The sequence below is a fragment of the Salmo trutta genome, chromosome 13 (assembly GCF_901001165.1).
Source record: "Salmo trutta chromosome 13, fSalTru1.1, whole genome shotgun sequence".
NCBI lineage: Eukaryota > Metazoa > Chordata > Actinopteri > Salmoniformes > Salmonidae > Salmo > Salmo trutta.
In genome coordinates, this window is record NC_042969.1 from 4007968 (window position 1) to 4152146 (window position 144179).

Here is a 144179-nt window from a genome sequence, read left to right on the forward strand (position 1 = left end):
AGTTAAGTAACGTCGCTAAAGGAACTTAGTTAGACAAAGTACAGAAGTTAGCTAATGTAGCTAGTGTAGCTGACCTTGGGTAAAATTAACATATATATATATATATATATATATATATATATATATATATATATATATACGAAGATTGCACAATACACTCAATGTTAACTTTTGAAAGAAGTCTTTCATGATATGAATAAAATGTGTCAGTCTCCTGCATGCTCCTCCACTTCCCAGGTAGCTAGCTATTCAAAGCTCGCTGTCTGTCAACTCTCTGGCCTTGTAAGGGTTGCAGTGACTGGGTGAAAACTCCCTTCCCCTCCACCACATCTCTCCTCCTCCCCACTCTCATCGGCTCAGTCTCCTTCCCCTTTCCATTTCCTGACGAGGGCTCAGGAGTGACACAGATGTGATGGAAGAGCTCTCGGCGACTGCAGCGGGAGCGGAATTAATTCACTGGCTGATGAAGGCCACTAGCTCCCCTCTCTATCGCCTGGGTGTGTGTGTGTGAAAGGACCCGTGTGTGACAGGGCCCGTTCTGTCAAAGAGCATGACAACGCCACCTCCAACGGACAAACCCAACACCATATTTGAGTGGATCAGGTACAGTGCCTTCAGAAAGTAATCACAGCCGTTTACTTTTTTGTTATGGCAAGCTTAAATAAGTTCAGGAGTAAATAAGTTGCATGGACTCACTTTGCAAAAGAAATGTATGTTTTTTTTAATGACTACCACATCTCTGTAAACCGCACATACAGATAATTGTAAAGTCCCTCAGTCGAGCAGTGAATTTCAAACAAAGATTCAACCAAAAAGACCAGGGAGGTTTTCCAATGTATCGCAAAGAAGCACACTTATTGGTAAATGGGTAAAAATGTAAAAAACAGACATTGAATATCCCTTTGAGCATGGTGAAGTTATTAGTTACACTTTGGATAGTGTATCAACACACCCAGTCACTACAAAGATACAGGCGTCCTTCCTAACTCAGTTGCTGGAGAAAAAGGAAACCACTCGGGGATTCCACCATTAGGCCAATGGTGATTTTAAAACAGTTACAGTTTAATGGCTGTGATTGGAGAAAACTGAGGCTGGATGAACATCATTGTAGTTACTTGACAACACTAACCTAAATGACAAAGAGTGAAAAGAAGGAAACCTGTACAGAATACAAATATTTCAAAACATGCATCTTGTTTGCAACAAGGCACTCAAGTAATAGTGCAAAACATGTGGCAAAGAAATGAACTTTATATCCTGAATACAAAGAGTTATGTTTGGGGCAAATCCAACCCAACATATTAATGAGTACCACTATTTTCAAGTATAGTGGTGGCTGCATCATGTTATGGGTATGCATGTAACCGTTAAGAACTGGGGAATTTTTCTGGATAAAAAAGAAATGGAATAGAGTTAAGCACAGGCATAATCCCAGAGGTAAACCTGATTCAGGTTCAGGCCAAATATACACTGGAGTTGCTTACCAAGACGACATTGAATGTTCCTGAGTGGTCTAGTTACAGGTTTTAACTAAAATCGCCTTGAAAATCACTGTCTAGCAATGATCAAAAAACTTCTTGACAGATCTTGAAGAATTAAAAAAAGAATGTGCAAATATTGTACCATCCAGGTGTGCAAAGCTCTTAGAGACTTACCCAGAAAGACTCACAGCTGTAATCACTGTCAAAGGTGATTCTAACATGCATTGGCTCAGGGGGTTAAATACTTATGTAATCAAGACATATTGTTTTATTTTAATATATATTTTTCTTCCACTTTTACATTAGAGTATTTGGTGTAGATTGTTGTTGACAAAACTATGTCAATAAATCAATTTTAATCCCACCTTGTAACACAAAAAACAAATGTAAAAAGTTAAGGGGTGTGATTACTTTCTGAATGCACTGTATGCTCAAAAGTTCCACACAGCCGACCATTTTTATTTAGTTACTTAACCCTTATTTTACCAGGTAAGTCGAATGAGAAAACATTCTCATTTACAGCAACGACCTGGGGAATAGTTACAGGAGGGCGGATGAATGAGCCAATTGTTAGCTGGAGATGATTGGGTGACCGTGATGGCCAGATTGGGAATTTAGCCAGGACACCAGGGTTAACACCTCTACTCTTACCATAAGTGCCATTGGCTCATTAGTGACCACAGAGAGTCAGGACAGCCATTTAACATCCCATCCGAAAGACAGCATCCTACACGAGGCAATGTCCCCAATTACTGCCCTTGGGTATTGGGATGTATATATATATATATATATATTTAGACCAGATGAAAGGGTGCCTCCTACTGGCCCTCCAACACCACTTCCAGCAGCATCTGGTCTCCCATCCAGAGACCAACCAGGACCAACCCTGCTTAGCTTCAGAAGCAAGCCAGCAGTGGGATGCAGGGGGGTACGCTGCTGACCACGGACTGGCTACAATCGGAGTCTCAGGACATTGGGCTGTTCAACTCGGCCTACAGTAGGACTAGGTTATAGTTTGATTGAGACAAGCCAAAAATGTGTCAACATCTTATTTTTTTCTTACGAAAACAAGTAACGATAACAAGGTGCCATGAAAAAAATAACTGTAACAAATACGTTTTCATTTTAGTTGATGAAAATGTGACAAGACTTCCACGTGAGACTAATGGACATTCAATTTGACATGAAGCTCTTATTCATCTGTTTTGTTTAATCATAAGCAACATTTTTAATGCGATCCTCTCATTGGCAGAAATAATGTATTTCAGCAGCGTGGTCTGATCGACCTGATCTTTTGAACGGATGCCAGGACACTTCAATTGTAACTAACCAAAACTAGAAACAATAATGTTTACTCTCTCTTACTTTCATGTAGGCTATTTTTGCTTTGATCACATCAGATACCTTTTTTTAAAAAGGTAGAGGCGTGGATCAGAAAACCAGTCAGTATCTGGTGTGACCACCATTTGCCTCATGCAGCGTGACACATGGAGTTGATCAGGCTGTTGATTGTGGCCTGTGGAATGTAGTCCCACTCCTCTTCAATAGCTGTAAGAATTTGCTGGATATTGGCGGGAACTAAAACACGCTGTCATACACGTCGACCCAGACCATCCCAACCATGTTCAATGGTTGACATAGCTGGTGAGTATGCAGGCCATGGAAGAACTAGGACATTTTCAGCTTCCAGGATTTGTGTACAGATCCTTGCGACATAGGGCATGGCATTATCATGCTGAAACATGAGGTGATGGCAGCGGATGAATGGCACGACAATGGGCCTCAGGATCACATAACGGTATCTCTGCGCATTCAAATTGCCATAGATAAAATGAAATTGTGTTCATTCTCCATAGCTTATGCCTGCCTATACCATCAAACCCCTTGCCCACATCATGGCATACACGCTGTCTGACAACTGCCCGGTACAGTTGAAACCGGGATTCATCCATGAAGAGCAAACTTCTCCAACGTGCCAGTGGCCATCAAAGGAGAGCATTTACCCACTGAAGTTGGTTACGATGCCAAACAGCAGTCAGGTCAAGACTCTGGTGAGAACTACGAGCATGCAGATGAGCTTCCCTGAAATGGTTTTTGTGCAGAAATTCTTCGGTTGTGCAAACTCACAGTTTCATCAGCTGTCCCGGTGGCTGGTCTCAGACGATCACGTAGGTGAAGAAGCCGGATGTGGAGGTCTTTGGTTGGCATGGTTACACGTGGTCTGTTGTTGTGAGGCCGGTTAGATGCACTGCCAAATTCTCTAAAATGACAGAGGCGGCTTATGGTAGAGAAATGAACATTAAATTCTCAGTCAACAGCTCTGGTGGACATTTCTGCAGTCAGCATGCCAATTGCGCGCTCCTTTAAAACTTGAGACATCTGTGGTATTGTGTTGTGTGACAAAACAGCACATTTTAGAGTGGCCTTTTATTGTCTTCAGCAAAAGGTGCACCTGTATAAGGATCATGCTGTTAAATCAGCTTCTTTATATGCAATACCTGTCAGGTGGATTGATTATCTTGGCAAAGGAGAAATGCTCCATAACAGGGATATAAACAAATTTGTGAAGAACATTTTAGAGAAATAAGCTTTTTGTGCGTATGGAACATTTCTTGGATCTTTTATTTCAGTAGAAAGCCAATATGAGGGTTTGAGCTCAGGCAAGAATGAAAGGCGGCCGATGCGTAGGTGAGAAAATATCTGTAGAGTTCAAAAAGTACTCCCACTCAAAACCATGAAAAGGAATAACCTTTCATTTCAGCTCATAAAACATGGGACCAACACTTTACATGTTTGTTCAGTGTATTTACTTGTTCAGTAATTAAAGTGGGAAATTAAAAACACGATAGATTATAAAATGAATTTCCGATGCAAAAGAATACTAATCAGTAACCAATATCATTTTTCTGAATAAACATACACGTCGCTCTCATGAGCGCTGTTGGGTCTCTGGCAGTCATCAGGTGGGTTTTCTGGGAGAGGAGGATGAGGTGAGCCAGCACTCTCACTAGAGGAACTGTCACTATTCTCAAAAAGAGTTAGAAGGAGGAGGAGCAAGGCCACTGTCATTACCGGGCCCGGGCAGTAAGGTATCTATCGAGACTGGGAGGCTAGCTAGCTTCCACATGCGATGGTGTTTCGTCTGTCGAGGAAGAGGTGGTAGCTTTGCTGATGTGATCTTCGGTAATTTTGCACGATCTTGATCAGATAAAGCTTTTTTGCTGCGTTTGTGTGCAACAGTTGGTCTCGCCTTTTGTTGAACAACTCACTCTCCCGCCGAGTCTGACCTGATTCACATAACCTTTTAAAACTTCATAACCAGTTAGGATGCTGAGGTAGGCTGCCACCGGCGCCCGCTGAGAAATAGGCTAATTAGATACACGACAAGTATATTGTCTGTTTGACTCACCTACTACCCGTGTAGTAGGTCATTTGACATGGTTGCGAGATGACGGGCGCATGGGGCTGCAAGGGTTTATGCCACACCAGTGGCCTATTCGCACTGTTTCAACTGTCTGTCTGCCTGCCCCTCTACTCTCTCCCTCACTGCCTCGCCTGCTCATTCTATTCGCTATAAAATATTTGAGTGTCTGTTCAGTCTTTGGTCTATTGCGTGTAGACTAGCCTACTCATTGATAGCCCCTACTTTAGTGAACTTGAGACATTGCAAGATACAGCTTTTATTACCGATGCACGGTTCTGAATGGCTGCCTGGTATGCCTGGCTGTGCACCTACATGCTCTCTCCATCACTAGATCGCTCTTTCTTTGCTGTGAAAGATGCAAGAGTTTGTGTACTTGGAAGTAGCCAACGGCAACTACTCATTCTTCTTCGTGGCAAAAATACTGAATCTTGTGAGTTGACGGGAAAGGAGTCAAAGAATCTATTATTTTGGAGTCGACTCTCCACCACTAGATATCGACATGGCTACAGTAGGCTAGCCAAGAGGAATGCTAGGTGTCTTTTTGCAGCTTTCTATCAACAGTAACAATTGAAGGTTTACTTTTGTGAATCACTTTCCCTAAAATAAATAAGCTCAGTGAGAAGATTGACGGGTGCTTCTTTTTTGCGTTGGACAGCTCGTGTTTGCTGTGTGAAGACAACAACTCGTGTACTGCTCAAGTGCTCAAGAAGTTGTGACTCGCAGGAGCGTGGTTATGCATGAATAAATGGCCAATCATATTGCTCAAATATAAATAGCATGGCATTTACCTGTGTAGTCTTCAATGGTAGACTGTGACAGAGCAGGTAAATGTTGAACTGGAATGCAAAAATGTGCTGAAAAGTTACTGGCCCGACAGAGGAGATCCACTAGCCCGACCGACAAATTTTCCATTGGCCTCGGGGCCAGCGGGCCATAGTTAATGTCGGACCCTGCACGCGAAAGAAAATAAATGAATGTGCAAGAAAACAATAGGCTAAGTGGATTTCGACTAATTATTACCACATTATATGGGACGTGCAAATTCACTAACATTACATTAGGATGTACAAATTCACACTCTCTCCCTCTGTGTAAAGAAATGTGACTGCAACCACAGCGCACACAACATACAGACCCAGGTACCGAGAGGCGGGACAGACAGCAGACTGTCAAACCAGCAGACTGTCAAACCAGCAGTGTTTCTCTGTCATCGCTCACTTTGTGACTGACAGGCGCCTTTCCTATGAATAGATAGCTAGAAGATGCCTATCGTTCATTCTAGTGGGACCGGGCTTGGCAGACTATTTTCTGACTAGCGAATTGAAAAGTAGCCTAGTTAATTTAAGTGGAAAAAGTACCAGGCTGAAAATGAGTCTGTAATAGGTTGCATAGCCGACAGCCGGTGCTAGTGAATAACACTGTATGAGCCTTTATGGCTCTGTCACGTCCTGACCAGTATAGGGGTTATTGGTTATGGTAGTTTGGTCAGGACGTGGCAGAGGGTATTTGTTTTATATGGCTCGGGGGTTATGTGTATGTAGAGGGGTATTGTATTTATGTGTTCCGGGGTTTTTGGTATATGTTCTTGTTTTGGGTTTCTAGGTTTTCTAGGTTTTGTATTTCTTTGTTGGCCTGGTGTGGCTCTCAATCAGGAACAGCTGTACATCGTTGTTCCTGATTGAGAGTCATACTTAGGGAGCTTGTTTTCACCTGTCTCTTTGTGGGTAGTTGTATTTGCACTGCTGTTCGTTTAGCCTGCAAATCTGTTAGCTGTCGTTCTTTGTTTATTGTTTTTCCGTGTTCGCTATAAAATAAATATAATTATGAGCACGCAACTCGCTGCGCCTTGGTCTCTACATTACGACACCCGTGACAGGCTCGCACAAGCCAAGGCTACAAACTTTCTCTTAAAAAGTCATAGCCAGGTGTAGGCATAGCCAGGTTACAAGTAACATACTCCACAATGAATACTATATAATCTAACCGCCCGTTACCTGGAAGTAGAAGAAGGCCTGTCCGAACCAGTAGTGCATGATGGTGGTCTGGGCAGCATCGTAGTGGAGCTTCTTCCAGATGAACTGGGCCATCAGGGACTGGACCAGCAGGCAGCAGCATAGCACCGGCAGGTTGTGTGCCCGGAACAACAGGGCCACCAACAGAACCACACCACTGTAAGAAGATTTATTTATTGTCCAATAACTATGTAATATGAGTAAATAAGAACAATTATTTATTCTAAACTGACTTGCATGGTTCAATAAAGTTTGAATAAAACAATGTACATGAATATCAGATGAAAATCTGAACAGGATTCAAAATTGCCACCTACCGATTGCTAGCCCACCTCTCTATTCTGTAGGCTACTTGCCGTGTAGGCTACCTACCTGTAGATTTCCCACAATCCCCTGCTCTTCAGCCGGGAGTCGGCTGTGATGACCTGGGACCTCAGCAGGTCCTTGGAGCCCGTGAAGAAGATGCCCAGGATGAAGACGTACACGAAGCGTGCCTTCATCGTCCCCCTGAGGAGAAAAGAGATGAGATGAAGTGGTTAGCCTGTTGAGAACATTGTTCAAGGAACGCGAGTGTCCAAGGGCTGGCCACTCCATCTGAATGCCCAAGAGCCTGTTACTAGCCCCAGGTCCAGTTTTTAGATTTAGTTAGTCTTACTTTCTCTTGAGTCTTTTTTGTTGATGTAAAATGTTTTGTCCGTACATTTTATTTGAGCTGTTCTCCAGTTTCTACTGCTAACACAACACTTTCAAAATACAGAAGCATCTGCAGTTGCAGTTTTGGTGAAGAATGGCAGCAGTGTTTCCCCTATAGTCATAAAAAAATAGTTGCCACTGCTGCAAAAAATGTCATTTAAAAAATATATACAGTGCCTTGAGAAAGTATTCATACCCCTTGACTTATTCCACATTTTGTTGTGTTACAGCCTGCATTCAAAATGGATTACATCTATTTTTTGCTCACCCATCTACACACAATACCCCATAATGACAAAATGAAAACATGTTTTTAGAAATGGGAAAATGAATTACAGAAATATCTAATTTACATAAATATTCACACCCCTTTGCTATGGCACTCTTTCAGCTCAGGTGCATCCAATTTCCTTCGTCACGACAACTTGATTGGAGTCCACCTGTGGCCAATTTAATTGTTTAGACAGGATTTAGAAAGAAACACACCTGTCTATATAAGGTCCCACAGTTGTCAGAGCAGAAACTATACCATGAAGTCCAATGAACTGTCCGTAGATCTCAGAGATAGAATTGTGATGAGGCATATATCATATATAAATATTTATAGAGAGTTGAAAGTTCCCAAGAGCACAGTGGTCTCATCATTGGGAAATTGAAAAAAAATATGGAACTACCCAGACTGCCTAGAGCTGGCGTCTGACCAAACTGAACAACCAGGCAAGAAGGACCTTGGTCATGGAGGTGACCAAGAACCCAATGACCACTCTGATAGAACTACAGAGTTCCTTGGCTGAAATGGGAGGACCTACCAGAAGGACAACATGCTCTGCAGCACTTTCCCAATCTAGACTTCATGGGAGAGTGGCCATACGGAAGCCATTCCTGAGAAAAAGGCACATGACAGCATGCCTGGAGTTAGCAAAAAGTCACACAAAAAACTGAGCATAAAGCAAAAGATGCTGTGGTCTGATGAGACAAAAATGGAACTCTTTGGCCTGAATGCAAAGTGCTATGTCTGGAGAAAACCAGGCACAGCTCATCACCATCTAACACCATCCCTTCCGTGAAGCATGGTGGCGGCAGCATCATGCTATAGAGATGCTTTTCAGCAGCAGGGACTGGGAGACTGGCAAGGATAGAGGGAACAATGAATGGAGCCAAATACTAGCAAATCTTTGACGAGAACCTGCTTTAGTGCATAGAACTGGGGGTGAAGATTTACGTTCCAACATGACAATGACCCCAAGCATACAGCCAAAGCCAAGCTGGGATGTCTTCACAACAAGAATGTGAAAGTCTTTGAGTGGCCCAGCCGAAGCAAAGACTTGAATCCCATTGAAAATCTGTGGAAAGACTTGAAGATTGCTGCCTCTCCCCATCTAACTTAACAGAGCTTAAAAAAATCTGCAAGGAAGAATGGGAGAAAATCCCCAAATCCAGATGTGCAAAGCTGATGCAGACATATCCAAGAGGTTCTCTCTGAGATCTACGGACAGTTCCTTGGACATGGTATAATTTCTGCTCTGACATGCACTGTGAGCCCATATATTGACAGGTGTGTCACTTTCTAAATCATGTCCATCAATGGAATTGACCACAGGTGGACCCCAATCAAGTTGTAGTGAGATCTCAAGGATGACAAAAGGAAATTAGATGCACATGAGCTCAATATGTTAATGAGATATTTCTGTATTTTATTTTCAATATATTTGCGAACATTTCTAAAAACATGTTTTCACTTTGTCATTATGGGGTATTGTGTCTAGATGGGTACAAGAAAAAAATATTTAATCAATTTTGAATTCAGGCTGTAACACAACAACATGTGGAATAAGACAAGGGGTCTGAATACTTTATATTGAAAATAACAATGATTGATCCATTTGACAGTATAAAGGGTAGGTGGATAGAGCTAAGTGTACTCTGATTAAACCTGGGAAAGGTGAATAAAAAGAATGTTGGACTGAGGCCCAATACAAAGTGAGCTTGTCCATGTCAGATAATAAAAATACAGACTTTTCCCAGAATTTTCCCAAAGCTAACGGACACATTGTCAAAACCTCGACCTTTCTCGTTTGCAGCAATTATTGACTGATGACTGATTCATTGTTCCTGACTGATTGACGGAGATGACTGATTCATTGTTCATGCGAGTGCTGATCGAATGCCCCATTTTTTTCTTTAAGAACTGAAATGTTTTAGGCCCATCTTGCTTGGCATAGACTATTTTAATATTCATCTATCTTGTATCTATTTCGTTCAAAAAAGTCCAGGGGCCTCATTTATTAAACTGTGCGGAGGATTCACGTCAAAAGTTGGCGTACGGACGAAACACAGAAAGTGCTTATACACAAAAATATTCTGATTTATAACACAGTGCGCACGCACGTCCCACGCCAGTTTCCCTTTATAAATCACAATCAACTTGAAATTTGCCACACGTGAGCAAGCGTCTTATCCCATCCTTTTAACGCCCATAGTTGCTTATAAATAGTCAGTGAAACGCTCCTAATTAATATTCATCCATACTGACTGCATGACGACAATGACGGCAAATCCCAACAGAAAGGCTAAAAAAAGAAATTTCACCCAGTGTTCTTGTAGGGGAGGTTGAAGCGAGAAAAAATATATTGTTTGGTGGACACAGTGTGGGCATTACAAATGCCAAAAAGTTAGAGTGGCAGCATGTGGCGGACGCTGTGAATGCTGCTGGCTCAGAAGGTCGGAACCTCTCAGAAATGAAAAAGAAATGTTCCGATATAAGTGTAGGCTAAAAGGCGAATAGCCTTACACAGACAAAGTGTTTGTGCCACAGGTGGGGGATAGGGGACACCGGAGCTCAACCTCCCTTGATGAGCGACTTGCCGGTAGTAAAGGTGAATCCCTCCTGAGTGGGGGGGACACGGACATGCAAGACGCACTGGATGATCCAGTTATGTAATTAGTATTCCCTCGTTTGAAAAGAGTAAACCAAATGCATTCAAGTTGTTTAAACATTTATTTACACTAACAATTGTGACATTTTCTATTGTTTTTAGTCTCTGTGTGTTCCAGCGGGGTCGGTGGTGCTGCAGCTGAGACGGAGCTGAGTGTTCCAGCGGGGTCGGTGGTGCTGCAGCTGAGACGGAGCTGAGTGTTCCAGCGGGGTCGGTGGTGCTGCAGCTGAGACGGAGCTGAGTGTTCCAGCGGGGTCGGTGGTGCTGCAGCTGAGACGGAGCTGAGTGTTCCAGCGGGGTCGGTGGTGCTGCAGCTGAGACGGAGCTGAGTGTTCCAGCGGGGTTGGTGGTGCTGCAGCTGAGACGGAGCTGAGTGTTCCAGCGGGGTCGGTGGTGCTGCAGCTGAGACGGAGCTGAGTGTTCCAGCGGGGTCGGTGGTGCTGCAGCTGAGACGGAGCTGAGTGTTCCAGCGGGGTCGGTGGTGCTGCAGCTGAGACGGAGCTGAGTGTTCCAGCGGGGTCGGTGGTGCTGCAGCTGAGACGGAGCTGAGTGTTCCAGCGGGGTCGGTGGTGCTGCAGCTGAGACGGAGCTGAGTGTTCCAGCGGGGTCGGTGGTGCTGCAGCTGAGACGGAGCTGAGTGTTCCAGCGGGGTCGGTGGTGCTGCAGCTGAGACGGAGCTGAGTGTTCCAGCGGGGTCGGTGGTGCTGCAGCTGAGACGGAGCTGAATGTTCCAGCGGGGTCGGTGGTGCTGCAGCTGAGACGGAGCTGAGTGTTCCAGCGGGGTCGGTGGTGCTGCAGCTGAGACGGAGCTGAGTGTTCCAGCGGGGTCGGTGGTGCTGCAGCTGAGACGGAGCTGAGTGTTCCAGCGGGGTCGGTGGTGCTGCAGCTGAGCAGGAGCTGAGTGCACCCAGGCCTGGCGTCTCCACAGCACCTTGTGCGTCACAACCCACCAATGGCCGTGTCCTCACAGACGCAGTCCTGCAAATGCAAAGAGACACCATCGCCGATTTTAATGAGGTTGCCAAGGAGTTGAAGGAAATAAAAAATGTTCTGTGTGACATAAGCTGTACATTGAAAGAATTACTCAATAAATAGTGTTATTTCTTTCCATACATTGTGTTCTTACAAGCGACGCATCACAACCACACGCTGCCGCACGGCAGCTGTGCTTGGTTCAAACGCCTGGGGATAGGGGTCGGGGCCAACACAACCAACAGTGTCAGGGGGTAAAGCCACATTCCTTAGCTGTGCCACATTATGTAGCACTGCACACGCCCTCACAACGTCGCAGACCTTTTCGGGCTTGCACAAAAGGTTTCCGCCTGAGAAACTGAGGCAGCGCCATCTGCCCTTCAGAAGCCCGACGGTGCGCTCCACAACGGCGCGTACCTGCCAATGGCGGACGTTGTAGTTCCTCTCCTCTGCGCTCTGTGGATTGGTGAAAGGGGTGAGCAGCCACCGCTTGAGGGAATATCCACTGTCGCTTGCAAAGTTAGTGAATTGGTTAGGCACTGCAGTAGAGGAAAATTGCAATTGATTTAGAATTTCTACATTACTCATCCGTACCTAGAAGCCAGCCATCACGCACAGCTCTGGCCTCAAGGCTGCACCCAACACTGCTGTTGCTCCATGTGAATGAGTCATGGGTTGACCCAGGCCACCGAACCACTACATTAGTCAGTACCATGTCCGCATCACATATGATTTGGACATTAATGGAATGATAACGCTTTCGATTAATGAAAGCAAATTGATTATCACTCGGTGCCCCTATAGCAACATGAGTGCAGTCAATAGCACCGATTACATTTGGGAAACCAGGACTTTGCTGCAAATTGCACTTTTTTATTTGCCTGTTCACCCACCGTGTAAGGAAACTTTATGTAGAGGTGTGTCAATCCAATTATACCTCCTAACACGTTTGGCATAACGCGGCTAAAAGTTGGCTGAGAGATCCCTGACCTGTCAGCCAATCCCTTTGAAAAGTGCCAGAAATCCGAGGGTTGTTAGGACTTGAAGTGGGACAGGCACGGCTTGGTTTTTGCGGGTGCTTCTCTGTAAAGCTGGGCCCACTATAGCACAGAGATCCAAGAGAACAGCTCTTGGTAATCGGAACCGGCTCTTAAGCCACTCATCATCATTGGCCAGTAAATCTGGCTGGTCTCTGAGAATTCGCTCTCTCCGAATTCTTCCATTCGCCAAATCTTCCAACAGTGCCAAAGCAGCCATTGTGCGTCATTACGCATTGTAATTGCATGCCTTTTTATACCCATCCATTTGATTGTCAAAGCTACCCAATTGCATAACACCTTCAGGTGTGGTAATTACCCTGATTGTAACTGACAATGACAGGGCCATTATCACATTGACAGTTCTGCGCAACGAACACGTGATAACAATATATGAAACTGTGCACTCGTATCTGCCCGACAAAGGCATCGAAAACGGCATCGGTTTAAACATAATTTGTCCTACAGTTCACCTTATTATTTCTGAGAATACATTTCATAACATGCAAGTATTGTTTAATAATTACAGATCCAATGAAATATGATCCCAATTTTAACTGTACAACATATTTGAGGGGTTCTTTTGCAAAAACAGATATCTCCGTTTCTATTTATTATCCTAAATCAGGTTTTTTGTGTGTTTTTTTTTGTGTGCACTCCAGGGAACTCTTCATATATAATAGGTCAGAGGTAATATTTCGATTTATTTTACACAATGGTATCAATTTCAAAGCGTTTCGAGTTTCATCCTTCCGCCATCGGAGTCGCAGTTCTCATTTCTCCAGTTTATGTGCGTACGTATGGGTCAAAGTGTCCGTGGAGGACCACACATTCTGTGACGACCCTCCCACTCTGTCTGCCGTATTTTCTCTCTTTGCTCTTGTTCCTTATTAGGATGCCAGTGGGCGGAGTTGGGAGGGTCGTCAGCTACATGGGAAACACCTGGGCTTGGGTGTGTCCCAGGATAAAGAGACCTCTTCCACAGTCATTGAAAGAGACTCTCTCCATGCAGACACCTTGTTGTTTTTGGTAGTTGTGGTGTTTTGGTTGTTTGCTTTGGCACCTTTCTTCACTCTGCATTATTACATTCAGGTATGCAAAACACTCACTTTCACTACTGATTACTGATTACACACACCATTGTTAATTACTTAGTTACTTTATTTAATAAATATATATGTTGATACTCCTTGTCTCCACGTTGTCTCCCTTTTGTTGCGAACTCAGAGCCGGTTCGTAACAATTCTCCAGTCAAATTTTTTTTAATAAATCCCAAAGTTTGCTTAGAAGGTGGCGCATGCCTTCTTTTGTGCCTACGCAACGTTTAGAAATGAGGCCCTGGACCTTTTCCAGACTGTAGTGTACAATTCCATATTTGTTTTATGTCTTAAAAATTACTATTTAAGACCTGAGCAAGCACCATGTACACAAGATACAAGACCGCTGGATTCTAGACAAGGTGGGGAGTTGAAGGGCAAGCCAATCTAGCAATTGATATGATGAAAGCAAGTACACAGATAAACACAGTCATTTCTCCTTTCAGCTGAGGTGTGCCCTCTAATTCTGACACTGACCAACTAAACTGTTCCGATTACACACTTATGCAATTCTGACAAACACCAACAACCTCGTAAAAAAGATAATACGTCCAAAAAGATAAATACAAGTCCGTTTCCCAGCCTCTTGATTCAAATTCATGTGTGCTATTAGTAATAGCAGAAGTCACAAGGACATCTGCTTTGACTAAAATCCATACGGATGAATGAATCATGATTTCTGTGCCTGTTATTATGGCACGCAGAACATTTTCTGCGTCATCGCTCATCGGGAAAAGGTACGACAACAGTAGATGCCACGTAGCCTCCTGGCAGGTAACCATGGAGACAGGGTTGTGTGAACAAGTCAGAAGTTTTTAATGTGAGGACCCTTAGGAGTGACAGGGTGCAGATAGAGTCAGTCTGCCAAACAGCAAACCCCCTGCAATCCTTAGTTCAGTGTGTGTGTGTGTGTGTGTGTGTGTGTGTGTGTGTGTGTGTGTGTGTGTGTGTGTGTGTGTGTGTGTGTGCGTGCGTGCGTGCGTGCGTGCGTGTGTTATAGAGAGATATACATATGGAAATGTGCACCTAAACAATAAACATGGATTAGGCCATTTTTACTGCTAGCTGCGGTACCTAGGGAAGGAGAGGCAGAGTAGAATGGGATTACAACTAATTATCAATAAAACTACTCTTACCTAGTGGGCAAAACATGCTTGAAATGACTTCATAATGAAAGTACAACTGGTTTTATGATGTAATTTAAACCTGTTTAGCCTGCTGGGAAAGACCTCACCAGGCAGACCTCACTTCCTAAACAAGGTGTCTATAAAAGTATAAACACTCAAGTGCCGCCTTATTGTCAAACACGACTAGACTGACAGCGTGTTCCCAAAAGGGACAAAACATCCTTGAATTTTAAGGAGCCTGTAGTGATAGGAGTGGAATAAGGGTCTGGTTCACTAGGAGAGGGAGTCAAGCAGGTGTTGCCAATGTATTATTCATTCACTGGGTTTGTATTGCAACCTTCATCCCTCAGATGAATGGCCAGCAGTTCCTTCTAACTCTGGAATTGTGCCCTAGCTACATCTCTCGCTTTTATATTATTCAAATGTTTTATCTTAACACAATCAGATGTGGAGAGAATCCCTGCCCTTCATGGTTTTTATGCTAAGCATAGCTGGAAATTCTTGTTGTGTTGTATTTATTCTAAGCATGGCTGGGGGGCTGGGCTGACTTGTTAGCTGGGTTGACTATGTGAGGATGTAGAGGAGTCTGTTTTTGTGTGTGAAGGTAAATGTGGTGGTGTCTTGGCTTTTCTACAGGCGCCTGTGTGCGGGCTTACGTTGGATGCTATTGCTCAGAGCAACACAATCAGCAAATGAAATGAGCTGGAATTATGGCAAACAAATGCCACGTTGAGGCCCGTGTGTGTTGTTTGGGGTGAGCGGCAGAGATGGGTAGAGAACGAGCAAATGCAGACATGATACCATGCTCACGGGGGAAACCACACACAGAAATGTAACCCTGGCATTTAGACGCCGGCAGAACAACCAACACACTCTAATAAACTGACTGTCCATACCACTGTCTGTCTGTCTGGCAGTCTGTCTCTGTCTGATTTCCTACAGTACCTGTATAACTGGTTCAAATCAAATCACATTTTATTGGTCACATACACATATTTAGCAGATGTTATTGCGGTTGTAGCGAAATGCTTGTGTTCCTAGCTCCAACAGTGCAGTAATATCTCACAATTCCCACAATCTAAAAGTAAAAGAAATAGGATTAATAAATGGTTATTGAACAAGGTGTGTATCCTAGTTAACTTGACTGACGACAGCGATGGGAACATCCCACAGCCTTGAATGAAGAAGATGGGTGCGTCCTGACGTCAGTCATCAAAAAGCCAGAACAGCCATCTAGTAGGGCCGGGACGATACCAGCATCGCCATACTTGTTAGTGTAGTTCTGTCCTTGAGCTGTTCTTGTCTATTAATGTTCTGTATTATGTCATGTTTCATGTTTTGTGTGGACCCCAGGAAGAGTAGCTGCTGCTTTCGCAAAAGCTAATGGGGATCCTAATGAAATACCAAACTTCTTCAGGAAAACAACCCTAATGTTGGAAACAAACATCATTATGTTGTCATCCACAGTCACATTTATTTATTTTCCAAGCTATAGCACACACTATTTTTCATAAAATAGTTTTTTTTAAAGGACCAAATAGACGTGTCTGCTTCGTGTTTTCATTTTTGCCATTGAAAAATATATTCCGATACTGGTGTCGTCCCGGCCCTACCATCTGGAGAGTGAAGCGCAATGGATCACTCAAGAGAGGACGTGTCTCCAAACCCATCCGAGACACCTGCCAGGACACCTCACATTAGTATCAGTGGCAGGTGGATTGGAAAGATGATTAGGTAATGATCATTTTCTGTCACTTTTCGGGAGAACAATGTAAATAGTCACCTGCATGTTCATTACTTGCTAATGAGTAGCATGCTGTAAGAGGGACAACATGACTGACAAACTGTAGTATCCTCGGTGCTCAAATGCCTTTCTATTTTGAGAATAGATTTGGTTTTGACAGAGATCATAACCACACAAAAATGAACAAAAATAATTTTGTGAACAATTGAACAAAAATTGAAGAGAATGTTGAAATGCAGTGAATTCAGGAAGTATTCATACCCCTTGACTTATTCCACATTTTGTTGTGTTACAGCCTGAATTCAAAATGGATTAAATTGCTTTTTTTCTTCTCACCCATCTACACACAATACTCCATAATGACAAAGTGAAAACAGGTTTTTAGAAATGTTTGGAAATGTATTGAAATTTAAATACAGAAATATCTCATTTACATAAGTATTCACACCTGAGTCAATACATGTTAGACTCATCTTTGAAAGTGATTACAGCTGTGAGTCTCTAAGAGCTTTGCACACCTGGATTGTACAATATTTGCCCATCATTCTTTTCAACATTTTTCAAGCTCTGTCAAATTGTTTGCTGATCATTGCTAGACATATATTTTCAAGTCTTGCCATAGATTTTCAAGCCGATTTAAGTCAAAACTGCAACTAGGCCACCCAGGAACATTCACTGTCTTCTTGGTAAGCAACTCCAGTGTAGAGTTGGCCTTAATATCCCAGTGTCTGGTGGAAAGCAAACTGAACCAGGTATTTCTCCAGGAATTTGCCTGTGGTTAGCTCCATTTCATTTATTTTTTATCTTGAAAAACTCTCCAGTACATAATGATTACAAGCATACCTATAACATGATGCAGCCACCACTATGCTTGAAAATATGGAGAATGGTACTCAGTATTGTATTGGATTGGATTTGCCCCAAACATAACACCTTGTATTAAGGACAAAAAGTGAACTGCTTTGCCACATTTTTTGGCAGTATTACTTTAGTGCAAACAAGATGTATGTTTTGGAATATTTTTATTCTGTACAGGCGTCCTTCTTTTCACTCTGTAATTTAGGTTAGTATTGTGGAGTAACTACAATGTTGTTGACCCATATTCAGTTCTCCTATCACAGCCATTAAACTCTGTAACGGTTTTAAAGTCCCCATTGGCCTCATGGTGAAATTCCTGATACATTTCCGGAAATTGAGTTAGGAATGACGGAAGTGTTTGAATGCTTATTGACTCAAGACATTTTCATTTTTCATTCATTGAATTTCATTTGAAAATCCACTTTGACATGATGGGGTATTGTGTGTAGATCAGAGACACAACATCTCAATGTGATCAATTCAAAAGGTTGAATACTTTCTGAAGGCACTGTATATAACATGAACATTCTGAACTAAATTCTATGATTGTGACAGAGGCTGAGAACAGGAGATCATGAAAAGGCTAAAGGCTGAATGTGTGTATGAACAATGAGCTTCATTCTTATCCAGGCATGTCTTTAGAGACAGAGAGACTGAGCCTCATCCATGACACTTGCAATCACCTCGTGTGTATTTGTGTGTGTGTAATGTGCAATGTGCATTGCGTGCGTACTCAGAGACTACGATGAGAGTCAGAATTATTTTGCATCTTCATGAGGGATCTGCATGCATAAACGTTCCCAAATGAAGTGTCAGCACAACAAACATTTAACCAGGATAAGAAATAAAGCGACTGTTCCAGGGCAGGTGTAAAGCGCTGCAGGAACCAATTGAGATACTATTTGTAGTTGTTTTCTAGTACAAACTGTGCTTTGACAGAACACACAACAGAACTTTGAAGACGTTTCATCAATTTTTGACACCTCGATTGACGTGGTGTGTCAGTTCTATGTGCTCTGCAGTAGAGTTATTTTGAGTAATTTTTGGAAAATAAATCAGGTTTAGTGGTAACTCTTCGGCTTCGAAGCAAGTGTTCCTATACTAAAAGGTCCAAACGATCAAACAATAACCTTGATATACCATTGAAACGTTTACAGCTACTCAGCCACTCTCTGAACACAAGGTGGTTCTCTAGGATTATGAGAAATATGACATTGCTTAAGTATCTCTCAATCTTTACCTTTCCTCACAGGAAGGGGATTATAAAAGATGGGATATCAAACAAAATCTCCAGAACAATAGAAATGAATTACAGCTGGCAGCTAAGTGATGTTCGGGAGAACATTTGTATTGCTATGACATCTCAGGGACTAGTAACGTAACTATGCAATAATGCTATTTGGAACAATGCAATGCAAGTATCCTCTACATTATTGCCAGCATTGTGTCAACTCTGGTGCCTCACTTCATTTTTAAGGGACTTTTTTCTCCAGTCCCATATGTTATCATGAGTAATATTTGACAGTACATACTTGTCTTGTAGTGGCTGCTGAAGAAAAATAAGATTTCGTTTTGACTACAATACAGATTTTGACTACACTATTTCTCTAAAAAGTAGAATCTGAGGAATTGTTGGTTTCAGATCCCAGGTGCAACATCCACTGCTGCTGTGCCATAGAGCAAGGCACTTAACCCAAAAACACAGAGGTGTTGAAATTCGGATCACCCTGTGCTGCTCTCAAGATTGGACTATGTTTGTGTGTTATCTGGGGGAGATGGGAGTAGAACCACAAAATACACATTTCTGATTTAATATAGAAAGTATTATAGTACTATTCTATTCAGTATGGTGCTGTAACACAAACGCTTCCATGCCCTTCACAGCAACTCAAGTGTGTTCAGATAACACAGAAGCCTCCCAGGGTTGCTGGGAGATGTATTCATCACAGAGACAACGCTGGCCCTTAAGCCACTCCTGTAATTCACATTAACTGCACTGGGCTGAGATATGATTCCACGTTGTCATTTAACAAGGGGATGGGTCATATCAGAGGGGCAGATAAAGGCTGGTCACAAAGAGAGTACTCCACCCTCCAAAGACATTCAGTACCGTATGTCACAAATTACATTCACATTGAGAGCCAATCATATGTGTTTTGTGACATCTGATGTAGCCCAAAAAAACCCAATTTTGATTACATTTAGGATTAGCTGAACTAGTGAGAATGAGTAGCATGGCTTTTTCACCTTAGTCAATGTATGGGAACCTGCACCAGTATTTTCCTACTAGCACTGACTTTGCTGATAGCTACTTTCTTGAAAAATGTATTTACTACAACTGTGATATGTGGTTGTCTCACCTAGCTATCTTAAGATATATGCACTAACTGTAAGGGGCTCTGGGTAAGAACGTCGGATAAATGACTAAAATGTAAATGTTAAAATGTGGTACAACATACACAGACCAGTTTTAATACTGGCCTACCAACGCTATAATGATGTGAGGTCAAATTTTATACAGTATAAAACTACATGGGGAACAAAAAATGAACAACAACCTGTATTAACAACAGCAAAATCACAAGTGATTTAAAAAAAAAGGTGTGACTTACAAAAAAGCTTGATGATTCAAAGTGCCTCTTAAACCACATTACTTCCCAGAATGGCTTTCCTTATGCCGGAGGTACATGACAATTCCGCTTTCTCTAAATGACAAAAATGGTCTGATTGATGACCCCATCTGGTAGGGGGTATGACTCGACAGCGTCTGCAGGGCCATATCAATCATGGCCACTCATCAGGCCGAGGACGGGCGGCACGACAGCAAAACGCGAGACAGCAGGAGACCCATAAATTCCAAGGCCCCTTTTCCCTCCATTTTTTGTTGACTCTACAATGCTCTTTTGGAAGCATTTGGTGGAACATTTCCTCACGTGAAACAGATGAAAGAATAGAAGAAAGGAGGGAGAAATAGAGGGAGGAATAAATGTGGGCACTCAATCCATACGTACCAGCTACTTACAGCAAATACCAGAAAATGTCACAGGTTATTCTGTATGATTTTAAAGCTAAGGACAGGAGAAGGACGATTAAGTTATTATTGGGAGAAAAAAACGACTGCATAGAGAGCTATACCAAGAATTGTTTCCTCATTAAAGAAAATGAAATCTCAATTTGTCCATTTTTTTTGCTGTCAGTCAAGCCCAATTGCCCAAAAAAATGCAGCCTGAACTATCATAGCGAGTCAGTGTGGAAGACCCTCTTTCAGCAATGTGGGTCCAGTATGATGAGGCACAAAGGAATGAAGGGGCCTCATGCTACCAGATTAGCCTGACTGCGAGTGATCGAGCTGGGGCCGTTGCTGTTGTGGACTCAACTTAAATGGGAAGGCCAGGAGGTTACCACGGCGCAAGCATAAACAACTTCCTGTGGTGATTAATGACTGGGCGACTTTGCATGGTGGCGTTGTCAATTATACGGAGCGTTGGAGTGCGCCCGATTCCTGTTTGGACTGTGCAACGCACCCGTGTGAGGGGTAAGGGTGGGTAGGGGTGAGAGGTTAAGGTTTTAATTAGGTGGGAGTAGAGAGAATGTCAAGGAGAGCGTGGATCTGGGGGGAGGGAAAACGTCTAGTGAGAGACAAGGAAATGGGGCAGGATAACTGGGCAGTAGCACCTGCGTACTCATTGTGTTCTTGCAGTGGGGCTGTAGACGGGCTGCAGCTGGCTGGTGGGCTGGTGAGAGGCAGGGAGGGAGTAAGGCAGGCAGGCAAGCAGGGAGGCATTGATCTGAGTGGCAGGGCGAAGGAGCTCCACATTTGGTGATTAGAAATCAAAAGCACAGGGGTAAACAAAGTGATCGTCCTCTTTTCCAAGTTTTTCTTCCTCTGTGTATTTCTGTGTATTTTATCCCAATGTAGGCCTTAAAGATGCAGTCCGGGATCTTAAGCACTTACAAATTTGTAACATATTGTACGAATTGGAATTCGTAAAAAAATTTTTGGAGGGGGGGCAGGACGAAACATATCATACAAAATGGATGACATAGTACACATTTTTCGGCGACCCGTTTTGGCTCATGACAAAAGCCTTCATTAACTAGTATGATGTGATCACCTATCAAAAGGCTCAACAAACACAGACAAATGCAATCCAGCATTTCTTCAGATTTGATGCAAAACCTCTATTGCATTAAAGGGCGATTGGGAAAGAGTAATCACTTGCCACATAATAGTCGGCGAAAACTTACTTGGACATGTTTCCACTGGAATGTTGCCATGGTAACACAACGTTGCCCACAGCCGCCCGGTAGCTGTAGACACCCAGAAGGCCGAGGGCCAGGGCAATCTTGGAGACCCAGGAACATCGCCGCTGGACCAGGAAGTAGATAAGAGCCAATGACATGGCGGCCAACAAGGACAGCACCGTCCGGTGTTCTGAGTTGTAGATACAGAACACATGAACATTTAAACCACTGTAAAACTGCACTAACTACACACTAATTAGAGCCATTCGTTTTTGAACAATATTGCAGTTTAGGGCTGAAATATTGAAAGCATTAAGCTATTTGTTGCAGAGCTCAGAGGCGTTTTGCGTTGGTAAAATGTTGCCCTTATCTTTCCATAGGAGCTTATTTCCTTGGACTCACACCTCAGTCATACATTGAAAAATAGGACGGGGGTACTAACTAAGAATAGCACATTCACTGTACTCAGGTCCCACTGTTCTCTACGTAGGAAGGGCTAGTGGAAATTAGAGAAAGTCCTTGGCTCAAGATTTACACCTTCATTACAGTAATGCGAAAGATTACACATCTGCAAGTCCATTTCTCACAAGTACTCGAATAGAAGTCACTCAAGGGCAAAACATGGCGATTTTCAAATCAAATCACCATAGTATTCTAAGGGGAAAAGTCTGTAATGCTCCCCAGATGTTGGCTACAACAGCTGATGTAAAGCTGTTTTGGCTACATTTTCTTGTCTAAACACACCCATTCAATGTTAGTAGGGACAGGGCAATTAATCCTAAACAAGTTGAGAATGGAAAGAAATGTGAAAATCTCAGGCAAGCAATAGAGTAAGAAGGTGTGCGGTAAAATAGCTTGAAGGGACCTTCCTTCTTCGTCTCCTTTCCTCCACATCATCTACTCTGATGAGAAAGAACTGGACTGGTGACAGCAGCTTCCCAGTAAGCATCTACTTTTTTTTATTTTCATGTACCCTTCTTTGCATTCATGTCAATGCAAGAGAGGAGACAAGGAAGAGGAGACCATGTTCAACTTTTTAGACGCAGCCCAGCTACACCAGAAGAACAGTATAGCCCTGGTATCGGGGCAGGGGGTTGGGTCAGGGAAGAGGAACAGGCGGACACCTTAGGGGAACATGAAGGAGGAACGATGCCCGAGCTCATTACCCAGCGTACCCACTCTGCATAGAACAGGGGGAATATGGAAAAGGGGGCAGCGCCAGACAGGGTAAAGGCCAGCTAATGACGGCGAGAAGGAAATTCTAATTCCACGATACGCTGACCCTGGTGCCCCCAGCGCAGGGCATTCATCTTGTTACTTGTGTCACCGCGAGAATGCTAATGGAACAGAAAAACCTTGGGTTCAACAATGAGAACAGCGGGTTCACTGACGGTTCCTCAAACTTTCTGCCAGACGGAATGTTATTTTTTGTTCATCTCTCCGAGAATCCGAGTGTACGATGCTTCATGGATAACAATCTTGTTCCGGCTCTGATTCGGAGGCTATTAAGGTTTGTTATCTTGGCCCTAAAATCTGTCTTGAGTTTTTTTCACTGAAGAAACAGCTTCCCTCTGAAGCTAGGACAGCAGAGACCCTGCCCATCTTCCGAAAGAAATCTAAAACCCAACCTTTTCAAAGAGTATCTGAAACCCTACCGCTTCAAAGAGCTATCTTAAGATGAATGCACTAACTGTGGATAAAAGCGTCTGCTAAATGACTAAAATGTAAATGTAAAATGTAAGAATTACAGGGAAGTCAGAGAGAGGCTTTTAACATACAATGGAAAGGAACAGACGAATGCTACCTGCAGAGACAGCCAAAGATATGATTCATTTCTTTTAGCTCCTACGGGAGTTACTCCACTTTTATTTATATCCTTGCTGTGAGGAAACTAGCCACCATTATGGTGCTGTAGAGACAATAAGGTAAGTTAACAGACAACAGGCTCGAACGGATAACACTCACTGCACTTTCTCCTGGTCTATAAAATGTATCTTATTTCATTCATTAGCCTAAATCCTTTGTCAAGGTACAGTACCGTAGGTTCACCAAGTTTTCTGTATGTTCAGAATCTCACTCACTTTGAAGTCAGACTACTGAATGTCAACGTTTTATTGAAACATGGTGACAATTTAGTTAGAGGCCATGAGGGCAATGCATTATAATACGGTCAAGACTTGTCATGAGCATGTCATGTCTGAGCACTTCATGCCTTCCTTAGTATAACCTCTGAGTCTTTATATGCCATGTTGAGTCTGCTAAAATGAATTGGAGCCCTGAGGTAGATTGGATTTCACATTTGTCCCTATATTGTAGAGTCTACTTTGCCTAGGCAACGCTACAAAGAAGCTTGGTAAGAAAAATTACATATTGCAAGTTTTCTGGCCTGTCGGAACTTCACTGGTCGTATCTTTTTAAGACTTAACCTCTGAGTGCTCTAATTGTTATGATGCTGCAAAATTGTTAAAGGAGCAAATCATTCAATTATATTATGTGAAAAGTCATTCCAGGGCTGACCATATACTTCAAATGAACTTTCCCTGGTTGTTTACATCCAAGTCACATAATCCTGTGGGAAAAATCTCAGTTTTTTGCACATTTTTCTTTATTTAGGCTTCCTTCCTCTCGCATCCAACCAAGCAATTAACTGAGTCTTGAATCACTGTGCTGGCCAGAGCACAGATCTAATAGGGTGGAATGGGCCCTGGTTTAGACTGGGAGACAAGCCCGGACTAGCCATCTGTCTGTGTGGCAGTTCTGCAGCCTTGAGGGAGCTCTCCAAGGACGAATAATGACTGAGTGTATACAATACATGGGCAGACAATGAAGCACGTTGACCCCATTTGTGAGGGAGTGAGTACGTGGCAGCTAAGCAAACCAGGTGAAAGACTCGATTGGAAAACCAGCATATGAGAGTTTCAAGTTTCAATGTCACATGCACAAGTACAGTGAAATGCCTTTCTTGCTAACTCAAAATCCAACAATACAATAATCAATGACAATATAATACTATAAAAAAAACAGAAATAAGAAGAAATATGAAGAACACAATAAGTAAGTAAGCATACTATATACAGGGTCAGTTCCAATACCATATTTACAATGTGCAGGGATACTGGAGTGATAGAGGTAGATATGTATAGGGGTAAAGTGACTTGGCAACAGGATATAAAATAAACAGAGTAGCAGCAGGTTATATGTGAGTGGCTGTGCGTGTGTGTAGAGTCAGTATAAATGTATGTGCATATTATGTGTGAGTGAGCAGATGGTGGAGTGAGTGCGTGTGTGTGTGTGTGTGTGTGTGTGTGTGTGTGTGTGTGTGTGTGTGTGTGTGTGTGTGTGTGTGTGTGTGTAGGGCCCAGTGAGTGTGCATAGAGAAAGTGAAAAAATAACAATAAAAGGTCAATAAAGATACAAGGCTTACTCAGATCGTCCGTGTTAGCTATTTTGTTAGCTATTTATCAGTCTTATTGCTTGGGGATAGAAGCTGTTCAAGAGCCTGTTGGTGCCAGACTTGGTGCACCGGTACCACTTTCTGTGCGGAAGAAGAGAGGATAGTCTATGGCTTGGGTGGTTGCAGTCATTCATAATTTTTCTGGGCCTTCCTACCACACTGCCTGATATATACTGAACCAAAAAAATTACGCAACATGCAACAATTTCAAAGATTTTAATTAATATAAAGAAATCAGTCAATTGAAATAAATTCATTAGGCCCTAATCTATGGATTTCACATGACTAGGCAGGGGTGCAACCATGGGCCTTAGAGGGCATAGGCCCACCCACTGGGGAGCCAGGCACAGACAATCAGAATTTGCTTTTCCCTCAAAAGGGCTTTATTACAGACAGAAATACTCCTCTCAGTCCCTTCAGACAATCCCGCAGGTGAAGAAGCCGGATGTGGGGGTCCTGAGCTGGTGTGGTTACACGTGGTCTGTGGTTGTAAGGCCAGTTGTATGTAGTGCCAAATTCTCTAAAACAACGTTGGAGGCGATTATGGTAGAGAAATCAACATTAAATTCTCTGGACACAGCTCTAGTGGACATTCCTGCAGTCAGCATGCCAATTGCACACTCCCTTAAAACTTGACAAATCTGTGGCATTGTGTTATGTGACAAAAATGCACATTTTAAAGTGCCGTTTCGTTGTCCCCAGCACAAGGTGCACCTGTGTAATGATCATGCTGTTTAATTAGCTTCTGGATATGCCACAGCTGTCAGGTGGATGAATTATCTTGGCAAAGGAGAAATGCTCAATAACAAGGATGTCAACACATTTGTGCACACAACTGAAGAGAAATACGATTTTTGTGCGTATGGAAAATTTCTGGGATTTTGTATTTCAACTCATGAAACATGGGACCAACACTTTACATGTTGCACTTCAGTAACGATGCATCGTGAAAACCATTGAAAGCTGGAAACCGGGCCCAGATCTGAGTGAATGATCGGAGTATGAATAAAAGATGGAGGAACTGTTATACTCAAGCAGTAGACTTGTTCTACCGCTTCTCAATGAAAGCACTGCCGATGGCCTTACAAAGCAGAATTGTGCAAGATGTTGTTTTAATGAATTGGTCTATGTATCAAATAGTGGATCTGAACTGGCAAAAAGCAAACTAACAAAAACGCTGATATCCTAAAGGACGCTTCAAATGAAGAAAATGTAATATATTCAACTACCACTATATGGTAGTGTATGGCACAACAATACATAGCAAGTGTTCCGGTCTATTCAAACCTCAGCACACCCACCTGTTAAGCCAGTGTCCCAGGTAAGGCAGATGAACCCACTGCACCCCGGTCTGGTTGAGCGAGCGTTTGGCGAAGGGAGGGAGGCAGTCTTTGGAGGGAGGGAGGCAGTCTTCGTCCTCCGAACACCCTACGACGCCAATGTTGGCACTGCGCTCCCGGAAGTACTTGCGACAGACGTCCTGGAAGACGACCAGACAGAGGGTGTTGAGCAGGAAGTACCAGACCTGGTGCTCCTCCTCCACAAAGCTGCTGGCCGACAGGCTAAGGGTGTGGCCAGCTGTGCCCGCCAGGAGCAGAACGTCAAGTTCCGACAGCGACCGCCCACCGCCGCCGGCACGGGATGGAGACTAGGGGAGAAGGAGCGAGGAATGGAGGACAGGAGATAAGGAGACAAAGAGAAGATGTCATATTACGCTCACAGGCCGCTACTGGAATATAAACAACTAATTACACATAAACATATTGGCCAAACCACAGCATAGAGTTGACTTCGCATCAAAGCAATACAATTAATACAGAGTAACCAAAACGATCAAGATAAAGGCTGCAATTAAAATCACGGTCAATACATGTTCTAGTTGTAAACCTATATAGAGTAACACAAGTGCATGGAGATGGAGGGATGGTATAAAAACTAAGTCATTTTAACACAATAACATATCAGGGAGCATAGATGCCCCCGACCTAGAAAGAGAAGGCTTTTTGATGGCGTCCCCAAAATCCTGACCAAAGCTGTTAGAAAGCAAAACAACAACAACAACAAAGAGAGAGTCTATTTCTATTCTAGGACCATGTGTGTGTCTGTGTGTCTGTGTGTTTTCGCCCCCCTCACACTGAGTTGTAAAGTACTCCCCCTGGTCCTGTGAACTGTGGCTTGTTGTTGACTCAGTACTCAGAGGGAGCCTGACAGAGTGAGTAAGTGGACTACTCTGATCCCACTAAGTTAACACACTGTCATTGGGGACAGCAGCTAAAACACACAGGGACAGAATGTGTGTAACGTGCTTCAGGGCCACTCAAATCTATTGACATCTATTGACTGACTATTGAAATCTATTGACTGTCTGTATTTTAGTATTCATTTTCCATCTCTCACACTCCCTCAAAATGGTACAAGTAAAGGAAACGTTATAAAACGAATTATTAAACAAACAAAAGAAGGTGCAGTGATCACTTTCCATAAACACAGCTGTGTGCAGGACAGGGGGAATGACGCCCCCCCCGTAGCGTGTCACGGCAACACGCTGCTCCACAGGGAGTGGCTCGTCCTCGCCAAGTGCCGCTCATGCATCAGCGGGAGGGACGCACCATGCCGCAAGCTCAGCAGAGGGGAAAACGGACGCGTAAGCAGAACTCTGTTTGTGTAAACCGAGTCAGGGGAAAAACACCCTCTCTTTTGTTCATCTCTCCTTTCTTCATCATCCCTCTTTCCCTCTGTTGCTTCAAGGTCCCTGAGCTGAGGGACTGAGGGTACTTGAATCGCAACAGCATTTGCCTGGAATGGTCTCACATCTGCCAATTTATCAGATTTGTTGGGGTTGGCCGGGATTTAATGTACTGTCTGCTTATGGCTATCCAAAATAAGTGGCAAACCTTGGCTATATACAGTCAGGAACAACATTCTAATCAAATCACATTTTATTGGTCACATGCGACAAATACAACAGGTGTAGACTTACTAACGAGCCCATTCCCAACAATGCAGTTACAAAGACAAATACTTCCTAAATACAGAAAAGGTAATAGTAACACAATAAAATAACAATAACGTGGCTATATACAAGGTGTACAAGTACCGAGTCAATGTGCAGGGGTACCAGGTAGTTGAAGTAATTGAGGTAATACAGTATGTACATGTAGGTAGGGGTAAAGTGACTAGGCAATCAGGATAGATAATAAACAGAATAGCAGCAGTGTTGGTAGTTGAGGTAATATGTACTGTGGGTAGGGGTAAAGTGACTAGACAATCAGGATAGATAATAAACAGAGTAACAGCAGTCTTGGTAGTTGAGGTAATATGTACTGTAGGTAGGGGTAAAGTGACTAGACAATCAGGATAGATAATAAACAAAGTAACAGCGTGGGTGAAGAGTGTCAAAGAGTGTGAAAGTGTGTCTATGTGTTAGAGTGTGGCATTAATACACGTGTGTGTGTGAGTCTATGTAGTGTGTGTTATGTGTGTTGGAGTATCAGTGTAGTATGTATGAGTGGGTTGGTAAAGTCTACTGAGTGTGCATAGAGCCAGTGCAAAAAATATAAACAAATTCATTATTATAATAATAGCGGGTCAATGTAAATAGTCCAGGATCCAGTTGCAGAGGGAGGTGTTTAGTCCCAGGGTCCTTATCTTAGTGATGAGCTTGGAGGTCACGATGGTGTTGAACGCTGAGCTTTAGTCAATGAACAGCATTCTCACGTGTGTGTTCCTTTTGTCCAGGTGGGAAAGGGCAGTGTGGAGTGCAATAGAGATTGTGTCATCGGTGGATCTGTTGGGGCAGTATGCGAATTGGAGGTGGTCCAGGGTTTCTGGGATAATGGTGTTGATGTGAGCCATGACCAGCCTTTCAAAGCATTTGATGGCTACAGATAGATGTGAGTGCTATGGGGCAGTAGTCATTTAGACAGGTTACCTTGTCGTTCTTGGCACATGGACTATAGTGGTTTGCTTGAAACATGTAGTTATTACAGACTGCACTTATTAATGAAGCCGGTGACTGATGTGGTAAACTCCTCAATGCCATCGGATGAATCCCGGAATATATTCCAGTCTGTGCTAGCAAAACAGTCCTGTAGCTTAGCATCCGCTTCATCGGACCACTTCCTGTTTGAGTTTTTGCCTGTAAGCAGGAATCAGGAAAATAGAGTTCTGGTCAGATTTGCTAAATGAAGGCCAAGGGAGAGCTTTGTATGGGTCTCTGTGTTTGGAGTAAAGGTGATCTAGAGTTGTATTTATTTTTTGCACAGGTGACATGCTGGTAGAAATTAGGTAAAACAGATTCCAGTTTTTCTACTTTAAAATCACAGGCCACTAGGAGTGTCGCCTATGGATGAGTATTTTCTTATTTGCTTATGGCCCTGTAGAGCTCGTTGAGTGCATCCTTAGTGCTGGCATAGTTTTGTGGTGGTAAATAGACCGCTATGGAAAAATATGGTATAACAATCATGGTAAATAATATAGTCTACAGCTTATCATGAGGTATTCCAATTCAAGCGAGTTAGTTAGAAAATCTCAAGATAAGCTGAGACTTCCTTAATATTAGATATTGCGCACCAGCTGTTGTTAACAAAGAGACACACACCAACCCCCCGATGCATAGAAAACCCAGTGAACTGTATATTATCCATGTCCTTGTTCAGACATGACTCCGGGAAGCATAGCATATTACCGTATTTCATGTTCCGTTGACAGGAAAATATATATAATTATTGGTAGTAGAGGTCGACCGGCATGGCCGATTAATTAGGGCCGATTTCAAGTTTTCATAGAAATCGGTAATCTCCATTTTTGGATGCCGATTATGGCCGATTACCTTGCAATTCACGAGGAGATTGCATGGCAGGCTGACCACCTGTTACTCGAGTGGAGCAAGGAGCCAAGGTAAGTTGCTAGCTAGCATTAAACTTATCTTATAAAAAACAATCAATCTTAACATAATCACTAGTTAACTACACATGGTTGATGATATTACTAGTCTAGCTTGTCCTGCGTTGCATATAATCAATGCGGTGCCTGTTAATTTATCATCGAGTCACTGCCTACTTCGCCAAACGGGTGATGATTTAACAAAAGCGCATTCGCGTCAGGGTATATGCAGCAGTCTGGGCCGCCTGGCTCGTTGCGAACTGTGTGAAGACCATTTCTTCCTAACAAAGACAGTAATTAATTTGCCCGAATTTTATATAATTATGACTTAACATTGAAGGTTGTGCAATGTAACAGCAATATTTAGACTTAGGGCTGCCACCTCTTCGATAAAATATGGAACGGTTCCGTATTTCACTGAAAGTATAAACGTTTTGTTTTTGAAATGATAGTTTCCGGATTTGACCATATTAATGACATAAGGCTCGTATTGCTGTGTGTTTATTATATTATAATTAAGTCTATGATTTGATATTTGATAGAGCAGTCTGACTGAGCGGTGGTAGGCAGCAGCATGCGCGTAAGCATTCATTCAAACAGCACTTTCCTGCATTTGCCAGCAGCTCTTCGCAATGCTTGAAGCATAGCACTGTTTATGACTTCAAGCCTATCAACTCCTGAGATTAGGCTGGCAATACTAAAGTACCTATTAGAACATCCAATAGTCAAAGGTATATGAAATACAAATGATATAGAGAGAAATAATCCTATAATAACTACAACCTAAAACTTCTTAACTGGAAATATTGAAGATTCATGTTAAAAGGAACCACCAGCTTTCATATGTTCTCATGTTCTGAGCAAGGAACTTAAACGATTGCTTTTTTACATGTCACATATTGCAATTTTACTTTCTTCTCCAACACTGTGTTTTGTATTACTTAAACCAAATTGAACATGTTTCATTATTTATTTGAGACTAAATTGATTAGATTTATGTATTATATTAAGCTAAATTAAAAGTGTTCATTCAGTATTGTTGTAATTGTCATTATTACAAATATATATATAAAAATCGGCCGATTAATCGGTATCGTCTTTTTTTGGTCCTCCAATAGGAGGTCCTTTAATAGGAGTAAACATTATTGGCACCTGTGTTTTTTATATCTCTTAATACCTCACCTTAATTGTGGGATTGGAGAACACATTGGGAAGGATCTTAGACCGTTCCTCCATACAGAATCTTTCCAGATCCTTGATATTCTTTGTATGTGCTTATGGACTGCCCTCTTCAATTCAAACCACAGGTTTTCAATGGGGTTCAAGTCTGGAGACAGACGGACAATTTTTTTCCCCGGTCAATTAACCATTTCTTCACTTGCAGCCAAGTTTCGGCCTCCTGGCAGAGGCATCCAGGCTTTTATGTTAAATGTTGTGGTACTGAGTAAAGTTCATTAGGCCGTTGACCTTAACAAGGGCCCCAGGACCAGTGGAAGCAAAATAGCTCCATAACATCAAAGATCCACCATATTTTACAGTAGGTATGGGGGTATCTTCTGCATTTGCATCTTTCTTTCAACACCAAACCCACCACTGGTGTGCACGGCCAATAGCTCTAGTTTCATGTCATCTAACCAGTTCAGATCCAAGTGCCAATGCTGTTTAGCAAACGTCAGGCATTTACCTTTGTTGGATGACACGAAAATATATCTCTTTTGCACACCAGCGGTGGGTTTGGCATCTCAAGAAAGATGCAAATGCAAAAAGAATCCCATACCTATTGTAAATATGGAGGAGTATCTTGGATGTTATTGGCTATTTTGCTCCCACTGGTCCTGGGACCATTGTTAAGGTCAACGGTGAACTTTACCCATACCAGGACATTTTAGCCAAAAAACGAGTTGCCTCTGCCAGGAGGCTCAATCTTGGCTGCAAGTGGATCTTCCAGCAAGATAATAACCCGAAGCACACATCAAAATCCACAAAGAAGCGGTTAGTTGACCACAAAATAAGCATTTGGAAAGGCCATCTTAGTCGCCGCACTTGAAAATTGTGGTTTGAATTGAAATAGTCAGTCCAGAAGCGCAGACGAAAGATCCCAATAATCTGGAAAGATTATGTACGGAGGAATGCCTAAGATCTCTCCCAAAGTGTTCTCCAATCTCATAAAAGGTTTTAGAAAAAGGCTCAGTGCCATTTTCCTCGCAAGGAGAGGTATTGAAAGGTGTTGAAAACAAGGGTGGCAATAATTTGACACATATCTTTTTGAGAAAAATATTTGTGAAACAAAATCTCTTTCCCTGAGCAATTGTATTAGTAAAAACGAATATAATTTCCCAAGATTTTTTAGCATACAATATAGCTCAATATTTGAATTATTTATTTTATACAGTCTTTTTTGCTAATCTTTACCATGGGTGCCAATAATGTTGGACCTGACTGTATATGCTAATCCAATAGCAGACTGGCACACTGCTGGAGATCTCGTCTGGTCGTAACGTGCGTTTATCATCAATAGGGTAGTTTGTCACCCAAGTCTTTGCCTGCTTACCTAATGGCACCCTATCCCCTATATCGTGCACTACTTTTGCCCAGAGCCCATATGGCACTAAATAGGGAACAGGGTGCCATTCAGGACATAGCCATTATAACTCTACTTTTTTGCCAGACCGTCGGGTTTTGTCACAAAAAAGGAACCCCACAAGGCTCCCTCCTCTCCCCCCCTTCGGTTTCTGAAGGCATGCTGACACAGACATAGACACAAAAAGTAAACCTGTCGCGGCGCCTCCAGCGGCGGGACCTCACTTCAGTTCATCACAGACACATCCGGTCAATAATTGGAAGCGATGCAGTGTTCCCCGCCATTGGCACTATGTCTAAAAGTTGTCCGGTAACATCAAACGAGCCAATGTAAATCATTGCCTGCTAATCCTTTTTCAGAAGACATGGGTCCTGTTATGTCTGGGAAAACCAAACACCGCATTCCACAGTAAGAACCTCACACAAACGTTCAAGCATGGTGGTGGTGGTGTGATGGTTTGGGATGCTTTGCTGCCTCAGGACCTGGATGACTTTCCCTTGTTAAAGGAACCATGAATTTTGCTCTGTATTAGAGAATTCTAAAGGAGAATGTCAGGCCATCCATCTGTGAGCTAAAGCGTAGCTGGGTCATACAGCAAGACACTGATCCAACACACACAAGCAATTCTACATCAGAAAGGCTCAAAAGCAACACATTTAGAGTTCTGGAATGGCCTAGTCAAAGTCCAGACCTAAACCCGATTAAGATGTTGTGGCAGGACCTGAAAAGAGCAGTTCATGCTCGAAAACCCACAAATGTCGCTAAGTGAAATTGTACGCCATGCTGTGCACAGTCAAAAGAAAATTACATGCTAGCTAACTTGGTCAGCTACATAATAAAATGTGTCTGTTTTCAACAAATCAACAGTTTTAGACTATTGTATTTTAACCAAGAAAGCTAAATAAATGTTCAATCAGTACTGAGTGAATGACCAACATGATTTTGGAATGAACGCCTCCAATCTGTCCATTTAAATGGTCTGTCAAAATCAATGTTTTAAGAACAGGGTTAGTAGTGTTAACGGTTAGAGTTTCCGCCTGTGGATCTGAAGACTGTGGGTTTGTCTCCCAGAGGAAACATTTTAACCATCATTTAGTTATAGTTTTGACAGCCCCCTCCCACACACACACTTATTTTCATTAATTAGGTGGCTCTTAAACGAACCTTTGGGTTTGTAGAGTGGCAGGCAAGTGGCAGTGAGTGTGGTGGTGTGTACTACTGCGTGTGTCTTGCTAGAATGGAGGAGAGACCAGCTTTCAGACTCTAAAGGAAGAGGTTGTTGCCCTCATCCATGAGATGCACGCCATCTCTATGGTACTTCCCAAGGACACAGTGCTTTATGGCAGCATAGAGGATTGTGGGCATGCGCTTGTCACAGAGAAATAAATGCAAGCTAGCCCATGTGGAGCTGACAAACGACTTATGCCAATTCCAATGCACACTGTACACATGGTCATTTGCACAGTATCAATACTTAAAATGTATGTTCTGTTCCAAATCTGTGCATAGTCCCATCTGTTTTCATATTTATACAGCCATTTATAAATGTGGGAATATATGCTCTTTTACTGGAGTTGGACAGCTGTGTACAAAATGACTAAGAACATTTGTAGTTATAGGATTTAGAGCTGATTTGTAAATATGTATATCATTTTTCTTAAGAGTGTTTGGTACTTGTATTTTACAGGTGTTTCTCAGCATTGTTTGTATCTGGAGTTGCCAAAATTGTTCTTGACGATCCACAGGGTTATACATGTTGTTTTCTTTTCAAGTCCATTGCTACCACACCTGATTCTACTACTACTCAACTGTTCATCAAGACCTCAGCTGTTCATCACGACCATGAATAGTAGAATCAGGTGTGCTAGAACTGGGATTGAACAAAAAAGCCTGCATAAAACTGCAGCTTCTCAAGAGCAATTGTGGCCATCCCTGAATTGTATTTACAAAGTTGACTATATCTGACAAATGTACATTTGGTTGTAAATGCTTTATTTACTGATAATTCACTTTTGTTTACAGGTAATGTAGGACTTTCTTCAGTAAACTTTTAGGTTCCAGGGGCTTGCTCGACTGTCTTAAGAGAAATTAGGCCATGTTTTACCCCAGTTTACTCCAAATTGGCTTAAGTGAGTTTCTGTTTTTTTGCTTCCCTCAGGAAAATCAGCTGTTAATATTAAATAAATACTAACAACTACATCATTTCTGTTGACATTTGTGATTACTGTTTACTTTTAACTAACTTTTATTGCTGTGTTACAATGTTGTATAATAATGTTGTGTAAAAACTATGGAAATTAAAAACCAAAAAATATTTTTTAAGTGAGAAGTAGGCATGGTCTGAAGCCAAAAAAGACAGGAAATTCACATGAGCACCACAATACCTATTCCATCCATGCTCTACCAAGGTTTTCCAGCACACAGCTTTGGCCTAGCACGCTTTGACCTACTACAGTAGCTTTAATGGTATTGTACTTCAAACTATGTGTAGGCAGGTTTCTTAGGGTTCAAACCTTATCAAACAGCCTACTTCATACTCTTCAGAAGGATAATGGACTTTACAGTGTACAGCTATTAAAATGTATACAATATACAGTACCAGTCAAACGTACCAGTCAGATCAGGACTCATAGAAGGCCACTTCGGAATAGCCCAATGTTTTGTTCTTATCCATTCTTGGGTGCTTTTAGCTGTGTGTTTTGGGTCATTATCCTGTTGGAGGACACATGACATGCAACTGAGACAGAGCTTTCTGACACTGGGCAGTATGTTTAGCTCCAGAATGCCTTGATATAATTGAGATTTCATTGTGTTCCTGCACAGATTCAAGGCACACTGTGCTAGGCGCAGCAAAGCAACCCCAAAACATAACCGAGCCTCCTCCATGTTTCACTGTAGGTATGGTGTTCTTTTCTATGAAAGCTTCATTTCTTCATCTGTGAACATAGAGCTGATGTGACTTGCCAAAAAGCTCCAGTTTTGACTCGTCTGGCCAAAGGACATTCTCCCAGAAGGATTGTGGCTAGTCAATATGCATTTTAGCAAATTCCAGTCTGGCTTTTTTTAAATGTTTTTACTTCAAAAGTGGAGTCCTCCTGGATCTTCTTCCCTGTAGCCCACTTTCGCTCAAAAAGCAACGGATGGTGCGATCAGAAACTGATATCAAATCAAATTTTATTAGTCACATGCGCCAAATACAACAGGTGTAGACCTTACAGTGAAATGCTTACTTACAAGCCCCTTAACCAACAATGCAGTTTCAAAAAATACAGATAAGAATAAGCGATAATAAGGCCTTCCCCTGACACGCCTGGTATAGAGGCCCTGGATGTCAGAAAGCTTGGCCCCAGTGATGTACTGGGCTGTGCGCACTACCCTCTGTAGTACCTTGCGGTCGGAGGCCGAGCAGTTGTCATACCAGGCAGTGATGCAACCAGTCAGGATGCCCTTCACCTCAGAGTTCAGCTTCTATCTCTTTGGCAGTTATCCTTTGTTCTTTATCTACCATTCCTTCTGTTCAATCTGGGGTCGATTTTCCTCTTGCGGCCATGTCCAGGGAGGTGGCTACAGTTCCATGGACCTTAAACTTCTTAATAATATTTGCAACTGTTGTCACATGAACATCAAGCTGTTTGGAGATGGTCTTGTAGCCTTTACCTTTACCATGCTTGTCTATTATTTTCCTTCTGATCTCCTCAGACAAATGTCTCCTTCGCTTTCTCTGGTCCATGTTCAGTGTGTTGCACACAATGATACCAAATAGGCTGAATGACTGATTACAAGATTGGAGATGTGTGATACTAATTAAATTAGTTTGAAATATCACTATAATCAAATAATCTATTATCTTTTCTACGGGGTACTAACACATGTGTTCAGGCCATTTTAGAATCTCTTTGTAGAATAAGCAATAATTAATATCTTTTCACAGCTTCTTTGCTTTATTCTGACATATCAAAGGGATGCAAGTATACATGATAAAATAGCTTTTCATTTCATCACTTTTCAGGAGGAATGAAGCATTATTTCAATGAGCTGTAAGTGTACCAACAAATTTGAGCACGTCTGTATAATGTTGATGGCAGGAAATAGGCTACTGTGGTCTGGGAGGGTCAGAAAAGAAAATGCACTAGCCTAATGCTTCAAGTGATAGTTCTCTCCAAGGTCAGTGTCAAAAGTTTTCAGACTTCAAAAGTGGTCTGAAAACGACCATTAATTACTATGCTGAGTGTAAAGTTTGACCAGTCTTTAGTAGACAAAGAGCTACTAATGTCTCATTGGAGATGGCTCTCAGACAATGTACTCACCTTACCAGGGGGCTTTGCTCCCTTCCTGGCTGCCATGGATACCAGAATGCAGAGCAGGGCAGAGGAGAGGGCCACTGCCCCGAACACCAGGCCCCAGGAGAGGCTGCAGAAGTAGCAGGCGCTCTCGGCCGACGTGCACAGCAGCATGTGCACGGAGAAGAGGAGCAGGCACAGCAGGTAGAAGGGCAGCGAAAGCAGAGCCGAGGACACAGGGAGATCTACCTCTGACGCACCGCTCAGTGCCTCGGGCATGGCCAGCAGCAGGAGGAGAAGGAGCTGGAGAGAGAAAGAGGAACGCACACACTCAGTCCAGTCATGGATGTAAGCAAAAACAGACTCACAGAGTTGTGCAAATATGCACATACATAATGCAAAAACACCGGACAGACCAAGCTCACCTTTACAGCTACAAGTCTTTGCAACTGTTGCATGAGCTCAATGAGTCATACAGTAAAGGAAACAGCAGATAGAGAGAGATGGCTGGATAGATGGGCAAACTATGAGGTAACACTGGAGTCAATGTGTGAACAGAGTACAGACATTTGTCAATCTGTGGTTGATGTGGCTTGGATTGAGTCAAAGCAGAAGCATCATTTGTGTGCTTCCCTATCTTTGCATTTGGATTTTGGCTTGACTGATGTCTTTCAACTGGAACCTTTCAATGTGCCATCTTGGAAGCAAACATGGACGCTCTTTCTTTTCAAAGTAAACAAGTACATGAAACACGAAACAAGAGTTCCAGGTCCTTTGCTACATAGTTCCCTTTCTCTTCCCTTCTCTACGGACTAAATCTATCAGGGACCGTGCAGTGGAGAGAAGACTAGTTGCCTTGTCCTTGAGTATCGACTGGGACAAACTGCTGACAAGTCCAACTTTTTCTTTTGGAAACATTATTTTCTCTCTCTCTCTGCTTCTTTCTTCCTGATAGAAGGCAGTCACCTCTCGAGGGACACTTCTTAGTTTCTATTCAGAGTTTGGGATATTTTTGTCAACTTTCCCAACTGCTCCCAATAATACTCGCTGGGGAGTCTATGCAGAGCATTCTATGTCATGCTGCAATTAGCAGTTTTATTTCTGAAAATAAATAAATAACTTGTAAGGAAACGGTCTTAAAGCGCGAGCATGACAACAAACCCAGTGAACTCAATGGAAACTGAACTGAAATTTGAGTACAAACTGGAATAAATGCAAAGCATTTTTATAGGTTAAACCTTTGTCGTTCATATCTTATTTATTGTGCGTACAGTATTTACTGTTGCTAAGCAAATTCTAAAAGTGGATGCAATCTTCTAAACCCAGGACATTACAACATACAGTGAAACTGGAAACACTTATCTCCCTCACTAGCTTTAAGCACCAGCTGTCAGAGCAGCTCACAGATCACTGCACCTGTACATAGCCCATCTATAATTTAGCCCAAACTACTACCTCTTCCCCTACTGTATTTATTTATTTTATTTATTTTGCTCCTTTGCACCATATTATTTATATTTTAACTTTGAACTTTCTTCAAACTACAAATCTACCATTCCAGTGTTTTTCTTGCTATACTTTATTTACTTTGCCACCATGGCATTTTTTGCCTTTACCTCCCTTATCTCACATCATTTGCTCACATTGTATATAGTCTTATTTTTTTTCTACTGCATCATTGATTGTATGTTGTTTTACTCCATGTGTAACTCTGTGTTGTTGTATGTTGTCGAACTGCTTTGCTTTATCTTGGCCAGGTCGCAATTGTAAATGAGAACTTGTTCTCAACTTGCCTACCTGGTTAAATAAAGGTGAAATAAAATAAATAAATAAAAACAGTATTCTATAAAAACAATTCATAAAAAACATCTCACAGCTCCACCAATGATCCAAAACGGTCCAACGTTAAGTCAAACCCTTTACACAAATAACTTAAGTGAGCAAATGCCAACACGTTCTGTGATTTTCATATGATTATTGTTTTCCGCTTTTACCGGCAAATGACCTGTTTGCATATAAAAGCCTCTTCTCCAAGATGAAACATATTCAAATGAACGTTAGTTGGGACTGCAACAGTCAGCATGAGAGCACAGCAGATTATTCTCTGTTAATTTGTTTTGAAGGGAACGCATGGGAATTGCCCCATCAAATGTTGTTCACATGGAAGATTTGTCGTACAAGCCCAGGAAAGTTGTAAAGTTGTATTGTTGCTGAGATCCCCTTCGCCCCCAGAAAAAGTTTACTTGGAGAAATGCTTGCTCAACAAAGAGCGGTATAAAGATGTTTTGACCTTTAAAGCATCGCTACATCATTTAACTTGCTACCGATGCACCAAATATGGAACCAACAGGACCCTGAACAGCTTCAACTCCCAAGACATCAGACTGCTAAATAGTTAGTTAAATAGTGAACCAATTAGCTACTCGGACTATCTGCATTTACCCTTTTTGCACTAATTTATTTTGACTTATCACATACGCTGCTGCTACTGATTATTATCTATCCTGTTGCCTAGTCACTTTATTTATAGTTACGTACCTCGTACCCCTGCACATCAAATAGGTACTGGTATCCCATGTAACATTATATAGCAAAGTTATCGTTACTCACAGTGTATTTATTATGACTTTTATTATTACTTTTCAACTTTTTCTCTATTTTCTTTCTCTATGCATTGTTGGGAAGGGCCCGTAGGTAAGTATTTCACTTTTAGTCTACCCCTGTTGTTTACGAAACACGTGACAAAAACAGTTCATTTGATTAGATTCGAACCTGATAATTAAACAATATGGCACGCATGCGCGCACACACCTCACTTCATTGGATACCTTCTGTTCAAGTGTTTGGTAGCAGCAATGTTGAGAAGTAGCTACGATAAAGATCAAGGCATCATCTAAAGTTATCACAGCCAGAGGAAACAGAATTATCTGTCATCCAATCAGAACTCTGGGGAAGTTCTGTTCCGACTGTATAGTTCTTCTCACGCTAGCTCGAGGTCATTTTAATAATTGAAGGCTATATCAAGCCTCTCTGTAAAGGTAAACCATGGGATTAAGTAAAGTCAAGCCTTATATCAACATTAAAACTGTTCATTAAAATGTATTGTGTTCTATGAATATCCCTAGATATTGGTTCTCTTCGGCAGCAGAATTGGCATCTTAAAATGCAAATATTTGGATGTGGGTTGTGTGTGATATGTACCACATAACACCAGTTTACAATGCAAAGTGCTCATTTAGGCTAATACCATTCAATATTAAAAAACATCAGCAATATCCCACCGTGGCCACACACATACCATGCACTGGCATGCATATGTACTGTACATAACACTTTTGGTATAATGTATACAAGTGTTCATCATCATCATGATCAGCATGTAGTGGCAGCCCCTGACATGTCCATGACGACACTGTATTCAAGTATTCTATTGTGTTTCTCAGTTACGCTGAAATATCTGTGTTGCTCTCGACAACCCCCATTCTGTCACATCTCTGGGGAGCAGAGGTGCTGTTGTGATAACATTCTGTACGTCTGATGATATCTGATTGGAAGTCTGCTATTGGTCAACAACTCCGATTTTGAATTCTAACAGGTCATATGGTTATACATTGGTCTTAGATGAATTGTCTCTCTCTTGTTCATGTCCTGATTTGGTGAGGTAACTACACTGTCTCTCTCTAGCTCCTCCTCATGGACCTCTTGTGGCATGGTCTTTAGGACCTTGACTTCTCTCTCTAGCGCCTCCCCATGGACCTCTTGTGGCATGGTCTTTAGGACCTTGACTTCTCTCTCTAGCGCCTCCCCATGGACCTCTTGTGGCATGGTCTTTCGGACCTTGACTTCTCTCTCTAGCGCCTCCCCATGGACCTCTTGTGGCATGGTCTTTCAGACCTTGACTTCTCTCTCTCTCTCTCTCTCTCCCTCTTCGATCATGCCTGGAATAATGCCAGTAATAACTAGAAACTTATGGTTTAGCCGTGAATTGATTCAGTTTGCAATTTAAATCTACTCGCATTGATCATTCAATTCTCAGACATTTCTATTCCTATAGCCTATTCCTCAACAGTCCTGCTTGCACATTGCTGAATTGTCTTTATGGAGTCAGATAATATTTTAATAGACTTTGCATAGTCTTATTATGGGTTGCATGCAAAGTACATGTGTATATATATACACACACACATACACACACAAGATATTACCGACTACATCATCACCACTATCATCATCATCATGTAACGTCCTGTCCCTCACTCCCAGCTCTGCGGTGAAGTTCCCCTAGGTACAGACATAGGATCAGGTTTCCCTTCCCCCCCAATCCTAACCTTAACCATTCATGGGGAGAATCCCAAACTGACACAAGGGTCTGGGGGGGCAACACCCCACTACCCACCTGGAAGACGAGGACCATGCCCACCACCATGGAATACATGTCGTATTTGCCCATCTGCTTGCTGAGGGCCGCGCTCATGACCCTGAGGGCCTCCAGGTACTGCTTGAGCACCTTCTTCCCAATGTTGTTCAGCATCTCTGATGTGTTGCCCTCCACCACAAGCTTCAACCAGTTACCATGGGATTTCTCCGCCACGCGGAACTGCTCGTAGCCCTCCTCTGTGGGCGAGAGAGAGGAGGGAGGGAGGGAGACAATTATGAGAGGAGGGTCGAGGAAAGGAAGGTGTTATGCCAAAGTGTGAGCGATATAAGATGTCAATCAATTTCACATGAACAACAGACTAACTATTATTAGTAGTGGTAGTAGTGGCAAAGGTAGACACACAATAACTAACAGTAGCACCTTGCAAGACGGTGTTGTATCTGTTGTACAGCGGCAATAACACAATAATACACTAATAGTTACCCCTGTGTTAGTAAGAAACCACGGGTAATGATTTACACAAATTTAATTAACGAAACATGCTCAAATCATTTGCGCTGGAGACTTGGAGAAAAGCATAATCGATAACCAATCAACAGTACGTTCACGCCATATAATTTGTACGCAGATTTATAGCTCCATTAGTCCGCTCGTAATTCACTTAAATTCACGTTGCCAACTCATAGCCAGGATATAAAAAAAAATATTTAAAAAATCCATTGAACATTGTTCACTTTTCTGTATTCATTTCATTCAAGCATTTTAATAGCCTTCCAAAATAGCATTTTGGCTATGGCTGGCATGGTAATTGTATAATCATGTAGCCAACGATTATGGATGAAGACCGCCATGAAAATAAAAGAACCGTCATGACCGTTCCAGAATTCCATGACCGTCACAGCTCTAATTTTGGGAACAACAACATTCAAAAGTAGAGTATAATAAAACAACCCTTCGCTTTGTCCAACTGTTCTAGAACGCATACAACTTGATACCCATCGTTTTGCCGGCGCCTCTATCTGAATAATATGAGCATAACTATGATAAATGGACATTGTGATTATGTCAGACACAGGAATGGAGGTGGAAATATAAGAGCATTCAGCCATAGGCATGAATCAAACAATACAAACGGTCCTTGGTCAGAGGATGGCCTTTTTAGGTATCCACAAGATGCCTGAAGTTATTAGCAAATCAAAGATATTAAAAAGACAGTGTAAATGAGAGTGAGAGACATGGGCTGTATACTCGAACGTGAACTGTCATTACACTTTCATCAGTTCATCTCTGATGGACACGAAAAAGTAACAAAGTAATCCGGTTGATGAAGGCGACCCATTGTTGGTTGACAGACATAGAGCCTATAAATATGACATATTTTGAGGAGACTAGCTCTAAAAAGTAGATCATATACAGTATATGTCTCTATTAATTATTTACTAGCTGTACTGCCAAAACTCTACAATTGTATCCCCATCTTACAACAACTGCCACTTCAACAGACACTAACACTGCAGCTAATGTAACCAATTATACTGCTAAACACCAATTACAAAAACAATAAGAACTATTTCATTTACTCAATCAGTTACTGTACACTACACACAGGATCCACCCTATGTCCCGCTTTGATTTCTCAGGTGACAAATTCCTCAAACATAAGCGAAGATGACACGCCATCCATTCATAATGAAACTGTAATTGAATGAATTGATCAAGGGTTAGGAGAGATGACTGCCCTGGCCTGGCATGGACAAGGTTTTTTATTACCTCCCCATCATCTCCTAATACGATTATTACTGGTCTGCTTTGTGTTTTCATTTTTGCCACGGAAAAAAGTATTGAGATACTGTTCTCGTCACAGCCATAATTGATAACGCTCACTATTAATCATTTAATTATTCTGTTATCCCAATTTTGTGAAATGGAAAGTTTATTACAGCATATTTTAATGAAACAATGGTTTAGCTTTAGCTGAATCCACACAAAAAATGATCTAATCATTTGAAAAACAGATATCAAAAGAAGTGGGAGTTGTCAATGAGGCTGAGGGCGGTACTTCACTTGTAGTACAAATAATTCCAACAAGTCGAGGACTTCTTCAATAATCCACTGTCATATTGCTGAGTCATGAAACCATCAGTGTTATTTTTGCCTTCCCACCGAGGTGGCTGGCCAAGTTTTCGGAGAAGGGGATGCTACGGCAATTAGGACAGAAATGAGCCACGTCAGCAAGAACACAAACCTCCTGTTCCCCTCATTCGTAACCTCTGTACCTCCTCCACTCCGGAGAAACAAATAAATAAGCTCAATCAATCAAATACCAACCGCCAGTGAGACAGACGGTTGGAGAAGAAAGAAATTAGATGGGAAAAGCGCTGTATTGCAATAAGAAGTATAGGCTATATAAACTGGCCTGTAACTATTTTAAAGTAACATTATTTCCCTTCAGGAAGAAAGCATGTTTGAACTAGGTCCAACATGTGGGAGTGTACTTCTTGAATCGCACTGTAAGCACTGGTTTTGTTGAGCATGTGAAGAATTCAAACTTTCATCTCCGCAGAGTAAGAATAAAGTGGTTTGTGGTTGTTTCATCTCCTAATCAAAAGGTTTAGATTCCAGCTCCTCTGTTCCATTCGGGTGCACAGAATACAGAGATTCTCTGTATTAGGTTCGGCAAGAATCCAAATGAATATTTAAAAATATGAACATTTAAAAGTAAGTAAAGAGTGCTTTCTTCAATGGTATTCTTCATTGTGCGACTAAAATATCCTCAGAAAAACGTCAAATTTAATGACAGGGTTCTTGAGTTATCTTAGATTAATTCTGACTATTTTGAGGACAAGATGGACAAACAGTACTATTTCCTATTAAAAAAGTTATAGTCTTGTCTCATCGCTGCAACTCCCATACAGACTGGGGAGAGGTGAAGGTCGAAAGCCATGCGTCCTCCGACACACGACCTAACCAAGCCGCACTGCTTCTTGACACAATGTCTGCTTAACCTGGAAGCCAGCCACACCAATGTGTCAGAGGAAACACCGTACACCTGGCGACCATGTCACCGTGCATGCGTCCGGCCCGCCACAGAAGTCGCTAGAGCGCGATTGGACAAGGACATCCCTGCCGGCCAAACCCTCCCCTAACCTGGACAACACTGGGCCAATTGTGCGCCGCCCCATGGGTCTTCCGGTCGCGGCCGGCTGCGACAGAGCCTGGACTCGAACCAGGATCTCTAGTGGCACAGCTAGCAACTGCGATGCAGTGCCACTAGATCACTGCGCCACTATGGAGGCCCCGGACCTGTGGGTTTACTTAATTCTCCGTACTGGCCAATGATTATAAAGGCAATTCTGATCCAACCATAAATTCACACATCGTGCCCCTGGCCTGAGAGGATGGAAGTTCAACATGTAGCTAGATGTAGTAGGTTAATGTTAATGTTAATGTCTACAAAAATCTCTGAAACTGGAAACACTTATCTCCCTCACTAGCTTTAAGCACCAGCTGTCAGAGCAGCTCACAGATCTCTGCACCTGTACATAGCCCATCTTTAATTTAGCCCAAACTACTACCTCTTCCCCTACTGTATTTATTTATTTTGCTCCTTTGCCCCATATTATTTATATTTGAACTTTGAACTTTCTTCAAACTACAAATCTACCATTCCAGTGTTTTTCTTGCCATACTTTATTTACTTTGCCACCATGGCATTTTTTGCCTTTACCTCCCTTATCTCACATCATTTGCTCACATTGTATATAGTCTTATTTTTTTTCTACTGCATCATTGATTGTATGTTGTTTTACTCCATGTGTAACTCTGTGTTTTTGTATGTTGTCGAACTGCTTTGCTTTATCTTGGCCAGGTCGCAATTGTAAATGAGAACTTGTTCTCAACTTGCCTACCTGGTTAAATAAAGGTGAAATAAAAAAATGTTAACTAGCTGGCATGGCGTATCTTTGCCCTTGAAAGGAGGCTAGCGAGCAAGTATTTTAGCCAGGTAGCCTAAGACAACAAAAACTAAAAGTGTGTACTGTATGACAGAGTCATAGACCGTTTAGGCTAAATGAAAGAGGAGGATGGCATTGGCATGTCTCTTTGCAAGTAGGGTGATTCAACATGTTTTTTCTACTTGCAAGCACACACACACACACACACACACACACACACACACACACACACACACACACACACACAGCCACATCGTACATGATTTAGCTTACGTTAAAATACTAAATATTTATTTGGTATCTTTTAGTTGTCACTGTATTTAGACTAAGCATAGGTGATTAGATGATGTTGAAATGTTGAAGTTGAAATGGTGCTGGAATAGTGGAGGCAGCTCCTGTTTTCTTTGTAACTTGCGGTAACTCTCCGTAGTTCTAAATCAATAGTTGTTAAGTACAGTCGTGGCCAAAAGTTTTGAGAATGACACAAATACTAATTTTCACAAAGTCTGCTGCCTCAGTTTGTATGATGGAAATTTGCATATACTCCAGAATGTTATGAAGAGTCATCAGATGAATTGCAATTAATTGCAAAGTGCCTCTTTGCCATGCAAATGAACTGAATCCCCCAAAAACATTTCCACTGCATTTCAGCCCTGCCACAAAAGGACCAGCTGACATCATGTCAGTGATTCTCTCGTTAACACAGGTGTGAGTGTTGACAAGGACAAGGCTGGAGATCACTCTGTCATGCTGATTGAGTTCGAATAACAGACTGGAAGCATCAAAAGAAGGGTGATGCTTGCAATCATTGTTCTTCCTCTGTCATCCATGGTCACCTGCAAGGAAAACACGTGCCGTCATCATTTGCACAAAAAGGGCTTCACAGGCAAGGATATTGCTGCCAGTAAGATTGCACCTAAATCAACCATTTATTGGATCATCAAGAAGTTCAAGGAGAGCGGTTCAATTGTTGTGAAGAAGGCTTCAGGGCGCCCAAGAAAGTCCAGCAAGCGCCAGGACCGTCTCCTAAAGTTGATTCAGCTGCAGGATCGGGGCACCACCAGTACAGAGCTTGCTCAGGAATGGCAGCAGGCATGTGTGAGTGCATCTGCACGCACAGTGAGGCGAAGACTTTTGGAGGATGGCCTGGTGTCAAGAAGGGCAGCAAAGAAGCCACTTCCTTTAGGAAAAACATCAGGGACAGACTTATATTCTGCAAAAGGTACAGGGATTGGACTGCTGAGGACTGGGGTAAAGTCATTTTCTCTGGTGAATCCCCTTTCCGATTGTTTGGGGCATCCGGAAAAAAGCTTGTCCGGTGAAGACAAGGTGAGCGCTACCATCAGTCCTGTGTCATGCCAATAGTAAAGCATCCTAAGACCATTCATGTGTGGGGTTGCTTCTCATCCAAGGGAGTGGGCTTACTCATAATTTTGAGTGAAGAACACAGCCATGAATAAAGAATGGTACCAACACATCCACCGAGAGCAACTTCTCCCAACCATCCAGGAACAGTTTGGTGACGAACAATGCCTTTTCCAGCATGATGGAGCACCTTGCCATAAGGCAAAAGTGATAACTAAGTGGCTCGGGGAACAAAACATCGATATTTTGGGTCCATGGCCAGGAAACTCCCCGGACCTTAATCCCATTGAGAACTTGTGGTCAATCCTCAAGAGGCGGGTGGACAAACAAAAACACACAAATTCTGACAAACTCCAAGCATTGATTATGGGCTGCCATCAGTCAGGATGTGGCCCAGAAGTTAATTGACAGCATCCCAGGGCGGATTGCAGAGGTCTTGAAAAAGAAGGGTCAACACTGCAAATATTGACTCTTTGCATCAACTTCATGTAATTGTAAAATAAAAGCCTTTGACATGTATGAAATGCTTGTAATTATACTTCAGTATTCTATAGTAACATCTGACAAAAATATCTAAAGACACTGAAGCAGCAAACTTTGAGGAAATTAATATTTGTGTCATTCTCAAAACTTTTGGCCACGACTGTAGTACCAAAATGTCGGAAACATCACCTTACTTGACCATGCTGTAGGTAATGTAACTGTTTTCTACATGCAATATGTTTCGTGGACTTCACCGGACAGATGTTGTTCTCCGGTCTTGTAATGAAACGTGTGTTTGAATTCATTCTGCCACTGTGTCATCTTATTGTCTCAGCTTTAGGCCTATATATAACGGCGTCAAGGCATATGAACTAATTATAGAGCAAACAACGCAATTATCACAACACATAGGTTGTAATATGGCTCTTTTTTCCTGGATTGGCTTCCCCCGGTGATTTTACCCACACATCGCTCTTGGTTAGCTAGCTACTGTAGTGACATTATTTTATCACAATGAACAAGTTTTAATGAAGCAGCAAACAACCATCTCTGCCCGGAGTCAGTACAGTATTTAGTCTGCTGGTGTGCTGTGTGTTTAGCTGACCCAACATTACACCGTAACGATTGGAGCTTTGGAAACATGTCTACAACTTCATCAGCAAGCTGTCAAACTGTCGTAAATTAGCGACAACCTACATGCTGTTTATCAGCTCAGTGACCAACATCCTAAGCTAGCGCTAAATACAATTCCATCCCTGTGTTTGTCAGTGAAGCTAGCTAGCAGCAGGCAGGCTACAACAAGCTAAAACCAGCAGATGAAATCACTGGTGACCAACACAATTGCACATAGTTTATGCAGGAGTACAGAGATGTTGTTGTTTTGACAACTTTCTCACTGTCTATCAGACTACACATTTGTGTCTGCCCCGGGGTCCTCACTGCCCGTGTTTCACTGCAAGTGAGTCATGCTACAAGATAGATGCTCACGGATGGATTTTGCATTTTGGAATATTTATAAGTGGCAGTTGGGAGTTGGGAGTGTTCATCGTCTCAATGCTAATTTGGGCCAAAACACTTGCAGACTCGAGTGATCACTATCGAACACAACAGCAAAAACAAATGACCACTCAATAACGTGCTTAGGGGCCAAGTGTTCGGTTTGAGATCAACACTGGTGACACACATCAGTCAGAGGTCACAATCCTGACAAAATCACAATGTCCGCCCCTCCGTGAACGCCCAATCGCACTGAAATATGAACATCTAAAAATGTGCACCAGCATCTTTTTCATTCCAGCACTGTATGTAATTGTTCATGTATGCTCACCTTGAGATGCACATGTGTAAGGTCGAAAGGGGAAAGGGCCGAGCAGCCTCGATAAAGGCACTACTGTGTCAGTCCAATTTGTTCGGCCACACTGTAATTTAGCATACTACAGCGAGTGGTTGAATTTAGGATCAGATTACTTGCTATGTCCTTGGCTGGATGTGACATTTTATTTTTTAAATGTAGCCTTTATTTAACTTGCATGAAGGCTGCCTTAATCAAGGTGACTGACTGGGACAGCAATAACCACAACCTTGCAGAGTTCTCTTTAAGAACAGCCACTCTCTCCAATTGCCCAACTCTCTCTATCAGAGATTTTTCACAGATTAACAAGTCCATATGGTCCTCTGTTCCTTTTACTGAGGAAAAATGAAAAGCCTCTCAAAGGAGGTCCAGTAATTTAAATATGTGATAAAGACAAGAAGAAAAAAAAAAAAGATGAGGTACGCACGCCACTGACTGAATTTAGCATTTTCATCATGTCTTGTCTGTGCTTGTCAAGACATTTGCTGTAGGTGTGAGATGGTTGCTTGTGCAGATGTCGTATATATAGTAAGGACAATCTCACAAGGATGCTTTGCGGTTAATATCTCACAGTTGTAATGGCCAGATTTCACACTCAAGATTTAGGTTCACTGCTTGTAAAGTTGTCCCAGAGTCACTATGGAAACTAGCGAGTAAAAAAATGTAGCTGAATAATCTGTAGTGTAGACAAGGACCTTCCTGGCAGCCATTTTAGATCAAACTCAGAATAGTAATTTAAGGCCTGTGTGAGTTCTCCTTTCTCTTGAGCTACTGTACTGCAATATACATATGTTTTAAATTACAGTTGCAATAAGCGGCCACTGTGATTGATTAGCATGTATTTTTCTACAGTAATGTGCATTCATCATTTAGAGGCCCATGGGGTGACTTAAGACCGGAGTCCCAAAATAAAAGAAGGAAAGAGATGGAGGGGAAAGGGTGTCGGTGAATTGATAGACAGTGACTTGGTTCAAATTATGAACATATATTTATTTAACCTTTATTTAGGCAGGGGAAGTCCCATTGAGGCCATAGTTTCTTTTTTGAGGGAGCCCTGCATGACAAGACCAAGCAATTACACAATCAAGGCAGGAGCATTAGGAAACCCATAAAGAAAAATACAAAACACAAAATCCTAAAAAACAATCTCATTCCTCAGTGAAGTCCTCTACCAACAACCTGAACTTTAGGGTATTCTGAAGATAGTTTCTTCGCACCTCGCTTATGGGACAAAAAGCTGTGATTAAAAGATGATTGGGAAATCTGTGAGGAGGAGAAGATACACTCTTGCTAAAATAATAAGCTGAAGCTGGTATGCTTGATTTATGGTACATCAGTGCCCCAAATTCTCCAGTTCATCTAGGATGATTATTCAAGGTAAATGTGTGTGGAAAACGTTCACAATGCAGTCAGAATACCACTGTAGAGGGAATACAAGCGGATTGACATCCCATCTACTTAGGGCAGTGTTTAACACACATCCCTGGGACACTCGTCTTTTCAGTTTGCTGCAGCTAGCGACTGGAACGAGCTGCAACAAATACTCAAACTGGACAGTTTTATCTCAATCTCTTCATTCAAAGATTCAATCGTGGTCACTCTCACTGACAGTTGTGGCTGCTTTGCGGGATGTATTGTTGTCTCTACCTTCTTGCCCTTTGAGCTGTTGTCTGTGCCAAATAATGTTTGTACCATGTTTTGTGCTGCTACCATGTCGTGTTGCTACCATGTTGTTGTCATGTTGTGTTGCTACCATGCTGTGTTGTCATGTGTTGCTGCCTTGCTATGTTGTTGTCTTAGGTCTCTATGTAGTGTTGTGTTGTCTCATTGGTCTTGATGTGTATTTTGTCCTATATTTATATATTTTTTATTTTTAATCCCAGGCTCCCGTCCCCACAGGAGGCCTTTAGCCTTTTGGTAGGCTGTCAATGTAAATACGAATTTGTTCTTAACTGACTTGCCTTGTTAAATAAAGGTTAAATAAAATAAATGACATTAAATTAACGCACATGCAATAAATGGAGAAATACTGCTCTATGCTATAGTCTGCCAGGTAACACACACAGAGTGTGATTACCCTCTCATGAGGGTGTGGTGTATGTGTTGTTGTAGTCAAATTCCATAATGAATACCTTTCGTCACTGTTAAAATACGTACTTAATGTAAACACAATCTTACACTGTAACTATGTAGAACTGTGTGTGTGTGTGTGCACGTGTGTATGTCTGTGTGTATCTATGTGTCTATTTACACTCCCCTCCATATGCATTTGGACAGTGAAGCTAAACATTATTTGGCCCTAAACTCCAGCATTCTGGATTTGAGACACAATGTTTCATATGAAGCAACAGCACAGAACGTCACATTTTATTTGAAGGTTTTTTCATACATCTGTTTTACAGTTTTTAATGAAAGCACTTTATATATCTAGTACCCACATTTGAAGATGTCATAAGTATTCACTTATAGTGTATATATAGTAGTCAAAAGTTTAGTATTTGGTCCCATATTCCTTGCACACAATGACTACATCCAGCTTTTGCCTTTACAAACTTGTTGGATGATAAAGAAGATCACTCCAGTCATTATTCACCATTCACTTTCTATTGGACAGAACACAACCAAAATAAGCTGCAAATGCATTCAACGAGTCACAAGATTGATGTAGTCATTGCTTGCTCGGAATATGGGACCAAATACAACCCTTCTGACTACTTTAATACACTATAAGTGAACTTTGAACAAATACTTATGTCATCTTCAAATTGGGGGACTAGTTATATAATAGATATATAAGTGTTTTAATTTCTAAACCGTAAAACAGATATGTATGAAAACACACTCAAATAAAATATGACAATCTGTACTGTCGCCTCATATGAAACATTTGATCTCAAATCCAAAATGCAGGAGTATAGAGCCAAACGTAACATTTTTAGCTTCGCTGTCCAAATACATATGGAGGGGAGTGTAGGTGACGTAGCACTCAGTGAAAGAACATGTGTGTCGCTAGAGGGCTTGTTTTGACACAAGCTGCGTTTACACAGACAGTCCAATTCTGATATTTGTCTTTTGACCAATCCCATCAGATCTTTTTCAAAGCAGATCTGATTGGTCAAAAGACCAATTAGTGACAAAAAATATCAGAGTGTGGCTGCCTTTGTAAATGCAGCCACATTCACCAACACAAATCTGCGTTGTGAGACGTGGCTTTGATCGGGTTCAAGTACTCTGACGAGAGACACATGCAAACACAGACATGCCCGCACACACTCTACGGAACTAGATCACAGATCATTCTGAAGTGGGAACCGTACCTCCAATGAATATGGAATATGTTCCTATACTGTAGAGTTGGAACAACCGCAGAGAATCATCAAGGGATTCTGACATGTCAAATAGCGCCTAAATTAACATATTTAGCATGGGGAACCAGAGGAAATCAAACCCACAACCCGGGAGTTGCATGTGAACCACTTTTACCTCTGTACCACTTATTTCTGTACATTTATATTGCACATTTGAGACCACCCTTTTTTTTTAAAATTATGAACCACATAAAAGTGCAGGAGCAATTTTGAAAACTGCGAAGAGAGACTGTCTAAATGACCTATTACAGAACATCCACTGTAATAGACCAAGCACAGGATCCGTGTGCACAAAGCGTCTCAAGAGTAGACAATTGGTCCTAAGTGCTGAGAATAGAGACATTTTACTCCTACTCTTATGGGTAGAAATAAAAGCTAAGCATGAAGCATCTTTGGTGATAAGAGTCCCACCTAGTCAACAGATATTTAGGATAGCTCATGAGCAGTTAGGAGTTACAAGCAGGTCTTGATCATATAAATATGGTGTTGTTAAAATAATGCTTTGATATTTCTACATGATCAACCCATAAATAATGTAGACCTACATGCAACAGTATCTCTTGCGCTTTTTACAATGATTTCAGAAATCAATGGTCATAACCATTACGCTAATAAATAAACATGTTTTTCTTTCAATTATTTAATTGTCTACATCGTGTTATTTCAAGTTATCCATTTGGAGCGCAATATCACATTGTTAAAAAATATGCCTAAATTGGACATGCCTATAAATTGGGCAATTGAAGGAAACCTAGAGCTTATGTTAACTTTGATTGTGTTCAATGAAAATGATAGGCCTTTCAAATGTTGTATGGAACATTATATACAACATTATCGGCAAGTGACTTGATGCCTACTATGCCAAAGCGATTTAGAGTTGTAAAACGGGAGTGACGAGTGTGTTGATATAATGGTAACATTGTCAAAATTCTGCTTTTAACAACCATCAGAATTGTAAAATAAAAAAATTAAAAAGTATGCATGCCAACATATTAGGCAATAATTAAGAACAGGCAAAGTGATCATGTCAGGCGAAAATGACAGTATAACAAACATTTTACCATTGCAATATTTGATGTCCAGTCACATTCACTGTGGCTGTCTAAAGCGTGATACAGAGTTCACAGCTGGCGATGCCTCATCACGATTGGTTATTCCCCATCATTTCAACAATGTCAATGAGAAACATCATTATCTTTCCTTCGCAGTACCTCAAAGTGTCGTGATTACCAGCTGAGATAAACTTCTATGACATAATTTTACTCCTGGCTCAGAGTTTGTCTGAGCAGTGTCTTAACATTATCCTAAAACCTACTCTAAGCTGGGAGGTTTGTTGTCTTAAAAGGGATTCCTAGGACCTTTTCTGAGATGCTTGTGAATACGGGCCCAGACTTCTTCTGTTGTGTCTCACAGCCTCGCTTTGACCTGTATACAACACTCTAAACACAGCAGCCAAGATTGAAATGGAACTACGGGGGCGGTGTGTGTGTGTGTGTGTGTGTGTGTGTGTGTGAGGAAGAACCCCTTAAGGTGGATAATCTTATCCTTTATATTTGTTTCTTTCTTTGACAGTGATTCAGTAAGATAATAGAAGTAGGAGAGTGTAGAACCCTGCAGAGGGGGGCTGTGTGTGTGCAGACAGAGAAAGCGAGAGAGGGGAAAGGAGGGCAGGATTGTCCTCTGGAGAGAGGCAACCAAAGGCAATCTTTGTGACTCAACCCTGTTGAATCCTTTGCGGGTGTCAATACATTTATTTACAGACTTAAAGGATTCCAGGGCCAGATGCTGTGTGTGTGTGTGTGTGTTTGTGTGTGCCCACACCACAAATGGTATGTATGTGCCTAAGCGCCTGTATACTTGCATGTGTTTGTATTAGTAACACACTTGAATTTAGCTACTTGTCCTTGGCTTTTTCTGATTAGCTTTGTACATAGGGACAACTCTGTGGATTTGGGAGTTTGGGAGCTGATTTAACCTTTCTCTGCTCTGATCTGGCACTACCACTGCACTGCACCATTCCCTCTTACCTTTCTCATAGGCTGGCATGCTGTGCTTCAGCAGGCAGCTCAGCTGGTGGCCGTTCAGGTGCAGGAAGCGTAGCTGGTCTCTGAGCGAGGCTTCCTCCACCACGGGCTGGATGAAGCGTCCCACGCTGTTCTGGGAGATGGGCAGGCCCAGACCAAGGGCCAGGGTTGGGGTCAGGTCCACCTGCTCTACTGTTGGTGGCTTCTCCATCCCCACTGGTTATATGGAGTAAAGAGAGGAGATAGATTTAGGGGAGTATCTCAGGACAGAGAAACACATGCCTGCAAGGAGGCACACAGTCTTGTATAAATGACCTTCTGGGGACACACAATTCACTCCCATTCAAAATCATTTGAGAAGTTACAGGGCAGGACATTTGAATCCCTAATCAACCCCTACCATGCCATATTTCTATAATAATTATTGATTTAGTTTGGGTGGCACAACTTAAAATACAACAACAATATATAATTGTATTTTATCAATGCTGTGTCCAGTTTTTCGGTTTGATAAAAGCGCAATCTTAATACTGACAGCTGAGTTGACAGGTCAATCCAGAAGATGAATTCTGCTGTTCTGCTCACGTCTCAGAGGCCCTACAGTACAAGCTACTCTATGAGCCTGTGCATCATTTCTCAGCCAGTCTCTCAAGACAATCTAATTCCGCCTGAAATAAAATCACGTAGATGAGTAGTGATCTCGGAAATAGATGTGGCGTATGAGGAAACAATTATCACATTCACATGGACGGCCACCGACACGTTCGTCACGGAGAGGCGAGATGTTAACGAGCTCCTCTTCACACGGTGTCAAGACGTCACCGCTTCTCACGGTGCGAGAGCTCAGCTGTGAGATGGCGGTGTCTGTGTGTACGTGAAATACGTCATCGTTTCTCACAGTCAGAGCTCAGTTGTGTGAGAGAGAGTATGTGTATGTTTATATATTTACAGTTGAAGTCGGAAGTTTACATACACCTTTGCCAAATACATTTAAACTCAGTTTTTCACAATTCCTGACATTTAATCCAAGTAAAAATGTCCTGTTTTAGGTCAGTTAGGATCACCAATTTATTTTAAGAATGTGAAATGTCAGAATAATAGTAGAGAGAATGATTTATTTCAGCTTTTATTTCTTTCATCACATTCCCAGTGGGTCAGAAGTTTACATGCACTCAATTAGTATTTGGAAGCATTGCCTTTAAATTGTTTACCTTGGGTCAAACGTTTCAGGTAGACTTCCACAAGCTTCCAACAATAAGTTGGGTGAATTTTGGCCATTCCTCCTGACAGAGCTGGTGTAACAGTCAAGTTTGTAGGCGTCCTTGCTCACACACGCTTTTTCAGTTCTGCCCACAAATTTTCTATTGGATTGAGGTCAGGGCTTTGTGATGGCCACTCCAATACCTTGACTTTGTTGTCCTTAAGCCATTTTGCCACAACTTTGGAAGTATGCTTGGGGTCATTGTCCATTTGGAAGACCCATTTGTGACCAAGCTTTAACTTCCTGAATGATGTCTTGAGATGTTGCTTCAATATATTCACATAATTTTCGTTCCACATGATGCCATCTATTTTGTTAAGTGCACCAGTCCCTCCTGCAGTAAGGCACCCTCAAAACATGATGCTGCCACCCCCGTGCTTCACGGTTGGGATGGTGTTCTTCGGCTTGCAAGCCTCCCCCTTTTCCCTCCAAACATAACAATGGTTATTATGGCCAAACATATTATTTTTTTTGTTTCATCAGACCAGAGGACATTTCTCCAAAAAGTACAATCTTTGTCCCCATCTGCAGTTGCAAACCGTAGTCTGGCTTTTTTATGGCGGTTTTGGATCAGTGGCATCTTCCTTGCTGAGGTGCCTTTCAGGTTATGTCGATATAGGACTCGTTTTACTGTGGATATAGATACTGTTGTACCTGTTTCCTCCAGCATCTTCACAAGGGCCTTTGCTGTTGTTCTGGGATTGATTTGCACTTTCCGCACCAAAGTACGTTCATCTCTAGGAGACAGAACGCGTCTCCTTCCTGAGCGGTATGACGGCGGGGTGGTCCCATGGCGTTTATACTTGCGTACTGTTGTTTGTACAGATGAACGTGGTACCTTCACGCGTTTGGAAATTGCTCCCAAGGATGAACCAAGGATGTTTAAAGGCACAGTTTAAAGGCACAGTCAACCCACTGGAATTGTGATACAGTGAATGATAAGTGAAATAATCTGTCTGTAAACAATTGTTGGAAAAATTACTTGTGTCATGCACAAAGTAGATGTCCTAACTGACTTGCCAAAACTATAGTTTGTTAACAAGAAATGTGTGAAGTGGTTGAAAAACGAGTTTCAATGACTCCAACCTAAGTGCACGTAAACTTCTAACTTCAACTGTATTTATCCAGGCGTGTTTGCGTGTGTGGCTCAGGCACTCTGGAGTAGGCCCCTGCTTATCATAAGTGATATTAATCCCCAATCAGGGAAAAAGGAAGAATGTGGCTATGTGAAAACAAATGTAAATGCATATAAAAGGGGTGGACCGAAGCTACGATATTTTCACTATATCGTTATGGAGCCGTGCTGTGATATGGACTTGAACACGGGTGTGAACGTGCCTAGTTGTGCACTGACAGCAAGCCAGACTGAGACCGACAGGCTAAAGGATAACAGGAGAGCCAATGAAAGTGCTTACCTTTCCTCTTGAAGGCAGGGCTGATGAGCACCAGGGGGGTGTTGACCTCATGCGCAGACGAGCCCCCGTGGCTGCCCGTCTCGGACATCCCGTGGTCCCCACACAGCACCAGCAGGTAGGGTAGTGCACCCTCTGTCTCCTGAGGACACATGGGACATAAGCAGACCAAATGTTGACATATGGCCATTTATCAGAAACTTTTAATCCACTGCAATTCACAGTTGGCATATATTCAGTATGTGGCCCATGACATAAGACTGAGTCTGGGGAGGGAAAAACTCTGTCTTCATCAGCCTCAATAGGCTATCCACAGATAATGACAGCCTAAAAGTGCCAGCAGTAGTACTATTGTATCCCTTCGGCAGTTTGTAAGCATAATGGGTTCATATTTTCACATTGTAAAATAATTATTCCGCCTGTGCAGTCAATTCAGGGCTACTTCAATATTCTAGCCACGGACATCTGATCTCTACTCAACTCCCTATGAGGGATTTATCAGGAAGAAAGTGTGGGCTTCAACAGGTAATAGAAACACACAGTCAGCGCAGAAATGGGGGTTGTGGAAATATCTGTTTGAAATAGAAGCCTGCTGCTGGAAGAAGCAGCCTCACCTCATGTCCTCCATTCACTGGAGCAAAACAGGGAGTTTCTAAACAGCGCCTGAGGGGCTAGGCTCACTCTCTCTTCAGGGAATGGAAGTTGGTTAGCTCCGTTTCACTTCAAAGAACCTCTCAGGCACTCTCTTCCAAACGAGCGGGCCTCCTTTAGCAGCGCAAGCTAACAAAAGCCTGAGTCCCTACCAGTTTAGCTGCTCGCCCTAACCAAGCCAGCTATGTTCAAATCAATGGCATTTTAACGCTAAGTGAGCGAGCTACACTCCAAACCTTCCTCCTCCTCATCAGCAGCCTGCATAGCCAGCTACTCTCATGGGTAGTTCATGCTAAAACTGTAATCTACTATAGACTATTATATCCATCTCCTGGTAGATTATACTACCAACAAAAAAAAGCTAACCCTCTCTGAGAGCTGAATCTGTACTGTACAGTATATGCATGAGGAGGCTGAGAGACGTGATCTGGCAAAGTCACCTGCGGCCATTCCAAATATAATTTTGCTGTCATGTGACCATGAATATCAACCACTCGTTGGTACATGCTTTCTTTTTCCCAAAGCCAGTTTCAAACTATCGGGTGGCGGGAAATTCCGACTGCGTCTTCAACAGAAAGTTATTTGGGGTTTTGGGAAACCCATGTCAGGCTCCTCAGAACTCACCAAGTAGCTAGTAAGGAAGCTAATAGCACTGCAGCAGTAAATCCTAGTAATTCAATAAGCCACATTTACACCAAAATGTCTAGGCCTATTCATTAATTTAAGAAGCAATACTGAATCACAACAACAGTATTAACTGCAAATGCAAAGACAGTTGGGCTTTACGTAATAGTCATTTGCGCTGCGCGGAAAAAGGGATACAACTCCAATAGATGAAGTCTGGAGATGAAGAAAGGTGAAGTCGAGGCCTCGAGCCCCCACAACACTTGGCCAACTTTGATTGGTGTTTAAGCAGCGAGTCAGGGACCTGCTCGCCACCAGCACTCTGTGAGGGTTCCTGACTGCCAGGCAATTTGTATTTCTGATGAAACAACTCCAAGGCCTCCTCGAGCGGGGCGCTTAGCATCAGCAGGAGAGCGTCAATCTGCCAGACGTCGGAAGTTGCAGTTGCAGTCTGGTGGAAGGCAAGGAGACAAACGTTGAAAAGTCTGTCAGGAATGAAGATCGATGAACCGCGGGCGAAAAAAGAGTGGCCTTATCACCCTGGATTGGGTTATTCGTTCAGTTGAGTCTTTAAGGAGGTAGAGCAAAAGGAACAGGGGAAAGAGAAAAATGCTCCTTTCCTCCCCTGCACTGAGGCAGCCATTGTGATTTACGATGCGGTACTGCAAGTGTGCTCATTTGTAGCCTACCAAATACATATGTTGCCATGCCTTATTCTGATTGATTTAATGCCAAGCTTCTGGGAGTATTCGACAAATTTTAAATGTTTCACAAAGCGGAATGAACAACATGACACCAACCAATGAAAGACAATTTGTCTTCAACTTTTCACACGGCAAGTTGTGTGGGTGAAGGGGAGTGCAATTTGCAGCATCATTACAGAGTTTAGATCATAACGTGAGAGAGTGATGTCCTAGGAGAATAGGGGCTGACCCCGAGGCAAATTGTGGCAAGAATGAAAAAGGAAAAGGTAAAAGGATGAGGAATGGCCTTGTCCTGCATGTCAACCTCCTATTACCGAGGTCAGCACTCAACAGAGCTTTAAAAATGGGAAGAAAATCAATACTTTTCAAACCAAATGACAAACCTTCTCTGAAGTCTGTGCGTCTTTGCTGAAACGTTGATCGCTCAGGAACCCATAGCGAATGCGCCAGATCAAGACCACTATTGAAAGCTGTAGACTTCATGCCTTTGAATGTCATAGTGACATGAAATGTCATACCAAAATGGATAAATGCATGGAAGTTCTCTGGGTAGTCGCAAAAAGAGGATGTTTTTATGGATTGTTCTGTGGCTTGAAACAGGCTGCTCAAAGTGTTTTGATCACAATTGAAGTTTGAAATATTCTGGTTTCACCTTTTAAAAATGCACAGTATCTGCAGAGACATCCTTTGGGGGTTTTGCAAGGAAAATGTTTTACCTTCCCAAAACAATCATTGATCATATTTTCAAACATCTTCTTTGAGGTCCCCTTAGAGGCCCTAGGTTCTTTCCATGAGTGATGAGAGACCCCTTTATCAGGCCAAGCTTTCTGTGAAGACTATCTACCTTGAAGAGGTTCAGCTTTGACTTTCCAATTCAAGTTCTCAAAATATTTAATTTCAAGTAGTCAAGGTATAGTTTAATTTGTTGATAATAATATGGAGAATGCCTTGCCTCAGTTGTCCAGGAATTGACCCATAGATAATTCTATGGGTGTGTATCTTTAGTGATTCAATACACATATTGATACTTGGGCTTCAATATGATACAGGAACTATGACATACACTTTGGAGCCATTCAATACAATAACATGGTGCACGGACAGTGCAATGTCATTTGGTTTGGCCTAACGGTAATAAACACACCATGAATGTGTTGGGTCATGGATAAGACCAGAGTTAATGTGGGAAAAGTATTGGCCTGTGTGTGTTTGATAAGGGAATGCTCCGCCCTTTCAGATAAGATAGAAACACCAATCACTTGAGGCTGAGAGCAAAGGTTAATTTGACTCTGTGCTTTAGGGACAGACTTATCTTAAATTTATCATTTGACCACAGTACACAGTCAGCTCCAATATGGCCATGTTTTCCTCTTCTCTGGAAGACCACCTCCGCTGCTCTGTCTGTACAGAGATCTACACCTAGCCAGCTGCCAGCCAGCACAACCTCTGCATTTTTTTAAACTTTTATTTAAGCAGGGTCTCTTTCACAAGGGAGCCCTGCATATACAATTTCATAGGAGCAAAAATAAAATAAAATAAAATATAAAACAAGTAAAATCCACCACACCAGAAATTGAAGAAAAACGATTACATTCGTCAATAAGAAGGTCCCCAATCAATCATTTTAATTGCAGGAGCAGCACCAGAACATACAATTGTAATGTATTTTGTAGTTGGTTTCAGCAATGAGGTGCTTTAAAACTAAAAGTGGATTTATCTAGTTCGGTTGAGACTCAAGGAACCTCAAGAGTTACCCAACCTTGTGAACGGGTTTGGTATCTCATGTTTTTATATTTTAACAGCGGAGTTAGGTAAGTCGGAAGCTTGAGTAAACAAAAAGGGAATAACGAAGTGATCTACGGGACTTTAATGAGGACCAGCCAGCCTTTTGATACAGGATGAAGCGGTGAATAATAAAACTGTCACCTGTGGTTTAAATGGGTACTTTGGGATTTTCCCAGAGTCAGATGAACTTGTGGATACCATTTTTATGTCTCTATGTCCATTATGAAGGAAGATAGGGGTAGTTTCGAGAGCCAATGCTAACTAGCGTTAGCTCAATGACTCGGAGTCTATGGGTATCTGCTAGTATGCTCGCAGATACTCATAGACGTCCATGGGTTGACAGATCATTCTCAAACCACCTGTAAGAAGCCTGATCCAGGCCTATTTCATTCAACCTTTGAATGAGAATGTAACGGTCAACAGTGTCAAAGGCCCTGGGAAGGTCTATAAATAAGGCAGCACAATGGTTTTTATTATCTAAGCAATTTAACACATCATCTAGAACAAGCGTAGCAGTTGAAACGGTGCTATGCCCAGGTCTAAAACCAGACTGGTGCACATTAAGAATAAAAAGTTTAAAAAGTTCTTAGCTGAGAGTTGGCCAGGGATTCTAAAACATTTGGAAAGGCAAGATCATTTAGAAATGGGATGGTCGTTATCTAAATCAGAAGGATTTCCTTCTTTATATAGGGGACGAATATGTGTCGCTTTCCAGATCTTAGGGAGAACACCAGAAACAATTGTCAGGTAAAACATATTAGGTTAATGATTCTGGGGCAGAGCACTGCAGTAAGTGTAATGAACACGATGGGAGACAGAGAGATGGTTTCAAGAGCAGGGCGCAGCAGGTGTTTACTTGTAAAGGACCACAGGAGGAGGCAGGTAGCTGGGTCCAGGGGCAGACAGAAAGTCATACACAGGGGGTCCAAAAAGGCAACAGTACAGACAGGGAAAAGGCTAGTAACGTCGTCAGGGAGATCAGGCAATAGGTTGATAACAGGAAATCCGATAGGTTAAAGTACAGGCAGGGAATAAGTAAAAGGAGTAGTTAGTGATGCAGGAAAAAAACTATCATACACGGGAGCTCAGAATAGAAGTGTGTCACAAAACAAACAACACTTCACAATGATAGGGTGTAAAGAACTGAACTAAATAGTGTGTGGTAATGACATACAGGTGTGTGAACAGATGATCAGAATTCAGGTGATTGGGATCTGGGCAGTGAGCTGCGATCTATGTGTTTGAGAGTGTGAGCTGGAAACTGGGCAGGAAAATTAGCTGCATTCAGGGGATCTACGTGTTTGAGAGTGTGCGTTGGAAGCAGACGTTACAGTAAAAAGCAGGGTTCATACACATTTTGACAGATGGAATTTCATGACTTTTCCATGACTAACAATTGGTGGCATTTCTATGTAAGTATAAAAAAGTCCTGTCATAGATATCACGTGGTGTTCCACAAGGTTGGGTCCAGTACTGTTCAGTTTATATACAGTAAAATTCAGAAATGTACATATACCTTAGCCAAATACATTTAAACTCAGTATTTCATGATTCCTGACATTTAATCCTAGTAAAAATTCCCTGCCTAAGGTCAGTTAGGATCACCACTTTATTTTAAGAATGTGAAAAGTCAGAATAATAGTAGAGAGAATGATTTATTCCTATTCCTCCTAACAGAGCTGATGTAACTGAGTCAGGTATGTAGGCGTCCTTGCTCGCACACGCTTTTTCAGTTCTGCCCACAAATTTTCTATAGGATTAAGGTCAGGGCTTTGTGATGGCCACTCCAATACCTTGACTTTATTGTCCTTAAGCCATTTTGCCACAACTTTGGAAGTATGCTTGGGGTCATTGACCATTTGGAAGACCCATTTGCGACCAAGATTTAACTTCCTGACTGATGTCTTGAGATGTTGCTTCAATATATCCACGTAATTTTTCATCCTCATGATGCCATCTGTTTTGTGAAGTGCGTCAGTCCCTCCTGCAGCAAAGCACCCCCACAACATGATGCTGCCACCCCCGTGTTTCACAGTTGGGATGGTGTTCTTCGGCTTGCAAGCCTCCCCCTTTTTCCTCCAAGCATAACAATGGTCATTATGGGCAAACAGTTCTATTTTTGTTTCATCAGACCAGAGGACATTTCTTTAAAAAGTACGATCTTTGTCCCCATGTGCAGTTGCAAACCGTAGTCTGGCTTTTTTAAGGCGGTTTTGGAGCAGTGGCATCTTCCTTGCTGAGCGGCCTTTCAGGTTATGTCGATATAGGACTCGTTTTTACTATGGATATAGATACTTTTGTACCTGTTTCCTCCAGCATCTTCACAAGGTCCTTTGCTGTTGTTCTGGGATTGATTTGCACTTTTCACACCAAAGTACGTTCATCTCTAGGAGTCAGAACGTGTCTCCTTCCTGAGCGGTATGACGGCTGCGTGGTCCCATGGTGATTATACTTGCGTAGTACTGTTTGTACAGATGAGAGGGAAATACTTATTTCCCTCATTAAAATGCAAATCAATTTATAACATTTTTGACATGCGTTTTTCAGGATTTTTTTGTTGTTATTCTGTCCCTCACTGTTCAAATAAACCTACCATTAAAATTATAGACTGATCATTTCTTTGTCTGTGGGCAAACGTACAAAATCAGCAGGGGATCAAATACTTTTTTACCTCACTGTATATCTGTTCCTGGTTCTACATTTTTTGAATGGGGGAATGCTTATTTAAGATGGTAAGGAAAGGACTTTTAAAGAATAACCAGGCATCCTCTGCTGACGGAATGAGGTCAATATCCTTCCAGGATACCCGGGCCAGGTCGATTAGAAAGGCCTGCTTGCTGAAGTGTTTTAGGGAGCGTTTGACAGTGATGAGGGGTGAGCGTTTGACAGTGATGAGGGGTGGTTGTTTGACCGCAGACCCATTACGGCTGCAGGCAATGAGGCAGTGATCGCTGAGATCTTGGTTGAAAACAGCAGAGGTGTATTTGGAGGGCGAGTTAGTTAGGATGATATCTATGAAGGTGCCCGTGTTTACGTATTTGGGGTGGTACCTGGTAGGTTCATTGATAATTTGTGTGAGATTGAGGGCATCTAGATTAGATTGTAGGACGGCCGGGGTGTTAAGCATGTCCCAGTTTAGGTCACCTAACAGTACAAGCTCTGACAATAGATTGGGGGCAATCAATTCACATATGGTGTCCAGGGCACAGCTGGGGTCAGAAGGTGGTCTATAGCAAGTGGCAACGGTGAGAGACTTGTTTTTGGAAAGGTGGATTTTTAAAAGTAGAAGCTTAAACTGTTTGGGCACAGACCTGGATAGTATTACAGAACTCTGCAGGCTATCTCTGCAGTAGATTGCAACGCCGCCCCCTTTGCCAGTTCTATCTTGTCGGAAAATGTTATAGTTAGGGATGGAAATTTCAGGGTTTTTGGTGGCCTTCCTAAGCCAGGTTTCAGATACGGCTAGGACATCCTGGTTGGCAGAGTGTGCTAAAGCAGTGAATAAAACAAACTTAGGGAGGAGGCTTCTAATGTTAACATGCATGAAACCAATGCTTTTACGGTTACAGAAGTCAACAAATGAGAGCGCCTGGGGAATGGGAGCGGAGCTAGGCACTGCAGGGCCTGGATTAACATCTACATCACCAGAGGAACAGAGGAGGAGTAGGATAAGGATACGGCTAAAGGCTATAAGAACTGGTCGTCTAGTGCGTTCAGAACAGAGAGTAAAAAGAGCAGGTTTCTGGGCACGGAAGAGTAGATTCAAAGCATAATGTACAGACAAGGGTATGGTAGGATGTGAATACAGTGGAGGTAAACCTAGGCATTGAGTGACGATGAGAGAGGTATTGTCTCTAGAGACACCAATAAACCAGGTGAGGTCACCGCATGTGTGCGAGGTGGAACAAAAAGGTTAGCTAAGGCATATTGAGCAGGGCTGGAGGCTCTACAGGGAAATAAGACAATAATCACTAACCAAAACAGCAATGGACAAGGCATATTGACATTAGGGAGAGGCATGCGTAGCCGAGTGATCATGGAGTCTAGTGAGTAGCTAGGTGGGCTGGAGACACGGCAGTTCAGACAGCTGGTGGGCCGGGGCTAGCAGGCTAGCAGAAGGGCCTTAGGGGGACGTAGCGACGGAAGAGTCAATTGTAGCCCCCTCGGGCGGTTACGTCGGCAGACCAGTCGTGATGGATCGGCAGGGCTCCGTGTAGTAAAAGGGTCCAGGCCAATTGGCAAAATAGGTATTGTATCCCAAGAAAATTGGCTGACGGACCTCTTCAGCTAACAGTCCGATATGCTCTAGACAGCTAGCGGGCCGCAGCTAGCAGGCTAGCAGATGGGCATTCTGGGGACGTCGCAACAGAGGAGCCTGTTGAAAACCCCCTCGGGTGGATTACGTCGGTAGACCAGTCGTGATGGATCGGCGGGGCTCCGTATCAGCAGTAAAAGGGGTCAAGGCCAACTGTGCGCCGCCCTATGGGACTCCCAATCACGGCCGGTTGTGAGACAGCCTGGATTTGAACCAGGGTGTCTGTAGTGACGCCTCTAGCACTGAGATGCTGGGCGTTTCCCACACATCTGTCAGAGATAGAATCGCCTGTCCGTCCAGCCGCCACTCAGTCTGCAGTCCCACATCGACTGTAGACGCATGGAGAGGAGAGTGGTCAGGAACATAGTCACTGTCCAGCCACCGTGGGTTAACTCTCTGTTCGGCAAAGTGTTTGACCGCACCCAGAGGCGTCTTGGGAGGTGGACCAGCAACCTGTTTGAACACATTCAGAGGATTCTGTGGAGCTGGACCTGCGGTACCAGGGAGAGCAATCTTCTGCTCCGAACCAAGATTAGCTCCAAGGATGCGGCTGACATGGACATGGCTGAGTTTGGGGGGTTTCTAGATTGATGGATATCTAAACCACTAGACGTTGTCATCTGTGAGACTGTGATGCCATTCCTAGCTTAGATGACAAAAATTGTTAATTCTGTTGTAATTATTCCACAGATCATAGTAACACATTTGTTTTAATGATCTAAAACATATTTTCAACGCAGTATTTAGGAGTTGCGTGTACTTTAATTGCTTTATATAAATATACTACTGTACATCCATAAAAAACTATGAAAACAATAATGTACAACAGGAGATCAAGAGGAGACAAACAGTAGAATCAAAACCAACTAAAAAGAATGAGCCACAAACAGTGAATAATCTTTGCTGAACATAGAGGATGAAAAGCAAATCCCAGCATTTTTGTGTGTGTGTGCGTGCATGCCTGTGCTAAGAAGGGATCTGAGAGCCACCAGTCTGGAAATCACATTAAATGAGCTTAGGACAAAAAGTGTTAGAAACCACTGTACTAGGGAATGGAACAGGCAATGGAAAAGGGGATGGAGTCCAATCTGTCACTTTTTTTGCGTGGTTTCATGCATAAGAAAGCATTGTTGGTTAAGGACCCCGCCTAATAAGCAATGCTCAGTCCTGCATAGTGACAGTGCAACACTAATACTGCATGAGAGTGAAAACAATCACACTGGGGGAAATGTGCTGTACGCATCATCACTTCACTAAAAATGGGGAGCAATGTCACCTTGAATTTCAAAGCAAAAATTAAAACATGACATGTTGTCTACAGACTCCGTATTCTCATCGGCTTGTGAAAACAATGCTAATACAGTTGAAGTCGGGAGTTTACATACACCTTAGCCAAATAAATTTAAACTCAGTTTTTCACAATTCCTGACATTTAATCCTAGTAAAAATTCCCTGTCTTAGGTCAGTTAGGATCACCACTTTATTTTAAGATTGTGAAATGTCGGAATAATAGTAGAGAGAATGATTTATTTCAGCTTTTATTTCTTTCATCACATTCGCAGTGGGTGAGAAGTTTACATGCACTCAATTAGTATTTGGTAGCATTGCCTTTAAATTGTTTAACTTGTGTCAAACGTTTCAGGAAGCCTTCCACAAGCTTCCCACAATAAGTTGGGTGAATTTTGGCCATCCCTCCTGACAGAGCTGATGTAACTGACTCAGGTTTGTAGGCCTCCTTGCTCGCACACGCTTTTTCAGTTCTGCCCACAAGTTATGCCCAGGGCTGTGTGATAGCCACTCCAATTCCTTGACTTTGTTGTCCTTCAGCCATTTTGCCACAACTTTGGAAGTATGCTTGGGGTCATTGTCCATTTGGAAGACCCATTTGCGACCAAGCTTTAACTTCCCGAATGATGACTTGAGATGTCGCTTGAATATATCCACATAATTTTCCTTCTCGTGATGCCATCTATTTTGTGAAATGCACCAGTCCCTCCTGCAGAAAAGCACCCCCACAACGGTTGGGATGGTGTTCTTCAGCTTGCAAGCCTCCCCCTTTTTCCTACAAACATAACGATGGTCATTATGGCCAAACAGTTCTATTTTTGTTTCATCAGACCAGAGGACATTTCTCCAAAAAGTACGATCTTTATCCCCATGTGCAGTTGCAAACCGTAGTCTGGCTTTTTTATGGAGGTTTTGGAGCATTGGCTTCTTCCTTGCTAAGCGGCCTTTCAGGTTATGTCGATATAGGACTCGTTTTACTGTGGAAATAGATACTGTTGTACCTGTTTCCTCCAGCATCTTCACAAGGTCATTTTACTGTGCTGTTGTTCTGGGATTGATTTGTACTTTTTGCACCAAAATACGTTTATCTCTAGGAGACAGAACACATCTCCTTCATGAGTGGTATGACGGCTGCGTGGTCCCATGGTGTTTATACTTGCGTACTATTGTTTGTACAGGTGAACGTGGTACCTTCAGGCGTTTGGAAATTGCTCCCAAGGATGAACCAGACTTGTGGAGGTCTACAATTTTTTTCTGAGGTCTTGGCTGATTTCTTTTTATTTTCCCAGTTTGAAGGTAAATCCACAGGTACACCTCCAATTGACTTAAATGATATCAATTAGTCTATCAGAAGCTTCTAAAGCCATGACATAATTTTGTGGAATTTTCCAAGCTGTTTAAAGGCACAGTCAACTTAGTGTATGTAAACTTCTGACCCACTGGAATTGTGATACAGTGAATTATAAGTGAAATAATCTGTCTGTAAACAATTGTTGGAAAAATTAATTGTGTCATGCACAAAGTAGATGTCCTAACCGACTTGCCAAAACTATAGTTTGTTAACAAGAAATGTGTGAAGTGGTTGAAAAACGAGTTTTAATGACTCCAACCTAAGTGTAAACTTCCGACTTCAACTGTACATAGAGCTATCCAAGCAGAACATGGGCTAAGAGTGTACATAATCATAGCAGGAGGAAACGTCACCAGCCATAACGTGCATCTTCTTCACAGCTTTCTATGAGTGCCATTTGCCATTTTCTAGCCTAGGTCTAATTATGCTAGTGTGGATCTTAAATTATAGGCATGCCACTCAAAGAGGAGCTCTCTCTCTCTCTCACACACCTTGTTGGGTTCTAGTTTGAAATAGGAGGAGACTCCGCCTAAAGAAGGGTATAAATACTTGTGCTAGTGGAAACATGTTTTTGTGTTATTCACTCAATATTAGGAAGGTGTTCCTAATGTTTGGTACACGGTATACTTTGTTTTCTGTCTTTCTGTTGTCTGGAGGTCAAACCAAGATTGTTAAAAAAGTCATTCTGGACAACCCCTCCCGTTCTCTCTGCCTTTTCTCTCACACTCCAGTTAATGTCACCTCTCCCAGCTCTTACTGACACCTACTCTCTCTTTTCATTTACTTTAACCAGCATCATCACCTACTGAGCAGCAACTGACACCGGACGTCCATGGACATTAATAAATAGTTGAAACGTGGTCAGTCCACCCTGGCCTTGATGTTAACGTCCACAGATGGACCCGGACTGGACCAAATTTGAACCTATCATATACAGTGCATTCGGAAACTATTCAAACCGCTTGACTTTTCCCACATTTTGTTACGTCAAAGCCGTATAATAGAATTGATTCTATCTCCACACAATACCCCACAATGACAAAGCAAAAACAGGTTTTTGGAAATTTTGCAAATCAAAAACAGATATCACATTTACATAAGTATTCAGACCCTTTACTCAGTACTTTTTTTAAGCACCTTTGGCAGTGATTACATCCTTGAGTATTCTTGGGTATGATGCTACAAGCTTGGCACACCTGTATTTGGGGAGTTTCTCCCATTCTTCTCTGCATATCCTCTCAAGCTCTGTCAGGTTGTATGGGGAGCTTTGCTGCACAGCTATTTTCAGGTCTCTCCAGAGATGTTCGATCGTGTTCAAGTCCGGGCTCTGGCTGGGCCACTCAAGGACATTCAGAGACTGGTCCCTAAGCCACTCCTATGTTGTCTTGGCTGTATGCTTAGGGTCGTTGTCCTGTTGGAAGGTGAACCTTTGGCTCAGTCTGAGGTCCTGAGCGATCTGGAGCAGGTTTCCATCAAGGATCTTTCTGTACTTTGCTCCGTTCATTTTCCCCTCGATCCTGACTAGTCTCCCAGTCCCTGCCACCAAAAAACATCCTGACAGCATGATGCTGCCACCACCATGCTTCACCGTAAGGATGGTGCTAGGTTGCCTCCAGATGTGACACTTGGCATTCAGGCCAGTTCATCACACCAGAGAATCTTGTTTTTCATGGTCTGAGAGTCCTTTAGGTGCCTTTTGGCAAACTCCAAGCGGGCTGTCATGTGCCTTTTACTGAGGAGTGACTTGCGTCTGGCCACTACCAAAAATGCCTGATTGGTGGAGTGCTGCAGAGATGGGTGTCCTTCTGGAAGGTTCTCCCATCTCCACAGAGGAACTCTGGAGCTCTGTCGTAGTGTCGTAGTGAGCTCTGTTGTAGTGACCAGATTCTTCTTCCCCGATTGCTCAGTTTGGCCGGGTGGCCAGCTTTAGTCTTGGTGGTTCCGAACCTCTTCCATTTAAGAATGATGGAGGTCCACTGTGTTCTTGGGGACCTTCAATGCACCAGACATTGTTTGGAACCCTTCTCGCAGATCTGTGCCTTGACAGAATCCTGTATCGGAGATATACGGACAATTCCTTCAACCTCATGGCTTGGTTTTTCCTCTGACATGCAACTGTGGGACCTTATGTAGACAGGTGTGTGCCTTTCAAAATCATGTCCAATCAATTGACTTTACCACAGGTGGACTCCAATCAAGTTGTAGAAACATCTCAAGGATGATCAATGAAAACAGGATGCACCTGTGCTCAATTTAGAGTCTCATAGCAAAGGGTCTGAATACCTATGTGAATAAGGTATTTCTGTTTCTTTGTTTTAATACATTTGCATAAAATTCTAAAAACCTGTTTATGCTTTGTCATTATGGGGTATTGTGTGTCGATTGATGAGGAAAAAAAATGTATTTAATACATTTTTGAATAAGGCTGTAATGTAACAAAATGTGGAAAAAGTAAAGGGGTCTGAATACTTTCCGAATGCACTGTACGTACACTGAGTACACAAAACATTAAGAACACCTGCTCTTTTCATGACATAGACTGACCAGGTGAATCCAGGTGAAAACTATGATCCCTTATTGATGTACTTGTTAAGTCCACTTCAATCAGTGTAGATGAAGAGAAGACAGGTTAAAGAAGGATTTTTAAGCCTTGAGACATTTGAGACATAGATTGTGTATGTGTGCCATTCAGAGGCTGAATTGGCAAGACAAACGATTTCAGTGCCTTTGAACAGGGTACGGTTGTAGGTGCCAAGCGCACCGGTTTGTGTCAGTAACCGCAACGCTGCTGGGTTTTTCATGCTCAACAGTTTAAAGTGTATCAAGAATGGTCCACCACCCAAAGGACATCAAGCCAACTGGGGGCCAGCATCCCTGTGGAACGGTGGAGGGTGCAACTGAATATTAGGAAGGTGTTCCTAATGTTTGATATACTCAGTGTGTGTTTCACACATTTGGATAGCACAGTACATTAGAGTACAGTTAGTGGAGCACAGTAGGGTACAATGCCCTACAAAGATAAAATGCAGTAACTATGAATTTTGCCCAAAAATCTTTGATCTGTTGTAATGGCCAGGTATATTGTCTAATATGGTATTTAGTTCTGACACAAGAACAAGCCATCAGAATATATCATGGAGTATCTGTCACACCCTGATCTGTTTCACCTGTCCTTGTGATTGTCTCCACCCCCTCCAGGTGTCGCTTGTATTCCCCAGTGTATTTATCCCTGTGATTCCTGTCTTTCTGTGAAAAGTTTGTCTTGAATGCACCAAGTCAACTAGCGGTTTTTCCCGTTCTCCTGCCTTTGCTATTCTCCTTTTTCTAGTCCTCCTGGTTTTGATTCTTGCCTGTTTCTGGACTCTGACCCGTCTGCCTGACCATTCTGCCTGCCTTGACCTCGAGCCTGCCTGCCACTCTGTACCTCCTGGACTCTGATCTGGTTTTGACCTTTTGCCTGTCCACGACCCTTCTCTTCCCTACTCCTTTTTGGATGATTAAACATCTAAGACTCGAACCATCTGCCTCCTGAATCTGCATCTGGGTCTCGCCTTGTGTTATGATAGTATCGTAAATTACTGTCTGTCTAGACAGAAAAATACTTTAAAAAAGAATACAGTTACTGTGTTTTGTCTTTGTGGGGCAGTACAGTACAATACAGTACATTGAATAGAGCACAGTAGAGTACAATATAATACAGTATAGGACAGTAGAGCACAGCATATTGTACTGCACTGAACACTACTCTGCTCTTTTGTGCTGTATTGTACTGCACTCTACTGTGGTCTGCTGCAATGTGATGTCAAAACTTGTGAAACACGAGGAGAAAGACATTCATATCCATAATTTTGCATTTCTGTGCAGTACAGATCAGGGAGCCATGATGTCACTCCGTTACTGTAATTCCGTTACCGGGTATAAATCCACTTCACTTACTGTAGTTCAATAGGTTGTTTTCAAACTCATGGCGCCATGTCATAGCTGACACCCATTCTTTCTGCAGAAGATTTTTTCCTAATTCCGTTACCAAAGTTTTTCCACTAAAGTAGTCCTTATGCATAGAGTATGGTTTAACTTTGAAAACAATGTTTTTTTTATTAGCACATATTTTAAAGTAAAAAAACTGAGTCAAAGCATAATTCCGTTACCATGGAATTGCCCCCAATTCATCTGAAGACTCAACAACACTTCCATTCTTTCCAAAAGACTAATAAGAAATAGAATTGATGAAGTGATTATTAACATGAAAGAAAAAATGCAATTTGATTGGCTGGATCGAGTGCCCCGGCAAGCGCATAGACTTAATAATTTAGAGGCCCACTGAATAAAGACTAGTGAAACTCAATCTGGTATCAAATTATGTCTGTATTACAAAATTCCACACACATAAGCACTGCTGCTTCTTTAAGAGAAGGTATTTCATCTGAGGATGTGAATCGGTAATGCACAAACCTCTCCACATTTAATAGAAAATGCGCGTTTCTCCATCAGCGTGTATTAAACGGTGGTCTATGCCAGGGTCTCCTCAAACTGGGTCCTGGGGACCCCCTGGATGCACGTTATGGGTTTTGCCCTAGCGCTACACAGCTGATTCAAAGAACCAACTCATCATCAAGCTTTGAATATTTAAATCAGCTGTGCTAAGGCAAAAACCAAAATGTGCACCTAGGGGCGGCCCCAGGACCGACTTTGGGAAACCCTGCTCTATGAAACCATTTGGTTTTAGAAAAATGCAGCTTAGCCGTAGCTGAAAGAGCTTACCTATTTACATTAACACAATCCCAAAAACCTCCGTTGCAGGGGCATGTTTTCAATCTCAGAGAACAAATTCTTTCTATACACTGAAGGACGAACATTCAGTGTATACAAGAAATTGGTTCTCGCCGGTAAAAATACTTCCAATTAAATTCAAACTCAATTCAATTCCTGTATTCCAGTTCCTGTGTGTGTTTTTACCTTTCAAGTCAGAACGTTTAAGTAGACTAGTTATGCTCTCCTTTGATAGACATCGGAGGATAAGTGCAAAAAGTAAATGCATTATCAAAAAAGTGTAGAGTACAAGAGTCCGATGTTGTTTCATGGCTAATTCTTTACTGCTTTGTTTGAAAAATGTCCCCCCCTGCCACTCTAATGAGCAGTCAAGTCTTCTCGATCTGGGTGATTGAGATTGATCTTGGGAGGAAGAAAAGCTGTTCAGCGATGTCTATTATATTATTGGAGTTTGAGTTTGAGTTATTTTATTTTTACAGGGACAGTGCACATTAATCAACGTTTCAGTAAAAGTGCCGGTTTTAGCCAGCCGGCTAATTTTCAACCGCAGTCCCTGGGCAGGTTATTTCTGCTTCATGCTCAGCGTACGGGTAAGTGTGGGACTTGCAATTCTTGAATTCTACATTTGTGTTCCAACCCCGTGTGCCTTACGGAACTGTTTGGTCGTTTGTTTATTTTGTTTGAGTGTTCACTCTAAATAAAGAAAGAAGATGAGCACTATACCCGCTGCACCTTGGTCTGTCCCTTACGACGCTTATGACAGAACCACCCACCATAAGAAGACCAAGCAGCGGGGTAAGGAGCAGGAGAGGTATTTGGAGTCGTGGACGTGGGAGGAGATTTTAGACGGGAAGGGACCCTGGAGGCAGGCTGGGGAGTATCGTCAACCGAAGGAGGAACTGGAGGCAGCGAAGGCAGAGCGGCGCTACTATGAGGCGCTGTATAAGCCAAGAGGCAAGTGCGGGAGGCAGCCCCCCCTACACGGGGAGTTGGGCAGAGTCAGGGTGGAGTCCTGAGCCAACTCCCTGTGCTTACCGTTACTGTTTCCTTGCTGGAGAGGAAGGAAACAGCTAAGGGATTTCACCATGAGGCCAATGGTAACTTTAAAACAGTTACAGAGTTTAATGGCTGTAATAGGAGAAAACTGAGGATGTATCAACAGCATTGTAGTTACTCCAAAATACTAACCTAATTAACAGAATAAGATAAGGAAACCTGTACAGAATTAAACTATTCCAAAACAAGCATCCATTTTGCAATAAGTAAAACAATAAAGTAAAACTGCAAAAAATGTGGCAAAGAAATTAACATATGTCCTGAATACAAAGTGTTATATTTGGGGCAAATCCAACACAAAGAATCACTGACTACCACTCTTCATATTTTCAAGAATGGTGGTGGCTGCGTCATGTTATGGGCAAGAACTAGGGAGTTTTTTATAATAAAAAGAAACAGAATAGAGCTAAGCACAGGCAGATTCCTAGAGGAAAACCTGTTTCAGTCTGCTTTCCAACAGACACTGGGAGACAAATTCACCTTTCAGCAGGATAAATTCCTAAAATACAAGGCCAAATGTACACAGGAGTTGCTTACCAAGACGACTGTGAATGTTCCTTAGTGGATTGGCAAGACTTAAAAATGGCTGTCTAGCAATGATCAACAACCAATTTGACAGAGAAAACCTCCCTGGTCTTTGTGGTTGATTCTGTGTTTGAAATTCACTGCTCGACTGAGTAACCTTACATATAATTGTGTGTGTGGGATACAGAGATGAGGTAGTCATTCAAAAATCATGTTAAACACTATTATTTCAGTCCATGCAACTTATGTGACTTGTTAAGCAAATTGTTACCACCTGAACCAAAATTAGGAACACCAGCCTAATATTGAGTTGCACCCCTATCTTTTGCCCTCAGAACAGCCTCAATTCGTCAGGGCATGGACTCTACAAGGTGTCGAAAGCGTTCCACAAAGATGCTGGCCCATGTTGACTACAATGCTTCCCACAGTTGTGTCAAGTTGGCTGGATGTCTTTTGGGTGGTTGACCATTATTGATACCCACGGGAAACTGTTGAGTGTGAAAAACCCAGGAGAGTTGCAGTTCTTGACACAAACCCATGCACCTGGCACCTACAGTGTACTACAATACACCATTAAAAGGCACATAAATGTTTTGTCTTGCCCATTCACCCTCTGAATGGCACACACACACATACATGTCTCAATTGTCTCAAGGCTTAAAAATCCTTCTTGAACCTGTCTCCTCCCCTTCATCTACACTGATTAAAGTGGATTTAACAATAAGATTTAACAATAAGGGATCATAGATTTCACCCGGATTCACCTGGTCAGTCTGTCATGGAAAGAGCAGATTGGATCTATTTTAAATTCAGGTTGTAACACAACAAAATGTGGAAAAAAATTGAGATGAGTGAATACTTTCTAAAGGCACTGTACATGGTAGAAATCAGTCTCAGGAAACGAAACGCAAATAGTGTACTTTGGATTAACTATTTCCTTAATACAGCGTTGGCAAGGATGACAAGAGCATACAATGTGGCCTTCAAGGACTGGAGCTGTGCACCGTGCAGGGTTTCTATGACTGACATTACATGAGGTACGTATTGTAGAATTTGTTCGACTATTTGCAGAACATCTAGGTCTAGTTAAAATGTATCCGCCATCCTAAACTTACAATAAGTATATTTGGTGGCATCCCTCCTGTTATTTCTTTTCTGGGGAGGGTGTTGCCTTCAGCAGCCATTACACAGAGGGGAGAAAGAGAATAATCTTTTGAAACCTCAGTGGAACAGACACAGTTTAAAAGAGTGAGGACAGGATTTTGACACGCACATACATGGCAAATTCTGCCTGCAACGTTTGCTCTCGTGTTGTTTCGGGGATGGGTGGATTTGGCAATGGCAGGTGACAGACACGGACAAACAAGGTGGCTGGTTTATGGGAGCTGACATACGCTGATCAAGCCCAGGTTCTCTTTGCCTCCGTAATCCCTTTTATCGTAGACTCGTGAGAACCCAGCAGCAAGAGTGTATTTGACAGGGCCGCTTTCAGCACAGTAGAAAAACGTGCCGTGAAATCAAATTGTGCAAATGAGAAAAAACAACCAAAGATGTGCCGGGGCGGAGTTGGCTTTCTGAGCCATTCGTTTTGTTGCAGATTTTGTTTATCCCTAAACGATTAAGAGGCTGCAACTTGCAAAGCATCAACATATCCTGTTAAGTTAGGATATACAGTGCCGTGAAAAAGTATTTGTCCCCTTTCAAATTTTCTCTGCATTTTAGAATTTTCTAGACACTGAATGTTATCAGGTCTTCAATCAAAATCGAATATTAGATAAAGGGAACCTGAGTGAACACATAACACAAAAAGGGGGTGAAAATACTTTTTCACGGCGCTATACAAAAGACAGCTTTGATGGTCAAGAAAACATATTCAAGTAAATCAAACATCAAATTATACCATTCAAGTAGCAAGGCTAATGGTTTAGAAAACCCAGCCTGAGTCAGCATGATCATCTTTAGTCATGTTCATAGTCCCTCCACCTCTCTTTTTATAAGTAACAATTAGCTTGTCCCCTAACAAATGTCTTCAAACAAATGCAGACTTGCCAACCTTGAATCATTTTTATAAATACCACTTCAGAGCGGCGGCGGCACCCCACGCTGGCACGCGTGCGACACCCACACTGCTTAAATCATAGGCAAATGCACCTTTTTAGCCTAACGTTGGCAGAAGTCTGTCTCAGTAGAAATGGTAGGCTATAGAGTCTTACAGGGACTTGGTAATTGACTAATCTTCAGTGGACAACTGGAAATATGTTTCAATGTACAACCAGGGATCTCCCTAAGGTTTTCTGACAAGGTGGTGCCTAAGGTTGGGTAGGGGGAGGTCTGGAAGTTGGAGCATTTTGCATTTTAGAAAAACCTGTAACTGCCATTTCCTGAAACCTAGAGTCTTAAATGATATCAAAAAATGTAGCCATCACAGGAGGGGCGTAGACACTGGTGGACTGAGGAGCTAAGCTCACACAATAAGATTGAGCAACAAAAACATACAAATTACGCTCCACATGTCAGTGTTCCAAACTGGACATTATTTGTATTTTTATCTAAACACAGTACTTAACTTTGACAGGAGCTCACAGGTAAAGAGTACTGGCAGCTAAAATGTTCTTCTGCTTGAGTTCCTGAGTTCCTGCACTCAAAAGCATTGAGGAATTCCTGCACCTAAATATAAACAATACCGACACCTAAAATGAGTACCTAGTCAAACACTGGCCTAAACATGCATACATAAGATAAAACAATAATAATAATAATAACAACAATAATACATTTTATTTGGCAGATGCCTTTCCAGACACTCAAAGACATCTTACATTAAAAGTACATCTACATAAAATCTAGTGCTGTACATTAAATCTATTCCATGTAGGACAATGTAATGCATTTTAATTATTTACCAGGGAAAAACTAAACATCGATCTAATCAAGGGCCTTAAAGAGAGTTTTCAGTACATAAGAGACAATTCTAAAGGTGATTTTGATTAAATCATTAAGGTTACAGATGATTTGATGGTCAAAATGAAATCCACAACTGGGATGCTAGCTACCAGTTCCCGAAACAAAAAACTGTTAGCAAGGTTTGGGGACTCGCATGTTACATCTAAAGTGGGGAAAGCAGCCCCCGTTAAGAGCAACTCAGATTTACAGGCATTATGGAACGAGATATTGGACAGGCAATTTATAGAACTCAACAGTCGTTTTCAGAACAATCATATGGGATCATGAAGGAGGCCGCAGCTGCCTGCCTGCCCCGATCAGACTCATTTGGTAAAATTACAGTGATACAGCCGCCCAGTAACCATTACGGCATTTCTGTGGAGGACGTAGAACTAACTGTTTTTGTACAGCAGCTTCAACGAAAGTTACAAGAGGGTTGATCGCCCAGCCAAGCTACTTTTGATAAAAAACAAAACAAAAATGTGTTTTTTTGCTAATAATGCGATAGGTACACCTAATTCAGCTACCCTGCATGCCGGGTAAGTGAAGTGTTCCCATTTTGAACAATTTTATTTTTCTGACAATACAAACTCTGCCTTCCTGGTGAGCCCAGACAGTAAAATAGGTGCATCTGTAGGCATACCGTTGACTAATTGGATACCTTAGATCACCGTGTCTACAGCAGTTTCCACGCGTCCACAGCAAAATGAATACTGGCTGTAGAGCAGGCTACTGTAAGATTTCAAAGCCATGCCTAGCGAGAGATTGTCAGAGAATACAGCAAATGGGTGTTTTTATGAGTGAGTTTTTCCTACAACACTATTTTATTTATTTAACCTTTATTTAACCAGGAAAATACCTTTTAGAAAGGAAACACACTTTTCCACTTTGACTCACACTCTCTGCCTCCCTCCACTGAGACTTACCATCAGTCCAGTGACATAAAAAAATTGTTATCTCAATTTATGCTCCGATGTGCCTCGCAAGTACAGTGCCTTCAGAAAGTATTCATACGTACCCCTTGACCTTTTCCACATTTTGAGATTTTTTTGGTAACTGGCTTACACAATACCCGATAATGTCAAAAGTGGAATTATATTTTCGAAATGTTTACAAATTAATAAAAAATGAAAAGCTGAAATTTCTTGAGTGAATACATATCCTTTGTTATGGCAAGCATAAATATGTTCAGGAGTGAAAATGTGCTTAACAAGTCACATAATGAGTTGCATGGACTCACTCCGTGTGCAATATTGTTTAACATGATTTTTTTATGACTATCTCTGTACACCACACATACAACTATCAGTAAGGTCCCTCAATCAAGCAGTGAATTTCAAACACAGATTCAACCACAAACACCAGGGAGGTTTTCCAATGCCTCACAAAAAAGTCCACCTATTGGTAGATTGGTTAAAATAAAAAAACAGACATTGAATATCCCTTTGAGCATGGTAAAGTTATTAATTGCACTTGGATGTTGGATCAATACACCCAGTCACTACAAAGATACAGGCCTCCTTCCTAACTCAGTTGCCGGAGAGGAAGGAAACCGCTCAGGGATTTCACCATGGGGCCAATGGGGACTTTAATGGCTGTGATCGGAGAAAACTGAGGATAGATCAACATTGTTGTTAATCCACAATACTAACCTAAACAACAGAATTAAAAGAAGGAAGCCTGTACAGAATACAAATATTCCAAAACATGCATCCTGTTTGCAACAAGGCAAAAATAAAAATGTAAAATGTGACAAAGAAATGAACTGTTTGTCCTTATTAATACAAAGTGTTATGTTTGGGGCAAATACAACACAACACATTACTGAGTACCACTCCCCATATTTTCAAGCATAGTGGTGGCTGTGTCATGTTATGGGTGTAATCGTTAAGGACTGGGGAGTTTTTCAGGGTAAAAAAGAAACGGAATGGAGATAAGCAAAGGCATAATCCTAGAGGAAAACCTGTTTGTCTGCTATCCACCAGAAACATGCGTTTTTCTGGATTTTTTTGTTGTTATACTGTCTCTCACTGTTCAAATAAACCTACCATTAAAATTATAGACTGATAATTTCTTTGTCAGTGGGCAAACGTACAAAATCAGCAGGGGATGAAATACTTTTTCCCTCATGCTTCCCTCCAGGCCTGAGGGCACACAATTTCTAGTAGGCTTAAGTTAAAGATATGGCAAATAGGAGTGGCAATATTGTCCGCTCTGATCCTCAGTAATTTTCCATCCAAGTTGTCAGACCCCGGTGGCATGTCATTGTTGATAGACAATACTTTTTCCAAACTCACTTTACGGAATTTAAAACTACAATGCATGTCTTTGTATAAGGCAAGTAGATTAGATGGAGGCAATGACTCTTAAGCATCTTGGATGTGTGGTGTCAGCGTTTGTTGCTGGCATGTCATGCCTAAATTTGCTAATCCTGCCAATGAAAAAATCATTAAAGTAATTGGCAATATCAGTGGGTTTGCTGATGAACGAGCCAATTGATTCAATGATTAATGAAGCTGAGTTTGCCTTTTTGCCCAAAATTACATTTAAATGTGATTTTTACTATCATTCTTTATTTAATTTATCTTTGTTTCATACAATGGTTTCTTCTTTTTATTCAGTTTAGTCACATGATTTCTCAATTTGCAGTACGTTTGCCAATCGGTTGTGCAGTCAGACTTATTTGCCATTTCTTTTCCCTCATCTCCCTCAACCATAAAATGTTTCAATTCCTCATCAATCCACGGGGATTTAACCATTTTTACATTAATTTTCTTAATGGGTGCATGCTTATTAGTAACTGGAATAAGCAATTTCATAAATGTATCAAGCGCAGCGTATGGTTGCACCTCATTACACACCAACAAAAATGATTTACATCAACAACACAGGAATCAATACAAAACGTATTGTATGAACTTTAATACACGACATTGGGCACAGCCTTTGGAACTTTGGTTTTCCTAGATATGCCTACTATATTGTGATCATCAGGTGGATCTAGATACTGCTTTAAGCTAATTCCTGCAGCATTAGTAAAGATGTGATCAATACACGTTGATGATTTCATTCCTGTGCTGTTTGTAACTACCAAGGTAGGTTAAAATATAACCTGAACCAGGTTGCAAGCACTGGTTACAGTTTGAAGCTTTTTCTTGAGTGGGCAGCCTGATGGTGTCCTTTAGTAGTGGTTTTGATGCAGCCATTCGACCATGAAGGCCTGATTCACACAGTCTCCTCTGTATAGTTGATGTTGAGATGTGTCTGTTACTTGAACTCTGTGAAGAATTTATTTGGGCTGCAATCTGAGGTGCAGTTAACTCTAATGAACGTATCCTCTGCAGCAGAGGTAACTCTGTGTCTTCCTTTCCTGTGGCGGTCCTCATGAGAGCCAGTTTCATCATAGTGCTTGATGAATTTTGCGACTGCACTTGAAGAAACTTTCAAAGTTCTTGAAATGTTCCGTATTGACTGACCTTCATGTCTTAAAGTAATGATGGACTGTCATTTCTCTTTGCTTATTTGAGCTGTTCTTGCCATAATATGAACTTGTTTTTTTACCAAATAGGGCTATCTTCTGTATACCATCCCTACCTTGTCACAACACAACTGATTGGCTCAAACGCATTAAGAAGCAAAGAAATTCCACAAATTAACTTTTAACAAGGCACACATGTTAATTGAAATGCATTCGAGGTGACTACCTCATGAAGCTGGTTGAGTGAATGCCAAGAGTGTGCAAAGCTGTCATCAAGGCAAAGGGTGGCTAACACTTTTTTGGTTACTACATGGTTCCATACGTGTTATGTCATAGTTTGGATGTCTTCACTATTATTATACCATGTAGAAAATAGTCAAAATAAAGAGAAACCATGGAATGAGTAGGTGTGTCCAAACTTTTGACTGGTACTGTATGTTATCCATTTATTGACTGTTAGAACATCGTGGTCTATAGCAGCATCCCACAAGAATGGGCTTTAGGTGAGGCAGATGAACCTGTAGCCAAATTACTTCAACAGTATTTAACATGATATCCTCTCTAAGCTTTACAGGAATGTGGTTCTGAATATAAACAGCAACACCTCCACCATTGGCATTTCTGTCTTTTCTGTAGATGTTATAACCATGTTATGCTACCACTGTATCATCAAAGGTATTATCAAACAGTTTCAGAGTTTCAGAGTCAGAATATTCATGTCATCTGTTACTAGCAAGTTACTAATTTCATGAACCTTGTTTCTTAAGCTAAATATGTTAACGTGGGCTGTGAAGTGTGAGAATACTGCTAAAGTGAAGTGTTCAATGCCATGATTCAGAAGGGGCACAGGGACAGATACGATGGGTATTTTATTAGTGTCTAGCAGAGAATCAAATCAGCTCTTTAAAATCCAGTTTCAACTGTTCAGAGCTGCTGTTACGGATACAGGTAGTGTGTATCCTGTATTTGTATTTCTTTTCTCTCCTTCTCCCCTCACAGGTGACATTCATCATTCCCCCAATCAGTCATCAATCAGTCCCCAATCAGAAGACACCTGTTCCTTTTCCCTCAACCAATCACAGCCCCTTTCCCTTGGTTTAAAAACCCAGTCAGTTGTTTTCTCCCCAGATCAATCTTTGTGTTCATTCTCTCAATCGCTCTCTCTCTCTGTCCCCAGCACTATCCATCTCTATATCTCTGTATTGATCTCTTTTGTTTTGCAACTACATGTCACATTTGTCCAGTTATCCTGTGAGTATTGTTTTGTTGTTTGACTGTTTGTTTGTTTGGTGGGAAAAGGGGGTACCAAGACAAGTCGCCCATGGGCATACATTACCGGTAGGAATACTTTGTCTAAGTACCCTAGTTAGAACTGGGCGGACCACCCACTGTATTTTTGGTTAGTTAGCTAGCTGTTCTTGAAGTAGGCTAGTCTAGCTTAGGGGTGTTTTGGATTATTGTTTCTTTGCTTGGGTCCAGCTCAGCCCCTTTTCTCACACCCCTTTACCGTGTGTTTAAAATAAACCCTGAGTGTTTGACGGTAGATTTCAGTTGTCTGTGGTTTTTGTTCTCACTGTTACTTGTCACGATTATAATTTGCATGATTTATGTTACGGGTCTCGTTTCCATCCCCCCTAGACTGCAGGGACAAAAGGGATTCGTAACAGCTGCCCTTCATAATGTCATTAAAACCCACATGGACTATGATATAATCAATTTCCATATCCTGGCATAGAACATTCGGGACCAGCTTAGTAATTTAATTTACTCGAGCTCCGGGATAGGACATTGTTTTTGCACCAGGAACAGTCACATTTTATGACCATGGAGCTGCCAAAAATCACGGCTGGCGACAAGGATGAGGAAATCCGCCCACTCCCACGCGTCACTGGAGTCTGAGAACCCTTTAAGGATGGGCGAGAGACAGGATAACTTGAGCCCGTAGCTCGCAGCGCCTGGTGCAGGCCTCCGACAGATGGAGATGCCCCGCTTGATCTAGAGGAGGGAAGGTTGTCGACGCCAACTTCAAAACCTCAGTGGAAGGAATAGGCACAGCGGCCGCAGACACAGGTACCCCCAGCAACGAAGGTGCAGGAAGTTCAGGCTCCAGGGTGGCAAAACTATTCGTTGTTTGTATTCACTCCAGGCCTCTCGTTGGGAGTGTATCCTGCTTTGTGGTAGACCTTCGACGGCTCGTTACATGTGACTATCGTTGATTTGCATGCTCCTCCTGCTATGCTCCTTCGACTCCGCTATCAGATGGGGGAGGAGAGGCAGGAGATGGCCTCTCTAGCGAATGAAGTCTGGGCAACACCAGCCAGTCGGACAACGACAAGGCAGAGATGCATCCAACAAGGCTGAACGCCATCCAGCCACCAGCGTAGAAAAGGTAAACATTCCACTCTGCGTTTTCCCCAGTTTGTTACTTAGGATGGTGACCTGCTTGATCAAGGAAGCCACTTCAATCCTATAATCCTCAGTAAGCAAACAATTGCCACATTGGAACTCAGAGTGATCCAGACTGTCCAGCAACAAAGCGTAGTAGATACATCTCCTACAGCGCTGGGACCGATTATTTACTTCTCCAGACAAAGAGTGCTCCATTGCAAAACTCATCTGGGACTAACTTTGTTAGCTTGATGGCTAACAGCTTAGATAGCAGCTTATCAATAGGATAGATCAATAACTTTTATTTATTTATTTTTTATTTCACCTTTATTTAACCAGGTAGGCCAGTTGAGAACAATTTCTCATTTACAACTGCGACCTGGCCAAAATAAAGCAAAGCAGTGCAACAAAAACAACACAGTTACACATGAGATAAACAATCGTACAGTCAATAACACAATAGAAAAATCTGCAGAAAACTGGAAGGAAAGGCGGCCAGAGGTGTTGGCTTTGGGGATGATCTGTCAAAAATACCTGCTGGAGCGCATGCTACGTGTGGGTGTTGCTATGGTGACCAGTGAGCTGAGATAAGGGGGAGCTTTACCTAGCAAGGACTTACAGATGACCATGAGCCAGTGGGTTTGGCGACGAATGTGTAGCGAGGACCAGCCAACGAGAGCATACAGGTCGCAGTGGTGGGTAGTATATGGGGCGTTGGTGACAAAACGGATGGCACTGTGATAGACTGCATCGAATTTGCTGAGTAGTGTTGGAGGCTATTTTGTAAATTACATCGCCAAAGTCAAGGATCGGTAGGATGCTAGTCGGGCGGGTGCGGGCAGCAATCGGTTGAAGAGCATGCATTTCTTTTACTAGTATTTAAGAGCAGTTGGAGGCCACGGAAGGAGTGCTGTATGGCGTTGAAGCTCGTTTGGAGGTTTGTTAACACAGTGTCCAAAGAAGGGCCAGATGGTGTCGTCTGTGTAGAGGTGGATCAAAGAATCACCCACAGCAAGAGCGACATCATTGATTCAATCGATCACTGCCCGCACCTGCTCGCCTGTCCGACTAGCATCACTACTCTGGACAGCTCTGACTTAGAATACGTGGACAACTACAAATACCTGGGTGTCTGGTTAGACTGCAAACTCTCCTTCCAGACTCACATTAAGCATCTCCAATCCAAAATTAAATCTAGGATCGGCTTCCTATATCGCAACAAAGCATCCTACACTCATGCTGCAAAACATACCCTCGTAAAACTGACCATCCTACCGATCCTCGACTTTGGTGATGTCATCTATAAAATAGCCTCCAACACTCTACTCAACAAACTGGATGCAGTCTATCACAGTGCCATCCGTTTTGTCACCAAAGCCCCATACACTACCCACCATTGCGACCTGTGCGCTCTCGTTGGTTGGCCCTCGCTTCATACTCGTCGCCAAACCCACTGGCTACAGGTTATCTACAAGTCTCTGCTATGTAAAGCCCCGCCTTATCTCAGCTCACTGATCACCATAGCAGCACCCCCTTCGTAGCACGCACTCCAGCAGGTATACAGTGGGGGAAATGATCAGTCTATAATTTTAATAGTAGGTTTATTTGAACAGTGAGAGACAGAATAACAACAAAAAAATCCAGAAAAACGCATCTCAAAAATGTTAGAAAATGATTTGCATTTTAATGAGGGAAATAAGGGGAGACTCATATCTCCCTCACCAGCTGTAAGCACCAGCTGTCAGAGCAGCTCACAGATCACTGCACCTGTGCATAACCCATCTGTAAACAGCCCATCTATCTACCTACCTCATCCCCAAACTGTATTTATTTATTTATTTATCTTGATCCTTTGCATCCCAGTATCTCTACTTGCACATTCATCTTCTGCACATCTACCATTCCAGTGTTTAATTGCTATATTGTAATTACTTCGCCACCATGGCCTATTTATTGCCTTAACTTACCTCATTTGCACTCACTGTATATAGACTTCTTGTTTTCTTTTGTTCTACTGTATTATTGACTGTATGTTTTGTTTATTCCATCTGTAACTCTGTTGTTGTATGTGCCGAAGTTGCTATGCTTTATCTTGGCCAGGTCGAAGTTGCAAATGAGAACTTGTTCTCAACTAGCCTACCTGGTTAAATAAAGGTGAAATAAAAAATAAATACGGAGAATTGAACCCTGTGGCCCCCCCATAGACTGCCAGAGGTCCGGACAACGGGCCCTCCGATATGACACACTGAACTCTATCTGAGAAGTAGTTAGTGAACCAGGCGAGACAGTCATTAAAGAAACCAAGGCTGTTAAGTCTGCCGATAAGAATACTGTGATTGACAGAGTCGAAAGCCTTGGCCAGGTTGATGAAGACGGCTGCACAGTACTGTCTTTTATCGATGGCAGTTATGATATCGTGTAGGACCTTGAGCGTGGCTGAGGTGCACCCGTGACCAGCTCGGAAACCAAATTTGCATAGCAGAGAAGGTACAGTGGGATTCGAAATGGTCGATGATCTGTTTGTTCACTTGGCTTTCAAAGACTTTAGAAAGGCAGGGCAGGAGGGATATAGGTCTGTAGCAGTTTGGGTCTAGAGATGAATTAACATTGGCATAGTCATCTTTAAAAGTCTAACATAACTTCTGTGAAAGACAGTATAAAGTGGAACAGCTGGAGCAGAGAGCTAGAGATTTTTTTCTCCGAGCCAAGTTCTTTGATTGGCTCATCTCCAACCTCAGATGGTTGAGTCAAAAACCACAATGTACGAACTAGAAGTCTATTTTTGCATATTTTAGGGTCGTTTTTTGTAACCGTGTGCAGGTTGGCAGGTCTGCAAATGTCACAGTGCTGCAGTCTTTAATCCCTTCCCCCCCAGAAACTGTAGCTCAGATTGTCACGGTTTTTATAAGGAGCGGACCAAGATGCAGCGTTTGTGTTCCACATATTTATTATATTTGTGAAACGTGATGCATTACATAAATACTTAAACTAACCAGAAAACAACAAACCGTGACGCAGAGAGGGAAAAAACACACCACTCAAAATATAATCACCCACAAACAACATGCAGAAACACCCCTACTAAATATGACCTCCAATTAGAGGCAACGAGGACCAGCTGCCTCCAATTGAAAGTCAACCCAATAAACTCCAACCTAGAAATAGACAAACTAGAACTACAACATAGAAAGAGAGAACATAGAACAAACACAAAAACACCCCCTGTCACGCCCTGACCACTCTACCATAGAAAATAACAACTTATATTGGTCAGGACGTGACACAGATTGTGCGTTGTCGCACAATGCAGGTACTGGCTTCTCCTTTCTAATCAGGGAAGGCCAAAGTAGGAAAGAAGCTCTGGCTACCTTTTTACCGTGGAGCCATGGGAGCCTGCATTTCCTTTTCTCCCTATCCCTAGCCAACCACTTTGCACGATGCATCATTTCTTTTATAACGGCACCGACACAGAGTGAAGAAAAAGGATATCGCTAGTTCGGCAAGGCTATGAAAGTCACTGGAATGTTTTATACCTCGAAACCCCTTGAACATCTACTCGTCACCTCAGCCATCTGAGGGAACATACTTTGTGGGGTTTTTCATTGAGCTTCTAAGGCACCCTATGGGACCACAATGGACTGTCTATATTTAGGTCACAATGTTACTGTGTAAAGAACAGCAGCAGGCTTTTACTGGGGAAGTTTGGAGCTGAGGCTTTCAAGAACATTTAATTCAGAGCTCCCTGTTGCCTAAGCGCAAAAGAGAGTAAAAATGCTACAAGGCTGGCGCGGTTAAATATGCACAAGAACACCGTTTCCAGTCATGATCCTATACATGTTTTTACAAGAAAACTACTGTTGAGTGCTTCAAAAGCACTAATCATAACAGGACATTCTCCCACAAATAAATGATGATACTTGTCATAACTGATATCCTAAACCTTATTACAAAAGGATGAAAATAAGCAGGAGATTTCCTGTAAATGTGTAAATGTAAAGGTGCAGTTTCAATGTTTTGGGGCAGACAATAATAGTACAGCATATCCTTAAAATCTGTTCTTAGAATCTTGATTGGAACAATATACAGTACCAGTCCAATGTTTGGACACACCTACTCATTCCAGGGTTTCTCTTTATATTGACTATTTTCTACATTGAAAAATAATAGTGAAGACATCAAAACTATGAAATAACACATATTGAATCATGTAGTAAGCAAAAAAGTATATTTTAAATTTGAGATTCTTTAAAGAAGCCACCCATTGCCTTGATGACAGCTTTCCACACTCTTGGCATTCACTCAACCAGCTTCATGAGGTAGTCACCTGGAATGCATTTCAATTAACAGGTGTGCCCTGTTAAAAGTTAATTTGTGGAATTTCTTTCCTTTTTAATGCGATTAAGCCAATCAGTTGTGTTGTGACAAAGTAGCAGTGGTATACAGAAGATCGCTCTAAAAAGTCCATATTATGGCAAGAACAGCTCAAATAAGCAAAGAGAAACGACAGTCCATCATTACTTTAAGACATGAAGGTCAGTAAATGAAGGTTCCTTCAAGTGCAGTCGCAAAAACCATCAAGCGCTATGATGAAACTGGCTCTCATGAGGACCGCCACAGGACAGGAAGACCCAGAGTTACCTCTGCTGCAGAGGATAAGTTCATTACAGTTAACTTTAGATTTATCTAACACTTTTTTGGTTACTACATTATTCAATATGTGTTATTTGATAGTTTTGATGTCTTCAGTATTATTCTACAATGTAGAAAAAAGTCAAAATAAAGAAAAACCCTTGAATGAGTAGGTGTGTCCAAACTTTTGACTGGTACTGTATGCGTTATTTTGCTATGGAAAAGTAGGCTTCTATACCTTTAAGATGAGGGAGCCATGAATCTTCTTGAGGATGTCGTCCATCTCCATTAGTTTGGGCTGGATGAGGGAGCTGTGGGGTCCACTGATGTGGCCGATGTGGTCCAGGCCCAGGTAGTGCAGGATCAGAATGTCCCAGTCGTCTCTCTTCAGCGTGCTGTCCAGGTGACGAGTCACGTTGTTGTCAACCTGAGAAGAGTTAGCGGGGACACAATCCAGATTGTGTCATTGTTTCTGAATCAGACCTCTGAGAAACTCTTTATGTATAGTATGTTAGAAATATTATGTAATAGAAGCAGATTAAACTTGAGCCAATATGATACGGAATCTTGGAAAAAACTTTTAGTAAATTGGCATGGCCTTCCCATGTAACTAACAATGAAAAAAAATCAATATCAAACAAACAAAATCAATGAGTGCAACGGTTAAAGGGCATGACCCTGACCTTCAAACAGACAATGACCATGACTGACCTCAGTGTAGTCGGACACAAAGAAAGAGGTGGTGCCGTCATACTCCATGAAGTGCTTGGGAAAGAGCTTCACCCAGGTGTCGTCCCCATAGAACACCATCCGCTTGCCTGCCGTCTTGGCCTGCCAGATGAGGTTGTCCTCCAGCAGTGCGGGGGAGTTCAGGTTCATCACCACGTCGATGAAACCTGGGATACTGCCTGTGGTCAGGGCCTTGAGGGAGCAGGAGGAGGAGGGCCAAGGGAGTTTGTCAATCTACGTACATTACCAGTCAAAAAATTAGGACAGCTACTCCTTCAATGGTTTTTCTTTATTTTTACTGTTTTCTATAATGTAGAATAATAGCGAAGACATCAAAACTATTAAATAAAACATATGGAATCATGTAGTAACCAAAAAAGTGTTAACCTGTTTTGGATAGGGGGCAGTATTTTCACGGCCGGATAAAAAACGTACCCGATTTAATCTGGTTATTACTCCTGCCCAGAAACTAGATATTTCTATTTGATTTGGATAGAAAACACCCTACAATTTCTAAAACTGTTTGAATGGTGTCTGTGAGTATAACAGAACTCATATGGCAGGCCAAAACCTGAGAAGATTCTACATGGGAAGTGCCCTGTCTGACCATTTCTTGTCCTTCTATAGCCTCTTTATCGAAAATAGAGGATCTCTGCTGTAACGTGACATTTTCTAAGGCTCCCATAGGCTCTCAGAAGGCACCAGAACGTGGAATAAGATCTCTGCAGTCCCTGGGCAAAAAACAGTAGGGGTTTTGGAAAGTGGTCATTCTGAGAACAATGACACTGTCCGCACGTGTGCATGTGAAGACTCCATTTTCTATTTTCAGTGTTTGAACGAAAACAAGGTCTCCCGGTCGGAATATTATCGCTATTTTACGAGAAAAATCGCATAAAAATTGATTTTAAACAGCGTTTGACATTCTTCGAAGTACGGTAATGAAATATTTTGAATTGTTTTGTCACGATACGCGCCGGCGCATCACCCTTCGGATAGTGTCTTGAACGCAAGAACAAAACGCAGCTATTTGGATATAACTATGGATTATTTGGAACCAAAACAACATTGGGTGTTGAAGTAGAAATCCTGGGAGTGCATTCTGACGAAGAACAGCAAAGGTAATCCAATTTTTCTTATAGTAAATCTGAGTTTTGTGAGTGCCAAACTTGGTGGGTGTCAAAATAGCTAGCCATGATGGCTGGGCTATCTACTCAGAATATTGCAAAATGTGCTTTCACCGAAAAGCTATTTTAAAATCGGACATATCGAGTGCATAGATGAGTTCTGTATCTATAATTCTTAAAATAATTGTTATGTTTTTTGTGAACGTTTATTGTGAGTAATTTAGTAAATTCACCGGAAGTTTTCGGTGGGTATGCTAGTTCTGAACGTCACATGCTAATGTAAAAAGCTGGTTTTTGATATAAATATGAACTTGATTGAACAAAACATGCTTGTATTGTATAACATAATGTCCTAGGAGTGTCATCTGATGAAGATCATCAAAGGTTAGTGCTGCATTTAGCTGTGGTTTTGGTTTTTTGTGACATTATATGCTAGCTTGAAAAATGGGTGTGTGATTATTTCTGGCTGGGTACTCTCCTGACATAATCTAATGTTTTGCTTTCGTTGTAAAGCCTTTTTGAAATCAGACAATGTGGTTAGATAAAGGAGAGTCTTGTCTTTAAAATGGTGTAAAATAGTCATATGTTTGAAAAATGGAAGTTTTGGGATTGTTGAGGTGTTTGTAATTCGCGCCACGCTCTATCATTGAATATTGGCGAGGCATTCCGCTAGCAGAACATCTAGATGTATCAAAATATATTTTATTTTTGAGATTCTTCAAAGTAGCCTTGATGACAGCTTTGCACACTGTTATTTCATAGTTTTGATGTCTACAATGTAGAAAATACTGAAAATAAAGACAAACCCTGGAATGAGTAGGTGTGTCCAAACTTTTGACTGGTACTATATGTAAGCTAGCAATAGGCTAATTGTGCAACATAATTGTCATGTGTAGTCAGGAAGTATCATTGTTATTCAAAGTATCAGCATTATTTCGTTACGCTAGCATCTCCATTTACTTAACTGTAATTTGCGGTAAATCAAGGCCAACACCGGAGCTACAGCAATTACAATGGGAAACTGGTGTAAGATTGTGTTCAAAGCAATCACTGAATTACACATTTATTTGACACAAAATACTGTATAATGTAATGAGAATACTTTCATAATAGTAGACTGTCTATGAAGGATTGATAGTGACTATGACTATTTATTGTATCACATAATGTTGTGTCCTCCTCAGCTAGTTAAAGCCAATAAAGAAACCCATATAGGCCAAGATCTTGTTGGCAGTATCTCACTAGTCTGTCACAAGCGAGGCATATCAACATGTTTTCACTCTGAAGTGTTTACAGCAACTCCTTGCATAATCACTGTGATTTCTCACAATCAGGCATTCTGGGGCAAATAACCTTGAGCCAGCCTCACAGAAGGAAGAAAACTAGGCTAAACTAAACTATGATATGGATCCCATGCCTTTCTTTTTCCACAAAATTGTTCTCGTGCTCGTGCTTTAGTCCATTTGCACATGTCAAAAGCACAGTGTCTAAAGCACCTGCTGGCCTTTGTAATTCAAGCAAAACTATCAGAATTATCTACATTTAAGGCTGTTGCATGCTTCCCAGTTGAAACAGTTTATGCATATACACTGCTCAAAAAAATTAAGGGAACACTTAAACAACACATCCTAGATCTGAATGAAAGAAATAATCTTATTAAATACTTTATTCTTTACATAGTTGAATGTGCTGACAACAAAATCACACAACAATAATCAATGGAAATCCAATTTATCAACCCATGGAGGTCTGGATTTGGAGTCACACTCAAAATTAAAGTGGAAAACCACACTACAGGCTGATCCAACTTTGATGTAATGTCCTTAAAACAAGTCAAAATGAGCCTCAGTAGTGTGTGTGGCCTCCACGTGCCTGTATGACCTCCCTATAACACCTGGGCATGCTCCTGATGAGGTTGCGGATGGTCTCCTGAGGGATCTCCTCCCAGACCTGGACTAAAGCATCCGCCAACTCCTGGACAGTCTGTGGTGCAACGTGGCGTTGGTGGATGGAGCGAGACATGACGTCCCAGATGTGCTCAATTGGATTCAGGTCTGGGGAACGGGCGGGCCAGTCCATAGCATCAATGCCTTCCTCTTGCAGGAACTGCTGACACACTCCAGCCACATGAGGTCTAGCATTGTCTTGCATTAGGAGGAACCCAGGGCCAACCGTACCAGCATATGGTCTCACAAGGGGTCTGAGGATCTCATCTCGGTACCTAATGGCAGTCAGGCTACCTCTGGCGAGCACATGGAGGGCTGTGCGGCCCCCCAAAGAAATGCCACCCCACACCATGACTGACCCCTGCCAAACCGGTCATGCTGGAGGATGTTGCAGGCAGCATAACGTTCTCCACGGCGTCTCCAAACTCTGTCACGTCTGTCACGTGCTCAGTGTGAACCTGCTTTCATCTGTGAAGAGCACAGGGCGCCAGTGGCGAATTTGCCAATCTTGGTGTTCTCTGGCAAATGCCAAACGTCCTGCACGGTGTTGGGCTGTAAGCACAACCCCCACCTGTGGACGTCGGGCCCTCATACCACCCTCATGGAGTCTGTTTCTGACCGTTTGAGCAGACACATGCACATTTGTGGCCTGCTGGAGGGCTCTGGCAGTGCTTCTCCTGCTCCTCCTTGCACAAAGGCGGAGGTAGCGGTCCTGCTGCTGGGTTGTTGCCCTCCTACGGCCTCCTCCACGTCTCCTGATGTACTGGCCTGTCTCCTGGTAGCGCCTCCATGCTCTGGACACTACGCTGAAAGACACAGCAAACCTTCTTGCCACAGCTCGCATTGATGTGCCATCCTGGATGAGCTGCACTACCTGAGCCACTTGTGTGGGTTGTAGACTCCGTCTCATGCTACCACTAGAGTGAAAGCACCGCCAGCATTCAAAAGTGACCAAAACATCAGCCAGGAAGCATAGGAACTGAGAAGTGGTCTGTGGTCTCCACCTGCAGAACCACTCCTTTATGGGGGGTGTCTTGCTTATTGCCTATAATTTCCACCTGTTGTCTATTCCATTTGCACAACAGCATGTGAAATTTATTGTCAATCAGTGTTGCTTCCTAAGTGGACAGTTTGATTTCACAGAAGTGTGACTGACTTGGAGTTACATTGTGTTGTTTAAGTCTTCCATTTATTTTTTGGAGCAGTATATTATGACAACATTATGTGATGTTTTTGTTCGTTTAGGTGTTCCGGCAGGGATTTTCCGGCTGTTCGAGCGGAAAAAATATATACTTGAGGCAAGTTGAAGTTCTGTTGCCAAAGTCTACGCCCTTCGTCGGTGATTGGTCAACAGTACTACTACTAGTAGGAACTATGGACGGGATTCTTCAATGAAGTGTTTATTGTCATTCAACGAAGACAAGTTTTCATGCACATCATTTCACTTGAGAAATACGGCACAAAACATCTTAATTAGATTGCGCGACAAGCTTACCGTATGCTTCCCAGTCACAACAGTTTCAGCATGTATTACTACAACATTTTGTGATGTTGTTCTTTGTTTTTGTCTTCACCAAGTTTTTTTTTCTTCTTTTTTTTCGGCTGTTCATGCACAGGCCTCACAAGACCCATCTATAAGTTCTTGCACTTAACATTCATGTGGACTCTGATGGATGTGATTTTGCCAGAGACTTCATTGCCCTGTTGGATTGCTTCAACTTCACAAGGTATGTCAACTTGCCCACCGATGACAGTGGCCATGTACTTGACCTTGTGTGCATAACTGGCACGACTCCCTTCCAGCTGCGTGTATTCATGGATGCCAAGGGAAGCCAGGCTTCCACAAATATTTGACCAATAAAACAATAAAAATGATATTTCGTCGCTCTGTGTTTTCACGATTTTCCATCAATTCGCAAGTGGTCAATTTGCTAAATCGGCTCTTTCCTAAGGCATGGATGGAGGTGGATTTGGTTTTGACTTAATTCTCTGTACTGGCCAATGATTATGACGGAAAATCTGATCTAACTATAAATGCATATAATGTGCCACTGGCATGAGATGACTGCTCTGAGATTTTTGGAGTTCAATATGTAGCCTAGATGTAGCCTGGTAGGCTCACGTTAACTAGCTCGCTAACTTAGCTGGTTCATTGTTGACTATGCTAGCAAGCAGTTAGGCTAGCAAGCATTTTAGCTAGGTAGCCTATGAAAAAGAAAACTAAAGGCACACTGTATGAAAGAGCCACAGACCGTTTTGCTAACATGAAAGTGAGGAGAATGGCATTGGTGGACATGACTGTCCTGTGAGGATCCAAATAGGTCAGATCAGGTTTGCAATGGATGACTTCAACCAGACCCCATCTCACCCGCGGTGGGGGTTAACAACTCACGCACTGTTGTAAATCCAACGGAGAAGATTCAGGTCTACCTCTCCAAATTCACCCAAGGAATGTGCTTTGTTTCAAGAAGACTTTTCCCGCCAAAACATGTTCTAAAGCGAATACTGGAACAATATTTCTAACATAGAACGTGGAGAATGGTCAGAGGTGATCTAAAGAACATTAATGTTGTTTTGTTTGTTATTTTGTGATGTCAGAAAAAATTTATAAAAGGAAATATTGTAACTTGGAAAGTATACACGCTAAGTAACCACCCTCTACGTTGTGTTTGAAATATAAAAAATGATGGAAGTGTTTTTGTTAAGAGAGGGACATGATTTTAGGACCCATAAGAGAACTGTTTTACATAAACTTTGCACAGTGACATGTCACACCCCTAAGTGAGGTCAGAGAGCGTGTCAGCCTGACGGAATCGCCCTTTTGAACAAACTGTATAAAATGATGGGTTAAGAATTAACATAACAGAACAGAGAGACTTAGGAGGTGCAGCTCACGTTTAAAAGGGTTTGACATCTGAATCTCAACTCGAGGTATGGCTCGACTGGTATGGCTAATTAGCAGTCCTAAGTAAAATATCTAAAAATGCGAATTTAAGTGGGACCATTCTATTACTCTGTTCAAACCATCGTATTATGCTACTTTCATCACCCCACTGGGTACCATCGACACGGCTGGCTAGCCCATCTGCAAAGAAGAACCTTCCAGAGTGAATGGAAGGAGAATAAACTCTGTAGTTCTGTTCAGGACTACACGACAAGTCACCGGATACCGGACAACTTCAGAGGAGAACAACAGTAGAAGACTTGTTGGAACCATTTTTGGACAATCAGAGCCTTACAAGCGTGCCGCGAAAAGGCCCAACCCCTTTCCAGGACGACCCGGTTCCGAGAGAGATACACGCATTTCAAGTAAATACATTCATGATTTCTTACTCCAAGCGGGCGGCGGTTCGTGTGCAAAGTATAGGAGTACTATAAGTGAGAGTAGTTTCTAAATGTACCAACGTTAAGTGTCTCTGTCATTCTCGCTCTGTCGCCCTCTCCATGTCTTTTGTAACAAGCAGCCATATTGTTATCAGTCCGCTAGGGACCTGATTTTAACGTATTAAGTGTGTATGTTCATCCTATGTTACCATTTAGTTAGCTAGTAAATAAATAATTAAACCAATTTGTGTAGTACTGAATCATAAGTAAGGCACGGGCTTTTGCAGATGCAAGGAGGTTACGACTGTTCATGATATGATACGAGGTTATGACTAATAAGTTGACTGTTTATGGATGTGATAGGTGAAGACCTTTAGAATTTAATTCGGGAGATTGTAACTCTTTAAAGAACTGCTCGTGGTGCCCCAGAACCTAATGAGTAAATTGTTATATGATTAATTTAATCGGGTAACAATTAAACATATTTAGGTAATTAGATAAATAACAGTCTTCAGATTAATGTTAAAGTCAAGTCACGACAGTGTTCAACTAGTCTACAAGTCAACTTTTTAAATTAGTTTTACTTGAATGCGCAAGCACACACACAGACACATACAGAAATCAGTACCATGGACAGCCACATGATATTTAGCAACACTAATTTAACTTATTTGTTTTTTGGTATCTTTAAGTTAGTTTTCACTGTATTAAAGCCTAGTTGATTTGATGATGTTTAAGTGTAAATGGTGCTGGGATAGCAGAGGCAGTGCTCCTGTTGTCTTTGTGCTGACCTGCGGTAACTCCGTGGATCTAAATCAGTAGTTGTTTAGTAAACTGTTGAAAACATTAACTTGCTGGACCTTGCTGCAGGTCATATAACTGTTTGCTACATGTCATACTTGCTTTGTGGACTTCACCGGACATATGTTACTCTCTGGTTTTCTGATGAATCAAACGTATGTGTAGTTGACTTTTTCCGCCACTGTGTGACTGTCTTTTTGTTTTCACGGCCTAATTGTATTGGGGCTCCCGAGTGGCGCATCGGTCTCAGTGCAAGAGGTGTCACTGCAGTCCCTTGTTCGAATCCAGGCTGCATCACATCCGGCAGTGATTGGGAGTCACATAGGGCGGCGCACAATTGGCCCAGCGTCGTCCGGGTTTGGCCGGGGTAAGCCGTCATTGTAAATAAGAATTTGTTCTTAACTGACTTGACTAGTCAACTAGTATTTTAAAAATAAAATATCATGGAACAAATGAGTTATTGAGCAAACAACGCAAATTAATATGGCGTTTTACTGGCTTGGCTTGGCTTCCCCAGTGATTTTACCCATGCACTGCTACTGCTCCCTCCAACCTCTCAGGTCTGGACAAACCCACCTCTGATCACAAGGCCATTCTGTTCAGTGTGCACACCCCCATGCCCAAGCCCACCACCAAGCGCATCATCACCTACCGAAATATAAAAACAATTAACTCTGCTGACTTAATGAATACGCTGCAATCACATGACACCCCTGACCCTCATGTATCTTCAGTAACAGACCTGGTAGCTCATTACAACAATGAGCTCTCCTCCAACCTGGATGTTCTGGCCCACCTTAAAACAAGGGTGGTCTCCTTCAACATCCCAGGACCATGGTACACTCCTGAGCTGCGTGCCATGAAAGCCACAGGACGAAAACTAGAACAGCTCTACAAATGGACAGGTATCATTATCTGTAAGGAGGCCTAGAAAGACCACATTCACAACTAAAAGGACTCAGTTGCACACAACCAACTTTGCCTATTTCTCCAACATCTTTAGGAATGAACAAAGAAACCCAAGAGTGCTATTCTCAACCACACTCAAACTTCTCCACCCATTGCACAACCTCTCTCTCACAATTACTACGACCTATGTTACAGTTTTCTGCCTAAAGAATTCACTTGTCAATGAAACCAAGTTCCACAGACATGTGACTAACAGAAATGGAATAATGTGTCCCTGAACAAAGGGGGGTCAAAACCAAAAGTAACAGTCAGTATCTGGTGTGGCCACCAGCTGCATTAAGTACTGCAGTGCATGTCCTCCTCGTGGACTGCACCAGATTTGCCAGTTCTTGCTGTGAGATGTTACCCCACTCTTCCACAAAGGCACCTGCACGTTCCTGGACAATCCATTCCTGGAATGGCCCTAGCCCTCACCCTCCGATCCAACAGGTCCCAGACATGCTCAATGGGATTGAGATCCGGGCTCTTTGCTGGCCATGGCAGAACACTGACATTCCTGTCTTGCAGGAAATCACACACAGAATGAGCAGTATGGCTGGTGGAATTGTCATGCTGGAGGGTCATGTCAGGATGAGCCTGCAGGAAGGGTACCACATGAGGGAGGAGGATGTCTTCCCTGTAACGCACAGCGTTGAGATTGCCGACAATGACAACAAGCTCAGTCCGATGATGCTGTGACACACCGCCCCAGACCATGACGGACCCTCCACCTCCAAATTGATCCCGTTCCAGAGTACAGGCCTCGGTGTAACGCTCATTCCTTCGACGATAAACGCGAATCTGACCTTCACCCCTGGTGATACAAAACTGCAACTCGTCAGTGAAAATAACTTTTTGCCAGTCCAGGCTGGCCCAGCGACGGTGGGTTTGTGCCCATAGGCGACGTTGTTGCCGGTGATGCCTGGTGAGGACCTGCCTTACAACAGGCCTACAAACTCTCAATCCAGCCTCTCTCAGCCTATTGTGGACAGTCTGAGCACTGATGGAGGGATTGTGCGTTCCTGGTGTAACTCGGGCAGTTCTTGCTACCATCCTATACCTGTCCCGCAGGTGTGATGTTCCGGTTTCCCGATCCTGTGCAGGTGTTGCTACACGTGGTCTGCCACTGCGAGGACCATCAGCTGTCCGTCCAGTCTCCCTGTAGCGCTGTCTTAGGCGTCTCACAGTACGGACATTTTGGTGTTTTTCAGAGTCAGTAGAAAGGCCTCTTTAGTGTCCTGTTTTCATAGCTGTGACCTTAATTGCCTACCGTCTGTAAGCTGCTAGTGCCTTAACGACCGTTCCACAGGTGCATGTTCATTAATTGTTAATGGTTCACTGAACAAGTATGGGAAACCGTGTTTAAACCCTTTACAATGAAGATCTGGGAAGTTACTTGGATTTTTACGAATTATCTTGGAAAGACAGGGTCCTGAAAAAGAGCGGTTTCTTTTTTTGCTGAGTTTAGATCGATCAACTTCACTGTTTTCAGCATCAGCCCACCACCTACAGTTGAAGTCTGAAGTTTACATACACTTAGGTTGGAGTAATGGGGAAATCAAAAGAAATCAGCCAAGACCTCAGAAAACAAAACTGTAGACCTCCACAAGTCTGGTTCATCCTTGGGAGCAATTTCCAAATGCCTGAAGGTACCACGTTCATCTGTACAAACAATAGTACGCAAATATAAACACCATGGGACCACGCAGCCGTCATACCTCTCAGGAAGGAGACGAGTTCTGTCTCCTAGAAATTAATGTACTTTGGTGCGAAAAGTGCAAATCAATCCCAGAACAACAGCAAAGGACCTTGTGAAGACGCTGGAGGAAACAGGCACAAACGTATCTATATCCTATAGCGACATAACCTGAAAGGCCACTCAGCAAGGAAGAAGGAAGCCACTGCTCCAAAACCGCCATAAAAAAAGCCAGACTACGGTTTGCAACTGCACATGGGGACAAAGATTGTACTTTTTGGAGAAATGTCCTCTGGTCTGATGAAACAAAAATAGAACTGTTTGGCCATAATGACCATCATTATGTTTGGAGGAAAAAGGGGAAGGCTTGCAAGCCGAAGAACACCATCCCAACCGTGAAGCACGGGGGTGGCAGCATCATGTTGTGGGGGTGCTTTGCTGCAGAAGGGACTGGTGCACTTCACAAAATAGATGGCATCATGAGGATGAAAAATTACGTGGATATATTGAAGCAACATCTCAATACATCAGTCAGGAAGTTAAAGCTTGGTCGCAAATGGGTCTTCCAAATGGACAATGACCCCAAGCATACTTCCAAAGTTGTGGCAAAATGGCAGAAGGACAACAAAGTCAAGGTATTGGAGTGGCCATCACAAAGCACTGACCTCAATCCAATAGAACATTTGTGGGCAGAACTGAAAAAGCGTGTGCAGGCAAGGAGGCCTACAAACCTGATTCAGTTACACCAGCTCTGTCAGGAGGAATGGGCCAAAATTCACCCAACTTATTGTGGGAAGCTTGTGGAAGGCTACCCAAAACGTTTGACCCAAGTTTAAATTGTTTAAGGCAATGCTATCAAATACTAATTGATTGTATGTAAACTTATGACCCACTGGGAATGTGATGAAAGAAATACAAGATGAAATAAATCATTCTCTCTCCTATTATTGTAACAGCCGTCGAAGGGACTAGACCAAGGCGCAGCGGGTTGAGTGCTCATACTTAACTTTATTTAGAACACTAAACAAAACAAGAAAAACACGACAGCCAAATAGTACTGTCAGGTACACGAAACACTGAACAGAAAATAACCACCCACAAACACAATGAGAAAAAAACCCTACTTAAATATAGTCTCTAATTAGAGGCAACGAGATACAGCTGCCTCCAATTAGAGACCAATCCCAAACACTTCCAACCTAGACATAGACAACCTAGAATAAACATAGAAATAGACTAACATAGAACATAACCCAAAAACCCCAAAACACACAAACCAAACACCCCCTGCCACGCCCTGACCAAACTACAATAACAAATAACCCCTTTTACTGGTCAGGACGTGACAATTATTCTGACATTTCACATTCTTAAAATAAAGTGGTGATCCTAACTGACCTAAGACAAATACTTATTTTCCACCATAATTTGCAAATAAATTCATAAAAAATCCTACAATGTGATTTTCTGGATTTTTTCTCTCATTTTGTCTGTCATAGTTGACGTGTACGTACCTATGATGAAAATTACAGGCCTCTCTCATCTTTTTAAGTGGGAGAACTTGCACAATTGGTGGCTGACTAAATACTTTTTTGCCCCACTGTATCTTTATCAGCATTATAAAGGCCGACCTGAAATCTTATCAGAAACATGTTGGGTCGTTTTCACAGCTTTCTATTTCCTTACAACCGGTTAAAATGATGTAAATAGGACATTTTGCCCAGAAAATCATTCCTGTTTTTGTTTTTCTTGCAAAGGTTAATTTAGTCTTGTAGGGCAACATATAATGACAAAAGAGAAGTTGCATGTATCTAATTATAGACAAGTTGACAAACAAATAGCCTACCAAAATGTCCGAAATTATAAGCAGAAACAAATCTAAAGTCAGGCAAAAACAATCCTGCATCCCCTGTCATGTTTTTTTCCTGCAGTCTCTGACTACAGCGCATTTTCTATAACATTTCAGGCTATCAATCAAGTTAGAGGAGCTAGCTTGTCTAACTATCTTAGCTGGCATGACTGCTGGCAAGGTTGGTAGACTTTAGAAAATAAGCAAGCAATAACTAAACTGGACTGAATAAGGCACACATTCCTTTCAATCTTTTACCCAGGTTTAGCAGAGATGCAGAGAAGCATATTTAGTGTATGCTTCTGACCACCAGTCAGAAGCATACAGACAGCTCAAGAGGTATGCTTAGGTATGCAGGAAAATATACATCTTTTTTTTACATAGAATTAAGCATAATGATTATGGCTCTAGATTGCAAGACAAGGCTGTTTCAGGTGTTGCCATCCTATATAGCCATCCTCACGCACTCTGTGCCTCCTCAGGTTTTTGGGGTGTATGATGCCCCTGGTTCAGAACCCCAAGGTGGTCCAAATGGATATCTTTAGATCCCTACTCTGCTACAGCTTCAAGCCCTGATTGGAGGTAACGTATGCATCATTTTCAAGCTACGCCTACATTGCAAAAGTCAGCAAAGAGTTTAGATCAATGCTTAACTTTTGATCTTACGTAGGATATTTACACAAACCCTAGAGACAACATCAGTCTATGATGGTTCACTTGGCAGCTCACACGAACCACACAACCCTCCGTCTGTGGCAGAGAGCTCAGTTGAAACCTGTACCGTCTCGTTCTTAGATGTGGTAAGAAAACACACACTCAAATCAGACGCAAGAGAAAAGCTTGTCTCAAGCAGGGTTTCTGACGATTTCATCATTGGTAGGCTGGGAAAAACCACAACACTTGTTGAGGAGATGCTCACTTTCCTGCAGAGGATATGACTGGCAGGCAAAATAAATATGTTGGTTGAGCATTGGAGTCGATGGAGAAGATCCAATTTTGGGACCTGGTGGAGGAACAGAGGAAACCCTTGACTGAGCTCTGGAGGAAGCATAGACCTGACACAAAAACATATTAGTCTGCGTCAGAACCAAAGTAATCCTCACCAGTATGTTAAGGGAACACACTGGAACGCACAACGCATTATTAAGGCTTAGCACTAAGGGAGGGCCTTGAAAATGCAGCTAGCATTGTATGTTAAATAAGGCGGAGTCAAAGACTGGCGAAAAAGGAAGTGGGTCCAATAAGTGCACTCTCAAAGCATGATGTGGTTTAGCCCGAAAACACGTTGCCAAATGCTGTGTTTGGGATAACGACTAAATATTAGGTCTTTTGGATGGTTGGTTGGTTCAGTCTTAGTAATGCAGATTATATGATTGCCTTCTTTTCCCAGGGCATTTTCATTTACTCCTACATACTCTGCAGAAACCAATATTATTTCCCCCCCGTCCCTGAGCAATTGTCATCGTCATAATTTACTAAATAGATTGACTACCCACGCACATCACTACGGGTGAACATAGCACACAAAGGAAAGGTACATTGAGATGAATATGTAAAATGTATCTAAAGCAAAGACAGAAAGAAAAGCTCCCACTTCTTCCTATTACGATGGAATTGAAAGGCTAATAATGTCTGCAATGTATTGATTGAGTTATTGATTGAGTCAAAACCTCTTTCTCATAGACCCACTCATCCATATTGGCATTTCCAAATGCTGCAATTCATTGCTGACCCTCATGGAAGTTGTGTCCAACTTAGGGTCATCATGAGCAGACTGGTCTTCATTATTTTTGGGCCAGTTTCTCCAGAGTTAGCCTAGGCCTATTAAAATGTGTTCAATACAGATTTACCAGAACTCCTCTCCGCTAGCTGTATGTTCTTGTTACAGTGAAACAGATGGCTTGGGAATTATACAAATCGGCCACAAAAACATATTATCTCATGTGTCCATTCCAATGAAAGGATATGTGAGGAAATTCTTCAGAACCAGAAAACCTACTACTGGCCACCGGAAAGTATATGGAATGCTAACGAGTTCAGTCTGAGCAGGTGTAGAGCAATTTGTCGATCGGAGCAAAAGAAACCACATATTTCCTCCACACAGAACAGTGTTTTCAACAATGCAACCTAAGGGAATGTGCGAAAGCATTGACCCCGTGATAAGTAGAGATGAACTTTCATTTCCAACTTTCTCAACAGAAGTGAAGAGCAAACGGGTCATTGTCGATGATGCGTGCAGTCACAGTGGCAAGCATTCATCATCAGGGAATCATGAAGCACCACTAGTCCACTAGGGCTGTGGTGAGCTGGTGTTCACTCACTGGTCTTCGGCTTAATAACATACGCTTCACCTCATTTGGGTGAAGAGTTATTCAGAGTTATTAAGTCTGCATCACATACTACCATCTGCAAAATTTGAGACAGCAAAGCCAATAAAGTGTGGTGACCCTGAAAAAGGCTTCCAAGAACAGATAGAGCTCAAAATACAGGCTTGGTCTTCACCTCAACAATTACCAGTAGGCCTATGTTTTGTTTTTGTTTTTTAAATGGCCCCAATTCCACCTTTGTCAAATGAATAAACCCCACACAATCTAATTTATAAGAGAACTCCCTGTCTGCAAAGCAAAGGTCTTCCCAACACAGCCTAGTCGGCCAAAGTTAGTGAGTGAGCATAGTCAGTGATTGGTTCTTCTGGACGCACTGTAGCTTTACCTGCAAAGGCATTGTTTTGTCCTGAAAATACTTTCTCTTATCACTTAAGTGGGCGGGAGATGTGAAAATAGTCAAGGGAAACTGGAATTGGACTCTGAGTGCGTGTGCGCGCGTGCGAGCGCAGGGCCAGTTCCAGGTATAAGCCATATAAGTGGTCGCTTAAGGCAACCTAGTGCTAGGCTCAGTCGGGGTCTCAACTCACTATTTAGAGTAAGAATAGAAGAATACATCGGGTGAAATTTCCACATTTGGTTGTGCATAAGCAGTTATCTTGTTCTGAAAATCACTCAATTAGCTATGTCTGCTAACCATTTTTTTTATTGGTAGTTAGTCTAGCCAGCTACTGTATCTAAACTTGTAGCAATCATGGCCTTCCCTGTAGCTCAGATGGTAGAGCATGGTGTTTGCAACACCAGGGTTGTGGGTTCGATTCCCACGGGGGGACAGCACAGAAAAAAATGTATGATATGTATGAAATTGTATGAAATGTATGCATTCACTACTGTAAGTTGCTCTGGATAAGAGCGTCTGCTAAATGACTAAAATGTAATGTAAAATGTAACCAGGCACGCAGTGCACGTGCCCAGGAGCCCTGACCTCCAGGGGGCCCCCTATTCATTTTGTTAGTCCTTCTCACTCCAATATCATATTAACATGGCATAAGTCATTACAACATGTGTAGAATTGCAGGAAACCTGCTTTAAAACTTGAATTTCTCTCTCCACCGTCAAGCGGTGGGCCACTAAAATGTTTTGTCGTGAGGTGGGGGGCCCAAAGGCTAGAGCCTTTGTGTGTTTGTACATATTATCAACAACAGGAAACTGGGCCTAAGTCATGCCATTCCCTGTGTGCCTCAAAACACAAGGGCAGCAACACACAGCGTACAATTCAGCCAGTATATGCATTGAAATATTTATTTTCCTCAACAATTCTCTCAATTACATCCCTCCCCAAACTGCCTTTTCTGGGATGTATTTCCTGTCACACAGCCAGAGGCTGGCTGGTGTACTCCTAATGAATGGGCTGTGTCTCTGGGTGATTCTGATTTGGGTTAGTTGGCCATGTCATACCAGTTGATTGGGTGCACTGCAGTGATTTGGAAAGATGCAGCATTCCATGATAGTACACTTGCACTGCCACCTTCTGGTATGAATGAGAACGTCTCAATACAAAGATGTGTCAATTGTGGTTTACTGCTTATTCAGGTTAGGGCATTTTTTGGGCAGGTGTTGAATCAAAGTTTGAATCTAAAATCTATGAATGATCTATTAGGCCCCAATTAGCTATGGTAAATGAGCGTTGACATTTTGAAAGTAGAGTAATTTGATCAACTGTCAGAATAAGGTACACATATTCTGTGTCTCTTTGAACCACATACCACTTACGTCATTAAATCTATAGCTAGACTAATACTCATAAGTATTTATATTCAAAGGTCATCAATTTAAGACAGTGCTTAGACTAGATCTATAACAAGACAACAGTTGAAACGGTGTCTCATTTTGAAGAAGATTTAAAAGAGAATGCATTATTAGGACTTTTTAATGAGCAGAACTCAAATCAATGAATCAACCAAAGCTGGACATATGTGCCCAGTTAGTTCAATACACTTTATCCAAGGTTTTGAACCGAAACATATGGCAACCCATGACATTTCACCTGACACTGTCGCAATCACAAAGCAGCATTTTCAAGGTAGAAAAAGATCATCCTGCACACAATATTACTTCTGCAGATTTATTTCAATATTGTGAGTGTGGGAGTTTTCTTTTCTACAATGAAGTTGTAACGGGTGGTAATAACTGCACCACAAATGAGAGTTAGTTATGGTGGTGTTTTACTCTCGTACCTTGATTCTGGGCATTGTAACTGTGGGAGGTTTTGCCTTGGCCACAAAGCTGTGTGTGGAGCCCCTCTCCACTAGGTGCCTTGTGTATGGCATGTACTTTCTCCCATTGGGACCAAACACAAAGTCCTCCCTGAGCGCATCGATCAACACTATCACCACTCTCATAAAAAGGGGGTCTGGGACCTTGGACAAGTTTGGGGAGCTCCCTGTAAATGCCAAAGAAAATACCACAGTTACCAACACATTATAGGTATTGTAGACAACATTGAGGAACAAATGGGTAGGGTAACATTTATTCTGTGTGCAAAAGAAGAACTTTATTACTTGTCATCATTCAAGCAAGTAGAAAATCAGAAAATCAATATAGTCAGCTAAGAGCCAAGAATAACAGTACTACTCTAATTTTAAGTATAGCAAGCTAGCCAGAGAGAAAAGAATGTCAACAAAACACACCTGTGAATGGTTCAGCCGGAAGATCTGACAGCTTGCTTTTCGATGAACAAGATGATTTGATAGGGAGTGGGAAAAATCCCCTAAGAAACAAGACTACGCGTAATACTTCGAGTATGAGACAAAACGAGGCAAAAACTGACGAACGTACCCTCATTTTGCTGACAGGCTAGCTACCTAGCTAGTTGACTGCTATGACATGAAAGCATAAACGTTTTCTTGACAGCAGTTTGATTTAATCCTCTGACTCTTGCATTTACAAGGAAGTGGCTAGGTTGATGTAATGAATGGCTCTCCCACTGGCGAGCTAACTCGCCCCAATTTTGCAAAACAAAAATCGATTTACAATAATAAAATGTACGTTTTTGTGACATATTCATCGCCACCGAAAAACATTTGTTTACACCAGTTGAAAAGGATGCTTTCAGGAACTGCAGCTGTCAACTTGGTTCCGTTGGTTTTAATCTAGCTACGGATTGTCGAAGCAGTCAAACAACGTAACTGGGATTTGTGTGGACTTCGAGAATAATTACGATACATCCAGAGAAATATGCTTTGGAAAGATTACATCTATTGATATTTGTGATTTTTTTTTAAATAACTACAAGTTTAATGTGTTTAATTATTGTGATATGTTGAATGGTCAAAATAGAAAATATTTCGTTTGGGCTCCCGAGTGGTGCAGCGGTCTCAGGCACTGCATCTCAGTGCTAGAGGCATCACTACATACAGCCTGGAATCGAACCAGGGTGTATCACAACCTGCTGTGATTGGGAGTCCCATAGGGCGGCACACAATTGGCCTGGGTTTGGTCAGTGTAGGCCGTCATTGTAAATAAGAATTTATTCTAACTTGCCTAGTTAAATTAAGGTAAAAAAATGTAATGTTTGGTAAGAACAGAAAACAGTTTGTGGAGCATGGTTTGCTGTAATGTTTTTGTAAAGCTTTGAGGTACAATTTGCCCTACTACAGATCTAAGATCAGCTCCCTTCCCCAATCATAACCTTAAAGTTAGAATCTGTATGTAATTTCTGGATATTTAATTGTACAGTATATATACTCATTGATTATTTAAGCAATACGGTCTTAGGGGGTGTGGTATACGGCCAATATACCACAGCTAAGGGCTGTTCTTATGCACGACGCAACGCAGAGTATACCACAAAACCGTCCAGGTGCCTTATTGCTATTATAAGCTGGTTACCAATGTAGTTAGAGCAATAACAATAAATGTTTCGTCATCCCCATGGTATACGGTCTGATATACCACGGCTTTCAGCCAATCAGCATTCAGCGCTCGAACCATCCAGAGTATAATGAAGAATATAACTTATAAATGCATCATGAGTTTATAGTTCAATTGTCATTCCCCAACAGAACCCAAAATATAAGCTTGTTTTACTCCAATGTTGGTTAACAAAGTAGATGTAAACAAACACTGTATAGCCCCAAATCATGGTTAAAACTGTCATTTTAATATCATGGATGGTCAGACCTTGTATCCATAGCTTGGTCTATGAATTTGAGAGTGGTTACATTTCTCCAGGCCCATCGGTGAGCTTTTTACCAAAACAGAGTTGATGTGTCCTGTTTGTTAGCCTATTGTTTCAATTAAGGATTCTAGCTATAACTATTAGTGGGGGGAATTTAAAATATTTCAAGTTGACAAAAAATGAATGCAAGGTAAGGTAGAAATGCAAGGTAGAAAATCAAAACATTTTGTCCATTAAAATAACATCAAATTGATCAGATATACAGTGTAGACACTGTTAATGTTGTAAATTACTTTTGTTGCTGGAAACGGCTGATTTTTAATGGGATATCTACATAGGCGTACAGAGGCCCATTATCAGCAACCTTCACTCCTGTGTTCCAATGACACGTTGTGTTAGCTAATCAAAGTTCATCATTTTAAAAGGCTAATTGATCATTAGAAAACCCTTTTGCAATTATGTTAGCACAGCTGAAAACTGTTGTTCTGATTAAAGAAGCAATAAAACTTTGCTTCTTTAGACTAGTTGAGTACCTAGATCATCATCAGCATTTGTGGGTTTGATTACAGGCTCAAAATGGCCAGAAACAAAGAACTTTCTTCTGAAACTTGTCAGTCTATTCTTGTTCTGAGAGATGAAGGCTATTCCATGCGAGAAATTGCCAAGAAACTGAAGATCTGGTACAACGCTGTGTACTACTCAGAACAGTGCAAACTGTCTCTAACCAGAATAGAAAGAGGAGTGGGAGGCCCCGGTGCACAACTGAGCAAGAGGACAAGTACATTAGAGTGTCTGGTTTGAGAAACAGACGCCTCAACTGGGCAGCTTCATTAACTTCTTCGGGATCAAAACTGATGTTATTTTTTTATTACTTCACTATTTTTAAGCTGATAATGGCCAATCTAAACTACACCTAAACTATATTGAAACAAATTTCACACATATAATAATAGAGTTAGCCTACTGTAAATACAATATTAAATTGACAATAGTCTGATGTGTGAGAATATTAACAATTGATAAATTGTATATAAAGAATCTGATAACAGCATAACAAAATGGAGTGCCAAAAAAATACTTTTGGAAATTCTCCTACGGAGTCACGAGCAGGTCAGACATTTCGATGTCTACACTGTGTGCACAATTATTAGGCAAGTGAGTATTCTGATCTTATCATTGTTTCTATTCACATTTTCGAACTCCAAACTATATAAACTTGAATGCTTATTGGATTTAATCATTTTCAGGTGATATGTATTTGTGTAATGAGGGAGGGTGTGGCGAAAGTGAATAACACCTTATATCCAGGTGTGCATAATTATTAGGCAGCCTCATTACCTCAGGTAAAATGGGCCAAAAAATAAATTTAACTGACACTGAAAAGCCAAAAATGTAAAATGCCTTTCAGACGGATGCGACACTCTTTAAATAGCTAAACTATTGAGGTGTGACCACCGGACATTCAAACGTTTTGTTGCGAATAGTCAACTGGGGCGCAAAAACCGCATGGGGAAGAAAAGGCGCAAATTAACTGCAAAAGACTTGAGAAGAATTAAACGTCAAACTACCAGGAACCCATTATCCTCCGGTGCCACCGTATTCCAGAACTGCAACCTACCTGGAGTGTTCAGAAGTACAAGGTGTCAAGTGCTCAGAGACATGGCCAAGGTCAAGAAGACTGAAACAAGACCACCACTGAATAAGATTCACAAGTTGAAGCATCAAGATTGGCCAAAGAAATACCTGAAGACAGATTTTTCAAAGGTTTTATGGACAGATGAAATGAAAGTGACTCTTGATGGACCAAATGGATGGGCCCGTGGCTGGATCAGTAATGGACACAGGGCACCACTTTGAGTCAGGTGCCAGCAAGGTGACGGAGGGGTACTGGTATGGGCTGCTATCATTGATGATAAGGTAGTTGGACCTTTTCGGGTTGAAGATGGACTGAAACTCAACTCCCAAACCTACAGCCTGTTTCTGGAAGATTCTTTCGTCAAACAGTGGTACAGGAAGAAGTCCTCAGCATTCCAGAAGTCCATGATCTTTATGCAGGACAAGGCTCCATCACATGCATGCAAGTACTCCACTGCTTGGCTAGCCAGCAAGGGCCTCAAAGATGCCTGAATAATGACCTGGCCCCCTTCCTCACCTGACTTAAATCCTATTGAGAACTTGTGGGCCCTTCTCAGACGTGAGATTTACAGTGATGGAAGACAATACACCTTTTTCAACAGCATTTGGGGGGCTGTGGTTGCTGCTTCAGCGAAAATTGATTGTGAACAGATCAAGAAAATTACAGACTCCATGGATGGAAGGCTCATGGCAGTTATTGAAAATAAGGGTGGCTATATTGGTCACTGAATATTTTTGAAAGGCCAAAAATGTTAAACAATTGTCATTTTGTGTTACTTATCTGTTACACTAACTCTAAAAATTGAGAATAAACAAGTGAGTTGAGAGAAATTATTTTTTAAATTTAGTTGCCTAATAATTCTGCACACTAATAGTTGCCTAATAATTGTGCACACTTATATATTTCCCTGAGAAAGACAAAACTCACTTTTCCTTTGTTAAACATTCAGGTTTGAGGTTCAATAATATTTTGGATTGACTGAGAGAATTGTGTTTGTTCAACAATACAATTAATCCCGAGGAATACAATTTGCCTTATAACTGTGCACACAGTGTATGTAGTATCAGAGAGCATAATCTGCATTTTGTAAATCACCTATCCTTGTCAAACAACTTTTAAAAATGAACCCTTGAACTCTGTTTCTATTTCAAAATATAACATGTTCCTTAAGACCTGCCCTAAGCAAATAAACAATGAAATGTCCTTGAGATGGTGTTTATTTAAATGATGATGTCATGTCCTGACCAGTAAAGAGGTTATTTGTTATTGTAGTTTGATCTGGACGTGGCAGGGGGTGTTTGTTTATGTGTTTCGGGGTTTGTTGGGCAATGTTCTATGTTAGTCTATTTCTATGTCTGTGTCTAGTTTATCTATTTCTATTCTTAGTTTATTGGTTTGACCTTCAATTGGAGGCAGCTGTTTCTCGTTGCCTCTAATTTAAGGTCCTATTTAGTAGGGGTGTTTTTTCATGGGTTTTTGTGGGTAGTTGTTCCATGTGTAGCTGTGTGTCTCACAGGACTGTTTTCTCGTCATTGTTTTGTTTAAGTGTTTGTTTTGTTTTTCTTCATTAATAAAGAAGATGAGCATACACATTCCCGCTGCGCCTTGGTCCCATCCTTACGACGAGCGTGACAGATTAATTCTGGTGTTTTATTGGGTTTTCGTTTATAAGTGTATCCTACAGTTACATAAACAAATTAAAATACTATTGTGTTATTTCAAATACACTTTCTTACTCTAATGTTACCTAAGAATGTAATAAATACAACCACATGATTATTCTTCCAATAGCATATGAAATATATTCATTAGACTATTTGAATGTTGATGTTCAAAAGACACTTCATTGGCCCAAAGGCATTAGGTTACACACTGCATATTAAACAGCATCAAAGGAAACATAAATTATAGCCTAACAGCATGCTAATATGATTAATAATAGGCCACAGCTGTCACGTCCTGACCAGTAGAGGGAGTATTAGTTATTGTAGTTTGGTCAGGACGTGGCAGAGGGTATTTGTTTTATGTGGTTCGGGGGTTATGTGTATTGTAGAGGGGTGTTTTATTTTTTTATTTATGTGCCATAATGCATAATGGGAGCCTGTATCACTGTCCTTTGACCAAATGAGTCGGATCGGGGAAGACAGGCAGATGCAACCTCCTTCATTATCCCGTATGACTCGTTCTGAAAACGACTGTTGAGTTCCATAAATTGCTAGTCCAATATCTCGTTCCATTATGCCTGTAAATGCAAGTTCTGCCTAACCGGGGCTGCTTTTCCCACTTTAGATGTAACATGCGAGTCCAACAAACCTTACTGGCAGTTTTTTGTTTCGGGAATTGGTAGCTAACATCCCAGTCATAGATTTCATTTTTGACCATCAAATCATCTGTTACTTTAACGATTTTATCAAAATCACCTTTAGAATTGTCTCTGAATGTACTGAAACTGTCTTTTAGGCCCTCGATGAGATCGAGGCATTCAGTGATTGATATAGAGGGGGACTGGAGGCCAGATTTCCAGACGTTGAAGTTAGGTTCAATTTAGGTTCTGAATGAAAGGTGAAAAGGTATTTACCTTATGTTTAAAATACATATTTTCCAGGCCAATGAAACGCCATCTTGTGTTAATAAATATGTTTTTTTATGGACGTTGGAATCAGGTTAATTTTCATCTCTGAATAAAAGTGAAAATCTTTTTTTTACGGATGTTGAAAATACATATTTTCCGAATGTTGAAATCAGGCTAGTTTTTGGTTGAGAGAAAGTTGAAAATAAGTAATTTATAGACGTCTATGTTAGGGCCAAATCAAGGCCGGTCCAGACCGCACCAAATCTAAATCAAACATAAACGTCTACGATTGGTCTGGACCGTACCAAAAAACAATGTCCGTGGATGTGGATGTCAATGCAAATTGTTCGGGTGGCCATTTTATGAGTTGTTCAGCAGTCTTATGGCTTGGGAGTAGAAGCTGTTTAGGAGCCATTTGGACCTAGACTTGCCGCTCCGGTACCGCTTGCCGTGTCGTAGCAGAGAGGACACTCCATGACTTGGGTGGCTGGAGTCTTTGACAATTTTTTGGGCCTTCATCTGACACCGCCTTGTATATAGGTCCTGGATGGCAGGAAGCTAGGCTACAAACTTTAAACCACTGATCATGACAATAGGGTGAAACTCCTGGACATCAGTTGTGATTGTCCATTTCATATTGTGCATTTTACTTTGACCTGGCCTGTTTTAAGGATATGTTGTTTGTTAACATGACAGACCGTTTTTTACTTGATTGAGCGCCATTTAGGTTAGGCTATTTGATCGGAAAATCTGCAAGATATAAAAAGTGTCTGTCTCGTTACATTGTCATACATTTTATCTCCAGCCTGTAGGTTACAGAAAAGGCCACATACTCTTTCTACCATATCCTATATCTGCTACATGATTTATGTTAGATTCTTTTTTGGACGGAATGATGGTGGAGCACTGCAGATATGAGTCTTTCCAACAGCTCCTTGGTGAGTCGCGCTAGGAACGGACAAGTAAAATATTTTGCACTACTGCCTTTGACAAAGTGAGCACTGCTTATCAAAAAGCTGCATCAGCGCTCAGCTAAAAAGCCTATATGCCACTGGTTGAGAGAAATTGTCATTGTTTTTGGGCAGAATTATATGAGGTTTTATGTGTTGTTGTTGGAGGTGTGTCTTGGTCAGTTTAGCTCAGAAAATGCCGCCCTTGTCAGTCTACCACCATAGGCGGACGCCTAATCCTGCCTAATGAGCGAGCTGGCCGTGCTGGAGGCCCGTCCTGGTGAAACCACTGATATCAGATAACTTGGCAAACACTCCAACATCCTCTTCTATATGCAGTTTCTTGATATTTTTTTAAGTGAGCTTTGTTTGGCCATTTTACTTGTTTTTGCTTATTATTATAATAACAATATTTATTATTATTGTCAACATACTTTATATCCCTTTTACACCCCCTCTCTACTGCTTGCTATGAATTCTATCTGATTGTGCATGTTCTGGCCCCCGTAGTTGGGTTTGAGTTCCTTTAGGCTATTGTGTAATTCCATTGTTGACCACTTTGGGGCCATTGTCCTGTGTTGATGTGTGTTGTTCGTTAAATGTGCTAAACCCTGTAGAAGAAGAACTGTTACATTCCAAAATGGTCACGCCCTGACTATAGAGAGCCCTTGTTTCTCTATGGTGTAGTAGGTCAGGGCGTGACTAGGCGGTAGTCTAGTTTAATATTTCTATGTTGTGTTCTAGTTTATATTTTCTATGTTGGTGTTTTGTATGATTCCCAATTAGAGGCATCTGGTAATCGTTGTCTCTAATTGGGGATCATATTTAAGTAGCTATTTTTCCCACCTGTGTTTGTGGGATATTGTTTTGTATTTGTGCCTGTGCACCACGTAGTCATGTTTAGTTGTTCGTTTATTTGATTTATTTGTTTTTGCTTGAAGTTTCACTTTGAAATAAAGATGTGGAACTCTACACACGCTGCGCCTTGGTCCCGTTCTTACGAATATCCCACCAAACCGGGACCAAGCAGCGTGTTCACCAGGTGAAGGAGTTTTGGACATGGGAAGAAGTGATGGGTGGATGCGAGACCCTTCCTTGGCGGCAGACGGAAGGTAACGATGGAGGAAGGCGACGACGCCGGGGTTCGCGGCCACAGAAAGCCCAAGGACAACCCCAATAATTTTTTGGGGGGGGCAGCACAAGTGGTGGCCGGTCGAGCCGAGGAGAGTGCTAGAGCCCGAATGGCAAACACTGGAGGAGCGTGTCGTCAGACCACGGCCACAGAAACCCCAATAATTTTTTTTTGGAGGGGCACATGGAGCTGGCGGCTGAGCAGAGGGAAGAGCCAGAGACCACATGGGGAGAGATGAAAGAGATGTTGTGCAAGTGTGTTCTGCTCAACATCCGACCAGAGGATCCAGTCCCCAGTCGTGGGGTCCAGTGTCCGGTGCGCCTGCTCCTCGCACTCACCCTGAAGAGCATGTCACCAGTCCGGTGCAACCTGTGCCAGCCCCACGCATCAGGCCTCCAGTGCGCCTCCCCAGTCCGGTACGTCCTGTGCCTGCTCCTCGCACTCACCCTGAAAAGCGTTTCACCAGTCCGGTGCAACCTGTGCCGGCCCCACGCATCAGGCCTCCAGTGCGCCTTCCCAGTCCAGTACATCCTGTGCCTGCTCCTCGCACTCGCCCTGAGGTGCGTGTCCCCAGTCCGGTGCGTCCTGTGCCTGCTCCTCGCACTCGCCCTGAAGTGTGTGTCACCAGTCTGGTACCACCTGTGCCGGCTCCACGCACTAGACCTCCAGTGTGCCTTCCCAGTCTGGTACGTCCTGTGCCTGCTCCTCGTACTCGCCCTGAAGTGTGTGTCACCAGTCCGGTGCCACCTGTGCCGGCTCCACGCATCAGAACTCCAGTGCGCCTCACCAGTCCGGTGCCACCTGTACCGGCTCCACGCACTCGGCCTCCAGTGTGCATTCACAGTCCAGAGCTTCCGGCGACGGTCCACAGTCCGGAGCTCCCGGCGACGGTCCACAGTCCGGAGCTCCCGGCGACGGTCCACAGTCCGGAGCTTCCGGCGACGGTCCACACTCTGGAGCTTCTTGCGACGGTCCACCCACAGTCCGGAGCTTCCGGCGACGGTCCACGGTCAGTAGGACGTGACTAGGGGGTAGTCTAGTTTAATATTTCTATGTTATGTTCTAGTTTACATTTTCTATGTTGGTGTTTTGTATGATTCCCAATTAGAGGCAGCTGGTTATCGTTGTCTCTAATTGGGGATCATATTTAAGTAGCTATTTTTCCCACCTGTGTTTGTGGGATATTGTTTTGTGCCTGTGCACCATTTACTCACGTTTAGTCATTTATTTGTTTTTGCTTGAAGTTTCACTTTGGAATAAAGATGTGGAACTCTACACACGCTGCGCCTTGGTCCCGTTCTTACGACAGCCGTGACAAAAATGGTGAAAGTCACACTGTGGAGCTACAGATGTAATCAAACTCCATCCTTCTTGCTATCATTATGTAGAAGCATTGTCTGTAAGTAAACATAATCATAACATATTTGGAATTCAATTCATGATATTTTGTACGGATGATCGTTTTAATGAGATTTATAAATGTTCTTGATCACCACATGGATATCTGTTCAGCGTATTTTATCTTGTCATGTTTTGGGGAATTATTTACATCCAATTTAATGCATAATGCGGCATATTTCTGTGTTTATGAGCATAGTATTCAGCTAGCATACAATAAGTCATACTTATTGTTCTTTTCTTTCTATCTTTCAGTCACTATTACTGTACCTACGAAGCAGTGGCAATAAATCATCCAACACTACAGTAGTTGTACCGAGTTTATCTATCTGCTAAGCTTTAGAAGGGGACTTTTTTTGCGAAGGCAGAGTAGTAAAAAGACACAGTGATTGCATCTGGTGGACAAGATATCCAGTCAGCTCTACTCTTATGCACACGTCCGTAGCAAGATGTCAGCTTCGGAACGTAAGGGCCTTGCAACCAGGTCAGAGTTCTTATTTATCTAAGTCATCAAGACTCTCCTGCAAGTCTACAGCAAGCTTGACTGCATTAGAAGATTGTGCCAAGGCAGTACTAGCAAGAGCATCATACCCTCAGAGAGAAATAGAGGTGAAGGTTAAGAAAGCCCAGCTTAAAGTGGAGGAGACCCATCTGGAGGCTCTTCAGCATGAAAAGGAAGCAGAGGCAGCCTTAGCTGGAGCTAATGTGTTTGAGGCAGCAGTGGATGCAGCTGAACAGTTGTCTGGGGTAGAGAGCAAACAAGGCTCATCCCACTATTCCCTTGAGAGGACTGAGAGGTATGTACAAGACCAGCAATCCTACATGAACTGCCATCAGCCACAAACATACAAGGAGGTTCACAGCTAGATGTCAATGTTGAATATCCATTCCCAGTTGGTTACCTCCAGCCACACACCCCCTGTCCCTCCCACAGCAAACCAGCCCAGAGCTCCCAACCACTACCATATACTCTCTCTCATGTCAGAACTAACACCGAAGCACCAGCCACATCAGTACTCCAAAAGACTCACTGTATGCCAAGACCTACTTATAGGCTCTGCACCAGGTGCTACACAGATGTTGACGGCCAGCCACCTGGTGTAGAACGACATGAGTCCAGTGAGGCCAATCCTGATTGTGCTGGTGTTGCTGACCTGGCAAAATTCCTAGCACGCCGCGACCTCCTCACAGCCGGACTCACCAAGTTCAACGACAAGCCAGAGAACTACTGGGGTTGGAAGTCAACTTTCACCAACACCATTGAAGGCCTCGACCTGAAGCCTAATGATGAACTCAACCTACTGATCAAGTGGCTTGGACCAGAGCCCACTGAAAACGTGAGAAGAATGAGGTCTGTCCATGTCAATCACCCTGCTGCGGCCCTCAGTTTGGTTTGGCAATGGCAAGCTCAAACGCTTTCCAAAAATCTCCAACAAGACCCGCAGCATGTAAGAGAGCTAGGTGACCTTCTGCTCGAGTTGGAGGCAGCCAAAGCTGAAGGTTACCTACCCAGTCTGTCCTACATGGACACTGCAAGAGGCATCAGTCCTATCCTGGAAAAGCTTCCCTTCAGCCTACAGGAGAAGTGGATATCACAGGGGACCAGACACAAAAAACAGCACGGTGTCAGCTTCCCACCCTTCTCATTCTTCTCCAGTGTAATCTGTGCTGAAGCAAAGATGAGGAATGACCCAAGCTTCATCACTTCCACCTCCGGCCAACTGTCATCTAAAGGAGAGAAATTCTCAATGAGAACGGCATGAGCCCCTTTCACAGTGCACAAGACAAAAGTGGACAACGCCATCCAGAAAGATGCATCTAAGATGGATGATCCTAACAAACAGTGCCCTATCCACAAAAAGCCCCCATGCCACTCCCTCTGCTAAAGTGTAGAGGATTTAGGGATAAACTCCTTGAAGAGAGGAAAACTTTCCTTAAAGAGAACTCTGTATGCTTTTGGTGTGTCTCCTCAACCGCACAACAGGCGAAGAACTGTAAAGCTGTCATCCAGCAGTGTGCAAGCAACAGACACATTTCAGCTCTTCACGCGGGTCCTGCCCCTTGGGCTCAGAAAGAAGCCATCAGCTCCTCCACACAGGATGGCGGGGAGGAATACGAGTCTCCCTCCTCTCCGGTTACCACTTCCACCTGCACCGAAGACTGTAGGGAAAACGCCCATGGAAAATCTTGCTCCAAGATCTGTCTTGTTAATGTCTACCCAGGGGGTCAGCCTGAGAAGATGAAAACATGCACCAATCTCGACGACCAAAGTAATAAATACTTAGCCAGATCAGCCTTCTTCAAGATGTTCAACGGTAGCCGTCGATGCCTCACCTTACACCCTCAAAACGTGTGCAGGCATCTCAGAGACCATGTGCCAGAGAGCAAGAGGCTTCATTGTGGAATCAGCTGATGGAAAGGCCTGTTTACCTCTTCCCACAACCATCGAGTGCAATGAGCTTCCGAACAATAGGCCAGAAATCCCTACAGCAGATGCTGCAAGGTACCACCCTCGAGTTCTTAGACACCAAGACCTTTCCCAGCAGAGATTCAAAGGTGAGAAAGGTTGAAGTCAAGACAGCAAGAGAGGGGTCATGCAAGATCTTCCTGCGTCCAGTCTCAGAGACTATCTTACTCCTCTCTCCTGAGACTGACAAGTAACATTTAAGTTCTAACCTGCATAGTCTTAATGGTGGCATCCTTACAGATACCAGGCGGGGAGTGTTCTGGCCCCTGTAGTTGAGTTTGAGTTCCTTTAGGCTATCGTGGAATTCCAATGTTGACCACTTGGAGGCCACTGTCCTGTGTTGATGTGTGTTGTTTGTTAAATGTGCTAAATCCTGTAGAGTAAGTATTGTTACATTCCAAAATGGTGAAAGTCACACTGTGGAGCTGCAGACGTTATCAAATCCCATCCTTCTTGGTAGCATTTTGTAGAAGCATTGTCTGTAAGTCAAATTAATCATATTTGGCATTCAATTCATGATGATATTTTGATTGGATTGTCGTTTTAATGATCTTTATGGATCTTCTTGATTGCCACATGGATATCTGTACAGCGTATTTGATCTTGTCATGTTTTGGGGAATTATTTACATCTGATTTAATGCATAATGCTGCACATTTCTGTGTTTATGAACACGTATACAAATACATGCTGTGTTATTATTGAGAATTAAGCCTAGTATTCAGCTAGCGTACAATACGTCATACACATTGTTATTTTCTTAATATATTTCAGTCTTACTCATTTCAGTCACTATTACTGTACCTATGAAGTGGTGGCAATAAATCATCCTTCAACACTACAGTAGCTGTACCGGGTTTATCTATCTGCTAAGCTTAAGGGGACTATTTTGCGATGGCAGAATAGTGCATGTTTAGGCCAGTGCTTGACTTGGATAGAAATAGATGTCAGTACTCATTTTGGGTGCCGGTACTGTTTATATTTAGGTGCAGGAATTCCTCAATACTTTTGAGCTAATATTCTATAGGAGGTGCAGGAACTCAAGCAGAAGAACATTTTAGCTGCTGGTACTCAGTTCTGGTGAGCTCCTGCCCAAGTCAAGTACTGTGTTTAGGTAAAAAGACAAATAATGTTGTGTTTGGAACACTGACAAATATATATAAATCTGATTTTGTGGGCCTGGCTCCCCAGTGGGTGGGCCTGGGTGACAGGTGGGAGATGGACTTATTGTGTAGACCCTCTGCCCCACACACCAACAGCTGGGCCACAACCCATGGACCTTCTTCCTGCTCCCTGGACTGTTATTTATCTATGTTGTACCTGTATAGTTTGACTGTTAGCTGTTACCATGTAACAACCTGTCTATGGCCCATTTTTGCATAAACGAAAATGGCTGCCCCCATGGTCATATCATAGAGGCCTACTGTTTACATATTAGCGTAGCCACCTCGCATGCTAGCACTTTGTTGGCCACTAATTGTATACAGCCTATATCACTGTGCTATGCTTCACTGTGTAACCTAGCCTAAAGGGCTAGCTGCTATTAAATATATTACTGTGTGTAATGTTAGCCATATAGCCAATGCTGCTTGCCTAGCCCTGCTAATGCTAGTTGCATACCTTGCACGGTATTTAGCCTACGAAACCATGGCCTAGCATGAAGCTCTAGCCCATTGCTAACACGTAGATAATGTATATAGTATCTCCATTGTGTGCTATGTTTAGTTTGTTAGCGTGTTGATGCTATCCCTGTATGTACAGTATACAGGCCATTGTCCTTTACTATATGTACATTATTGCTATACCACTGTTACCATAGCACATTGCTGTCACCTTATTATCACTGTGTAATATGTTCTTCATTCTTCTCTTCCATAGAAACCCTTTCCACTCGTTCCCTCCTCTGTAAAGTTGTGTGTGTGTGTGTGTGTGTGTGTGTGTGTGTGCGCCTGTCTTGAGTGTGAAATAAAGTGTGGATTGTATCTCTGTCTCCTGCGGTTAACAGTCCTCTTACCTGAACTCTGGGACAGTTGTACCTATGCTAAACCAGCACCTCTTTTGGAGACAACTGACCAACAGGTGGCACCCTTTTTCACACTATTCCATGCAATTGCTAGTAACTATAAGCACATCATACTCATAAGGATCTATCCTTATTTAAAGCCATAGCCTACTTTTTAATAATCGTAACCATTTGGAATTATTATTATTATTATTATTATTATTATTATTATTTGGTGGTTGATCTATTATTTTGAAGTGTGTTATCAACATGATGCCAATGACTGCCATTACACAATGTTTCCAGTAGATGAAGCTAGTATTCTTTGAGTCAGCTCTGCCTTTCTGAATCCGAAAGATTACTCCTGAAATAAGATTAACTGAAATCCCTCTGTTACACATTTTCATAGATCTCATTTCTTTGTGACAACCTGTAGTTTTGCTGCTCTGGTTTACGCCCATAAAATATTTGTCACAGATTCCAAGCTTAGCATGAATCAAATCATCTCTCCATTTTCCCCAAATAGCAGAATCCATAGAGATAGACATTGGACAATTCAATATTATGTTCCTATATAAAAGCTGGAATTCAGTCAAACGAAGATGTATTTTTCAAAGCAATGTCACTAATGTGGATTTTGCTCATTGCGGGCTTCATTAAGTTCAGCCCCTAGATACACTTCACAATAAGAAATGAACCCATGAGAAATTACATGTTTCAGGTAAATATTCTCGTTTTGTTATATTTTACTGGAAAATTAGCTACATGAAATATTCAAGATGGCACGTCTCAGGGTACTTTTAAAAACATGGGCTCTCCTGGCTTCAGTTCCCCAATTTGGCATGCACATTTGCCACAGATGGCACAAAATAGGAAATGTGATTTCAGAGAATTTTTCTGTAACAACCCTTCCATGCCACCACTGAATAGGTGATTAAACAGTCAGGGTGTGTGTGCGCGCACATGCGTGTACGTTTGTGAGTATGTGTGTGTATGTGTCTGTGTGCCAGGAGCAAGTCTGAGTGTGTGATTGTCTGTGAGTGCGTGCATGCTTGCATGCACAGACAGTGAGCCAGAAGAGAGTGTGCCAGAACCAGAGCCAGCTTTTGCCTGGAATCCATTTACCATCCTTCCTCTCACAGATTGTTGAGTAGCCTAGCACGCAGATGAGACATACAAGTCTTCAGGTTGGATTCAATGTAGCCTCTGCCAATTCTCCAACAACCGGATGTTCCGGTTTTCAGGGGACATGGAAAGAGAGTCTGTGACACGACTTCTGCTTTTGGACATTAACGAGGTGACAAGTCCAGTGTGTGGGGGATCTGGTTTCAGGCATTTATTTTACGCCTGCTATATTAGGATGGATTCAAGGTGGCAAGAACGGGTCATGTGTAAACAGAACATGGACGCTCTTTAAAATTGCATGTCGATCAATGTAGATGCCAGCATAACGTCTCACACAATTGTACCTATTGTAAGACTCTAATTGTCCCTACCTCAAATGCCACATACTGCAGAGCTTAGAAAAGGTTATTGCAGTTGACCAGAATTGCACAAGGCATTGACGTTGATGCACAACGCCTAGTGTATGTGTTACGCCCACTCGGAAATACAGTTGAATTGAGACCATGATTATCATGCAGCCTGAGTAGCCAGTGAATGACGTAGGCCTGGGAAATGGTCCCAAGCCAACACTGCTATCACTGTTATGCCTTCACCACCTGAAGACACTGAAGACACACTAGGAACAATAGGAATTGATTGGTTCAGAAAGGATTGGCGCTATTGTCTACTGGCTGTATGCATGTTCTTCAGCTTTTGTACCATAATATGAGACATAATATTTAAGAGAATTTACACAAAATATACAGGGGTACATATACAATTCAATGAGTTTGTGGAGGTTAAGGAAGTTAGGGGTCCATTAGATTTGTGGTTCCCAAACTTTTTATAGTCTCGTACCCATTCAAACATTCAACCTCCAGCTGCGTACCCCGTCTAGCACCAGGGTCAGCTCAACTGTTGTTTTTTGCCATCATTTTAAGCCTGCCACACACACACACACACTATACGATACATGTACTAAACATAAGAATGAGTGTGAGTTTTTGTCACAACCCGGCCAGTGGGAAGTGACAAAGAGCTCTTACAGGACCAGGGCACAAAAAAATTATATGATAATAATCAATAATCTTGCTCTTTATTTAACCATCTTACATATAAAACCTTATTTTTTAATCAGGAATTGGGAATAACTCATCACAGGTTAATGAGAAGGGTGTGCTTGAAAGGATGCATATAACTCTGCAATGTTGGGTTGTATTGGAGAGAGTCTCAGTCTTAAATAATTTTCCACACAGTCTGTGCCTGTATTTAGTTTTCATGCTAGTGAGGGCCAAGAATCCACGCTCACATAGGTAGGTGGTTGCAAAGGGCGTCAGTGTCTTAACAGCACGATTTGCAAAGGCAGGATAGTCTGAGCGCAGTCCAATCCAGAAATCTGTCAGTGGCTTCTGATTAAATTACATTTTCACAGAACCGCTTGTTGCAATTTCGATGAGGCTCTCTTGTTCAGATATCGGTAAGTGGACTGGAGGCAGGGCATGAAAGGGATAACTAATCTTGTTGTTTGTGTCATTTGTTGGAAACTACCTGCGTAATTACGTACCCAACTCACTCAGGTGCTTCGCTATATCACATTTGTCATTGTCCGTAAGCTTGAGTTCATTTGCACAGAAAAAAATCATACAATGATGGAAAGACCTGTGTGTTGTCCTTGTTAATGCAGACAGAGAGGAGCTCCAACTTCTTAATCATAGCCTACATTTTGTCCCGGACATTGAATATAGTTGGGGAGAGTCTCTGTAATCCTAGATACAGATTATTCAGGCGAGAAAAAACATCACCCAGATAGTCCAGTCGTGTGAGAAACTTGTCATCAAAATTATGGTCAGTAAAGAAAACTTTCAGCTCATCCCTCAATTTAAAAAAACATGTCACTACTTTTCCCCTTGATAACCAGCGCACTTCTGTATGTTGTAAAAGCGTTACATGGTGTCTGCCCATATCTTTGCATAGTGCAGAAAATACACGAGAGTTCAGGGGCCTTGCTTTAACAAAGTTAACAATTTTCACTGTTGTATCCAAAATGTATTTCAAGCTGTCAGGCATTCCCTTGGCAGCAAGAGCCTCTCGATGGATGTTGCAGTGTACCCAAGTGGCTGCAGTGTACCGAAGTGGCATCGCTAGCAACTGCATGCACGCGCATTACCACTACACTATGTCTCCCTGTCATGGCTTTTGTGCCATCAGTACAGATAGCAACATGAGCAGCAGCTACATTTGGCTACAAACGGACCATTAGTGGAATTCCCGTGAGAAAGTAACGGTTAATGTGATTGGATGTTAATTATTTGACTAGGCTACCTGCATTTAACATTGTGTTGTTATTTCGCTGAACACGAGATGGATTAATTTTATTTTTTTCACTGAAACGAGGCTACTTAGGCAAGAAATAAACCTCACCCAAATGTATAGCCCCGTTGGAAAATATAAATTGACTGTTTGATGACTTAAAAAAAAAAAAGGTGAATCACTATTTTACTTGGCGTACCCCCGATGGTATTGCATGCCTCAGTTTGGTAATACCTGCACTAGAGCATGCCCCAGTTTGGGAATACCTGCACTAGAGCATACCCCAGTTTGGGAATACCTGCACTAGAGCATACCCCAGTTTAGGAATACCTGCACTAGAGCATACCCCAGTTTGGGAATACCTGCATTAGAGGACACTGTTAGGGTTGCTGTTTTTGGTTCCTAATGTAATGTAGCCTAATATGTGCATTCAGCGCTGTTGTTTCCCCACTGAACGCGTCCATGGTTCACCTTTCTTACTATATACTATTTTTCTAAAATCATTTGTCCGTAGAAAACAAAACAGAAATCCTTTGCATTTTTTGTAACCACTACAAAGTAAGCAGTCAAGACAATTTGACTTGTAATACATGTTGTATGGAAAGGACTTTACATGTGCAGATATTACTCACTACCTTTTAGGGAGGGTGACGGTACTCTGTTAACATTGGTTCTAAAAGTGACAAGATTAATAGCCATTCAATTGGTTTTGTCTACTCTAGAGTACCCATATACTGTAGCATCCTTCAACTCAAGTTTAATAGTACACACACCCTAGTACAATCCCTGAGAATTTACAGCCCCAGTGTTATGGAGCAGCAGGTGTGTCCGCCTCATCTGAATGCCTTCCTATTACTTCCATCTAATAACTCATCAATGGCCCCTGTGCCCTCCACCATGGTCCATGATCCTTTGCTCCCTGCGGCTGCCATTTCACTGCCTACCCACTCACCCTCTATGAGATAATGCCTCCCAAACACAGCCGACATTGCTAGTTTGACATTGAGGCTACTTAATATTCATATTTGCGGAATGTTGAGTAAATGGAAATATGACATGCCCCATTTATGTTCTAGGCAAATGACATGCAATGTTCATGCAATTATCTGCATTTATTACATTGGAAATTGAATGTGATAAAAAACATTAAGATGTGGTCTAACGCATGCTCATAGATATACTGAAGATAGGTTACGGAGGAAACGCAGGACAATGGGTAACACAGGACAATGGGTATGTGATTTCGTTTTGGATCAGACAGGAGGCTTTCTGTATCCTGGCTTGGGCGCCAAATATATTCAAAACATTTAAAAGGTGAATTACATTTGTAACATACTAACAAAATTGAGTTACGACTTATACTTATTTGAATTCATATTTATTTTTTGTATTTAGCAGACACTTTTCGTAGAAAAACGATTACATACAAAAAGGGGGGCTGAACAGCTCAAATATATCAAGAGCAAAGCCTGTTAAAAAAGTACTGAAAATCATTAAAGTACATTATGTAAGTGCATTTCATGCACAGACACAAGTGTGGTGCTTTTAGGAAAAGATTCCGATACAGAGGGAACACATGTTTAGTGCTTCACTGCCAAGGAGTTTGGATGGCTTCAGTCTCTATAGTCTAATTGAGCTGTTTCTCGGGTCTTGTGACACAGGCCTCTTTTTCACACACAGCCATGAGCCAAGGCTTGTTGGAACTATGTCAATCTGGAGGCATGCCAAATCAGGTGTGTGTTAATGGGTTATCACCACTGCCTCACTGTCTAGGTTGGCTCAAACCTTATTAGTAACTACTCTGATGCTACACATTGGGAGTGGGAAAGTTCAGTTTCCCTACAATTGAAAGCCTCAAGACTTTAACACCAGGAAAAGTACTGTATGAATCCAATCCCTTGTTGTTGTTATTATGCATTGGCAGTATGGGACTTGGTCTCAATAATCTAGTGAGACTGTGAACCAACCTTTTCAATTGGCCATTCAACAGCAAAAATGTGCCAATTGGCAAAATGCTTTGTGTTACAGTGCCTTTTTGAGTGATCTTCCTATACATTTCCACAGTACAAATACTTTACTGAGTGTATTCACCTACATCTGTGCATGGGTACACACATACATGCAATGCAGTACATAGTAAATAAAAACTGCATATATCACACACCCAAAATGTAATTAGGTAGCAACATTAAGATTGAGCAGTCCAGCAGTAGTCTTGTCTTGGCTAAAGGTGTCAAAGACCTGGCTCAGATGTTGTTCATTGTTCATTCTGGGCAAACTGGCTCACTAAGCAGCGAATGAGGCCACACATGAGTTTCCTGTAACCATCTGGCCAACACAACTCCAATTAAGAGACACCCCACTGCAGCCATTTTGTGTCAAACCCTCATTGTTACACTGTACTGTGTTTGGCAGCGGTACAATATCTTAAATAATGTCCTGTGAAAATCGGTAACACCGGTGGGAAATGACAGTTGTGGTCACCTCTGGGAGGAGAGTGTTCTACTTCGCTAACATATGTTTTAAGGTGGTCGTACCATGGATCATTTAGCTATTTGATTTAGAATTTTAGGATCACTTTAGGTATAAAAAATATATAATTAAAAAAATATATATATATTGAATGTGGCCTTTACTACTATAGCACATAGAAAAATATAACATACTGTAAATGGCAAAAAATACAGTAAAAAAAAGAGGAATAAGGTTTTGAAGTGTTGATGGGGCCAGCCATAGTTTTAAAACAACATTTAAAAAAAGTATGAACTCCTTATCTGTTTTATTATCCAAAAATGTGACCCGATTCAGGAAACTAGGCATATGTCGCAAGTCACGACTTCACAGGAGAGCTGTTTGAACGTAAAAAATATTTATTTATTAAAATGTTTTTTTTTTCTTCAGAAATGCCTTCTCGAACATGTGAACTTTAATTTGCCTTAATATCAAACCTGTTTGCCAACTGTAAATACAAATAAAATTGTTAAATTATGAGCCTAGTTGGTTTAGCCACAGAAGAAGCATGCAACCTTCCCGCTAGCTGTGATTGGCTGAGATAATGAGTAGGCTGGACATCAATCAATCAATCAAATGTATTTATAAAGCCCTTCTTACATCAGCTGATGTCACAAAGTGCTGTACAGAAACCCAGCCTAAAACACCAAACAGCAAGCAATGCAGGTGACACGGTGGCTAGGAAAAACTCCCTAGAAAGGCCAGAACCTAGGAAGAAACCTAGAGAGGAACCAGGCTATGAGGGGTGGAGATTATAACAGAACATGGCCAAAATGTTCAAATGTTCATAGATGACCAGCAGGATCAATGCTGGGAGTTGAGTTTGGATTGGTCTGCCATATAGCACGCGTCGGTCTATTGGAACTGGTCAGTATGTCTAGGTAATTGTGTCAAACGCGGCTTTAAATGTTTTATCGTGTAGCAAAACTGCATAAACCTAATGTCAAGTTAAAGTGTACTGTTAGCTAGCTAACGTTAGCTGGCTGGCTCGCTAGCTAACGTTATGTGAACACTCTCCACTTTCTGGAGGACCAAGTTTTGAAATCAGTGGAATTCGAGTATGATAGCTAAGGAGATGGAGAAAACACCAGTCTAGATTACATTGTGCATGGCATCAGACAGGAGACACGTCCAACCATTATGTATACTGGTTAGATAGTCTAGCTAGCTACATTTTAAGATATTGCACATTTCTAATTTTGACAGAAAGTGGTTTCATTTCAAGTGTACTGTTAGCTAGCTAACATGATGTGTATGATCTTATTCTTCGTATCTCAGACACCTTTGCTTGACTAGTTATAGCCATAGAACCTGGTTGGTTAGCTACCTGCAGATTTCATGCAGGGTAGTAACGTCATGAGTTGTGATTATGGTCCATTGTTTAGCTAGCTAGCTACATGTCTTAACAAAAGACTCGTCTTAGTGTGCCAGAGCGCGGAATAACTGATACATTTTTAAACGCTCAACACCCATTGAACAAAGCGTAATTCAATTGTTGCCAGCAGCACTGTTAGTCAACAACGCTCTGGATAACATGAAAACTGCCTAACCAGCTCTGCTTGGGGGAGTAAAATCGTTAGAGTGGGGTGTTCTCTCATTTATGTCTGGACGTAGCTAGCCAATATTAGCCAGTTAGCTTGTGTGCTTGATTGTCGTTGTGAGGTCAGATCTTTCGGAACAACCCTACTTATTGGCCAGAGCATCCACTGTGCGCGCTGAACGTGAAACGCACTGAATTTACTAATGGAAAATCTGACAGCACAGTTGCAGTCACCAACGCTCTGGATAACATAACAGCCTAACCAGCTCTGCTAGGGTGAGTAATGTTCAGTGAGCTGTTCTCTCTCTCTTAAATGTCTGGAAGTAGCTGGCAAGTTAGTACAGAACGCATGGCTCAACCCTTAAAGAGATGGGTGTGAACAATGCTGAAGGGGTGTGGAAAAGAAGGGTTCTCCAGTAGTAGTACCAAAACATTGAAAGGCGCTTTTCTCAAAAATGAGAGATTACAAGTTGATCAACTTTCAAAGCAGAATTACTTTCCCATTGTTTCCTCAAATGCAGTGTATTATATACGATTTTGTATCTCTGAGTCTCTACTTTTATCCAATGTAAAAAACAGATATTCAAATGTTGCTACATAAGACAGAATCCAGGTGGTGAGTCACACATGTACAGTGGCTTGCAAAAGTATTCACCCCCTTGGCATTTTTTCTATTTTGTTGCCTTACAACCTGGAATTAAATTGAATTAAATTGAATTTTAAAAAAAAATTGGGGGGGGTGTATCATTTGATTTACACAACATGCCTACCACTTTGAAGATGCAAAATGTTTTTTATTGTGAAACAAACATGAAATAAGACAAAACTGAAAACTTGACCATGCATAATTATTCACCCCCCCAAAGGTAATACTTTGTAGAGCCACCTTTTGCAGCAATTACAGCTGAAAGTCTCTTGGGGTAGGTCTCTGTAAGCTTGGCACATCTAACCACTGGTATTTTTGCCCATTCTTCAATGCAAAACTGCTCCAGCTCCTTGAAGTTGGATGGGTTCCACTGGTGTACTGCAATCTTTAAGTCATACCACAGAGACCTCAATTGGATTGAGGTCTGGGCTTTGACTAGGCTTTTGACTAGACATTTAAATGTTTCCCCTTTAAACCACTTGAGTGTTGCTTTAGCAGTATGCTTAGGGTCATTGTCCTGCTGGAAAGTGAACCTCCGTCCAAGTCTCAAATCTCTGGAAGACTGAAATAGGTTTCCCTCAAGAATTTCCCAGTATTTAGCGCCATCCATCATTCCTTAAATTCTGACCAGTTTCCCAGTCCCTGGCGATGTAAAACATCCCCATAACATGATGCTGCCACCACCATGCTTCACTGTGGAGATGGTGTTATCGGGGTGATGAGAGGTGTTGGGTTTGCACCAGACATAGCGTTTTCCTTGATGGCCAAAAAGCTCAATTTTAGTCTCATCTGACCAGAGTACCTTCTTCCATATATTTGGGGAGTCTCCCACATGCCTTTTGGCAAACACCAAACTTGTTTGCGTATGATTTTTCTTTAAGCAATGTCTTTTTTCTGGCCACTCTTCCGTAAAGCCCAGCTCTGTGGAGTGTACGGCTTAAAGTGGTCCTATGGACAGATACTCCAATCTCCGCTGTGGAGCTATGCAGCTCCTTCAGGGTTATCTTTGATCTCTTTGTTGCCTCTCTGATTAATGCCCTCCTTGCCTGGTCCGTGAGTTTTGGTGGGTGGCCCTGTCTTGGCAGGTTTGTTGTGGTGCCATATCCTTTCCATGTTTTAATAATGGATTTAATGGGTCTCCTTGGGATGTTCAAAGTTTCAGATATTTTTGTATAACCCAACCCTGATCTGTACTTCTCCACAACTTTGTCCCTGACCAGTTTGGAGAACTCCTTGGTCTTCATGGTGGAGCCCCTTGCTTAGTGGTGTTGCAGACTCTGGGGCCTTTCAGAAAAGGTGTATATTTATACTGAGATCATGTGACACTTAGATTGCACACAGGTGGACTTTATTTAACTAATTATGTGACTTCTGAAGGTAATTGGTTGCACCAGATATTATTTAGGGGCTTCATAGCAAAAGGGGTGAACAAATATGCATGCACCACCTTTCCGTTTAGTTATTTTTTTTAAATTTATTTAAATAAGTTATTTTTTTCATTTCACTTCACCAATTTGGACTATTTTGTGTATGTCCATTACATGAAATCCAAATAAAAATCCATTTAAGTTACAGGTTGTAATGCAACAAAATAGTAAACATGCCAAGTGGGATGAATACTTTTGCAAGGGACTGTAATAGAATGTGCTGGTAAGAGGTGTACAAACCATTTGATTGTAGCACTCTGAGAAGACCCTGAATCTCAGCTGTCGTAATACCATGGTAACAAAACATGTTATTGTCGATGTTAGAACATTCAGTTCAAACGGATTTCTCAGTTCTATCCCAAAACTCATTTCTTACATTGGACTAATGCATATTAATGGATCATTACCATGCTCCCAGGCTTCTAAGGCACATGGCTGTGGTGAGTGACAATTGTCACTCGCTACTCAAAAGAAAATCATGCCATTCAACATCCTTTGACAAGACAATTTGCCCAGCACTGGTTATTACCGCATTATACATTAATGGGTTATAAATTATTATTAATAAGCAGTCAAAGCAGAAATTGATATGGGAATGCTGCATGTTGAGGCCTATTAGAGTATAGAAATCTACATTTATGTGGGATGAATATGAAAAAATGGACTTTAACAAGTCTTATTGTAAATTGTGTCACTGAGTTTAAACAGCACACAATAACTTGGACTCACAAAAGCTGGATTGCTAGGATAAAGCTTCCCCATAGCATCATGACCCCCATACCCAACCCAATGGTCTAGAACAGAGTGCCTTCCCATCCTTAGGACTATACCATCATAAAAAGTACAGGAGGACTTTTTAGAGGACCTTGAAAACAGGTAAGGAGGACCTTGAAATCAGGTAAGTACAGAAAATTAAACATTTATATTTCTTGTGAAAATACTATATAATGTACATGTGACACCAGTTCAAAATAAAAGTTTTGGGGATATTTACAGTAATATCAACTATACCATTTTGATGTTTCTTTGCCCAGCTCCGTTTGTGCTTGTATTGTGTAAGGTGATGAAACCATCAGGTAAATCTTGACGGATCAACTTTATACCACTGGTGTTGGTTTCTGGGTAGAGGTTTTAATTATTTAAATACACAGTTGGACTTTCAGTCTTGGCAGGATGAGTTTTGTATTAGCCATCATGTGGTGCCAAGGTACAGTAATTCCAGCCTTCCAGGACTTACTGACCTTTTTCTTATTTCCCAAGTGCTGCATACTGCTACATATTTTGGGAATAACAGATAGGACTCCCATCACTGTTTCTGGATGGAATTACATGTTTTCATTACAATCTTGCTTGACAAAGCTGTTGTGCTTGTCTTGCAATGCCAATAACCCTCTAGGCCAGATCAGATCAACACACAATTTGGATTAATATTTGATTTATTTGTGAAGAAACATAACTGTTGAAAATGTGGTGGTTGAAATCTAGGTTACATTGTGACAAAAAATGTAATGTTGAGGACTTTTTGGTAAAACAAATGCCAACAGTTATGTTTATGCCACATGATTACATTGATAAAGTAAATGTAAATAACGAGGGGAACGTTGGACAATATTTTTCCCAGGGAGAATTAACTAAAAGTCTGAGATGTATTGTACAATGTTTTCACACAGGGTCTTAGCAACCATGAGAGAATACTGATTTATGTACTGTACTACTTTTTGCTCACTTTCTTGTGACAAACAATTTCAGCCCAGCTATCTGAATTAAGGGGCAATTTGAATGGAAATCTAATAAACAGAGGACATGCATGAGTTGCCTAAGTCAGTTTTACTTACTGGGGGTATGGTGGTGAAATTGAAATGACTGTAGTCAGTCTTGGAGTCACATTTCCATGTGCTTCCATTTTGATATGCATAGACCACTATTGACTGAGTAATTGCTCATTAGCATCTGATGAAGAGAGTGAGGATAATTTGTCTCTGCATCCAGACAGCCGTTTGAGTAAGGGGCTGCAAGCGAGGCACTTGGCTTCAGAACACACACAGTTTTGTTAAGACTGCATATACCAACCATAGTTATGCCAGAGCCAGGCACAGATTCAATCATGCCAGTACCCATGATAAATGCCATAAAACAAGCAAACACAGATTTAGGAATAAACCTCAGCTTGTTTTTCCCCAAATGTCTATGGAAAATGAGCTTTGCAATTGTCTGGCTCACGTGACGTGAGGTAGCTTAGGGAAATATAAAATGTGACCGATATCAATTTCTTATAATCCATTATTAGGGTTCCTTCCTTTTTCCTTTCCTGATCCTTTCTGTCTTTCCTTTGATCACTTTAGCTGTTGGATCTTACACATCATGTAAAGCCATTCCTAAAATAGCCACTTGCATTATAAGTCACTCCTACTCTAAATGTAATGTGACAGGAGGCACGTTTAAACATGCCACATGGCTTCTCACACATGGTTGTATTTGCACAGACAGTGCATGTGATCATTGCTTGAATACATGACCTTGAGGGACAGCCTATGTCCAAGATGACAACTCTTATTTTGTAAATGGGTTTGGACAGAATTTATGTCACTGTGTGCGACCTCTCCAACTATACAGTGGATGGTATTCTAGAGGGGGCATTCAATTAATACAATACAACGGATACATGCATACATGACTCATTGGCCAAAGCATGGATGTGCTCAGCATGCCATAAACAGTACTAGGAAAAATGCCAAGGGGGGTGAAAACTTTTGCAAGCCACAGTATCCGGTACATGCAGAACAATGTTGCCCTGAAGTCACGGACTGTTGGAATTTCTCAATTTCTCAATGTGTGTATATATATATATATATACATGCTGAGCACATCATATACCTGCTGAGCACATCCATGCTTTGGCCTATATATATATATATATATATATATATATATATATATATATATATATATATATATATATATATATTGGCCAAAGCATGGATGTGCTCAGCATGCCATATATATATATATATATATATATATATATATATATATATATATATATATTCCAGTACACACATCATACAGAGAGGGTTTCCTTTCCGTATTCCACCGGTGATAGGGTGAAGTTGCCCTTAGAGGCTGATTTGGGGTTGGTTTTGCATTTTCCCCACTAATGATTAAGGTTAGGCTTGTGGGAGGTGAAGCTGATCCTAGATCTATACCTAGTTGAAATATCACCCTGGAGCGTTCCACCGAGGAGGGCCAGTCTAAAGGTCACTGGCATATTTCAAAAGACACAGCCCAGGTGTGCTAATGAATAAATTATTGAAGAAACACCCAGACATGATTAGTTATTGTTATCATTAAATTATACCGCCCTTTGAAAATGCCAAAACAAGTTCATGTCACAGACATAAGCCTGCAGCCCTTGATAGTTTTTGAGTAGCTGTGTTTTAAAGAATTGGTGTTTTCCAAGAAATGCTTTGATTTGTAATATTTTAATCTGAGCCTTCTGATTGGATCAAAACAGTCACCCTGGTTCGTCCGTCAAAAGCATATGTCAATGGTTCCCAGCAGCCAGGAACTTGTAGTGAAGCACAGGGATGTGCTCTCTGAAGGAATGAGTAATGTATTAACCTTACTACAATACCTAGCGATCTCATCACTATGTTCTTTTCTAAATCCTGGCAAACTGGGGATTTTATTTTGCTTTTTCTGTCTTGAGTTTCCAGACATTCAGTTCCATATCTACAGGTTTCCCCAGTCTGTGGCTCGCATCCCATTTGGGTTGGGACTAGCTCGGGTGCATATGGTTGGCATGGTGATGGAAAGAACACAAAGGTTTGTAGGATGTGGGGACCGATGACAGACGAGGAGATAAATGAGTGGGATTAGAGGGTTTTGGGAAGGCATTTACGCCAGACACAGGCCCATCTCCTGAGTTAATGGGCTGAAACAGATGGAAGTGGACGGATAGATCAGTCACGATGACGCTGCATCCTCGTATCGCCAGCTGTTCGGCCCCATAATGAGTTATGATGAATGGAGATGTGGGAAAACTTGAAGTTCACACATCGAGTCGAATGCCAGATCAGCATTTGGGGCACGGGCGAGGAAGGTAAGTACTGAAGCAAAATTACTGAGGCTGCCATTATTTAGTTATATGAAATGACGCACTTACTTCAATGTGTTACTTAGAAATGTCAAGCACCATCAGTGACAGGGAAGCCTAACACTAAATCAGTGGGTGTTGAATCAACTGAACAAAAAGGTGTAAATGTGTTCACTCTCAAAAAGATTACATAAAGCTTACTTAATTATTCAATTTTTTGTTAATTATTTTCACTGCATCAGGGATAGCGTACACAGATGTTTGGGCTTTACAGCCTTCTTCAGTTATTAGGAAACAATTCTCTTTTAATTCAAAACAGCATTTGTAAAGAACATTCGATGAGCAGCAGGTGCTTCTAATCAGGGTTTCCCACTCATCTGCCAATTAGGATGTGGCTTTTCTGGTCTACCTGTATACAAATTACAAAAAGAAATACAGAATTATAGGGTATGGGGGCGGGCACGAAGGGCAAATCACAAATCAACCGCCCCAGGTGTCTGCCCACCTAAATACATCATATCAATTCATGAGATTAGTGTTAAATCAACTGGCCGGCCCCTATCAGAATGGATAATTGGCCATATTAGGGGACTGTCGTTCTGAAGTCCCACACCAGAGCTGCTGGCTGGGGATAAAAAGGATGTCATCTGAGAGTAAAGAAAACATACTGTACAGGGACAGGAAGTAAAATTGACAATATTTCTTCTAAGTGTTACTGTTTGAGTGTAGCACTTAAGTGGGGTCGGTGTACTCACCCTCTGACCCCTCTCCTACCATTGTTTCCCTTCTAGCAGGAGCTGCTTCCTGAACTGTACAAAGCCGCATATAACCTTATCGGGTTGACCTGTTCTTCAATGTGAGTGTGACTGCATAAAGATGTTAACAAATGCTCACGCTCATCTCCTGATATTTCCCTGCAGCAGGGTAGTGTTGACGTGATCCGAGTGACTCGAGATCCCTGCCGCCTTGGGGTGACATCCATTAAAGCAACACCTGCTGACGCCAGACCTTCACGCTGGTTCACTGCATTCAACACATGCAGACATTTTTCCTTCTTGGATGTGGTGAGGATGGGCAGAAATTGTACTGCTTAGGTATTAGTATCCTTTTATGTAAGTTAGCTTGTGCTAAATCTTACATTTATATTGGTGGTGCACATTTGTTTTTGTGAAGTTGTGTTGACAGTGCCACCACTTGGCTAGCCATATCTCTTTCTGCTTGGCAGTTGGATGAGAACAGCAAATAGATCATATGCTTTTGGAGTTCTCACTGGTTGATTTGCATACTCTAAGAGTGAGGCAAACAGAATGGCAAATAAGTCTGGCTGCACAACCGATTGGCAAACGTACTGCAAATTGAGAAATCACGTGTCACGTCCTGACCCTAGTAAGATGTCATTTTCTATAGTAGAGTAGGGCAGGGCTGGGTTGGGTTGTTCTATGTTTTCTATTTCTATGTTTAAGTTCTAGTTTGTCTATTTCTATGTTGGGATTGTTTGGGGTTGATCTCTAATTGGAGGCAGCTGATCCTCATTGCCTCTGATTAGAGATTATATTTAAGTAAGGGTTTTTCTTATTGTTGTTTGTGGGTTATTATCTTTTGAGTAGTGTGTTGTCCTCTCTGCATCACGGTTTGTTATTTTTGTATATTTAAGTGTATTGCATTCAGTTTCACTTTTAATAAATATGTGGAACTACGAACACGCTGCATTTTGGTCCGCTCCTTCGAACAGCCGTGACATCATGTGACTAAACTGAATAAAAAGAAGAAACTACACTATGAAACAAAGAGAAATTACTTAAAGAATAATAGTAAAAAGCTTTGGAGCGCCTTCAATCAAATTTTTGGGAAAAAGGGTAAACTCAGCTCCATCATTCATTAAATCAGATTGTTCATTAATTCCAAAACTGGCTGATATTGCCAACTACTTTAATGATTTTTTTCATTGGCAAGATAAACAAACTTAGACATGACATGACATCAACAAATGCTGACACAATCACACCCAAATATATCTGACCAAATTATAAATTCCGTAAAGTGAGTTTGGAAGAGGTGAAAAAATGATTGTCTATCAACAATGTCAAGCCACTGGGGTCTGACAACTTGGATGGAAAATTACTGAGGATAATAGCAGCGATATTGCCACTCCTATTTGCCATATCTTCAATTTAAGCCTACTAGAAAGTGTGTGCCCTCAGGCCTGTAGGGAAGCAAAAGTCATTCCGCTACCCAAGAATAGTAAAGCCCCCTTTACTGGCTCAAATTGCAGACCAATCAGCTTGACACCAACCCTTAGTAAAGTTTTAGAAAGAATTGTGTTTGACCAGATACAATGCTATTTTACAGTAAACAAATTGACAACAGACTTTTGGGACAAATCATTCACTAAACCCTAAACCTCAACTAAATCTTGTAATAAATAATGTGGAAATTGAGCAAGTTGAGGTGACTAAACTGCTTGGAGTAGCCCCGGATTGTAAACTGTCATGGTCAAAACATATTGATACAGCAGTATCTAAGATGGGGAGAAGTTTGTCTATAATAAAGCGCTGCTCTGCCTTCTTAACAACCCTATCAACAAGGCAGGTCCTACAGGCCCTAGTTTTGTCGCACCTGGACTACTGTTCAATCGTGTGGTCAGGTGCCACAAAGAGGGACTTTAGGAAAATTACAATTGGCTCTGAACAGGGCAGCACGGCTGGCCCTAATTATCCACAGAGAGCAAACATTAATAATATGCATGTAAATCTCTCTTGGCTCAAAGTAGAGGAGAGATTGACTTCATCACTACTTCTATTTGTGAGAGCTATTGACATGTTGAAAGTACCGAGCTGTCTGTTTAAACGACAAGCATACAGCTCAGACACCCATGCATACCCCACAAGACATGCCACCAGAGGTCTCTTCACAGTCCCAAAGTCCAGAACAGACTATGGGAGGTGCAGAGTACCACATAGAGCCATGACTACATGGAACTATATTCCACATCAGGTAACTGATACAAACAGTAGAATACATTTTTTTTAAACGATACAAACACACCTTATGGAACAGCAGGGACTGTGAAGCAACACAAACATAGACACATGCATACACACACGCATGTTAACATATGCACTATACACACATGTACACATGGATTTTGTGTTGTAGATATGTGGTAGTGGAGTATGGACCTGAGGGCACACACTTAGTGTGTTGTGAATTTTGTTATGAATGTATTGTAATGCTTTTAAAATTGTATAACTGCCTTAATTTTGCCGGACCCCAGGAAGAGTAGCTGCTGCCAGTGGCCATCGAAGGTGAGCATTTGCCCACTGAAGTCGGTTACGATGCTGAACTGCAGTCAGGTCAAGACCCTGGTGAGGATAACGAGCATGCAGATGAGCTTCCCTGTGAAGGTTTCTGACAGTTTGTGCAGAAATTATTTGGCTGTGCAAACCCACAGTGTGGGTGTCTGGGTGGTTGGTCTCAGGCCATCACGCAGGTGAAGAAGCCAGATGTTGAGGTCCTTGGATGTCGTGGTTACACATGGTCTGTTGTTGTGAGGTCGGTTGGACGTACTGCTAAATTCTCTAAAACAACGTTGTTGGCGGCTTATAGTAAAGAAATTAACATTCAATTCTCTGGAAAAAGCTCTGGTGGACATTCCTTGAGTCAGCATACCATTTGCACGCTCCCTCAACTTGAGACATCTGTGGCATTGTATTGTGACAGAACTGCACATTTTAGAGTGACCTTTCATTGGCCCCAGCACAAGGTGCACCTGTGTAATGATCGTGCTGTTTAATCAGCTTCTTGATTTGCCACACCTGTCAGGTGGATGGATTGTCTTGGCAAAGGAGAAATGCTCAATAACAGGGATGTAAACAAATGTGTGCACAACATTCGCAAGAAATAAGCTTCAGCTTCAGCTCATGAAACATGGGACCAACACTTTTATATTTTTGTTCAGTATAGTTGTTAGCCTACTATATGTGCTATCTGGTACTGCCTTTCCTACAACACATCCATGAGTCAAGAGTAAAATAACTTTTAATTTGATTAAGGGAGGGTTATTATTATCGGAAGTTGCGAATAAACAATGGCTGGTGCCCATTATACAAACAAATAACAAATATCACAGATGGCAAAAACAATTATTCTGCAATGCCCTCATTTGAAACACAACAGAGATTTTCCAACCTGTGACTGGCTGCTAGGAAAAATGGCTAATCGAAAAGAGACAGAGAGATCAGCATGCATATATGCACCAAATACCATCCCATTTGTTTTTGGGGAGGCACTGACAGGAGAAAAGGGAAATGAAAGGATGGATGACAGATTAAATGTTAAATAAAATGACAAGGATGCAGAGGGAAGATAACATTAGCAAGTGACAAAATTGATTTGCCACCTTCATGAAAGGTGAACACTCACAGGTCACATAGTCATGGGTAAATATTAATTGTGTGCACTTAGCATTTGGAGAACTAAAAACAAAAATTAACAAAGGATAAAAATACATTGAAGACAGTGGTTGGACTGCAAGTGAAATTTATGTGGAATTGATCTTTGGTTTAGATATAGATTTTTTTTATATACATCATTTTCAAGATGATATACTGTAAGAAGGCAACAAACAAGCCAAATAACCAATTAAAAATAAAATACTCACAAAGTTGACAAAATAACAAGCAGCAGTGCCATTAAAGTTCCTAATCAGCACATTTCAGCTATGGCAAGAGGTGAAAATCCCTTAGGATGGCTGGCGTTTCAGTCATGAAGAAAGACATGGTGAGCTATGAGACATAGGAGGTTTCTGGGCCTGGCTTTAAAATATCTGCTTGGAGAGAGATAACAGAAATCCAGGGAGTGATGGATACCGTCTTCACTCAATCCCCCACTTATACTCTTAACTGCCGCTCATATTTGGTTTAAATTCCGTGTCTATGTTTGGCCTCATCATTCTGGAGACAACTAATGTTATTTCACCATTAACGACTTCTGAGTTCAGTCTGACTGACTCAAAATTGTAGCTTTTAATATACAATACCCATTGTACTTAGACAAGAGGAACTTGTGACATGCACCCTTTTTTGACTTTATATTACATTTCAGTCTTTTGGAACTGAGTGTCAGGGTGTTTACTTTTGGATCTTTGTGCATTATGTGCAATGCTAGAATTCCATCAAAGTTTTTTTTAAAAGCGGACCAAAATTCCTATCCCCATATTTTCAGCCACATTTGAGCCAGTGGATGAATGTAACCTAGAGGCCATTTTTTAGCAACCCATGTTCCCCTACATTAACTAGTTTCATTTTCCCATAAAGTGACATCCATAATGTCATATTTTCAGCCACATTTGAGCCAGTGGATGAATGTAACCTAGAGGCCATTTTTTAGCAACCCATGTTCCCCTACATTAACTAGTTTCATTTTCCCATAAAGTGGCATCCATAATGTCATATTTTCAGCCACATTTGAGCCAGTGGATGAATGTAACCTAGAGGCCATTTTTTAGCAACCCATGTTCCCCTACATTAACTAGTTTCATTTTCCCATAAAGTGACATCCATAATGTCATATTTTCAGCCACATTTGAGCCAGTGGATGAATGTAATCTAGAGGCCATTTTCTATCAAACCATGTTCCCCTACATTAACTAGTTTCATTTTACCATAAAGTGACATCCATAATGTAAAGACTGTGCTGACAAGTCAACGATCCTATCGTCCCTTCAACGGTTCATTTTAAGTAATTAATTTCAACTCAGGAAAGTTTAAATTAACATGAATCAGCCTGAAATGTACTTTTTTAATCTGAATAAATTAGTTGTGGACTGTTTTTAGGAACTGACAATTGCCTGAAGAACAGTGATAAAGAGAGTGGCGCAACTACGGAACGCACTGTCACGAGTGCTATCTTCAAATTCCCTGTCATAGATTAGCCAAGGCGCAGCGTGCCGGTAGTTCCACATATTTATTAAGTGAACGTGAACAAAAACAAGAAACAGGTGAAAACTGAAACAAACGTGACGTTCTGGGGCTGCACACACACAGCTGCACAAAAACAAGATCCCACAAAAACACAGGGAAAAACAGGCTACCTAAGTATGGCTTCCAATCAGAGACAACGATAGACAGCTGCCTCTGATTGGAAACCATACCCGGCCAAAACATAGAAAACAAAACATAGAATGCCCACCCACCTATCACACCCTGACCTAACTAAACAGAGAAAACACAGCTCTCCTAGGTCAGAGCGTGACAGTACCCCCCCCCCAAAGGTGCGGACTCCCGGCCGCAAACCTGAACCTATTGGGGAGGGTCCGGGTGGGCATCTATAATTCCGGGCGTAGCACCCCCCCCGCCCACTGATCCCCCCCGCTTCTGTGTGTCTGGAGGAACCAGACCGTGGATCATCACCGGAGGCTCTGGAACGCCAACCGCCGCTGAAGACTCTGGGCTGAAGGCCGCCGCTGAAGACTCTGGACTGCAGACCGCCGGTGAAGACTCCGGGCTGCAGACCGCCGGTGAAGACTCCGGGCTGAAGACCGCCGGTGAAGACTCCGGGCTGAAGACTGCCGGTGAAGACTCCGGGCTGCAGACCGCCGGTGAAGACTCCGGGTTGCAAACCGCCGATGGAGGCTCCGGGCTGCAGACCGCCGATGGAGGCCCCAGGCTGCAAACCGCCAGTGGAGGCTCCGGACTGGGGAGCGTCGCTGGAGGCTTCGGACTGGGGAGCGTCGCTGGAGGCTCCGTACTGGGGAGCGTCGCTGGAGGCTCCGTACTGGGGAGCGTCGCTGGAGGCTCCGTGCTGTGAAGCTTCATTATAGGTTCCGGACCAGGGACCGTTGCTGCAGGCTCCATGCCATGGATCATCTCTACAGGTTCCGTGCCATGGATCATCACTGGAGGCTTCGCGCCATGGATCATCCCTACAGGTGCCGGACCATGGATTATCCCAACAGACTTCGTGCCATGGATTATCCCTACAGGCTCTGGACCATGGATAATCCCTACAGGCTTTTTGCCATGGATTATCTCTACAGGCTCCGGGCCTTGGATTACCTCTGGAGGCTTCATGCCATGGAACATCCCTACAGGCTCCGGGCCATGGATCATCACTAGAGGCTTCGTGTCATGGATGATCTCTACAGGCTTCGGATCATCAATTATCACTGGAGGCTTTATTCGTGGAGCTGGAACAGGTCTCACCGGACTGGGGAGACGCACTGAGGACCGAGTGCTCAAAGCAGGCACCGGCCGTACTGGGCTATGGAGGCGTACTGGAGGAAGAGTGCGAGGAGTAGGTACAGGACGTACTGGGCTATGGTGGCGCACTGGAGGGAGAGTGCGCGTAGCAGGCACAGGACGTACTGGGCTCTGGAGGCACACTGGAGAGAGAGTGCGAGGAGCAGGCACAGGACGTACTGGGCTATGGAGGCGTACTGGAGTAAGAGTGCGAGGAGCAGGCACAGGACGTACTGGGCTATGGTTCCGCACTGGAGGGCAGGAATGCTGAGCGGGCATACTCCAAGCTGGCAGAGTGCCAACCTTAGCACGACAACGGTGAGGAGCTTGCACCGAGCGCACCGGGCTGTGAGTGCGCATGGGCGACACCGTGCGCACCACTGCATAACACGGTGCTTGTACAGTCACTCACTCCCCAGGTTAAGCACGGGGAGTTGGCTCAGGTCTTAAACCCGCCTTAACCAATCTACCCATGTGCCCCCCCCACACAATTTTTTGGGGGCGCTGCCTCTCGGGCTCCTGTAGCTCTCTTAGCCTTTCTTCCCAGTATTGCCGTTCCGCCTTCGCTGCCTCTATCTCATCGGGCGGGCGGCGATAGTCTCCCGGCCTTGTCCAAGGTCCTGCCCCATCCAGGATCTCTTCCCAGGTCCATTCCTCTGAACCACACTGCTTGGTCCCGCTCGTCTTCCTGGTGAGTGCACGCTGCTTGGCTTTCTTTTGGTGTGATCTTCTGTCACAAGTGCTATCTTTAAATTCCCTGTCATAGATCAGCCAAGGCGCAGCGAGCCGGTAGTTCCACATATTTATTTAGTGAACCCAAACAAAACAAGAAACAAGTGAAAACAGAAACAAACGTGACATTCTGGGGCTGCACACACACAGCTGCACAAAAAAACAAGATCCCACAAAAACACAGGGAAAAACAGGCTGCCTAAGCATGGCTTCCAATCAGAGACAACGATAGACAGCTGCCTCTGATTGGAAACCGAACCCGGCCAAAACATAGAAAACAAAACATAGAATGCCCACCCACCTATCACACCCTGACCTAACTAAACAGAGAAAACATAGCTCTCCTAGGTCAGAGCGTGACACGTACAGTTGAAGTCGGAAGTTTACATACACTTTAGCCAAATACATTTCAACTCAGTTTTCACAATTCCTGACATTTAGTCTGAGTAAAAATTCCCTGTCTTAGGTCAGTTAGGATCACCACTGTATTTTAAGAATGTGAAATGTCAGAATAATAGTAGAGAGAATGATTTATTTCAGATTTTATTACTTTCATCACATTCCCAGTGGGTCAGAAGTTTACATGCACTCAATTAGTATTTGGTAGCATTGCCTTTAAGTTGTTTAACTTGGGTCAAACGTTTCGGGTAGCCTTCCACAAGCTTCCCACAATAAGTCGGGTGAATTTTGGCCCATTCCTCCTGACAGAGCTGGTGTAACTGAATCAGGTTTGTAGGCCTCCTTGCTCGCACACGCTTTTTCAGTTCTACGCACACATTTTCTATAGGATTGAGGTCAGGGCTTTGTGATGGCCACTCCAATACCTTGACTTTGTTGTCCTTAAAGGCACAGTCGACTTAGTGTATGTAAACTTCTGACCCACTGGAATTGTGATACTGTGAATATTAAGTGAAATAATCTGTCTGTAAACAATTGTTGGAAAAATGGATTGTCATGCACAAAGTAGATGTCCTAACCGACTTGCCAAAACTATAGTTTGTTAACAAGAATTTTGTGGAGTGGTTGAAAAACGAGTTTTAGTGACTCCAACCTAAGTGTACGTAAACTTCCGTCTTCAACTGACCCACCACGGCACATCAACGACCATGGTCATTGGAGAGGAAATATTTGAACAATAAGGTTTGGGCTCTGCTAAGATAATTGCATGGTGGCACTGCAAGTCATTCTTTAAGAAATGTAATTGACAAGTTGGCACAGGCCTAACGTGTGGCTGTGTGTGTTGGACCTCAGAGCATTTGTTCAAAATTATGTTTGGCCGCATGCTGCAATTCTGAATGAATTTGAAAAAAAAAAACACAACTGAATGTGAATGGCTGTTGGAGAGAGGTGAAAGAACCCGCACAGTTATTTCCAGTCCCTCTGACAAGCACAGGCTTATACTGCTAATGAACAGATCTCCCCTAAAGATCACCAAAATGGTCTTCAAATCAACAAAAATAACTCAGACACTTCACACATAATCAGGGGTGCAATCAGCACAGAGGAGCACCGACATGTTCAAAGATAAGAGAGTGAAGGAATCAGGGCATCAGCTTCGTAATCACAGATTTTATGTCAATTCTAAATGATGTACAAAATATAGTTTAGTTCACAGATTAATAAAAAAACTAATATTCAGAATGCTTTGAATGTTAAAAGAACCGTCTTCCAGTCCATCACCATATTTAAACGCATATATACTGAGTGTACAAACCATTAAGAACACCTTCCTAATATTGAGTTGCACCCCTTTTGCCCTCAACAGCCTCAGAGACATGTGTATGACACACAACGTCTCAGTTGTCTCAAGGCTTAAAAATCCTTCTTAACCTGTCTTCTCCCCTTCATTTATCAAGTGACATCAATAAGGGATCATAGCTTTCACCTGGATTCACCTGGTCACTCTATGTCATGAAAAATGTTTTGTACATTTATTGTTTTTATAGAGTACCAGTCAAAAGTTGGGACACACCTAGTCCTTCAAGGGTTTTTCTTTATTTTTGCTATTTTCTACATTGTAGAATAATAGTGAAGAAATCAAAACTATGAACTAACACATATGGAATCATGTAGTAACCAAAAAATATCTATTTTATATTTGGGATTCTTCAAAGTAGCCACCCTTTCCCTTGATGACAGCTTTGCACACTCTTGGCATTCTCGCAACCAGCTTCATGAGGTGCAGTCGCAAAAACCATCAAGCGCTTTGATGAAACTGGCTCTCATGAGGACCGCCACAGGAAAAGAAGACCCAGAGTTACCTCTGCTGCAGAGGATAAGTTAATTAGAGTTACCAGCCTCAGAAATTGCAGACCAAATAAATGCTTCACAGAGTTCAAGTAACAGACACATCTCAACATCAACTGTTCAGAGGAGACTGTGTGAATCAGGACTTCATGGTCAAAGAAACCTCTACTAAAGGACACCAACAAGAAGAAGAGACTTGCTTGGGCCAAGAAACACGAGTAGTGGACATTAGACCGGTGGAAATTTGTCCTTTGGGCTGGAGTCCAAATTTGAGATTTTTGGTTCCAACCGCCATGTCTTTATGAGACACATTTTTTTGTGAGACAGCTCAAGACGTATGCTTAGATATGAAAATAAATAGACATATTTTAGACAAAGAATTAAGCATAGTGATTATGGCTCTAGATTGCAGGAAAAAGCTGCGCAATTGTATAAGTATAATATTATATAATTTCCCCATTTTGTTACATACAATATAGTTCAGTATTTGAATAATTTATTTTATACTGTCTTTTTTGCTCATCTTTATCAAGAGTGCCAATCATTTTGGACCTGACTGTATATGTATGAACATATCATGGTACAAATCACCCTTGGAGTGCTTGCCTTAGAGAAAGACATGTAAATACCCCATGGTTAAATCTGCCGTTGAATCTGATAACTAACTAAATGCGTTGAGTCCTCGCAAGTTCTTTTTTTCAAGAAGCGGACACCTTAGAGGTAACAAACAGCCTCCCTTGACCTTAAAGGGGAATGGAAACACTTCAGGAAGTAAATCTAAGGTCAAGGGAGGTTGTTTGTTACCTCACGGTGGCCGCTTCTTGAAACAAATATGGCCTCAGCCTCCCATGAATTCTGCTGCGGGATGTAAATTCCAAGTTTATTATGGAGTGTTTAAAGTGCCGTAAAAGCTACCTAGGCCTTTGTATTCGCCAAACGATCAATTTCTCAGCTTCTTAATTCACTTCGTGTGCCACCTCGAACGTGATCGCATTAATATAAAACAGCAATCGCAGCACTGGAGTATCTTGAATAGGACACAGAGGAACCAAAGCCAGTGATGAATTGCTTGTGGAAGTGTTTCTATAGTTGCAATGGAAGAAATAAGTAATGCACATTTAACCAACGCAAGCAGTTTGTTGACGATTGAGCACTGGTTAGAGAAGGAATGACAACATTTTGGTGTAATTCTTTATTGTACAGGTGGTATTTAGTATTTAGAAGGAAATTATATGGTAAAATGCATACTTTTGGTAAGAATTCAAAAGAATTAAAAATCATTGAACACAATAATGAATGATGTACCCCTGCTTGTAGCTTCAGTGTAGCCAATCAAAAAGAGCAGAGTGATCTGGTCTCATCATGTTTAACTGAATTGATACATTACAAGTTTGCTGCAATGCCAGATGAGCTGTGCAACACTGATACCCTCTTGGACACGCCACCCACTACCTATAGCTCCATCGACTTAGTCTTAGCTGGACCTAAGCCAATAGCTAGCGAGAAGGAAATGGCCCACCTGGAATCTTACCCTTGAGTATCAGCATACTGGACTAATTTCCATTGTTTAAGTACTGGTATGATACCTTGAAAATTATGTGACACTTAAAGTTGAATTTGCATTTTACGTATTGTTGATAGTAAGTTGATTGAACTTCAAGATAGCATTTCATCTCAAGAGATAGTCTCTTAGATTGTTCTTGATTTAGAATTAGATGCCAGATTACTCCGTGTTTAGACTGAAGAACTTTGAAAACCTAATTACGAAATGAATTTAGCTGGATTATTACCGCAACAAATATATAATGAGCTGTATAGGCCCATCAAACTGTATACGGTCATAAATTGACAAGAAAATGGTCATCCAGAGGCGGCGCTTCTAGTGCCCGGTGATTTTAATGCAGGAAAACTGAAACCATTTCACCTAATTTCTACGAGCATGTCACGTGTGCAACTAGATGTGAAAAAACTCTAGATCACCTTTATTCCACAAACTGAAACGCTTTCAAAGCTCTCCCTTGCGCTACATTTGACAAATCTAATCATAACCATCCTCCTGATTCCTGCTTACAAGCATAAACTCAAACAGGAATTACCAGTGACGCGTTCAATACTGAAGTGGTCTGATGAAGCGGATGCTAAGGTACAGGACACACAGTGACCGTACGTACATATCCCAACCAGAAGCCATGGATTATAGTTAACATCCGCACTGAGCTAAGGCTAGAGCTGCTGCTTTCAAGGAGCGGGACACTAATCTGGACGCTTATAAGATATCCCGCTACACTGTCCGATGAACTATAAAACAGCCAAAACATCAATACAGA

General features: G+C 42.1%; 1 protein-coding gene across 1 annotated transcript; it reads right to left on the minus strand.

The window, feature by feature from the left end:
• Positions 1-7285: 7285 nt before the first annotated feature.
• LOC115204996 (GPI ethanolamine phosphate transferase 2-like) lies at positions 7286-105020 on the minus strand. Its single transcript, XM_029770567.1, has 12 exons — positions 104358-105020; positions 103905-104110; positions 87638-87847; positions 87165-87353; positions 56424-56562; positions 53751-53963; positions 41222-41439; positions 36853-37128; positions 26426-26728; positions 22909-22963; positions 21630-21816; positions 7286-7424 (listed from the first exon to the last, which is right to left on the minus strand). The coding sequence occupies exons 1-12, from the start codon at positions 104509-104511 to the stop codon at positions 7286-7288; spliced, it is 2289 nt and encodes a 762-aa protein (XP_029626427.1). The 5' UTR covers positions 104512-105020.
• Between the last annotated feature and the right edge of the window lie 39159 nt (positions 105021-144179).

What these genes read in the sequence shown, in the direction of transcription:
- LOC115204996 (XM_029770567.1), bottom strand. Translation starts at nt 104,511, where the DNA reads ATGAGGGTACGTTCGTCAGTTTTTGCCTCGTTTTGTCTCATACTCGAA. An exon ending in CCCTGCCTTCAAGAGGAAAG is followed by an intron (nt 53,964 to 56,423) that starts GTAAGCACTTTC and finishes CCATATAACCAG; the next exon opens with TGGGGATGGAGAAGCCACCA. An exon ending in GAGCAAAGCCCCCTGGTAAG is followed by an intron (nt 26,729 to 36,852) that starts GTGAGTACATTG and finishes CTTCTCCCCTAG; the next exon opens with TCTCCATCCCGTGCCGGCGG.